This window comes from Mercurialis annua, linkage group LG7, assembly GCF_937616625.2.
Source record: "Mercurialis annua linkage group LG7, ddMerAnnu1.2, whole genome shotgun sequence".
Classification (NCBI taxonomy): domain Eukaryota; kingdom Viridiplantae; phylum Streptophyta; class Magnoliopsida; order Malpighiales; family Euphorbiaceae; genus Mercurialis; species Mercurialis annua.
In genome coordinates, this window is record NC_065576.1 from 11318658 (window position 1) to 11442171 (window position 123514).

The 123514-nt window shown below is 33.3% G+C and overlaps 10 protein-coding genes across 14 annotated transcripts; 5 read left to right on the forward strand and 5 right to left on the reverse strand.

Moving 5' to 3' along the window:
- Positions 1 to 9951: 9951 nt before the first annotated feature.
- Positions 9952 to 21488, reverse strand: LOC126657797 (probable WRKY transcription factor 51). 5 transcript variants are annotated; one of them, XM_056103681.1, is made up of 11 exons: positions 21213 to 21488; positions 20961 to 21113; positions 12923 to 14696; positions 12093 to 12150; positions 11728 to 11789; positions 11619 to 11651; positions 11433 to 11508; positions 11258 to 11342; positions 10701 to 10869; positions 10283 to 10470; positions 9952 to 10195 (listed from the first exon to the last, which is right to left on the reverse strand). In XM_056103681.1, the coding sequence occupies exons 1-3, from the start codon at positions 21452 to 21454 to the stop codon at positions 14516 to 14518; spliced, it is 576 nt and encodes a 191-aa protein (XP_055959656.1). In that variant the 5' UTR covers positions 21455 to 21488; the 3' UTR covers positions 9952 to 10195; positions 10283 to 10470; positions 10701 to 10869; positions 11258 to 11342; positions 11433 to 11508; positions 11619 to 11651; positions 11728 to 11789; positions 12093 to 12150; positions 12923 to 14515. The 5 variants fall into 5 exon arrangements, with proteins under 5 accessions (XP_055959656.1, XP_055959657.1, XP_055959655.1 ...); XM_056103682.1 differs by lacking the exon at positions 11728 to 11789; XM_056103680.1 differs by lacking the exons at positions 11619 to 11651; positions 11728 to 11789.
- Positions 21489 to 29284: 7796 nt separating this feature from the next.
- LOC126656799 (uncharacterized) lies at positions 29285 to 30834 on the reverse strand. Its single transcript, XM_050351417.1, has 4 exons — positions 30642 to 30834; positions 30406 to 30494; positions 30032 to 30334; positions 29285 to 29929 (listed from the first exon to the last, which is right to left on the reverse strand). The coding sequence occupies exons 1-4, from the start codon at positions 30832 to 30834 to the stop codon at positions 29285 to 29287; spliced, it is 1230 nt and encodes a 409-aa protein (XP_050207374.1).
- A 6926-nt stretch (positions 30835 to 37760) lies between these two features.
- LOC126654745 (ras-related protein Rab7-like) lies at positions 37761 to 40893 on the forward strand. Its single transcript, XM_050348709.2, has 7 exons — positions 37761 to 37938; positions 38035 to 38061; positions 39013 to 39112; positions 39229 to 39375; positions 39600 to 39680; positions 39790 to 39935; positions 40659 to 40893. The coding sequence occupies exons 1-7, from the start codon at positions 37871 to 37873 to the stop codon at positions 40720 to 40722; spliced, it is 633 nt and encodes a 210-aa protein (XP_050204666.1). The 5' UTR covers positions 37761 to 37870; the 3' UTR covers positions 40723 to 40893.
- Positions 40894 to 55630: 14737 nt separating this feature from the next.
- On the forward strand, positions 55631 to 58861 carry LOC126656335 (iron-sulfur assembly protein IscA, chloroplastic). The gene is made up of 3 exons (XM_050350879.2): positions 55631 to 55873; positions 55959 to 56186; positions 58607 to 58861. The coding sequence occupies exons 1-3, from the start codon at positions 55702 to 55704 to the stop codon at positions 58747 to 58749; spliced, it is 543 nt and encodes a 180-aa protein (XP_050206836.1). The 5' UTR covers positions 55631 to 55701; the 3' UTR covers positions 58750 to 58861.
- A 1384-nt stretch (positions 58862 to 60245) lies between these two features.
- Positions 60246 to 65648, forward strand: LOC126656333 (probable ATP synthase 24 kDa subunit, mitochondrial). The gene is made up of 7 exons (XM_050350878.2): positions 60246 to 60381; positions 60693 to 60774; positions 62162 to 62306; positions 62771 to 62881; positions 64634 to 64780; positions 65101 to 65223; positions 65332 to 65648. The coding sequence occupies exons 1-7, from the start codon at positions 60343 to 60345 to the stop codon at positions 65393 to 65395; spliced, it is 711 nt and encodes a 236-aa protein (XP_050206835.1). The 5' UTR covers positions 60246 to 60342; the 3' UTR covers positions 65396 to 65648.
- A 21463-nt stretch (positions 65649 to 87111) lies between these two features.
- LOC126656332 (senescence-specific cysteine protease SAG39-like) lies at positions 87112 to 88596 on the forward strand. Its single transcript, XM_050350877.2, has 2 exons — positions 87112 to 87582; positions 87854 to 88596. The coding sequence occupies exons 1-2, from the start codon at positions 87162 to 87164 to the stop codon at positions 88444 to 88446; spliced, it is 1014 nt and encodes a 337-aa protein (XP_050206834.1). The 5' UTR covers positions 87112 to 87161; the 3' UTR covers positions 88447 to 88596.
- Positions 88597 to 91531: 2935 nt separating this feature from the next.
- Positions 91532 to 96207, forward strand: LOC126656800 (uncharacterized). Its single transcript, XM_050351419.1, has 2 exons — positions 91532 to 91623; positions 94794 to 96207. The coding sequence occupies exons 1-2, from the start codon at positions 91532 to 91534 to the stop codon at positions 96205 to 96207; spliced, it is 1506 nt and encodes a 501-aa protein (XP_050207376.1).
- A 10219-nt stretch (positions 96208 to 106426) lies between these two features.
- On the reverse strand, positions 106427 to 117761 carry LOC126656331 (RNA cytidine acetyltransferase 1). Its single transcript, XM_050350876.2, has 26 exons — positions 117464 to 117761; positions 117282 to 117373; positions 117018 to 117189; positions 116801 to 116923; positions 116062 to 116235; positions 115684 to 115794; positions 115433 to 115566; positions 115216 to 115309; positions 114637 to 114735; positions 114393 to 114529; positions 112622 to 112719; positions 111306 to 111429; positions 111137 to 111224; positions 110951 to 111050; positions 110822 to 110874; positions 110504 to 110680; positions 110380 to 110417; positions 109385 to 109478; positions 108856 to 109035; positions 108621 to 108729; positions 108453 to 108522; positions 108227 to 108380; positions 107760 to 107888; positions 107518 to 107643; positions 106880 to 106945; positions 106427 to 106790 (listed from the first exon to the last, which is right to left on the reverse strand). The coding sequence occupies exons 1-26, from the start codon at positions 117566 to 117568 to the stop codon at positions 106539 to 106541; spliced, it is 3099 nt and encodes a 1032-aa protein (XP_050206833.1). The 5' UTR covers positions 117569 to 117761; the 3' UTR covers positions 106427 to 106538.
- Positions 117762 to 118679: 918 nt separating this feature from the next.
- Positions 118680 to 120130, reverse strand: LOC126656801 (uncharacterized). The gene is made up of 4 exons (XM_050351420.2): positions 119915 to 120130; positions 119463 to 119834; positions 119100 to 119374; positions 118680 to 119009 (listed from the first exon to the last, which is right to left on the reverse strand). Exons 1-4 carry the CDS (start codon positions 120015 to 120017, stop codon positions 118680 to 118682), a joined length of 1080 nt encoding a protein of 359 aa, XP_050207377.1. The 5' UTR covers positions 120018 to 120130.
- An 88-nt stretch (positions 120131 to 120218) lies between these two features.
- LOC126655069 (protein FAR1-RELATED SEQUENCE 5-like) lies at positions 120219 to 122190 on the reverse strand. The gene is made up of 3 exons (XM_050349074.2): positions 122019 to 122190; positions 120807 to 121657; positions 120219 to 120723 (listed from the first exon to the last, which is right to left on the reverse strand). The coding sequence occupies exons 1-3, from the start codon at positions 122091 to 122093 to the stop codon at positions 120219 to 120221; spliced, it is 1431 nt and encodes a 476-aa protein (XP_050205031.1). The 5' UTR covers positions 122094 to 122190.
- Positions 122191 to 123514: the final 1324 nt, after the last annotated feature.

Genomic DNA, 123514 nt, shown 5'->3' on the forward strand with positions numbered 1-123514 from the left:
AATTTTTATTAACTTCACTCTCCAATTGAGGTGCCACATCAGTATAGGGGGGTTTCTAATACGGTTTTGACAAATTTGAAATAAAAGTGATATCGTTTTTCTAATTTAAACTTTTTTGATACTCTATTACAAGTTGAGGGGTTTAAATGATCCTTTATTCTATAAATTACGGTCAATTACTCCCTTTTTTGCAAATGAATTTGCAAATTGGGAGAGAAAATTTTGAATTGATGAGGAAAATTGTAAAAATGAACTTAAATGATCATAACTACCATCTTTAGGATTAATTTGTCCACAAAGTTACAAATCACTATTTAAGTCACAATTTTAGCTTTTATGAACAATTTTGTTTTTTTATTTTACAAAATTGAAGAAGGGACGATGACAAAAGTACCTAAAATTTTAAAAATATTTACAAAAATACTTGTAAACTTTTTTATTTACAAAAATATCGATTGATTTAAAATTAATTACAAAACTACCAAAAAATGAATTATTTACAGAAGTACGATGTGTATAATATCAGTATAATTATAGTATAATTTCAGTATATTAAAACTATAAATCAGAAATTTAAAAATAGTACTCCCTCCGTCCCAATAGAGTTGTCCACTTTGTCTTTATCACACAGTTTAAGAAAAGTAATTATTGCTTATGGATTTTATAAAATTTTTCTTATTTTTTTTGTTATACCCCTAATTAATATAGGGTCCACTTGCAATTTACTTTCAAAAGACTCATTAGTGAATTTTAAATAGGGGTAATATAAGATTTTGAGTGTAAAAGTTAGTTAATTTTTGAAAGTGGACAAGAGTTTTGGGACAAAAAAATTTCTCAAAGTGGACAACTCTATTGGGACGGAGGGAGTATTTGGTTTATTATTTGTATAATCTCAGTATATTTTCGATATATCGATAATAATTTTTTATATACATTTTCTAGTTGATAACATGTATATTTTTTTTATATGTACTTTTCACTATAGTTGGTAATGAACTAGAGAATTTGTATATTGTTGGTATAATTTTAGTATATTGCTAGTTTAATTTTTAGTATACGATGTGGTGTGATGTTGGTGTAATTTTTATCTAATAATAAAATTTTATTATATTTTGATGTGTATACTCTTGGTATATTGTTGGTATAATTTTGATATATTATTAATTTTATTTTTAGTATACGATTTGATATAATTTTGATAAATTTTTATTTAATATTAATAAAATCTCAGTATGCATAATGTTGGTATATTGTTAATATAATGTTAGTTTATTAGTATACTGACATTATACTAACAGTATACACCGCATGTTTGTAATTATTATTTTTTTTGGCACTTTTGTAATTATTTTTAAATCAACTAGGATTTTTGTAAATGAAAAAAGTCAATATGTAGTTTTGTAATTATTTTCATTTTTTTTTGGTAAATGGTGTAATTTCCTCATTAAAGGATGGACTCGCATCGTCTCATAGACAATATAGAAAAAATACAAATCTTAAAAAATCTGATTTATTTAGATAACATGAGATCATTTATAAAAAAAAATTGTCTTTATTAATTGTAGTTATTGTTTTTATTTAATCATTAAAAAATATATCTTTTCAACTTTTTTATTCAAATTTTTAAAATTGTCAATTTTAGCCAATTTTCAGCTTCAATTTTAGCTAATTGTTTAAATTTTAGTGAAAAAAATTTTAATCATATCTAAATTTTTTAATAGTAAGAAGACAGATTAAAACAGTATAAAGAAATATAAAAGACATATTTGAGCTTTTATCCATCCCAATTTAAAAAAAATGACTACAAATTGAGATTGAAAATTGAGATATTGGCTAAAATTGACGATTTTAAAAGTTTGAGCAATAAAATTTTTAAAAGGTAGGATATTTTTAGATGAGTAGGCCTAATATTTTTATCTTTAAGTATCTTTTACTTTATTGTTTATGCATACAACTATAATTAATATTTATATATAAAAAAAAAATAAACATTTAAGTAGTACATAATCATCTAAAATTTATGGTAAAAAAATAAAAATAGTTGAAAAGTTGAGCAAGCGGTTTGTAAATCCGATGTGCTTGGTTTTGCTCTACCTTATGACAACTTGGTAACCTGGACTGGAATGGAATTGCCACCTAGGGACACCCTTTATACCGACTAATGTACCTCACTCACTTACCAATACATAAGACAACGTGCATTGAAACAAAAGGTTCGAGTTTGTGGACACAAATAACTCTTGTGATTTTCCAGTTTATTAATCTATTTATCAGTACACCCTAAATATAAATATCATATCATACAACCAACATCAAATATAATCTCTAATCACAATAAAATCGATAAAATTGGAAAGAAAGAAATACTAAAAATAAATTGAAAATAAGTGGAAAGCTGGCATCCATGCATCCATGCAATAGAAATTGCATATGACTCCCAACGACCGATCATGGCAAGAAATGAACATATTTTCTTAAACAAGAATATAATCCTAGAGTTTTTAGCAAATAGCACATTTCATTGACTATACTCTAATGGTAAAACTCATATGAGGACCTTGTACTTTACCACTTTTATTTAGAAAGCCCCTATCCAAAAAAGTTATATTTATAATCTCTATGCTAGTCAAATTTTGTTCATGCCCATTTGTACGATTCGAAGAAAACAAAGTTTATAGCTAAAAGGACTAAAAAAACACGAAAAAGGGTATGAAAAGCAAAATTTGGCATGTATACGGATTAAAAAGACAATTTTTAAGAGTAGGATTCTTAAACAAAAGTGATAAAGTGTAGGGGTCTCGGGATGAGTTTAGCCTTATTCTAATTATATATGTAAAAAATCTACAATCGGATGCATATATGTGATTGTTTAATTAAATTACCATCTTGAATGCTAATATAACCACTATTATACTTTCATGAAAATCTTATGATCTCTAGATGTTTGATTGATTTGAAATTAATGAGGTGATTTTTAGCCTTTATTAGACCTGCAATTTTAGACACGACACGATTAAATGATACGACACGACACGAAGTTAAACAGGTTTGGGTTTGATGTAAATGGGTTTGGGTCATAAACGGGTCAACCCGTTTATGACACGATTAATTTCGGGTCTAAATGGGTTATACATGCCTAACCTGTTTAAATCCGTTTAAACACGGTTAACTATTTTTAATTAAATATTATTTATTTTTATAATTTAAATGTTATTAAATTTTTAATTTTAATTAAATTTTTTATATTATATATAATTAAAATAGTATTTGACTCAAAATATAGTAATAATTCTTTTAGTGTTATATTAAATAAATTAAAAAAGTAGTTAAATAATTAAACGGGTTAAAAACATGTCACTTTAAACGGGTTGATCCATTAACACGTTTAAATAAACGTGTTTATATGTGTCGTGTCGTGTAACCCGTATAATATCCGTGTCGTGTTTGGGTTTTGTATATCAAACCCGATTAATAATCGTGTCGTGTTCGTGTTTAGCCTAATCGTGTTCGTGTCTAAACGGATTTGACCCGTTTCTGACCCGCAGACACGAATTTCCAGGTCTAGCCTCTATATACGATCAATAACTAAAAACAGGAGAGTGATGTATGGAAGCTCCGAGATCTAAAAACAGAGAACACGGTAAGAAAGAACGTTGGAAGGGGTTTTCTAGGCGTTCACTCCGACGCTCAAATAAGTATTTAGTGGAGAAAAAAAAAAGAGTAAAGTAAGAAGAGAAAGATGCGAGATCAAAAAAGAGTCTCTTAGGATTTTAGGATAAAGCTATTTATATAATGTACTTTTTCTTCTTCACTCGTACTTAATGTGGTGAGGTATCCCTCTATATTATAGACTGGGTTAGCCTTTTTAGTTTTTTTGTTATGCGGAACAGGGATGGCGCTGTGTACGTGTGTTCTCTTGTCAGAGAATATTTAGTGGTCCCCTCGGCTAACGTGGTCTTCCTTTCTTTCTTTGCAAGTAATGTCCTTTATACCTCAAGTCCGGCAATTTTCTTAGTGATACGAATTTAGGATTAGTCATAAGGCAATCCCGAAAAAATACTCTTTTAGTCCTGGATTGGTATTCTCTTGGGTCTATGGGCCTACTCCATTCCATTTTTTTATAATTAATCATATTTATTTTCCTAAAGGTTGCTTCGCCCCAACTATATTATCACTAGTCCCCTTTCTTACAGATATTCATGTCCGGAGCAGAAGTTTGTTTTTTTATTCTTTCTGTTTATTCCGGTGTTAAGTGTATGCTTCCTTATTCTGAAAAAAACGTTATGCTGCATTTTTGGGATAATGAGAAGAGGTGCCCTATTTTTGAATTTCTAGGTGTCTCGTATTTTATATTTGGCGGTTATTGCTTTTTGGCCAAATGACAGTTTAGTTTAGTTCTTTAAACCTTTTTATAGTCCATCGTGACTCTTTATTTTCCTTTTATAAATTTCTTTGTTTCTATTCTTCTCTTATGTTGTTGCGCTTGAAGTTTTTGTAAATTTTTAAATATTATTTCTTTCTTCTGTTGGTTCTCTGTAATTCTATCTTTGTTAGAGCAAGTTTTTTTTCCTATTTTTAAATAAGCATATGCTTTAATTCGTTCTTCTGATTTATGATTTTGTTTCTTATGTGCATGTTCCTTTAAGTTCATTTCATATATATGCGAGAGGATTTTTCTCTCTACTTGTGCTTTTCTCTATATCTATCTTGAATTTTTTGTGTGTTTTCTTTTGTTATTGTATCCTCATTGATTTTCCATGCCTTTTGCTTCTAGAAATATTCCTCCTAAACTCAAATTAATTGGATCTGAGGTTGAAAAGAGTGGTAATGACCAACACTATTACCTCTAAAGAAGAAAGAAATAATTCCTATGTTCCTTCGTCTTCTTCCTCTTTAATCCTTATTGGAAAAATCACTCATGTAAATTCTGATAAACTTAAGACGATTAGGGGCAGTTTCCAGATTCCTAAAGAGTTTAAACTTAAGGTATTTTCACGACCCGAAGGATCGAGACCGGTGTTAGGAAATTGAAATAATAGCTCTGAAACCTGTAGCAAGCCTAAAATCACTATAAATTTTTTTCTTTCAAAATTGCTACAACATATATAATTTGTTTTCAGAAAAATATATTAATCCTTTCTTTTATTTCTTGCAAACATTTCTAAAAACTAGTTCTGCAAAACTGGAAATTAGGGCGTTCATCACTTCTCTCATAAATATAAATCACTCTTTTTCGAACGCAATGTCATAACTATATGTTCCAGATCCAAATAAGTAATAACTAAAAAACATTAATAATATAACCACAGAGCTTTCAAAAACCATGTCAACAAAACAGTAATTCATATCAGTGTATAAATATAGCGAACTATTGATATCTGGAATATTAAATTCCCAGAATATCCAACTACTACAGCTCTAGAGTTAAATCACCATTTTTTTTACTTTTTAAAAATTGACTTCCGGAATAAAGGTTGGAAGCCTGGTCATATCCTGAACTGCCCTTTACCGGAAAGGGGGAAATATCAACGGGTCAGTTTAAACTGAGTGAGTTCACATCATTACTAATAAAAATTAATAAAAATATAAATTTCTGATAAATCATTTGCAAACATATAGCCAGATAAGGGATCCAAATGAAACCCTATACATCAATTCACATATAATAGAACATTGTCATAATCCACAATATGTAAGTGAGCCACAATTTAAACCAACAAGTTTGGACCGTACACGTTAGACCGTCGTCACAGACTTTCACTTATTTGACAACATTTAGGCCGTGCACATGGACCATCGCCTCAGATTTGTATCGGGTTCTGGGCCATGAACTATGTTATTGTCGCCTTAGACATATAACATGATCGATCTTTATCCTTATCACAATCTCATGCTTACTCTATAAAATTTCTACCAGTGATCACACAGTCCTATAGTCGCTCAATAAAAAAGCATGTTTCCTCGGATCTATATCGGTTTTCATAATACTATATGAAATATGATATAATAATCATTAAGAAATACTACTATATAAAATGCAATTTAATAATCATTGAGGAAACAAAACATTTTTTTAGTATTAATATTAAAAAGTAGAATGCAACTCACAATGATTGTTATTTTTTAAAATAAAATAATGCCCGTCGACTCAGTTAATTTCTTTGGTCCTCCGACCCGGTAGCTCGATGATTTGTCGGATCTAGTGAGGATTCAAATATTAATCTCGAATTAAATAAATTCCTAATTTTAGAACTGACCCTAGACGTAAATAAAATATTGAGAAAATTACAAGAAAAGGCTAAAAAGTGGTTCAATTTTCACACGCTACTTTTTTATTTGAACAATTCACATCAATAATATTATCATTACAATTTTATCTGTTTTTCCTTATAGTTACTTTCTAAATACTCGCACCTTTCTTCTTCATCATCCTCTAATCCTTCATTATCACTGAAGCACAATAATTAATCCCGTCTTTCAAGACCCACCCATCAACCTCTCCTTCTTCGTCGTGAAGAATCGTCGACTCCACAGCGGCCGTGGTTACCTCAGTTCGGTGGTAGGACTCGTCGAGCGTGGAAAAAGAAGTGTGAACGGTGAGTTGATTTACATTCATCTGCTGATGAAATAGAAAGGAATGAGCTTTGACGACGTCAACCAGCGAGCCACGACTTAATATCAGCACCCCAATCTGTCGGAACCAAATTAAAATCCAAAGATCTGGATTTCCCTTTTAGTTGAAACTGTGTAGATTATGACCGGTGGCCGTGTCTGAGTTTGCACCTCATTTTGATTTTGAAATTGTTGTTGTTGTGAATGTGGTGCCACCGATAGTTTTCTGATATGGGGTGAGTCTTTACAGACTTTGAGAGCCGGTGGTTTTGGACCTTGAAGACTCATATGGGTAGCTGTTAAGATTGAAAACCCATGAATTTGGGTCTGAATACGAACTAATTGCAGAACAGATAGTTTTGGCTGCTTTTGCTGATTTAGAAGATTCAAATGGTGGTATGGGTGGGTTTATGGTAGTGGGTTTTCTATAGGAACCGAATCTAAACATGTGTTGCCATGAAAGTGTAGAGCTTTGTTGATTCTTGGTTTGAATTTGGGTCTGAATACAAACTAACTGAAGAATAGATGCAAGAGAAAGAAAAGAGAAATTGCAAAACAACCCACTTGTTTTGAAAGAAATGAATTAATTACATCTCAACTTTTTATGTTTTTCTCTTTTAATATCCCAATTTATTTTTTATTCAATTGAGTGTTTAAGTTAGTAAATTCTTAATGTTTTGTATCTTATTTTATAGGTAATTCCAATTTAGTTAATTTATACTTGGAGATTTGGAATATTTTACTTTGGATTTAAAATATAATTCAGATATCGTAATAATATAATGGATACATCTCTGATACATTTACAATACATCTCGATATATATTTGATACAATTGTTCGGAACTTTTTCTTGTTTTTTTAGTTTTAATACATATATTTTTTATACATATTGATACATCTCTGATACGTTTCCAATACATATTTAATATATTTTTAATACATCTCTGATACATTTTTGATATATTTTCCGATATATTAGATAATTATAGATTTATTATTTAAAATACAAATAGTTAAACGACGCGTTTTAGTTTTAATACATGATTGATACATTTGATATTTTTTGATATATATTTGATACATCTTCGATATATATTTGATATATATTCAATCTTCCAAACTTTTTTTTTGCACATCTCTTTTTTTAAGTAATATTACATATATTTTTATCATGTTTGATACATATTTGATACATGATTTATACATGATAAATATATATTTTTAGTTTTATTCCATATATTTTTTATACATATTTTTGATACATCTTTGATATATAATTTATATTATACTACATAATTTATACACGATATATTCATTTTTTTAAATGTACTCAATAGATAAATCGTTGATACATAATTTATACATCGTAGATACATTTGTTAAATGTATTTAAATAGATAAATCGTTGATTCATAATTTATACATATATGATAGATAATCGTTGATACATAATTTATATATGATAGGTAGTCGTTCATATATAATTTATACATGATACATAATTTATACATGATAAATAATTGTTAATATATATTTTATACATAATATGTTCCCGTTTTTAAAATATACTCAATAGATACATCTCTGGTACATATTTTATACATGATGAATAAATTATTTATGCATCAGACCCATATTCGGTATGCATATAATATATTCGTAATTCATAAAATTGAATATTTTAAAATTATATCATTTGTGTATTTTTATAATTTTTAAATTTACTATTTGTATTTTAAAAATTAAAATTAAAATTAATATTATTAAAATTTATCTGTAATAGATACGTTTTTAATATAATTAAAATAAATAGATATATAAATGAATAAGTTTTATTTTAAAAAAATAAAAAAATGAAAACTGACCCGCTCGTGACGCGCGGGTTAGTACTATATGTGCACCAGCTCTGGATGCTGGCAGCGTGTTGATGTTACCATTTACGTGGTGTTGAAATCTTCTCTTGAAAAAATGTACCGCATGAAAGATTCTTTTAAAAGAAAGCACACTATGAAAATAACACCCTATTTATGTATATTTTTGTTATTATCTCTAAAATATTTATTAAATTAATTTAATCTCGATAACTAAACCATATCCATTTTCCATAACTTGTTTTGAACAATTTACAATTTTTGAACTATTTAAATTGTCATTTTAAGAATTTCTCGTTAATTCGTCCTCTTTTTGATTTATAATTCTGAGTATTATAAATTTCTTGTATAATTCTTAATTATATCCCATATTGCACTATTTATTCTTGTTTAATTTCATTTGACCCTTTTTAAATTCTATTTCGTCAAAAATCGCCATTTTTCATTTTTCTGTAAAAATTCTTCGTCGAACATTTTTCGTCAAAAATTTTCGCAGGGTCCCATCGGGATATGTCGGGCCTTAGTGCCTACGGGGCATGGCATGTTTCCATGTCCTTGGCTCATGTAGCCTCGGACAAAACAGGGCACGTCCTGCCCTGTTGTGCCGAGAGCTCTTAGCAGTAGAGCTGCCGCGAGCTACCGGCAGCCAAATGTCAGTGATAAAAGGGCCAAATGTCAGTGACGAAAAATGAAAATAAGCCCCTTTATTCGGACATGAACATCTAAATGTTATGTGGGACAATGATAGTACTACACCTCATGAATAACTGGAAAACTATTAAAGAAGCGCCAAATATAAGCAAACCTAGCTGACTCACACAGTTGGACAACTAAGGCCTCAGAAAGACTGAGATGTAACTAATTGGAGATAACATTATATCAGTTCCCAACTTAAGAAAGAATTAGAAGCCTACACATATGAAGACCCGATCGAGCTATAGGAGCATCTCACATCAAGGTAAGTCGAAACACGATATAAGACTAGGTCGAACTAAAACGGTATAAAACCACACTACCACATAAGTCACTTTCAGCAACACCAGACAAGTGTTGCTGTATGTACAAAAATTGTTGCCTTAGGTCTATTGCAACGCTTTTCAATCAGCTACATTTGCGGCCGCTACAATAGGTTTTGATAGCTATTGCAACAGTTTTTTTATACTATTGTAATAGAAATAAAATCGCTGCAATTTTTAACAAAAGCAACAGACTCAAACATCTACTGTAACAGTTTTGTAATGCATTTTAGGCAACATTTATTTTCTTAAGGCAACGATTTGTATAGTACTTTAGGCAACACTTATTTTCATAAGGCAACAATTTGTATAGTACTTTAGGCAACACTTATTTTTATAAGGCAGCGATTTATATAGTACTTTAGGCAACACTTATTTTTATAAGGCAACAATTTGTATAGTACTTTAAGCAACACTTATTTTTATAAGGCAACAATTCCACCCACTACATTACAAAACGGAAAATATTTTATCCATTACATCACGAAAATATTCCATCCATTACATCACAAAATATTCCATACATTATATCGCAACAAATTCCATCTATTCCATCCATTACATCACAAAGAAAATATTCACCAAAATTAAAAAACGGAAAATATTCCATAAAAAATAACGATATTCAAAATCACAAAACATTGAATGTCTTTTCTGCTACAGAATCATTTTCCACAAATATCTTCATGAAATCCTACAAAATCACATAAAAGATAATATTCAGAATATACAAACAGAATATATATAATGAGAGAAATGTGCAAAAGAACAAGTACTTAACTGCAAGAGCTGTCACTCAAAATTGAGCACATTTCTAGCAGTCCGTTTGAATTACTTTCACCCCTAGTGTTTTCCTCTTTACTAGCGGTATCTTCAGCTCCGTCATCTTTTCCTAGCATTACATTTTGTTATCATTTCTTAACCAGTCTTCCCAGGTTTTAGAGCCACCAGCTTGGTTAAAAAGTTCACCTGCACTAATAAGATACATAATCATGGCACTGAAAACAAATCACTACTAACAATTATTAACATTGCAGAAAACTGTAAGGAATGCTATTTAGAAAATTGAATTCATATGTTCAATGAATAGATGGAATGACTACTGACTAAAAAGTAACAAGTTTAAAGCTACTGCTGAACTAAGTATCCGACAAAAAGAGTCAGATCATGTGACAATGCAGTATCTATGTTATATGTACCTCCAGTAGATCATCTGCTTAGTTGGCTATCTCATTTAGATTTTCTTCTAGAATGTGAATTGGTTCTATTTTTACTAGCAAAGGCGCTACCGCCGACAGCAACTCTCCGTAGCAGTTCATGCCTGCTTTATTTCTCAGGAATTCTGCAAAGCAAGCCAACCACTTGAACCTGAAAATGAGATGCATTCCGTACTTTAATGGATCATGTTTCCCTTTGCTATAAGCAAGTATAAGTCAAATATCTAGCAATTAAGCAAGTATGAGTCAAATAAGAATAACAGAACTAAGGTCTCTGGTTTTGAATTAATAGGAGATGGAAAGAGGCCTACTAATTTAGATATAAAAGTCTCATAATTCTTTGAGATAAATCCCTAATACAGTTAATGGCTCAAAAGAGTTATCATTATGATATTAATCTGGTAATTCATTATCAAGGAATATTAAAATAAGTATTTTCCTTGTTCTTTTATTCTCAGCTGTAAATGTCTCTGCGCCAGAGAATTACATACTTAATTGGATTGGTATTCTTCATTCCTTAATGAAATTAAGTTTCTTACTTAAACTAATCCTGCCTCAATCTGTTCATGAAGTTTTCTCTGCACTTCCTTTTTCATTTCAAGAGCCTGAGCAATCTGAAAGCTTCTGTTCAACACCACAACACATTCAATTTTTATCAGTCTAAGAGCTTTTCTTTTATAATAACAATTAAAACGCATTATTTTTAAGCATTACTCGTCGATTGGATTTCGGATTCCCTCAGCAATGCGTGCTTTAGATTCGCCTTGAGTACTTTGTATCTCTTTGTAATCTGCATCAAAAAATTTACATTGCCTAAATTGGTAAAAGCAAGGAGGATTGAGCCAATCATTTAAACCTGTAAATGACTCTTTAAATGGTACAAAGTTAGTCCAATAATACCCATCATCCTCAACACAATCTTTGGCGTTGCCTCTGTCAATGTCCAAAAGAATTAGAAGCTTGCCATTTTTTTATAGTTTAATGATAAGATCATATATAGATACTCAACTCAGGAGTCCATTTAAGCCTAAGTTTTGCATCAGTAGACTAAACCACCTTCATGTTTCGATTCTGCAAATCCATTATTGAGGAATTGAAGAATGAGTGTGATAATCCACCATAACATTTGAATGACAAAACAAAGGCCTATAAGCTATAACTATTCTAGGTGTTTTATCCAAATCTGATATCCTACTGTTTTAATCTGCTAAATAACTTCAAACTCTAGATGCAACAACATCATCGTAATTCATTCAAATCAAAGGAAGCTTCATCGGGCTCAAGGGCGTAATGCGTAAATCAATGTTAGAAGTTAAACTGCTATGTTTATAAATTATAATATAACCTACCAATGAACTAAAGAAGAAATGGTACCTGAACGGCTTGCACACTTTGAGCATATGAGAAGTCTATGCTCTCTCGATTAATAAACCTAGCATAGATTTCAAAGAATTATCTCAGTTTTTCATTTTACAAAAAAAATTAATCATTAAAATTGAAGGATCACAAGCAAATGGTTTGCATTTGAGGAACTATTTTTGAAAGGGAAAAAAACATTGCTTAAAAAAAACAATAATAATATAGATGAGGATAAGGACAGAAACACCATGCCCAAACAGACATGGCAGAAAACAACCACGCTTTCCAAATTCCAGAGTTTAAGATTTTACCAAAACCAAGTGTTACCACATACATTGAATAAACTTCAAACAACCAAAGGCACATTGTGAACAAAAATGTTGAACTGAACATTTTATGTCAATTCATAAACATTTCATGCCAATACATATAGCCAAAAGGGGTATACATGCTACCATAAGTGAGACAAAAGTTCATCATCCATATTTCACTAGATTAATTTCTTTTTAAGCTATATCACTGAAATTTGTGGTTTAGTTTTATCACAAAAGTATTGAGTGACCATTAGAAGACTTTAAGCAACTCAACTTCTACATAAGAATATTATCATTTGGGACTGGCAATAGTGCAGACATCGGGCTTAGTGGATTAAACTAGGTCATTCAATATAAAAATCAAAATCAAAATGAAAACCTAAAACAAAATCCAAATCAAGCTCAATCTATTAAAACCTAAAATGAAAACTAATTGAAATGAAAAAGCTCCAAAGTGAAATTTGAAAGCAAGCGATTTTTGACAAAAAAAAACTAAAATCAAGATTAATTTCATAATTATGCGTTAATTACCTGGTTCAACTGTCAAACAAGATGAACCGCGAGCAGTATCAGATAATATGGAAGACGGAGGAAGGTGATGATGTTGACGAGGATGCTAAATCAACAGTTATAACACAATGAAACGTAATTACTTAGAGAAGAGAGATTTGGCAAAAAAAAAAAACTTAGAGAAGAAAGAAAAAAAATCAAGAGTTTTCAAAGTCGTATTTACGTGCCCAATGTTTTTATTTTTACCATCTAAAGATTACCAAATGCCCCTAGAAAACCGTTAACTTTTTTTTGAAATAGAACACAATTAACTTTAAAATAGAGAAATCAGGGAGTAATTATAAACCATTCTCTTATAAATTGTTGCTAAAAAAATTTGTGGTGTAGTGAATCAGTTTGCATATCATGCTCAATAAATGGAGAAAAAAGAGGGATTGGGATTCCCTCAAGTTCATTTAAACTTGAGGGGGTCATGTTCACGATCTACACCATTTATTGTAAAATGAACGGTGTAGATTAATTTAATTAAAATTGTGTTTTTTTGATCTACACCGTTCATTTTATAATGAATGGTGTAGATCGTAAACATGACTCCCTCAAGTTCAAAACAAACTTGAGGGAATTCCAATCCAAAAAAGAGATAAAACAAATCTTGAGTAGATTTTATAAAATTTATTTCTTTTTACAAATATTGAAATACTATGAAAGAAAGTGAACAAAAAAATTAAAAATATAATTAGGTATGATGTAAAAAAAGGCAGCAGTTTAAAAGTGTTGCTAGATTCCGTGAAACTGTTGCATTTTCTATAGCTAATGCAACAGTTTTCCATATATGTTGTCTTATGTTATAAATCTCTTAATTTTATTAATTTCTTTGCAACGGTTTTTAACCGTAACCTTTCTGTTGCCTTATATATATTATTGCAACAGTTTTAAAAGTGTTGCTATGTTAGTGTTGCTGAAAGTGACTTATGTGGTAGTGCCATGAGCCAGGAATAGCTGGGGCCAAGCCTAAACAATAAGGCCATGGCCACAAAAATTCTCTAAAACAGCAAGTGTTCTCCGCGTCACACAGATCTTACACATTCTTCTTAACACATAACAAATTAATATAAATCGGCATGATCAGCATAAAGATTAATGAGATGAATCCTGCAAGTCAACCCCCTATATACACTCTTGAATGGTAATACCCTATATACTGTTTTTTTTACAATTTTATCTATTTTTCTTTTTTTTCCTTTCCATTCTTGAACGTCGGCGCAAGTGTTCGAAATTTCTTGCCGATGTTCTTGTAATGTTTATTCCTCTATTTATGGACATAGATCGGTTCATATATTACCAGTATTACTCGGCAATTTATCACTACAGACATATATGTCGTAACCTAGTAAATATAAAATCTTTAAATGATACATAATTATAGTACCTGTTGTTATTTATCATCACTAGAACTAGTATAGACCTCCCTCAAAAAAAAAACTAGTATAGGCCATTAGAGAAAGGATATTTTGGTAAAGATATTACCAAAAAAAAACTAGTAATAATGCATGCAAACTATATAACAACATGACCAGATAAAAATAAAGAAAAAACAGCTAATAATTTAAAGGGCTATGAAGAGGAAGAAGGAGAAGAAGTTTGCAAATTCCAGCCATTCTTGTAGTATACCAGAGAGGGACTTTGATGGTTGTGAATACCTTCATATGTTGTTATTACATATTTTGAATCTTCTCTGTCTCTCTCCACTCTCTTCTTCACATTGCAATCTCCACTTGAACATTTATAGTAATTCCTACACCATTCATATATAGAAGTAAATAAATAAATTATGGTGAGTATATTACTATTACAAATTTGAAAAATTATTACATACAATTGTTGCGTCATATGTCATTTGTAAAAAAAATTAATGGTGCGTTAGCTATGTGAAAAAATTAATAACTAATAAAATAAATAATAATTAAAAAAATTATATCACAAATGCTCATTGATTTATTGCAAAAGATGACGTATGACAAAATCATGCAAATTTGAATTTTATATTCTTTGTATTGTTTTTTTTTTAAGTTGGAATCTCTCATTCTACGTATAATTTATTAGCTTACAATTGCACTATGAATCACTGTTTTAAAAATCGGACCGGACCGGCCGGTCGAACCGATCGAATCGGGATCCGGCCGATGGTCCCGTCCAAAATAGCAGAAAATCGGATCTTTTACTTATTTATTTAATGGGTTGAATATAAGTCATATCAACACGACACGAACTGCATACAGATGACGATATGATAAATTTAGCATATTGATTAATAACGTGTTTGATCATGTTGACACAAAATGTTCTGACATGTTTTAATTGTATTATAAATGGACTAAACATCTAAGTATTAATTCATAGATGACATATCTTAAATCCTATTATAAACAAGGTAATCTAATTATGGACTAACATGTTTAATTTAAATTGTATAGCTTAATTATTATTTTGTTTATGTGCATGCGCTCCCTACGTTAAAATTATGATTTTGAGATTTCTAATATATGCTTCATGCATCGTTTGATCTATGATTTTTTACCGTTTCGTCCATCTAACATTTCATTTTTCAGTTTAACATTATTTATAAGTCAATGTTTAAATTTTACATTTTTAAGTTTGAAATCGTAATTTTTATAATTGTTTGACTTCTTATCCAGGTGGAATAAGCGTTTGGTAACAAACTAAAAGAATAAAAGAGTCGGGTGAACAAATCTTTTGGCTGAGATGTAATAGGATTAATTAATATTTAACCCGAAATTTATAGGGATTATTTTCCAAATACCTGTTTTAGGTAAAATATTTACATCATTTTGTCCCATATTTTCCTCTTATCCTACATTACCTAATAAGCTAACTTATTTACCAAAAATACCCACTATATAAAGAAGTCTTATCTCATTTTAGGTTATACTTTTACATAGCCACCTTTTTTTCTTTTTCTCTTCTCTCTTCTTTTCTTCTTCTTTTTCATTTGATTTTCAGTTTATCTCCTCCGATTACTTTTCCGTTCGTCTTTTCCGTTCGTTTTTCCGGTCGTGCTTCCGTTCGTCTACTTCCGATGGATTTCTCGTCGTTTTCGGTCATTTTTCCGTTCGTCTTTTCCGTTCGCGCTAGTCCGTTCGTCTTTTCCGTTCGCGCTATGGATTTCTCGACTCGTTTTTAGATTTGTGTAATTTTTTAGGTTTTTTTTAATGATTTAAATATTTTGTAAATAAATTATTGTAGATCTATAATTTTTTGTTTATAAAATTGTTCTACTGTTCATATAATTATTTATTTTATCTTCTCTTATTCATAAATTTGTTTATTGCTACTGATTTTGTAAAGAAAATATTGATTTATGGTGCATTTGTAATAATTTTATAATATCTTTACGTTTTAGTGTATTAATGGTGTATTATTGCCGTTTTTAGTATATTTATGGTGCATTTACAGTGTTTATGGTGTATTTGCAGTGTTTATGGTGTATTTGCAGTGTTTCATGGTTAAACCACAAAAAAACACTACAAAATGCTATAAATACACTACTTATACACCACTTATACACCACTTATACACTACTTATACACTATATATACACTAATTTTACACTATATAAACACCATAAAAACACTATATATACACTACTGTTACACTATAAAAATAAAATAAAAAATTCCAGGAAAAAAATCTATAAAAAATAAAAATTAACACTATATATACACTAATCTTACACTATATAAAAAACTGCCGGTCGGTTTGGTCGGTTTGGTTGACCGAACCGAAAAAAATCGAAAACCGAAATTGAAAAACCGAAAAAGGTATTTTGGTAAATAAAAAGGCAAAACAGGTAAATAAAGTTAGGGCAAAAAGTAAAAAAATAAAACTCAAAACTTGCAATGTAAAGTTGTAATTATTTTGGCGAAACATATATTTAGGGAAATTAGCACAAATTTATACCTTTCACCTATCTGATCATCTATCTTCAGTTTAACCCCTTAAATATCTCAACTTTTAATTTTTTTTATAATATATCTTTTATGATGAAAAAAATAAATCTCTACTTTATATTTAACTAATGAAATTTTCATTTTTCATTTTTTTAAAACATTTTATTATAATATTTAGAAAAAGAAGAAAAAAAATTAAAATGAAAAGTATGAAAAATAAATGGCTTAAATGCACAAAAAATCACCAACTTACGCGTGTTTTTGGTATTTGACACAAACTTTTAATTTTGGCATATAAATACACGAAATATCAATTTTTTGCATATATCACCAAATTTCCGTTTTATGTGAAAAACGGTGCCGTTTTAGGTATTAAACGTTTCCGTTTTAGGTTAAAAACGGTGTCGTTTTATGTCAAAAACGGAGCGTGTGTTATATATGCAAAAAATTGATAGTTTTTGTATTTATATGCTAAAATTAAAATTTCATGTCAAATACCAAAAATACGCGAAAGTTGGTGATTTTTGGAGCAATTAAGCCAAAATAAATTAGTTTTTAAAATGAACGAAGGATCACTTTACCCCCCTAAACTTGGCTCAAAGTATCAAAAACGTCCAAATTAGCAAAACATGATCACTTTTACCCTAAATTTATCAAATTTGGTACAAAACTCCCCTCCCCACTCCCATTTAAGAGAGTGAGATACACTCTCCGGTTTTGATAGTGGTTTCATTTTACCAAGGTGGTTTTTAATAGAAAAAGGTTCAAAATAGTCTTAATTTTTTAAAATATTTTAAATTAATATCTTATAATTAAAAAAAACAATTTAATCCCTCTAACTAAAAACTTAAAGTAGCAAATTAATCCTCCAAACTCTACCCATATAACAAACTAATCCCCTAGTTTTTAAAATTTAACAAAAAGTAAAAATTTAAACTCAAAGAACAGATGGAAGAACAGACCCGTGGGTCTGTTCATCACTTCCATTAAGAAAGTGAAGAAAATTCTTCACTTCCCAATGGAAGTGATGAACAGATCCATATGGGGTCTTGTTAAAATCCGCTCCTCGAGGAGCAGATAGATATGCTCCTTGAGGAGCAAATTTTTGAGGAATTGTTGCTCCTCTGAGAAGATGAATAGCAGCTCTTTTTTTCTGGCGAGAGGCTTCTCTTCGCCGGAATAAAAAAAATTAAAAAAAATTAAAAATGGTTTAAAAAGACCCCTAGAATAATTAGAATTTAATTGTGATTAATTAGTGTTTAATTATGATTAATCAATGTAATTTAAAGTTAATTAGAAATCTACTCCCAATTAAGCTGTCACGTCAGCATAGGGGGGTTTTGTACCGGTTTTAACAAGTTCAGGGTAAAACTGATTCGGTTTCGCTAATTTGAATGTTTTTGATACTCTGTGCCAAGTTTAGGGAGTAAAGTGATCCTTTGTCCTTTTTAAGATAAAAAGTAAAAAATAGAAGTCTATTAAATTTAAGTTAAACATTTTTTTTATACATGAAAAAAAAATCAAGTCTACAAATAAAATCAATTCTATGAATAAAATATGTAACTTTAAATAAAAATTAAAACAACCAATTAATTTTAATAAAAAATTGGATTTGATTTCAATTTTTTATAATTATAATTTTTTTTGTTTAAAATAAAAAATTTGTTTTTTTAATTTTTATCCTTTTCACTCATCTAACCTCCATCTACGATTTAACTCATTTGATCTTCCATCTTGTACTTTTGATGATGTATTGAATTAGGTGGAAGCACATTCACTATTTTCTTACCATATTACCATATTAGTGCATTTGTGCATCATTAGGCAAAATTCAAAAGCTCAAATGTTAGAGAAGTTAAACTGAAAGTTAAAGAGTTAAATGAGAAAAAAATGTAATTTTAAGGATTAAATAATATATTAAACCACTAATATACATATGCACAGGGATGAGCAAGAACCGCACCAAACTGAAAAACCGAAACAAAACTTTGTTATTTGGTTCGATTTTCGGTAAAAACGATTTGGTTCGGTTTTTATTTTAGGTAAAGTTTGGTGTTCGGTATTCGGTTTGGTTTGGGTGTTTTGAAAATCGAACCGACCGAAAAACCAAATTAACCAAACTTTAATATTATAAATATATACTTATATTTATATGTTTTTTGTCTTTATATCTTAATTATTGTTGATATATGAGTTAATAATCATTATTGAAATATTTATGGAAGTCTATTAAACTCTAATTATTTCGTATTCGAATTAACTTTAATATAATTTTTTTAAAAAAAGTCAAATTCGGTTTTACTTTTAACCGAACCGAAATTTTTAGTTTGGAACGGTTTGATTTTTTTACTTCTAAACTAAAAGTTCAATTCGGTTTGAAAATTTTCTAAATCTAAAATAAAAAAACCAAAAAGTTCCAACCGAATCAAATCGACCGATGCTGACCCTATACATATACAAATATCGGAGTGATGGTTGTAGGTCCCATAACCTTTTGATTTGTTGGATGCAAAATGTTGGCTATCTTATTTTACATCTCGCTTTTATAGTTTGATGTGAAGTGTTTCTTCTTGAGTCACTTCAACTAGTTATCTATAGTAACTGCCACTCATCTATTTCTATTTTTCAAAATGCAAGAGTAATTCATTATCATCTGCTGATCAGCTCATGTTATCCAAGTAGATTAGGTTTAAAATATCAGTTAAGCTTTCACTCATGGCTTTTTGAAAAAAAAAATACTTTGAACTCGTTATGTTGATGCTTTTGACTTCTTTAACTCTAAATTATCTCATAATATTTTACCAAAAAAATTCATTTTGCCCCGTTAATTTAGCATAAAGTATCAAATAAGGACAAACTCATGGTTTGGGACAAAACACTCACATATTGGTTAATTTAACTCACTTTATCCTTTTCGCCGAGATAGCAAAAAGTAATTGGAGCAATTGTGGCTGGAATGGCAACAAACTATTAGACTATCTTTAACTGGAAGGATAAAACAAGTCAAAATGCAAATTTTGAAAGTGTTTTTATTCAAGACATTTATTTTAAGGGCGTTTTTGTTCAAGCCGCGAAGTTGGCCTTCTTTGGTCTTTTGTCCCAACTTGAAGGAGCAAAATGTACCTTGTTGAATGTTTTGCCACCACTCCTCTATTTTCTAAATAATGCGCCAATTTTCTGACATCTCATTCGAAAAAGTGCAATTAATCAAAATGCCAAATTTGATTTGTGCTAAGTTTAGGGGAACTAAACCTTTTATTTTTATGAATAGGGGAACTAAACCTTTGTTGCCAGAAAAATACTATCAAATATAAAATCGGGATTATCTCATGTTCAAATGAACATGAAGGGTTATGTTCATTGATCTATACCATTCATTACAAAATTAATAGTGTAGATTAATTTGACTATAATTGAATATTTTTCATCTACACCATTTATTTTGTAATAAATGGTGTAGATCAAATGAACATGACCCCTCGTGTTCATTTAAATATGAGAGAATCCCTATCCATAAATAATTTATGGCATGGGAAGAACCTATAAACACATAATAAACCTTAATTTGTTGACAAAAATACTAGCAAGTATAACACCTATTTATAGTGTTAGATCCATGTATATATCAAATATATTGTACCCTACCAGACCCAGCCCCAAACCTACGTCCACATCCTCAAATTTGAAAGGATTCCATAGTTTAAAATAGATGTTAATTATATATTTTTACGACCCAAATAAAAATTTCCTTTCAAAAAAATCATTTCAAAGAGTTTTATTATTTTATTATGATTATATTTTGTATTTTTTTAGTACATTTATAAATGTTAAAGAATTTATAATTTATAACATGAAAAATTCTCATTTAATTACTGAAAAATAGTATATAATTTATATACTTTTAACCGTTTAACGCCCCATTTTATTTAAGGCCGGCCATGTACCCTACATACTTCGATTAATATAAATTTGACATGGGATGTATAAAATTAAGCAAAGGCCTTCTCAACAATATTAAAAGCAATTATATAATAAATAGATTAATTATCCATCTTTATTTTAATATAACTTTGTTTAATCAATTAATTTACCTCGGATTTGGACTGTTCTTGACAGATTTCTTGCCGTACTTCCTCCACTTGAAACCATCATCCATTATCTCTAAATCTGATTTTGTTCTAAATGCAACTCTATGAACCATTTCAAGCTTCTCATCTTTATTCATCACTCCCTTTTTCCATTTACTATATATATTTATCAAACAAAACAAAACAAAATAAAATTATTATTTGATAATCATTCGTTAGATCAAAAGATAAAAAGCATACAAATATATCACTTACTTGTTATTATTACCATTTCTAGATGTTGCACCACCATCACCACCACCGTCGCCGCCGCTAGTAAGCTGATCCGATGAAACCATAGTACTTTGAGATGAAGATCCATCATTAAGTATGAGATAGTCCCATAACTGAAAATCTGTTGGGGAAAATGGCGAATCGATTACCGGATCGAAAATCGGATAATGATGATTTTTAGGGTTAGAATTAGGGTTTATAAGACAGTCCATTGAGTCGAACATATGGTGTAGATAGTAAATGAAAAATGGTTGGTGTGGTTGCAATATATATATGAAAAAGATATTTTATTTAAGTTAAATAATCTAAAATGTTATCTTTCTTTTTTGCTGCTCCTTCATAGTCACTTCCTTGAAGGATGCATAGAAGGTGCCTAATTGATGCCACGTCAATGGTAGGGTAGGGTATGATGACGTAATGGTGGTGACGTCATTTTGGAGCAACGCATTCGCATTTAGGACCACTTCCTAGTGTGTTATGTGGAGAACAAAAGATAAAAAGAACCCCTCAACTTGACCCGACATATTAAACAGGCCAGAAATTGTAAAAAAGAGTCAAAAAAGTCCAATAGTTGTGAAGATAGATCAAAAATATCCAAAGAGCTAGAGTGGGGATACCATCGCCCTAAACTATGCAAAAACCGGATCAAATCACCCCTCCATACACCGGAAACCGCTCCATTCCAACAAATGACCGCCGTGCACTCATCGAAAACCGACGCACCCTACCGAAAACCGCTAATGATTTTAAAAAAAAAATCCGAAGAAGCAGTAGCCGTGCCAGAGGAGGAGTAGCTGCTCCTCCTTTTCCGAGGAGCAGAGCAATAGTTCCTTAGGCAAGGAGTAGATATGCTCCTCGCCGGAGGAGTAGATGCTCCTCGGAAAAGGAGGAGCAGTTGTAATTTTTTTTAATTTTTTTTTTATATATTTATGTACTAATTTGAGTTTTTAAAAATAGTAAAGACTATTTTAGATTTTTTTATCAGGAGAGTGTGTTTCACACGCGGTGTGAGAGTAGGCGAGGGTGCGTGAGGGGCGTGTTTGAACCGATTTGCCATAGGTGTGGGTTGTTTTGATCCGATTTCATGCTCTTAGATGTATTTGATCTTTCATGCCAAGTTCGGGTTTTTTTATCCTTTGTCTGTTATGTAGAGGATAAAATTAATAAGAAAAAAGGTATATAAAGACCCCAATATTGTCATCGAAGCACAAAAACAACTAAGAATTAAACATCTTATTAAACGGGGCTATATCATATCGTTAAAATTATGATCATTTTTGTGTTTAAAAAATTGGCTTAATCACACCTCATCTTTAACCCTTTTTGCAAATATACCCTGACGTAGAAAGTTTTTCGATTTTACCCTAATTTGCCCTTTTATGTTTCAATTGTACCCTAAAACATTAAATTGACCTCTTTTTACTTATAAAAAAATTTAAAATAATCTTTTTTTTTATATTTATTAATAATATTAGGATCTAATTAAAATATAAGCTAAAAATAAAGAATTATTTTAAATATTTTTTCAAGTGAAAAGAGGTCAATTTTATGTTTTAGGGTACAATTGAAATATAAAAGGGCAAATTAGGGTAAAATTGGAAAAATTTCTACATCGGGATATATTTGTAAAAGGAGTTAAAGGTAGGTGGTTTTAAGTGATTAGACCTAAAAAAGTTTAGGATTATTTTTGCGTCGATATGCAATACTCCCCACAGTCATGATATAAATTTCTGATGTATGATATATGTTCTGTCGAAGTCTCGACATTATGCGAGTTGTAAGTGTTATATATAAGGACATATGAAATGGATATAATAAGAGAACATAACATTAAATAATTGAGAAATGATATAACAACATTGCCTAAATGTATTAGAGTATAACTCAAAAATGAATCTCTAAAGTGTCAAGGTCGTGAGTTCAATTCCTCCCACAAGCGCTCCCCCCTCCCCAATTATCAAAAAAAAAATTGTGAAAAATATTTTTTCGTTTTTTATTTTTTTTCCTTCTCATTTTCTCAATTTTTTTTAATTTTTCCAAATATTAGAAAACCAATTTTTTTTTGGCTTCTTTTTATTGTTTTTTTGTTTTCTATTTAACATACTGCCTTTTTAGTAAGATTTTCGTATTTTTATTTTCATTTCATGTTGTATTTACTTTGAACAAAATAACAAGGAGAAAACGCTTGATAATTAACCAAATCAGATTATAACCACTTACCTTATTTTTATATTTGGATCCTATAGGTATAAATTTTGGTGTGATTATGTGGTAAGTTGATAGATTGTGTATAGAGCGGTAAAATAAGTATCAGTAAAAGCTTCAGGTGCACATGTAAATTTTGATTTGATAGTGACATTATGGTGAAATATGAAGGATTAATCCATCTAGAAGTCGTTGTACTTTACTTTTTTTTTTTCCATAGGTCTTTACTTTATTTTTGTATTATTTAGTTCTTTTACTTACCTATTTTCGATTTTAAGGTCCTTTTTTAGTTTTTCTAGTCCCTGTACTAACAATTTTTTTTCCTCCAGTCCCTCTACTTATAATTTTTTTCCTCCAGTCTCTCTACTTACAATCTTTTTTTCTTCCACTCACACAAAAGGACTGAAAAAAAACTCAAAAAGGATATGAAAATAAAAAATAAATAAGTAGAAAGGCCAGATAATATAAAAATGAAGTATAAGGACCTACAGAAAAAAAATGTAAAGTACAGGGACCTATAGATGGATTTGGCCAAATATGAATGAAAAGAATATGTGTGATGGTTTGGAAGACAAAACATGAGATGCAGATTTTAAGGTGAAATTGTTGGAAACACATATAACGTCGAATTAGTCGAAAAATTGACGAAAACTCGAAATACGAGTTCGGCGTAAAACAATATGAAACATAAAACATAAAAGTGTATATAAAATTAAGAATAGGGGCTGGTTACATAAATGAAATAGTTAATTTAACGATAGAATTAGAGTTATATCGTCGAAATGTAAATCATGGAATTCAAATGACTTCGAGTTCGACGGAGAGATTTAAACGAAATTGAAAAATTATAACGCTATGAATGAATAATTGTAAACCTGTATATTGATTATGGACAGGGGGCAGGTTATACTTTAAATAAAGTATATAAGAAAGTGAATGGGTTAAAATATTTTTTAACATTGATGAAAACGGAATTTCAATCCGTTACGCAGAAATGGTCTAACAAACCGAAAAATATATCGATTAAAATAATCTGAAGATATTATGTTTTTAAAAAGTGGTTGAAATATGTAGAAGTGATAAACGAATGTGTGTATGAATAAAACTAAATGAGTAAAAATGATGATCGGCAAAAGTTGACCGAAGTTGCCAAAATTGAGATTTCGTGACGAAAAGTGAAAAACGTTTAAATGATTTATTGAATAGGAAAGTATGAAACGAAATGATATTTATGAATAAAAATTAAGAGTATCGGCAAAACAAATCCTAACGTTTCACTTTTTTGCGATTTAAGTCTAACTGAAAGATCCTTTGGGGTATGGCAAACCGGTTTTTAGTTGTGAATCGGAAATTTAAATTCTTTAAAGCGGAAAAGAGAATTCAAAAGACACAAGATATTTAGAGTGGTTCGGATCACAAATCTATCCTACTCCACTACTCAATCTAAGATTGAGATTTTAGAATCCACTGAATGGGATTGTGCTTTATAGATAAGCACCAACTTTACAAAGAGATTTCTTAGAGATAATCTCAAACTCACAATTGATTTTTCAAGGATAATCAAGAACCTACAAGGGTTGAGTTTTCTCAAATCTAAACTCTAACTTACACTTGATTTTTCAAGGATAATCAAGAACCCACAATGAAAACAATAAAATGCTCTAACTAACTAGAACAACAAACAATCAATATGAAGAATTTATGCACAATAAATTTGAGAGAGTTTTTGGTAGTTAAGAGCCTTTTGGATTTGCAATAATTGTTCTAACTAATCTCAAGGAGTTAGAACAAGTATATAGAGGCTTCTTGATGATGTGTCAAACTTCCATTGGTCCAAGCCATTTTCTTCCCGTTATTTTCTCTTGAAAATCTTCAATAATGAAGTGCCAGATCATTCTAAACAATCGTTCAAAAGAGTGTACGATCGTTTACTTACAACGGTCAAAAAAAATTGAAAAATATCACTAGTGAACGATCGTTTAAACATTATAAACGATCGTTCCTTTTGTTTTAAACGATCGTTTATACGATCGTTCCCTAGTCTATCTTGAAAACGAAGAACCAAAGCTGAGTGAAATATTTTGAACGATAGTTTAAAAATAAACGACCGTTTAAAAATAAACGACCGTTTAAAAATGAACGACCGTTTAAAATATAAACTTCACAAAACGCTTAGAAAATGCTGCACAATGCTTGAAACAAGTTAGACTTAAATAAATGCCAATAGGTTGAATATATTAAAATAAGTTTGAACAACATGGTCTAACATTAACATTTAAAATGTTATGGAACAAATCCTTACCTTTCTAATTTTTGCATTTTGTACCCCAAATTGTTTTTCAGCCATTTTTTTGTATATATGGAAGCCATATAATAAGCAAATTAAATCTCAACGATTAAAAAAATTGCAAATAAAATCCCAATCTTTCACATTTTGGCACTTTGTAGCCTAAAAAATGATAAAATAGCTGAAATTTGAGACGAGGCTACAAATTAAAAATTGGAAAGGTTATGATTTGGTTCGTAACGTTTTAAACGTTAGGCTTAAATTGCTAAAAAGTTGAAACGTTAAGATTTACTTTCCCTATAACCCTAAAAATTATATAAAATGACAAGTAAAATCAATACATAACAAATTTTGCGTTACAAAAATATTTACGTTAGATATTGCGTAAATAAAAAAAGTAAAGAAAATATGAAATGTAATGAAAATCGAGAAAACAAAGAACATGGAAATAAGTTAAATAAGAAGAGGGGGATGCGTGATAAGTGATTGCAAGAATGAATTGAGAAATAAAAGTATGTAATTAACTTGGATTTTGATATAGGTTGTCGATTTCGACTATATCTTTATAAAATACTAGTGTAAAACCCTCGCTTCGCTTCGAAATGGGTTAAGTTAAAAATATAATATAAACTTTTTTTATATTTGTCCCGACGAATTTTGATTCTGATACTATTGAATGGTAATATCGTTATTCACATTATTAAAATAGTTTTTTCAATGTAATTCTAAATTTTCAATTATATTAAGATAAATTGAAAAAACAGTGAATTTAACTTCTTTTTAAATTACTGAGAAGTTTGTATTTTTATATTGTTATCAATTTTTAAAATATTTTTTACATATATCGAGACAGATGAGAAATTTTTGACAAATTGTTAGATTCAAATACAAATGATTTTTTTAATATGCCGAGACAGGAATGTGCATCGGTCGATGCGGTGGACCGAACCAAAAAAAACTAAAAACTGAAAATATGCCAAAACCTAAACCGAATTGGATCTAAAATAGGCAAGAAACCGAAATTTGACTGAACCAACAAAATTGGTTCGGTTCGGTTTAGAACCGATTTTTAATATATTGTTTTATTTTTTTTTAATTATGAAAAATGAAAAATTTATTGACTAATAATAATTTTATATATGTTATTAGTATATTTTATCTATAAAAAATTTATTGACTTATATATTAGGTATAATTTAATGATAAAGGCTAAAAAAAATTAAAAAAATTATTTTTTTCAAAAAAATATAATTAATTAGATATTTGGTTTTTCGGTCCGTTCGGTTTGCTAAAAGCTAAAACCAAATTTTAAACCGACTATCAAATTTTTATGTTAATAAAAATCAACCATTTTAACCAAAAAACTGAACCAATGTTAAAATTTCAGTTTTGTTCGGCTCAACCCGGTTTTTGCACATTTTTTTTTGGTAAATCACCAAAAAGGGGAGCAATATATTGCTATGGGCCAAATAAAACAATTCAGCAAAAACTGATACAACTTACTCTAGGCTCAAACCAGAAACGGCAAAACAAACAACATTCTCAAGCAGAGGACAACCCAACTGCAACTAATCAACAAAGAAATTAAAACTTAGCTTTAACAACAAACATAATGCCGTTAACTATCTCTTCAATCTCCTGCACTCTTTGATTGAATATGAGCTCGTTCCTTGCTCTCCAAATGAAATAAACTGAAGCTGCAAATAACAACTTCCTGCACTTAGCCATTCTGGATCTCCCATCTGCTCTCCTGATGAAAAAGTTTACTTCCCTTTTCCAAGGCAAAGCATTCCTCCTCAGGCCCATGAACTTCAAGACTTCTTTCCAAATTTTCACAGTATATATGCATTCAAAAAACAAATGCTCAATTTTCTCGGAATGATTACCACAAAAGCAGCACTTATCACTATCAATTACCTTCCAAGCTTGTAACTTATCTCTAGTCATCAATCTGTTCTTCATAGCAAGCCAGAGGATGAAAGCATGTCTTGGAGTGTTTCCTGAGAACCAGATTAGCTTTGCCCATCTCACTTTGCTTTGAACTGGACTAAGGCTCCTCCAAAGACTGTTAATAGAGAACTCACTATTCTTACTAGCTTTCCATCTAATCTTGTCCCCAAATCCTGAGCTCAGGCAGTAGTTATCCTGAATATAATCCCAGGCATTTGCAGTATTATCATCAATGGGATCTGGGAAGGACCATTTGTTGTTTTTCCATAAGGTACAGAGTTTGGCAGCTTTATGAACTTCATCATCTTTAATTACTAAGTTGGGGAATCTGTCAACTATAGCAATCCCATTTGGCCAGGGATCATTCCAGAAATAAAAGTCTTTACCATCTCCCAGATTATACTCAAAAAAAGAAGCAATTAGAGGCCTAATCTTGAGCAAGCTCCTCCAACTCTAGGAGCTGTCTAAGGGTTTAGAAATACCCCAAAAGCTTGAAAGCTTCAACTTGTTCTCAATAACCCAATTTGCCATAATGAAGGTTTCAGAGTAACCAAGTTCCAAATGTGCTTAGTTACAGCAGCAACATTCCACAGGAAAACAGCTTTAACCCCTAAACCACCACAACATTTACTGGAGCAGACTTTCTTCCAGTTAACCAGACTACCCTTCTTCTCAGAATCACTTCCATGCGAAAGAAACTTCCTACAGCAATCCTCAACACCCTTGATCACAGACTTTGGCAAAATGAAGGTAGTACATTAAAAAACATGCATGCCGAGCAAGACAGAATTGATTAACTGCAGTCTACCTCCATAAGAAAGACACTTTGCTGCCCGAGAGTTAATTCGAGCTGTAATTTTGGAGATTAAAGAGATGTAGATATCTTTATTCAGCTTTGTTGAGACTAAAGGCAGCCCCAAGTATTTCACAGGAAGAACACCTATGTTAAAATTCAAACACTCCCTAATCTCATTCTTTACAGGGCCATCAGGACAGTCAAAATAGATAAAGCTTTTTTGAAGATTTGGGGTGAGACCAGAAACTTTAGCAAACTCATTAAGAGTATTCTTTAGCATCATAACACATTTCACATCCCCATTGCAGAAAAGAAACAAGTCATCAATAAAAGCTAGATGACACAACTTGATTTTTTTACAACTCTTATGGTATTTAAACTCAGTCCAATCTCTAGTATTATGCATCAACATCCTAGACAGAAAATCCATACAAAGCACGAAGATCAGGGGGGAGATAGGACCCCCCTGTCTAATACCTCTACCACCAGGAAAAAACCCACTAATTCACCATTTATGTTAACAGAAAACATAGCATACTTTATACAGGACATCACCAACATAATGAACTTCCTAGGGAATCTAAGCCCTATTAACACCTCCTCAATGAAATCCCAAGCTACTGAGTCATAAGCTTTTTGCAAATCAACTTTAAGAGCACAAGAATTACCCTTCTCCCTATGGTAATTTCTCACCAATTCATGAGCTAACAGAATATTATCAGCTATTCTCCTTCCAGGAATGAAAGTTGATTGGCTATTACTAACTAACTTGTTCAGTAAACTACTCAGTCTTCTAGCCATAACTTTTGAAATGATTTAATACATTACATTACAGCAAGAGATAGGTCTATAATCATTAATAGTCTTAGGGTCATTAATTTTAGGAATTAGAGAAATGACAGTAGCATTAGCTTGTTTGAGCATAATACCTGATCTGAAGAAGTCTTTTACAGCATCAATTATATCCTCCCCAATAATGCTCCAACTCTTTTTGAAAAAATTGCTATTATACCCATCAGGTCCTGGGGCTTTATCACCATTAATATCAAATAAAGAAGACTTTATCTCATCATCTAAAACAACAGCATCTAAGTAATCTCTATCTCCATCATCCAGCATATGACCATAATCAAAGATTGCAGGATTTGTATTTGTTCTGTTCTGCTCAGCAGACCCAATAAACTTCATGTAGTGTCTCAGAATCTCATCTTTGATCTTATCATTATCCTCAATAACAACTCCTTCAGCAGATCTAATAGCCACAATTCTCTTCCTTGCTTCTCTCTGCTTTATGCATATATGGAAGAACTTTGTATTCTGGTCCCCTAAACAAATCCACTGCATTCTAGACTTTTGCTTTGCAATACTTTCTTCCCAGCTCAAAAGCTTGAATAAGTGCATACTCACAGCCCTCTCTTCATCATGTAGCACTTTATTAAAAGGATCATTTTGAAGATCTGCCTGCAACTTTGTAATTAGCTCTCTAGTCTGAATCACTTTAGCACTAATCTCACTAAAATTTTCTTTATTTTAGTATACTTGGTACATGGTGAAACCTATTACCCTTTTCTCCCAAACATCTTTAACAATATTCATAAAGTTTTGGTGCTCACACCAAACATTGAAGAACTTGAAACTAATTTTCCTCTCACTAGGTCTTGATCTCATACTTACTACCAGAGGGCTATGATCTGAAATAGTAGGAGATCTAGCATCATAAAATGACTCAGGCCATTTCTCTAGCCAACAATTATTCACAAAACACCAGTCTATTTTCCTCCAAATACGATCATCACCATACTGGTTATTTGTCCAGGTAAAATTACTTCCAATCTTCTTAAGCTCAAAGAGATTCGAATCACTCACCTAGTTTTTGAAATCACCAGCAGCCTGAGTATCCACATCATTCCCACCCATTCTGTTAGAGTTACTCATACAGAGTTAAAATCACCAAAAATGATCCATTTCTCCCTCATACTTTGGCTAATCTCCAATAACTTATCCCAAAGATCAATTCTATCAACAGCTACATAAGAACCATAAACAACATTGCGAAAATACTGAACTTATCTCTCCACTATTTTGCAATGAATAAACTGGTTATGCATAGCAGTAAGAACAACTTCAATCTCATTCTTATCATATATAAGCCAAATCCTCCCCATAGTTGAACAATTGTAATTATTAACAACCTCCCAACCAGGCAACTTAGCTTTTAAGGACTTCCACACACTATCAAATTTATTAACATTCACTCTAGTTTCAATTATACCCATCATCTTCAATTTATTCCTGCAAATCAAAGAAACCATCTCTGATTGCTTATTTGGGGAGCTCAAACCCCTAATGTTCCAAGTGCATATCATCTATCAATATCCAGCATTCTGGAGTTCAGCCTTGCCTTACTCCCTCCTTTGCCAGAAATAGTACTCCATTTCATATTTTTCCCACCATCTGCACCTACTATGTCATTTCTATCCATTAAAGCACTGAAGTTATTTGAAACCTCAGGGCTCTTAGGATTTTCAGTTATCTTCTGAACAACAGTATTCTTCCCCACTGATTTAGTCACTACAGAACTGCCTTCAAGCACTTTAATACTATCATTCACTTGTTCATGAATTGTTTCTTCCACATTATCCACCATTACATTTTCTATAACCTCCTCCATTTTATTATGCTTCTTTTCAACATTTAAAGGCCCTAAAGCTTTCCTGACATCCTGATTTATTATGCATGTATTCTTTGAGTGACCCATTATACAACATTTTTCACATATGAGGGGTTTCCATTCATAATGAATCTTCTGTCTGAACACCATTCCATTTTCATCTAGCATTTCAACAACATCTGGAAATGGACCAGTTGCATCCATCTCAACCAAGATTCTAGCAAACCCTAGCTTAGTTTTGCTAACAGTGCATAGGTCACTATACAGTGGTGTCTCACAAAAACTTCCTATCTTACTTAGAATTTCTGAATTCCAGCACTCCCATGGTAGACCTGGTAGTTGAATCCATATTGGGACAGATCTCAATTCACTAGGATCCATAGACATTCTAGGCTGCCATTTCTTCAATAACAGAGGTTTCTGATCAAATGTGTATGGACCAGATCCAAGCACATTACTACAATCTTCCTCAGAACTAAACTCAAAAAGGAACATAGAAGCATTAATGCGAATCACATTAAATAGACCAAACTTATTCCATCTGTTTCTAAAAAAAGAGTTAATCCTCTCAAATTTAGGGTACATACCATATACGCATCCCACCACAGCAAATTTCCATCTCTCTTCTCCATTAGCCACATCTTTAGAGTTGAAACTAACAACACGACTTCCATCTCTCACTACTGGAGGAATAAACTTCAGTTCATTAGATTCACATCTGGATCTGTTATCAAAAAGAGAACTCCGTTTCTTTGGTTGAGCATCCTTCGTCTCTTTCACTTCATCTAGCACCACTACATTTGTTATTTCATCGCACAACTGATTCTCAGTAGTATCAATCACAGATACGTCTTGCTCCATCACCTCTACTGGTTCTGGAACAACCTCATTTGTCACCTGAACAGTAGTCTCAACATTCTTTTCCACTATCGTCGGAGTAACAGACGATTTCGACACTCTTTTCCTCGCCATAACGGCCACAACGTACGTTAGCAGGCTAACAAGCGCTGAGAGAGAAAGAGGAGAGAGAAATACAAATAATTTTTTCCTAGAGACATATAAGTGAAAAATTGATAAATTATTATATTTAAATACAAATAATTTTTTTTATAAATATGATTTACTATATATAGAAAAAATTATAAACTATTAAATATAACTTAAATATACAGTAAAATAAATATATATGCTTAAAATTTATTAATAATTAAAAAATAGAAATATATATAGTATATCTTAATGAATTTCTTTGTTTAAATTGTCTAATTTTTTCACTTTAAAGAATGATTTTAATTTTTAATTCGAAATTTATAATATACTATTGTTATCATTAATTTTACTGTTAAAATTTACATTTTTTATAATTATATGGTTAACTTCTGATTGACGTCAATTAATTAGGATTTTAAAAGATTTTATTTTTGCTGTATTTTACATATATAGGTAAAACAACCAGTATTTTAAAAAGAGTTTATCAAAAGAATCAAGAAGAGTGGGTCCCCCATGTATCTGCCACCGAGTTGGTTATTTTGTAATTAAATTAGAAAAATTGGCCATTTATATTCAGCAACAATTGGTATTTATGTAATAACATAAGAAAGTATATAGACATGAAAGGAATAGACTAAAATAGACCTTTAAGCAATTTTTTTCTATAATGATTATTATGAAATTATCTCAAAACCTTTGGATTTTTAATAAAATGAACCCAAAACACTGTTTAATGTACAGTGTTTTGGGTTCACTTTTGTACTATTATATAGAGAACAAAGGATCAATTTACCCCCTCAACTTGGCACAAAATATCAAATGTGTCATTTTCGCCGCTTTTGGTACAAATCAACCCAAAACTTGCATTTTTAGCTCAAATCAGCCCCTCGTTCATCTTGCCCACTCTCAACTTGCGTTTGAAACACACTCTCCTGGTTAAAAGATTAAGTAGTCCTTACTATTTTTAAAAAAAATACAAATCAATACCTAAACTTTTAAGATAAATTACAAATTAATACCTGAACTTAAAAAAAATACTTAAATTTTTTCTAAAAAAAAAATTTAAAAAAAACAATTGGAGGAAGAGCAGCTGAGCTACTCCTCCTCCGGCTCGCCATGGAGTAGACCCATCTAGGTCTGCTTCTCCATCGTGGAGGAGCAAACCCAGATGGGTCTGCTCAGGCGAAGAGCAGACCCATCGGGTCTGCTCCTCCATCGTGGAAGAGCGGACCCGATGGGTCTGCTCCTCCACCGTGGAAAAGTATACCTAAATGCGTCTGCTCCAGCGAAGAGCAGGCCCATCTGGTCTGCTCTTCCACGTTGGAAAGCAGACCCAGATGGGTCTGCCCTCTACCGTGGAGCTGGCCCATCTGGGTCTGCTCCTCCACGGTGGAGGAGCAGACCCAGATGGGTCAGCTTTGAGCTTCGACGAAAAAAAGAAATTTTACGGAAAAAAGAAACCTTTGATTTGCTAGATAAATCGAAGATAAATTAAATCTAATTATTAGAACTTATTTTCCTCGTGGGATCAATAATCCGGATTTTATAATTCTTTTACTACTTGTGAATTCGTGTACTTGCGGTTTTCATCGAAATCGTCGATTGTCAAAAACTTTGTGATTTATGATCTCGATCTAACGAATTAATCGGTCCACAAAAAAAGTCAATTTACATGTTTTGATTAACTAGTCCGTAAATAAAGTTCAATTTACGCTCCTGATGGACATTCAAGGAAGGACCCAAATTAACGGTAAATAATAGTTTAGGTACTAGAAAGAGCAAAACTAAAGACCAGGCACTAGTTAATCAAAACACGTATAGTGAAAAAGACCTAATTATGGGTTTATCTAAGTATCATTCTAAATCGATTTTAATCTGTTGATATCTGAAATTTATTTAGATTTTAATCATAAATTTAATCACTTTATTTTATAAAGTTCGTGATTAAATTTTAAAAATGTATAAAGTTTGTGATTGAATTGTAAAAATGTATACAGTTCGTGAATTTATTCTTAAGTAACCTAAAAAATATTGTATTTTGATGTGTCACTAACGTGGCCACTAATAACAACCTCTGACTTTTACGTCGGCAATTTTTACTGAATTTTCAGTTGGTGTATGAACTTGCCAAAAAAATGATAGTTCATGTACAAATATGACAGCTTTTATAAATCATGAGTAAATTACAAAAATGCGTATAGTCAATAGATTTACATAACATTAACTCTAAAAAGAGTAAGATATTTTGTTTTAGTAAACATGATAACATCACAAAACTGATATGTGCAAACGATAATTTTTAAAATATCAAACTTGTCTCATTTGAATTCATTTTTGAGGTATTTCTCTTAAAATAATCCCTTAATATATAAGCCAAATAACCAAAAAAAGCCAAATCTTTCAAACAAATTCACAAACCTTTTAATTTTATTAAATTTGTCGTGAAATACAGGTTTTTATTTCAATAATATCCAACTACGTGATTTTGCTGATGTGGCATCTACGTGGCGCTGATGTGGCATCCCAGACATCACCGTCACATAAGCAAAATCGCGTAGTTGAAAATAATTGCAATGAAATCCTGTGTTTCAAGATAAATTGGATAAAATTTAAAGGTTTGGACTTTTAAAAAACTTTCATGAAAGGTTTGACCTTTTTGGTCATTTAGCCTAGGTCTCTTTAGATAAGTATCTATAGAAAGCTAAAATATTCTAAAAAATACAACGTCAAAGTTTACTTTTGAAAAATACAATTTATACTTTTTTCTTTGCAAAACTAACTTTTGTTATTCTCAATTTTTTTTAATATAAAAAATATGATTTGGTTAACTAGTGTTATCCAACATGTGACTAATGCTATACTAAAAAATAATTTATATTTTATATGCACAATTTTAGTTTACTAAAAAATTAATTAATTATAAATTTTCAACAGTTTACCCACGGTTCACTAACGTTATTCTAAAAACAAAATTATAAAAAATATAAAAAGGCCAATAGAGTTTTTTACACAAAAAAATACAACTTATAACCATACATTCAAAATAAAAATTATGACCCATCAAGCAACGGTTAACCCAACGTCTACTAAAAGTGTACTAAAAATAAGGTTATTGGTGTACCATTAATACACCATTAGTTATCTAGCAACAAAATAAAATTTAACAACAGTTAACTAACGATTTTATTAATAATATATTCTATTTATTACAAGTTATCCAACGGACTACCCAATGTTAACCATTGGTTATCCAACACCCAAAAACATTACAATTCTCACAAGCATTTCTTCAAACATCTAGAGTGCAGGCTGTTCAACACCAAGAAATCGAACCACCACTACATCACCACCGTCGTTCAAAAAAAAAACAAAAAATGGATTAACCAACACCCAAAATATTAATTCGATTTTAGATCTGAAAAAAACTTGACTGAAACAATGTGTACAAGGGCTTGTGTGCGACGGCGGCGGGCTTAGGACGACGGCAGCTAGCATAAATGGCATCGACAGAAGTGGGATCTGACGAACGGCGGCGGCAGTGAGATCTGACGAACGGCGGCGGCAGTGAGATCTGACGAACGGCGGCGGCATTGAAATCTAAAGAACGGCGACAGACGGTCATCTCTTCACGAACAGCGGTAGCTTCAAGTCCACCGGCGAACAGCGACAACTTCAACAGTTGCTTTCTCTGATTTCTCTCTTCTTCATTCTTTACTGCCATAGTTTTAAGTTTGATTTGAAGAAATTAGGTTATGAATGGATTAGAGAAACATTTGATATTTGTGTAAAATTAAAAGTATAAAAATAAAAAAAAAAGAATAAATTATATTTTTCAAAAGTAAAAGTTAGGAATGTAATTATGGGATTAAAAGTTTATAAGTCGTAGTATTTTGCCTAATTAACTCTTTAGCCTAATATATATATAAAGATGAAACTTATATTTATTTATTCCTAAAAAATGATGAATAAGATAATATATAACCAAAAAGTAACAATTTCTTTTATATTATTTACTCTTAATCTTAACATCTAAATTTGAATCATAAATCGACATAAGAAGAGAAATATGCTCAATCTTTTTTACTAATCTTTTAAGTAGGATGTCAACTTAAAATTTAATAATAATATAGATGATTTTAATATAAAATGAGTTACCTTAAATTTAATTAATACAAAATCATTAAATAAAGTACTAATCCAAAAGCGAGTTTGATGAGGAACATAACATAGAAATCCCAATCCAACCTGTGAAAGTAAAGGCAGTCATGGTAAGCACGATGGCACCACCAACAAAAGAAAGAGTATTATAGTAACTAACTAGTCAACGAGAACATTAATTACATTAGCTTAATTTTTATTATTTTTTTTGCCACAAGTGGCAAAAACCTTAACTCAAAATTTTCGCATAAAAATTGACACGCTCAAGACGGCATACTAAAAACTACGACTAAAAACAAGAATAAAAAAACATCAAAAGTCTCAAAAATAAAATACAAGCGGAATTTCTAAAGAAATCCAATCCCGAATATGCAAACTCCATATTACAAGATTTAAAGAGAAACACCGAGTGAGAAAAACAATAAAAGATAACCGTGTCGATGTTATTCTCCATATTTTGAAAAGTCCTCTTGTTTCGACACTTTCAGATCTCCCAAACCGTAATAAACCACAACAGTCTCCATAATCTCGAATAAGGACCCAAAGGCATAATTTTACGCCATTGCCACAAGAACTCCACAAAAGAATTCAAAAGACACCAAAAAACACCCTCCTTGCAAAATATTATATCAATTTTTTCTAGCGAAATTACAATTAATTAAAATATGGTCTTGAGTTTCCACCACACCACAAAAAGAACAAAGAGAATTGTCTATAGAAATAATATTACGATTTGCTAAAAAATTAAGAGAAGGGAGTCGGTTACGAGCAAAGAAAAAACTTTACTCTATGTGGAACTTGAGATTTCCGCACAATTAAATAAGGATTATTTACCCCATTAATTGCATAAGCTTATTATAAAGGCAATATAAATTTATAAATCTATAATTTTGTAAGTAATGAGGATTATATCTAAAAATAGATTAAACATATCAACTCATAAATAATATACTATAATATAATGCAGTATGTTAAATTATTTTTATAATAAATTAGTTAATATTTCAATAAAAAAACTATAACTGTAAAATTATTTTAATAATAATATACATCTTTTCATAAAATTAAATAAACAGTTTTTAAAAATTAATTATTATTTTTATATAGATTAATTTATTGCTAAAATAAGTATTTTTTCCATTTGATTTTTCATTTTTTTAACTGTTTGAAGATAATTGTTAGAATTTAAAAAATTTATAAAGTTGACTGACAAGACTATTTAAGTTATTTTTATGAATATTTCTAATTAATATGGTTATAATTGTAGATAATAAAATCATATAACTAAAATAAATTTATTTATTTTTCAAAATCACTATTTTATTTTATTTTATTATTATAAAAAATGACTAGTAATTTTTTTTTAAAAAAATAAGAGCTTCGGTGGCGCCTAACTTTTTAATTGAGGTTGGCAAAAGGTTCACATGGGATTCACTTGAATCATTCATAAATCATAATGCAGCAAGAGAAAAAAGTAAAACCATTTTCTTTAAATTACTCTTCCAAATTTTCCAAAGTTTGCTGATTTTTTTTTTTTTGATAATTAAGTTTGCTAACTTTGTTTGAGAGATCTGAATTAATCGATGGTGATGGTGGACATATCCAATAAGAGAAGAGCTTTGCTCAAAGTTATTGTTCTTGGTGATTCTGGGTATGTATTTAATTAGTTTCCCTTTAGTTTCTTATTTTAAGTTGCATCTTTGTTTCATTAATTTCTTTTTCTCCTTCTTTTTATTTATGGATTCAGAGTTGGAAAGACTTCGTTGATGAACCAGTATCCTATATATTTTATGAATTCTGTTTCTTTACATTATAGTATCATTTACAACTTACAACTATAATTAGCTCAATCGTAAAGAATCGTTTTAGAGAGTTGTCGATGATACATTCTCACCGTAACGTTGTTTTTGTTTCATTTTGGTTTACGTAATTTGACTTGTTTCATTTTGCTGACTAAATTTTAATTTTATTTCAATTAGAAGGAATTTTTCGATCACCAATCATACAGACATCGAATTGATTTTTCACCGATTATGTTTTTAATTATAAGATACATTTTGGTATAATTACATAAACAATAATTACGTATAATTTGGCTAAAATCACTTAAATAAAAATTTAATATTAAAAATAAAATAAAGAAAGTACAATAACCAAAAGAAATGCAAGCAAAGTACAGTGATGTCTAGAATCTATTATACAAAGAGTTGTAGAGTCTCAAATTATTTTTTTTTAAATAAAATTACATGGCTCAAGTAACTTGATCTTTTTCAATTGATTGGTTATTTGACAAAATAAATAGGAATAAAGGATCAATTGGGCGTGCGAATTTGTGTCTTGGGGTCAAGTAAGTACACTTTAATTTTTTGAGTCAATTAGATCCTCAAACTTGTGCTTTTGGGTCAAATAGATCACTTTAGTCAATTAAGTTCCCCAAATTTATGTTTAGGAGTTACTTGACCTAAATTAAAAGAATTTGGGATCTAATTGACTGATAAAATTAAAAATGACTTACTTGAACCGAAAACACAAATTCGAAGATCTAATTGATCTAAAAAGTTTAAAATGTACTTATTTTACTCTGAGATACAAATTTGAGGGCCGCATTGACCATTTATTCAAATAATTAGATTTTTCCTTGTCTCGTCTCAGCTAGTTAAAAAAATTAAAGTTATTTCAGAATTCATATGTTTATGTGATGTTGGTTCATTAACTGGTAATTAAGATATGTGTATAAGAAGTTTAATCAGCAGTATAAAGCAACAATTGGTGCTGATTTTGTCACCAAGGAACTGCTGCTTGATGATAAGCTGGTCACCTTGCAAGTAAGTAATTCATGTTTTACAATCTAATTAATATAAGAAGTAATTACCTCATAATATATATACAATAAATTCAATTGTGTATAATTATAAATAGATGAGTAAATATGAATTGGCAGATATGGGATACAGCAGGGCAGGAGAGGTTTCAGAGTTTAGGATCAGCATTTTACAGGGGAGCTGATTGCTGTGTTATGGTGTATGATGTCAATGTGCATAGATCCTACGAAACACTCAACAATTGGTATCAAGAATTTCTCAAACAGGTAACTTTCTCGTTATACTACTAGAAAACAGCAAATTGCCGACAGAAAAATATTGATTTACCGACATATTTCAACTTTTTACCGACGGAAAATTAGTTTAGCAACGGATTTTACTCTTTTAGCGACGGACATATACGTTGTTAATAGACTGTTTTCTAGTATCCCTCAGGAGTCGAAGCTCTCAAAATTTGAACATATATTAATATTATTATAAATGATTGCAGGCAAATCCAGTTAATCCTCAAGCATTCCCATTCATATTGTTTGGAAACAAGATAGATGTGGATGGTGGAAGCAGCCGAGTGGTATATAAAACTATAACAATTAATTATATGTTGAATTCAAACAATATATGATTTATTTAAATTAACAATAAGCAAATAAATAAATATAACTTTATATTTTACATTGCAGGTTTCAGAGAAAAAAGCAAGAGATTGGTGTTCTTCGAAAGGAGATATACCATATTTTGAGACCTCAGCGAAAGAGAATTATGGCATCGATGAAGCATTCCAATGCGTTGCTGAAAGTGCACTAGCTTCTGAATATGAACATAACATGTAAGAATATCACTTATTCGAGTTAAAAGAAATACGGTTTATAAAATATAGGATTCGAGTTAAAAGAAATACGGTTTATAAAATATAGGACTTTTACAGAACGGTTACCATTGCTTATTTTGTTATATTTTAGTAATTGAATTTTTATTTTATGTCGACAGGAAGATACTGTTTGTCTGATAATTATAATGTGGCAACAAAAATTATATAGTTAACCAATTTTTATGTTGCCATGTAAGCAATTATTGGCCTGAATTGCTATAGTAACCCGTTGATATAAAAATAAAAATACAGTTATTAAAATGTAACAAATCGAACGATAGTAGTCGTTTTATGAAAATAGTATGACCATAGAAAACTTGAACCCTCACTTATTGTGAATTAGAACCTTTCTTATGTTCATTTTTTAAGTCAAAAATCATTAATAAGAAAAATGAATCTATCTATCTATAAATATATACCATATACTTTAAATCTAATGAGTTTGGTCAAGTTTTTTTTAAAAGGTTGCTCAATATACCAACATATAATTTGGAGCGTGGCCAATCAGACCACATTCACTCGAAACGAGTCATGTGTATTATTTGGCTATGTTTGAAAGAATATTAAACTGGAAAAATTTAAAAATCATAATTTGTATAAAAAACGAGCTATATTTATTGGTTAAAAATTTATTTTTCTTTTTGAATGTTATTTCCTTATCCCTTTTTTCTATTCTTACAGTTATTTTCAAGGGATTTCAGAAACTGTTTCGGAAGTTGAGCAAAGAAGCGGTTGTGCATGCTGATATGTTGCTGAGAAATGTATTAAATGTATCAAGATTCAATCTTTTTTCGCTCAATGTTTCATTCTTTGGTTGTTTTTATATTAAGTTTGTGTTTATATATACTCCCTCCGTCCCGTTTAAGAAGGGACAAATGACTTTTTCATATATATTAAGAAAGCATTAATTACTATAGTGTTTTCTTATTTTACCCCTATTTATGATAGTGTTGTATTTTGTGTATAAGCTTATAGTCATTAATTATGGAAAGAGACATAATTAATTCTAGAGACATATCTTCTGCAGTTCAAAGGCAGAACTTCTCTTCTTCAAGAATTGTCCCTATCATTCTGCCGCTTATTTGGAAGTGGAAAATTCCACCAAGGATTCAATTCTTTTCGTGGCTTCTCATTCAAGACCGTATTTTTTCCAATACTTTTTTGGTGGCGAGAGGTATTATCCAGCCGGACCTCATTGGTTGCTTGGTTTGTAATTTGGAGGAATCGAACATTCACATTATTTGCCATTGCCGATTTGCTTGGAAATTTTGGTGTTATGTTTTGGCGAAGTGTGACATTTTATGGGTTTGTCCTCCATCGATTACTGGTTTTTTCAGCTTATGGTGTTCGTATACTCATGCTTCGTTCAAAGATATTTGGCGTTTAATTTGGTTCTTTGGCGTTTGGGAATTGTGGAAAGCTCGTAATAATAGGGTCTTCAATGATATGGAGAGTTCGTATGAATCTTTAGCTTTTCTGTGTATTAGCAAGGCGGTTCAATTTTATTGTTCTTTTCATCCTCATTTTCCATATAACGGAAATGATATCTTTAGATGTTTGGATTCTTTTGTAATCTCTTCTTGATTGTTCCCTTTTAGGGCCTTTTTGTCTTCCACTTCTTGTGGTAGTGCTAATAAATTATCATTTATCTAAAAAAAAAGGGGGTAAAAAAGGAAAATTCATATAAATTGGCACAAAAAACACGATATGGCCTTATTAAGTGGGACAAATAAAAATGGAATATGTCCCTTGTTAAATGGGACGGAGGGAGTAATTAGCTTTAATCATTAGATTCATAAGCTGTTTAACTGATACCTATTTAAATCGACAGAATCTAATTTATGTAAGAGTAAACCTTCAAAAAAACCCACAGGGTAGTTATTTTTCATTTTTTTTATTTCTCTAAAAACTTTTCGTTTATATATAATTTTAATTCAACGGAGAGTTTTTCGGCGAAATTATGCATACATGTTAAATTTTTAGCAAAATAAAAAGTAAAATTTAGCTGCTACATATGTATGTTTTTTAAATAGTAATAACTAAATCAAAAAAAAGTTAAAATTTAATAATTAAATTAAAACAAATCAAGTTTACAAAATCTATCTTAAGGTCCTATGCTTTCATTTTTATTTTACTTTTGTCCCTGTATGTTTTTATTTTTTTTCTTGGTTTTTATATTTTCGAAAACAGTTTTATAAAGTCTTTCTATTAATATAAATATTGTGCATTATCCGTTGATACAAAACCAAGTAAAACTATTTTTGAAAGTACATACACCAAGTAAAAAAATTAGAAGAAATTCATAAAAATATTTTAGAAAGTAAAGGGAACAAATAAAAAAATAAAAGCACTTACAAATAAAATAAAGAAAAAAAATACATAGACATTAGGATAAGTTTTGTCATCAAAATTTGGTCATTAAATAAATTTTTAAGAGATGTGATCACAGTGGCTTAACTAATTAAATATAAAAGGGGTAAAATATACTATTTTCATAAATAATATGTAAAATTTAAAATTAACTAAAATTAAAAGGTACAATATATAATATTTTTTAGATAACTAATACAAATAAAAATCAACTTTATATAAAAAATTATATTTTTTGAAACAACAAGAGGGATAAATGCCCTCTTATCATACATGTGGCTCCGCTACTGTGTGATCATAAACTGTTTTAGGTTAATTTTTAGCTTAATAAATATAGTATTCCACTTTTACAATATTTTTTATATACGGGTTAAACTTTTAAAAATCGCCAATTTTATTAAATTTTTCAATTTTCAGTTGCATCTATAACCATTTGTTTAAATCAAAGTGCAAAAAAATTTAAATATGTTCTTTATAATTATAATTTTTATTGTAAAAAGAAAATTGTAACAATATGAGGCAAAATGAAAGACATGTTTGAATTTGTTTTTACTCTAATTGAATAAATGGCTACAATTAAAAGTGAAAATTGAGAAATGAGCCAAAATTGACAATTTAAAAAATTTAGACCATAAATAAAAAAATTTGAAAAGATATAATATTTTTAGACGATAAAGCGTTAATTTGAATAGTCATGTACCCTACCAATGAGTTGAAAATCAAATAGTATAAACGCTAAGCAGCACTCTGCTAGGTTATAAGATCAATTTTTTACGCAAGTACCTCACCTTCCCCATTTGGTTGGAAAAAAATAGTCATGTACCTTCAAAAATCATTTTCTTTACTCACAGAATGCATAACTTTTCAAGTTATAAAAATATAATAACATATTCTTTTTATCCCATTCAAGAAAGGATAGCTCATTTCCAGATCCTCAAACAATGCCACTTTTAATTATCTGGTCCTTAAACTAAATTTTGTCCGTTTCTATTATTTCAATTTAGCGAAAACATTTTTAAGTCTTTAAATGACAAAAAACGACGATGCTTTTCATTATAATTTTTACCCTTAACGACGTCGTTTTTTCATTCATAGACTTGAAAATGCATTTTCACAAAGTTGAAGGGTCAGAAATAGATCAAATTTAATTTGAGGATTAGATACTCAAAAGTGTTATTGTTTAGAGACCTGAAAATATATTTTTCTTTTAAAAAAAGGACAAATGCATCTTGCACATAGATTAAAACAATAACTATATATATATATATTACCAAAATTAAAATAACCCAAGAGTCCAAAATGAAAAAAAGAGCATATAGCCCAAAATCTTCAATTTTCTAGAAACTCGAGATCTCCAGAAGTTCAAAATCTCTAGAATCTCAGGATTTTCAAGTTGCTAGGAGTCCAGGATCTCCAAATTATTAGAAGTTCAGGATCTCCGAGTTACTAGGAGTTAGGATCTCCAGAAGTTTAAGATCTCCAACCTGCTAGAATTTGGAGTTCATGATCTCTAAAAGTCCATGATCCCCAGAAGCTCAGGATCTTCAAAAGCTCAAGATCTCAAAAGCTCAGTCTAGAACACAAAAATTTATAACCATGATCTTCAGTTTTAGCATGTGTTGGCACTTTATCAAAGTGACAGTTTTTATGAAGTTAGAGAACATTAGAAGTTGGAGAATGTGGATAGTTGGAAAGAAGTGAGCATCTAATAGTTTTTATAAAAGCAGAAAAAGTGGAAAGTGGAAACGTGGGCAAGCAGTTGAGAATTTGACAGTTCTGAAGTGACGCTATAAATAGTAGAAGAAGATAATGATTTGAATTCTCAATCGAAATCAACAAAAACTCAAAAACTATCAGGAGAATATCAATGTCAAACATTAATTTTTATGAAATTACTTATACGCAGTTCATATTTTTCTTGTTTTCAATCTCATGTTTCCAACATTATTTTCAGTCGTAATTTCGTTTACAGTGTTGATTTTTAATTACATAAGCTTTCTTTTGTTTTCAAACGTTCTTTAGGAGATTTTTTTACGAACCGCTTTGATTTTTTTACGTCCTTTGAAAATCGTTTACATTCGCTTGATTATTTTTTAAATTTTAATTTGAGAACAAACCGTTATCTTAAAAAAGAATTACAGGAAACAATTTGGCATTTCCCAGTGGACTATCAGAAAGATGGCTCCAAGAACTCGCAGTATTTAAAAAAAAGATATAGCCGAGCCTGAGGAGGAGGACAGTGCGCCTGCTACTGTAGGGCCAGAAGAACTTATTCACTAAGCGGTTGAACAATTTGAAAAATTACATGCGCCTCTTGACCATAAAAATTTAGGCCTCACAAAATGTTGTTTCTGTAGTAGGACTTGTTACCGCAGAAAAGGAGAATGTTGAAATATAAAAAATAAAAAAAAAGGCGGAAACCACGGCCTTAAAAAACAAATTAGGCCGAAATCACGGCCTTAAAAAAACAAATTGGGCCGAAACCACGGCTAAAGAGTAAGCTGAAAGAATTTGGAAAATATAGATTTGTAAAAATAAGAGAAAATTTCAGCTTCTCTAGAGTTGGCCAATCTATGGCTCGTTTCAATTTTTCTTTTTTTTCATTTTACTTGTATTATGTGTTTAAATATTTCTATCGTACTATTGAATTCTATAAATTTAAGAAAGATAGACATGTCAACCACCTTTTTTTACTATTGCTGGAGAATCTATAATTATTGTAATCGTGGGGACATAAGAACTGCAATACAGTGGAGAGCGCCTAGAACTGTTGAGCATTTGGAACTTGCGGAGTATGGACCTACTAGAGATGTTGGAACATTTGGAGTTGCTAGAGCGATTGGAATTGCTAAAGCGTCTGAAGCATCTGAAACTGCTAGTTGAAGCGGATGCAACTGTAAACAACATGAAGTATTTGTGAGGTTGGTTTAATTTTGATTAAGAAAATTTATATATAAATGGTTTTACTTTTAAAGCAATTCATATATAAGGGGCATTGTTTATACCAAAATTAAAATAGCCCAAGAGTCCAAAATAAAAAGAAGCCTATAGTCTAGAATCTTCAATTCTCCAAAAACTTAGGATCTCCAGTAGTTCAGGATCTCTAGAAGCTCAGAATCTCCAAGTTGCTAGGAATTCAGGATCTCTAGAAGTTCAGAATCTCCAAGTTACTAGGAGTTCAGGATCTTCAAGTTGTTAGGAGTTCAGCATTCTAGAAGTTCATGATCTCCAAAAACTCAAGATCTCCAAAATCTCGAGATCTCCAAAAACTCAACCGAGAACACATAAGCTTGCTTTTGTTTTCAAATGTTTTTCAGGAGATTTCTTTACGAGCCATTTAGATTTTTTTATGTCCTTTGAAAATCATTTACAATCGCTTGATTATTTTTCAAATTTTAATTTGAGGTATAACATCTGGTACGTTCACACTCACTCAAAAGGCACAAACCTTTTTCTTTAAAAAAATTACAGGAAAAAAATATATATAAGTCATTAATTTTAAGAAGCGAAAATTTGACATGAACTTCTTAAGTAGAACATATAAAAATGAAAAATAAGACTTTTAAACCCTACAGAAGGAGACTATATTTTCCATTATTAGATATGAACAAAAAAAATTATTATTTAGGTGTTATCCATTTAAGTGGACTTGAAAAAAGTGGAAGGATTTTAAACTTTATTTGGTTAAGGGTAAATAGATTAGGAAAATATAACTTTCCGGAAAGTAACAATGACATTTGTCTAGTTCAAATTATGTTTTTCATTTCTCAGGAAGTTGTGTGTTTGACTTCCTTCTTGATGGAGTCTGCCTTCTGAACCGGTGAGTAAGACCTGCAAAACAAGGTAGAAGCTAACCGGACGGTGGTTGTCCGATTAACTCTCCGATGCTAAAGTCAGTTTAGAGCTTTGAGCAGCGTTTTGTGTATATGAATGTAATTGTGATTTTAGGCATACCTCGTGCTCCTTTTATAGTAGTCGAATATACCTTGTAAAGTCGTAATAGGCAGGTGAATCCTACTTTGTAGGAATTCGGCAACATCGTAGGGATTCTCCTAATTTGTCGAGATCTACCTTAATCTGATAAGAGTCCTATTTAGGAACGTCTTCCTAAATAGTCTTATCTTCCTAAGGTAGAGCTTATCCTTCCATATATAGTGTTTGTGTCCGAATAGTACAATACTTCCATTCTTGGTCGATTACCCGAATCCCGGACCTAACGCGCTTTGGGCGGATCATACGGGATTCGGTCTTTATTGGTATATCACCGAATCTTAAGGGATTCGGTATCAATTGGCGTATCACCGAATCTTAAGGGATTCGGCGTCTCCTTCATATCTTCGGATCTTCAGGGGGAGTCCGGTATCACCTGAGAGTGGATCTCCTGTGACTCGGCTCCATTATATTTACTGTAGGATTCGGTATCCATCATTAGCCCCCCCCCCCGCAAGTGACCTGAAGTAATTGGTATTCATGCCTTAGTGGATTTTAGCTCTTTTGGGGCTGAGTCCTCTTATATCAAGGGCGAGTCGTTTTGTATTCCGGGCGAGTCGTTTCATATGTTTGTGGGTGACGTTTCTTCTTTAGTAAGATTCTGCGTTGCCACGTGTCAACATTTAGTGATTTAATGATTAATGATTTTAAAAATTCTTCATATTTAATCTCTTCCCATTTCTTCTTTTCCCTCTCACTTGCTTTTCGAATTTATTCTTATTTCTGCAATTATTTTCTCTTCGTTCTTTGTCTGATCATTTGGTTCTTCGTGACTTGCTTTCTCCAGATTTTCAGGTATGTTCCTTTTCGTTATTTGGATGTTAAGATGGTTTTTCTGCTTGTATATGTTCTTCATGATCGTTGTTCTGGAAACTCCTTTTCTGTTCTTGGTGCTCTTCAATGTGTTCTTCAATATATTTCTTGTTTGATCTTCATTTTGTATTTATGTTTGTGATTTCCTGTTCTAGGATGCCTCTTAGTCGAGTGGAAGATGCATGCGCTACTATGGCTTTTACCAGATCAAAGTTTCGTAGGAGTGAAGTCTTAGATATCTATTTTAAGTATAGCTTTCCTTCCGATTATAGGGTAATATTACCTGGTGCCGATATGGCTGCCTCCGATTCTCCGGGTTCCTTTTGTAGGGCGGTTCTTTTCGAGGAGCAGTTTGCTGCTGGTCTTAGGTTTCCCTTAGATTCGTTTTTAGTAGAGGTGTGCAAGGATTTAAAGATTGCTCTGGGACAACTTTACCCCGGTACCATTAAAGTAGTGCTCGCCTTTTCGGAGACATGTAGGCTTCGGGGTTATGCCCCTTCTCTTAACGTGTTGTATTATTTCGTAGACTTTAGGAAGTGCGACGGTTGTTTCGTTTTCGCCCTTGGCAGAGGAGGGCGATCTCGTATTTATCTTCCTTGCCTAACCAGTCGCTGGTGGAGGCGTTTCTTTATTGTTTACCATAACTTTGTTTTTCTTCATTTGTCGGATGGTTTTTCTTCTCATCAAGTTCGGAGTTGTCCGTCTCCTTTAAGGTTATCTGAGTCGACACTTGCTTTCGACATATCATTCTGTGGTGCTCTTCAGTGTCCTGTCTTAGATGTCTTGGTTAATAGTCATCTTCGGCATCGATGGTTTCCTTTGGAGGATCCTCCTCGAGGCTTGGCGAATCTTTGCTACTCCTTTATTCAAGATATATTAATTTGCTTAAGTTCTTTTGATGTTTCTTTTGTAGGATGTCTTCTTCTTCTGACGATTTCCTTTCCGGATTTCAAGTAGATTTGGACGTTCCGATGGGCGGTCCTGATGCTCACATTGCCAACATTATTCCTGGCGATGTTGATGTGGATGTAATTCCTGCTGATGTTCCCATCGTCCCCGTCGAGATAGCGTTGCCTGCGGGCGATGAGGTTATTGTTGTAGATGATGATGACTTGGTTGATCCAGTAGGTGATGAGGCAGTCCCATCGCTATCTTCCCCTCTAGCATCATTTACTGTCTCGGGGGGAGTTCGGGATGTGAATTCAGGTGGGCTGATTGTTGCTGATTCGGAAGAGATTTCCTTGGGTCGAAACCTGGATTCTCCGTCTAGGAAGAGACGTCGAGTTGGCGATGGTTCTCCATCGAGGGAGAGTCTTCCTGGAAGCTCTTCTTCTGCCCCAGATTTGGTGCAATGGGTCGAAGGTCAGGATCCCGCTAGTTTGCTGAATCCTAGAGTGTTGGCGGAATACATCCGAACTTTGGCGATTCCTGATGACGTTGATAGGAGTAGAAATACTCCTATTTTCTATGTCGGTTTCGGGTCTTCTAATATGCTTTTATTGCTATAATTGAGCTATTTTGGATCTTATTGTGTGTTTTAGTATTTCAGGTTAAATACATGGAAATCAATGAGTTTTGGGTTTAATTTGAGCATTCCGAAGGTTTCCGAAGCAAAGAGACGTCGAAAGCACATTTGCAAGCCTGAAAATCTGACCCCGCTGCACTAATTTACGAATATGGACCAGTTCAAGGCTTCCAATGAAATTGTGTTCTTCATAAGAAATAAAGTAGACATCTTAAGCTTTCCAGAGGTTCAAGAACCAACTCATTTGGAGGTTTCTACATCGAGTTATGAAGTTTTGAAGTCAGTGGTTGTGCAGCAGAAATAGTGTCTCTTTCGAGACAAACTTTTGTGCATGTCTCGATCGAGAACCTCACCTTCTCGATCGAGAAGCAAGGAAAAAAATGGCAGAGAATTGTGAAATCTTGCTTCTCGATCGAGAAGATGACTTTAATGAAGCTTCTCGATCGAGAAGTGAAGAAAACTCAGAAAAATACCAAATTTTGAGTTTAGAGCTTTGCTTGGAACATTTCCTTATTAAGCCCAACAAAGTTTGTACTAGAATGTTTTATATTTCCTCTTTTGCTTTTTCCTATATAAGGCACCTTATCCCTCAACTTTAGGGTATCACTTATTATGTAACAACACTTTTAGTCATCTTTTAGGAGTAGAATAACTTAGGGTTTTGTGCCTCCATAGTTTCCACCATTGTTGGTGCTTGGAAGCTTTTATTGCTTTGTAAGAACAAGATTTACCTATTGAATACAAGCTTTTATCTTTGATTCTTCATTATCTTCTTTATGATTTATTGTTCTTCATTTAAGGTAATCATTCTCACTTTTGTTATGTTAATTAATTATTGCTTAGTTGTTACTTTAACTTTAATCATGAGTAGCTAAACTCCTAGTCTAGGGGTTGTTTATGATTGCTATATATGATTGCTAGATGATTGGTTAGGGTTGTATGGGTTAGGGTTTTGTTGTGTTTAATGATCTTAATGCTTAGATTAAGTTAGCTTCTTAATTTATGATTTGTGTTTGATTAGTGAGGGCGAGAGTTAAGCTAATCGAATAGACCTAGTTGAGCATAAGCTTAAGACCTAAATGCGCGAGAGTGATTTAGGGATTTAGCGGTTGTTTGGAGTTTGCGGATTAATCGGATTGATTGTTGTAGTCGACATCCAATTGCACGAGAGTGAGTTGGATTTCGACTCATTAATCAATTGTCGGTTCGTCAATTTCCGGCTCGAGAGAGCGGATTTAGATACCTTAGAATGGCTCGACCCGAACAAATACCCGTATACCCGACCTATTACCTAGGAGTCTCGTTGGCATGATTAGCAACCCTTAGGCGCTTTTAATTATTGTTTTTAATCCTTTAATCAATTAGTTGTTTAATTCTTAATTGCTTCTTAGTCTAATCAGTGATTGCTTAATTTTAGTTCCGTTGTTATTAATCAAAAATCCAACTTCTCTTTGCTTTCCGAATTGAAAATCAAACTCAATTTCATTCACTTTAAACCCCTTGTCTCCGTGGGATCGACATCCGACTTCCGGATTACTACGAGTTAGCATTTTTGCCAACAGACGTCACATGGTTTTGTTCTAGGCCGGGTCAGGAGCTTTCCGATCTGGCTTGTTTTCATGGTTTCTCTGTAAGTGTTTTCTTTCTTGAATATAATATTTTTTGATTCTGTTGTTTCCTTATTGATCTATTTTTGGTGTTGTAGGCTCTTCAATCTGTTTTGGTATTGAATGACCGCCGCCAGTGTGCTGAGGAGGAGGTTGAGCGTCTATCTTCCCTTTTGGCAACTTCCGAGTCTGAAAGGGCGAAGTTGAAGGCATCTTTGGAAGAGCATGATTCCCTTTTGGCGCAACTTAAGGCGCAGGATGCGATTAACGATCGCCATGTCAAAGTGATCGAGAAGAAAACCAATGACTTGACTCAAGAGATTGAGGTGCTTATTCGAATCAATACCCTTGTTGGCGGGGAGAGGGATAAGCTAAGGTCGGAGGTTGAAGGTCTTCACATCCGTTTACTTGATACGAAGGCTTTTTATTCTGCTTTGATAAGCGAGTATCGCCTTGCGATTGGGAGGAAACTTTTGGAGCAGAATCCGAATATTGATCTTTCTGGAGTTAATGAGTTGGATCCCCAGGCCATCGCTCGTGACCTTCTTGTCAAGATATCTAAGGACCGTGTCCAGTAGTTTTTCTTTTGATCATATTTCATAATGTACGAGTTTTGTTCTTTTGTAATTCGCGATTTATGAATATATTTTCTTCGTGCTTCTTCAAAAGTGCGCTTTTGCTTTATATCGGTTTTTCATTTATGTACTTGTCTTGCCTCGAGAGTTATTATAAACCCTTTTCTTGGTGTTTTTTTTATAGAGTTAATCTAAACTCTTTTATTTTTGTTTTTATTTCGAGTTAATCTAAACTCTTTATCTTTTGTGTTTTGAGTTAATCTAAACTCCTTTTTGGCGATTCGCCTTTTCTGAGTTAATTTAAGCTCGTTTTTCTTGGTTATCCGCCTTTTGTGGCGATTTGCCTTGTTCGGTGATTTCGCTTAAGTTAATTTAAACTCATTTTTCTTGGCTATCAGCCTTTTGTGGCGATTCGCCTTGTTTGGCGATTTTGCCTTGAGTTAATTTAAACTCATTTTTCTTGGCTATCAGCCTTTTCGTGTTGATTCGCCTCGTTTGGTAATTTTGCTTTTCCTGAGTTTGATCTTTAACTCATTTTTTCATCTTTCGTCTTTGATTTAATCATTCGTGGCTGTTCTTGATTTTTATTTCTTTATTGATTCGTCTGGCTAATCATATAGTAGGGAAATTGAACTTTTATTGATAAAAAGACTGCATACAAAATATTAAAGATAGATTTGACGCCATCTGGTAAGACATAAAATCGTTACCGATGATGGGTCATTTTCCTTTCCTATTCTTCCTTCTTTTCGGTCTTGTTCTCTTGAAGGTCCACTACAGATCCGTCGTAGCATTTATTGGCTGTTCCTTGGTCTCCTCTCAGCGTCACTACTCCTTTTTCAGTTGGTATTTTCATTGCCATTGCTCTTATGCTAGTCACTGCCGCCGAATCATGGAGGAAAGGTCTTCCTAGGATGGCGTTGTATGTTAATTCCATGTCTACTATGTTAAATAGTGACATGACTTTCTTGTTGATTCCTCTTTCTGGGCCGATTATTACTTCCAAGGTGACTGCTCCCAGTGGATTGATGGAGGGGCCACCGAGTCCTGATAGCGGGATTGGGACTCGACGTAGTCTTGACGCCGTTCCTCCAAGCATTTTGTACGCTGCGTTTGTCATAAGGTCTACCGCGCTTCCTTCGTCGATTAGGATTCGCTCCATGTTCCAATTTTCAATGATAGTAGTTACTACCAAAGCATCGTTGTGGGGTGCTTTGACGTATTCATAGTCTTCTACATCAAAGATTACTGGTGGCATGTGAGTTTCTCTGATGTTCATCACTTCTTTCCTCTGCTTTCTCCTGATCGTGGAGCTGCTATGTCCTCCTCCATTGATCATGTGTATGGTTCCCAGTATTTTGGATGGGCGTTCGTCTTTTTTCTCTTTTGGCTTGTCTTCTCTGCTTCTTTTTTCTCCTTTGTCATTGCTCTTCTCTTTTCGGGCTACAAATTTCCTCAGCTCGCCTGTGTCGATCATCCTTTCGATCTCGACCTTTAAGTCTCTGCAGCTATCCGTTTCATGTCCGTAATCGTCGTGAAATTTGCAGTACTTTCTGGTGTCTCTTATCTCTGCTTTCATCTTTGGTGGCCATACCACGTTTTTGACATTTTCTTTGATCCACATGAGGACATTAGTTCGGCTGGTGTTTAGCGGAGTGAAGTTATTCTCGTCATCTCTGGGATCATATCTCGGTTCATATCTTGTCTGGGGGGCGAATCGTTTGTTCTCTTCTGGCCGTCCTCTCCTATCATCAGGTTTCGACTTGGTCTTTTCTCTGGATTTCTCTTTTGACTCTTTTCCTTTTGCTTCCTTTCCATGAATCGCCCTTCGCCCTTCGTCTAGCTCGAAGTATTTCTGGGCTATGCCCATCAAGTTCGAGAAAGTCGTGAGCTTATTGACTAGTAGCTTGTCCACCAGTTTTCTGAATCGTGTCCCTTCTCGCAATGCTTCTGTCGCCATGTCGACGTTCAGGTTGTCAATCTTCATAGCTTACTTGTTGAATCGTTCAATGTAGCTTCGTAAGGTTTCTCCTTCTTCTTGGATGCAGGATCTTAGGATGCTAGTAGTAGTTTTTGCTGGGATGTTTGTGAGGTATCTATTGAGGAATTCCGTTGAGAGCGAAGCGAAGCTCTTGATTGAGTCTGGTTTTAATTTGTTATACCATCTCTGGGCCGTGCCCGTGAGTGTGGTAGGGAAGACCCTGCATAGAATGGCGTCTGATACGCTGAGTAGCCCCATAGTCGCTGTGAATCTAGATGTATGATCTCGGGGGTCTCCTTCCCCATTGAAAGTTGGCAGGATCGGCAGCTTCATGCTGTGTGGGATGGTTTCCTCCATGATCTCGGGTGAGAGGGGGGATCCTTTCAACCTGAGATCGTCTATTTCCAACTCTTCAGATTTCAGTTTTTTGAGTGCTTTGGCGATCTTTTCTTCCAAATCTTCTTCTACCACATATGTGGCCTTACTTTTTTGGGGTGTTTCTGATGATTCGCCCTCTCCTTCTTGGTGTTTTTTCTTAGTTTGTTCTTTCCCTACATCTCTTTCCTGTCGCTTGCTCTTTGGTGGGGCGTCTTCTCTTTCCTTCTCTCTTCGTTCCTCTCTCTTTGAGTTCAAACCACTTCGGGCGTCCTCCTGGTTATGCTCGTTTCGGGGTGTCTCTGGTGATTCCTCGTTGGATTTATCTCTGTTCGGACTTTCCTCATCGCTTGTTCTATTCTCTAGTTGGTTTCTTGCTCCGTTTCTTTCTCCATTCCCTCTGGTTCGGGGTTCCTTGCTTTTATTGTTTTCTGCTCTCGTCTCTCGGCGGCTTGGGTTTGCGTTTTCTGTTCTTCCTCTTCTTCTGGGAGCTGTAGGGCTGAAGTTTTCCCTCAGGATTTTCATGGTTTCTTCGTGCCTATCGTTCGTTCTTTTGGCTTCGCTAGCCAATCTGTTCAGATTTGTTTGGACCGATTCTAGTACCTTTTTCAGCATTTCGTTGTACGAATCTTGTGCTGCTACGCTCGGTGCTTGTTGTTCTTTAGTGTTCAGATTGAAAGCAATTGGGTTGCTTCCCCTCATCGGATTAGTTTGGTATTGAGGTGTTGAAAAAGAGGGCCCTCCGGTATTGCTTTTCTCCCCAGAGTTGTGAAGCCCGTCTTCCGTCACGTTGATTATCTCCGGCGTGCTTTTTGACTCCATTGGTTGTTTGTCTTTCAGGTTCACTCTTTCAGAAGTCATCTTCTTCAATGAATTTTGTTTTTGAGTTCAGAAAAGATCCTTTTATTTGAAGTTTAGTTAAGCTTTTCCCACAGACGGCGCCAATTGATGGAGTCTGCCTTCTGAACCGGTGAGTAAGACCTGCAAAACAAGGTAGAAGCTAACCGGACGGTGGTTGTCCGATTAACTCTCCGATGCTAAAGTCAGTTTAGAGCTTTGAGCAGCGTTTTGTGTATATGAATGTAATTGTGATTTTAGGCATATCTCGTGCTCCTTTTATAGTAGTCGAATATACCTTGTAGAGTCGTAATAGGCAGGTGAATCCTACTTTGTAGGGATTCGGCAACATCGTAGGGATTCTCCTGATTTGTCGAGATCTACCTTAATCTGATAAGAGTCCTATTTAAGAACGTCTTCCTAAATAGTCTTATCTTCCTAAGGTAGAGCTTATCCTTCCATATATAGTGTTTGTGTCCGAATAGGACAATACTTCCATTCTTGGTCGATTACCCGAATCCCGGACCTAACGCGCTTTGGGCGGATCATACGGGATTCGGTCTTTATTGGTATATCACCGAATCTTAAGGGATTCGGTATCAATTGGCGTATCACCGAATCTTAAGGGATTCAGCGTCTCCTTCATATCTTCGGATCTTCAGGGGGAGTCCGGTATCACCTGAGAGTGGATCTCCTGTGACTCGGCTCCATTATATTTACTGTAGGATTCGGTATCCATCACTTCTGATTAGGGAAGTGACTTCTCTAGCAAAATCTAGGTAAGTTACACTTCCTTAATATTTTTAAACATTTTTTCTAATTTATCTTTATCCAATTTTTTTGAATTTTGTATGAAATCAACTTTTATTTTATTCATAAGGTATATTTATTTTATTTTATCATTATTAGTTATAATAAAAAATTATTTTTACTAATATACCAGAAATTTTAATATTTTTATATAATCAAACTACTAAAAAATTAAAAAAAATATAATTTTAACATATAGACGAAATTTAAAATTGTGCTTGAATTAATAGATAAAAATTTATATACCACTATTTTTTATTAATCTTATATAAAAAGACAAAATAGATATATTTATTTTTTAATAATATAAAAATATAAAAAAATATTTGCATCCTTTAGCTAAAAAATTAATATAATATGTTAGAATTAATTATACACTTTCTAGAAAATAAAAAATAAAACAAACAATTTATATTTGAGCTTTCCGAGAAGTTAATTTTCAAAAGTACTTTCCGGATAGTTAATTTTCAGAAAGTATACTTCTCGGAAAATATAAAGTCTCAGGAGAACTATTTGATGAAACAAGTGAGACGTTAAACTTGATGAGAGCCATTCCCAAAAAAAAAATTAGTAAAAAATGAGGAGCCTCAAAAAATTGAAGAAATTATAGAATAACACGAAGCTACACATAATCAAGACAGGTTAATCCTTGACCGTCCATTGCAGTCAAAAAAAGGCAACCGGTACTAGTAAATGGCCACGATCTTCCAATAAACTTTTAATTAATCAAATAAAGCATTTCCATTCCACATTTCCAGTTTTATCCTTCTATTTGTTCTACAAGAAAAAAAAAAAACAAAGCAACACAAAATATCATTTTTACTTTCTTCTACACACAGCTATGGCGTTCTCTGCAACCATCACTACACCAAATCACTCGTCTTCTCTCATACGCTTCTCCAATCCAAGCACCGCATCACTCTCGCCTTTCAATTCCGTTTCCTTTAGATTCTCAACATCAAATCCTAACCGTCCGTCGCTTCTCTCCGTCCGATCATCGCTCTCTCCTCCAGGTAATTATTAAATTAATTTGTGTGTCAAAAATTATTATTTTCTTGATGTAATAATGTATTTGTATGTGTGTGATTTGTGTATCAGCTGCACCGGCGACGGCGGCAAGTGAGGAAGCGGCGCCGGCGATTTCGTTGACGGAGAGCGCGTTGAAACATTTGAATAAGATGAGGAAGGAGAGAAGCGAGGATTTGTGCTTGAGAATAGGAGTTAAACAAGGGGGTTGCTCTGGCATGTCTTATACTATGGATTTTGAGAGTAAAGAGAATGCTAGACCTGGTGATTCTATCATTGAATACAACGGTTTTGTCATCGGTACGGTTAATTTATGTAAATTGAATTATAATTTAATCCTTTTGGAGAGGGAGAGTTATAAAACTTGTTATGCTATAGAGAACCGAATTACTGAAATTAAAATAGAGCTTTTATAGGTAATTAGGCGTTGCAAGGTGTTTAAGCAATCAGCAACGAGCATATAGAGTAGGATAAGTTCATGAGTTACCGAGTTTTTTGCAAATTATGGCCGCGGATCACAAATGAGATGTTTGTATGTAACAAATATGTACTAGTTGATGGCGTTTCTTAAAGATCTAGAGGTTTAATTTTGGCTTGTCTGCTTCTAGTTGGAGAAGAATTTAGTGGCATATTTGATAGATTAAGTGACAATTTCTGCCTCTAGTGAGCAGGTTAAGTATTTGCGAGTGCCAACATACTCAGGAGTAACATGCTGTTAGGGATCAGCTGTCTGCCTGAGTACTAAGAAGCTTAGTATGCTCATGCCACTCCTAGAAAATGAGAGAAGTACCCTTTGAATAAGTTACACTAGATAAGTTTTACCTTTCCCCTCATGTACCTGCAATAACTGGGGTTAACCTGGTGCACCTGGCACTTCTGGTAACCTCCCAAATAATATTAAGTTTTATGTCATATTAAAATCTATACTGTTGTAAGTTTTTTAAATTTCTTTTATCACCTCTTATCTGAATTTTTATCCCATAAATTAAAATCTACATTCGAATATGTTTGCTAAAGCTGGCTTCCTAGTAATGTTATGACTTGATTTTAGCTTTCAAGTTCCTTTTGAAAATGTTAATAACTGCATATGATAGAAAATAACTAGTGAATCTGGTAGTCTTATAGCTGACTGGGTTTTTAATAAGTGTATAATGCAGATGTAGCATCAGATGTCTTGCCTTCCTCTATGTTATAGCTATTTTTGCCTTGTCATCTCTTAAATGACTCTGTTGTAGATAAATCCTACAATCAGAGCAACGTGTGCTTCATCGTTCGCTGATATTTAAGAAACCAATTTTTTGTCTAATACATCCATAGCTTCTATAAATGAATTTAATTTGGTTCTTCATGTGAAATATCACTATTAGTTGAGTGTTTAGTTGGGGGTTGTTTATTAGGAGCATTTAGCGCAATGAGTGCTCAAAATGTGGATTGATGTCATTAAGTAACTAAAAAATTTGAAAGTGAGGAAAAAAATGGAATACATTGGACAAATGAGAAATTCATAAATTCTTTTATCGGGTTTGTTTAAAATCTACAAACTACAGACTTGAAGATTTGCTATTGGGACAAGAAGGCTTTCCTCTTAGAAATGGGATTGATAATCTTTTCTATGGACAGTGTCACTGTCAACTCTCAATTCATCAATTATGTTTCCTTTCATACATGGTTAGAATAGAATTTTTATTTGCACAACTGGTAAAGCGACCTGAACTGATGCTTTCAGTTTTTTTGCTATGCCAGCATCAGCACTGATAGGATTCGATATTGCAATTAAGACATTTAGTTCCGTACTATAATATGGCTATGTTTTGCTTGTAATCACGTGATGTTATTCATTAGCAGCTGGATAACGTGAAACATGGATGGTTGGGGATGGCAAACAATTTAACAGTTAACTATGCTTCGTTTCATTTAAATTTAACTTGGAGTAGTGTCTAAAATAGAAGTGTTGGAGATTGTTAGATTTGCAGGAAGATCAGTTAGAATACCAGTACAAGATGTGATAATCTAAATGATATCTTTAAAGCACTTAAAACAGCCTAGAAATACTTTTTAGCAAAATGCCTTAAGCTGATAATTGAAGGCGGTGAGCAGAATTTTCAATTTTGTGTGTTTACTCTGGCTCGAACAACTTGATAAGTTCTACACGATTGTTATTCGATGCTGGTTTGAATTCCTTCAATTGTTTGGGTAGAAAATATGGCCATAATGGTTTCAGTTCCTCAAATGTTTACATCTTAGAAATTTGTGTTGCCTCTTACATATTTAGTCTTCCTATTTATTTTTTACATTTCTAATTGAATATGTGCTTTGGCTATGTTTGGTTCACTGTAATATAACGTAATAACTTAGGCTATACGTGGTTCATGGAATATTTAAGGAATGAGATATATATTATATACAGAATGACTATTACTTGGTTTGGAGGGAACAAGTATTCCTCTCAAAAAGTAAGTTGACCATCTTTTAGAGTTTTGCTGGCAGTCGCCAAAATTAGGGTCTACTTATTAGAGACAAATTGGATACCATGTGCATCATATATTCCTTGCAACTGTCACCGAACAATCTGATTAGTATGTCAATCAAAAAAGTTGGTCAAGTTTTTCTTGTCCAAAATGTAATATCAGAATGCATATGCAATTGTAAGATTATCGTAAACCTGTTCATTCTCATATCCGTTGAGTTTTTCTAATATTTGTTGTGTGGCGGTTTTGCAGTTTGCGATCCAAAGAGCCTCCTGTTCATGTTCGGGATGCAGTTGGATTATAGTGATGCTCTAATTGGTGGAGGTTTCTCTTTCAAGAACCCAAATGCAACGCAAACATGTGGTTGTGGTAAATCTTTTGCAGCAGAAATGTGAAATCATGTATGTATACAGAATTATGAAGGATAGTAGAGTATATATGCCAATAACCGAATTTGTGTATCAACATTAAGTTTGATGATAATATCACATGATGTTAGTTCAAAAATTGTTTTCTCTTGTATTTTTTAAAACATAGGTATTATAAACTCTTTACTTTTATCGGAAAGATCTGAAATCTTCATTGATGAAAACGACTACTATAGTCTCGCATCTGGTCACAAAGTTTGGGCTAGAGGATTGTTACAAAAAAACTACATCTGCAAGGCTTTCTTGGCTACCTGAGTATGCCGCTCAATTAAAGTCTCTTTATAACAAACTTAAAGTTACAAAAACTGTTATTGGAGCATAAGTTTCTACAGTCCTGAATTGCTTTGTCAACTCCTTCAAAGATAGGCTATGTCGTTTTGGCAATTTTGTCTCTCAAACCTATAAATTGACCCATAAACTTGTAAAACATTGTAATTAGTTTAATTTTTTAGACTTCTATCACAATTTCTTTGAATTTTTATAGGTTATTTGCAATAATTACGCTTTAGTTCTTCAAGTTTTTCATTGTACATCGATCTAATCCATCGAAATCTAACATGCAAATCGCTAGCTCGTCATCTAGACAAAAGTCTCTAAAAATCATCATCAGACGTTTCAGTCTCTTATCACTTTTCTACATGTCTGGAAAATAAATGTCTACAACATCACATTGTAAATATAAATTGTGAATATAAATTTTTAATAACGAGTAACAATTATTATTCTTAAGGCCTAATTACTTAAAAAACCCCTACCTTGAAACAATTTTTCGTTTATACCCTGACCTAGGAAAAAGTTCATTTATACCCTTTTTTTGATTTTTCGTTTTCAATTGTACCCCAAAATTTTATTTTGGCAATTTAATTAATTAAAGGATGAAAACATTAAAAATAATTAAATAGAAGGGTTATATCATCTTTTTTTTATTTGAAAAAATACAAATAAGTTAAAAAAATGAACGATTATTTTAAGCTTTTTCTAAATAAAAAAAGTTCAATTTAGTGCTTTAGGGTAGAGTTGAAAATGAAACATCAAAAAAAGGGTACAAATGAACTTTTTCCTAGGTCATGGTATAAACGAAAAAATATTACAAGGTGGAGTTTTTTTAAGTAATTAGGCCTATTCTTAATAGTTTATATAACCGAATGGTTATTTTAAAAAAATACAAACTCCAAATATTATTTAATTATATATATTTTCAATTTATTATAATGTCAATATTAATTTATTTAAAATAGTAAAGTTACTTTATTTAGCTATCATAGAAATTAAATGAGTTTTATGGTGACAATATAAAATTTGGGAATAAACATCAGGGGCAAACTTAGACCTTTTCCCTTTAAATTTTTATGGTGACGAATTTAGAAAATATCACATCCGTAGATTAAAAATTTAATCTTAAAGATCCAACGGAGTAAAACCAACTCAAGAGTCGCAAACGTACACCTCGAGCGCACGCAAACACTCTCTCTCACAGTGAAAAAAGAAATCAGATAGCTGAGGAACTAAGAACCAAACCCTAATTCAGAAGAAAAAAGGAAATTTTAGAGCTCCAAAACCATGGCATTCCCTTCCCGTCTGCTATCAAGATCCAAACAGGTACAAATTTTTACTGTTTTCTTCACTTACTCTGAGATCTGTACGATTTCTTCGTTGTTATTCCCGGTTTTGATCTTTTCTGTCGAAACAATTTCAGAAAAAAATGAAATCGAATCCGTTGTATTTTTGCGAATTTATTGTATTTTTTCTCTTTAATTTGATTTATTTGACCTTTTGATCAGAGATGAAGTTGAAATGAATCGGATCATGTGTGTGCATTCTGTTGATTATATGCGGATAAAATTAAAAGAAGTTGTTATTGGTGTGTTTTGATTTGTAAATGATGTGTTTGTTCTTTGTTGTTATTGCAGCTGTATGGCGGTCAAGCTATTTCTTCGGTCCGTTACTTTGCCAAAAAATCTGAAGCAGCTCCTGCGTCACTCAAGGGAGATGGTCAGTAAATAATGTATTTATTTCTGTAGTTTATTCGAAAGATATAGCATCAGCTAGCCTTGTTTCTTTTTTGTTGTATTACTGCCTTTAAACTATCCATATTATTTCCAACCTAGGTAGCACTGATAGAGGTTATCAGTTTACAAAATATTTCGGAAGTTGAAACTTTGGGAAACTGAAACTCAATGTTTTGGGGCTGTAACTTAGTTAATGAAAATTAGGAACATGTTTCTTCAAAAGAAACACATTTCATTAAGAAAAAGAAATTAAACCTAATTATACAGACCTGTGCTAATAAATTTTTTCTCAATTCTGCTCTCTTTTTTCCATTAAACCCAAATATCTTTTCATTTTATTCTAATTTAATGACATTAGCTAACACAAATTTCTAGCAAATGATCTTACTATTCAGTATTCATAAAATAGATACTTAATATGATTGTATAATAATTGATGATAACTTACTTGATTTTTTTTAATTATCTTTAGACAATGAGTACATCTTTATGCTTTTTATATTTGTAAATAAACTACTATATTTTTGTTATTTACATTTTTCCTCCATATATCTCTTAGATTTTTTAGAAATATTATTTTCTCATTTCCATTTTTGTTTTCATGCTTCATTAAACTATAATGATTTTACAAACTTTCTAAGTATTTGAAGTATATTTGCTAACATAAATCTGCTAGGTACATGAGAAATGTAGTTTATTCTTGTTGCTATAGTGTAGAATGTGAATATAACATTGTTAAAGCTTCATATCCTCTTTCTGACATGCTTAAGCTCAATTGTGCTTGTAAAGAAACATTGTTTTGAGACAACGATAGGTTGCTCTGCTAACTTTTCTGTAATTATGAAATCTATAGTTAAGACCAGTTGCTATAACTTATTAAATTTCTGTAGGTTTAAATCTTCTAGTTATTTCAGCTAAATTGGCTAATAGTTACTTGTTAGTGAAGGTTTATTAGATATATTGTTTGGATCTATTTGATATGAATGTTTTTTGTCCTTTGTAACGCTCAAATGTAAGCATAAAAAACAATTAACTTTCTTCCATTCGGCACACTTGCGTTTATTTGGATTCTGGAGAAATTGCTTTTTAAGATGGATGTGATTCATGTGAATTTTATTTGGTCATTTATGCTTTGTTAAAGGTACTTTTAAATAAGAATTTCATTATCTGTGTGTTGTAAAGATTTGTAATCTGGCCCATAAAGCACCCGTTTAGTGTTTAAAGAAGTAAATGTTATTGTCTTCATTGTATTAGTAATCTGGTAATAGCTGTAATAATCTTCGACTCTTAGATTCAATGTATTTCTAACAAACTTATGCCTTACTGGGCTGATAATTTACTGATATATTATTTCTTTTTGATGCGAAAAGAGATGTTGAAGAATGTCTTTTTGGATGTCAAGAGGAAATTGGAGACAGCCTTGGGAATACTTAGGAAAGAGAAGATTACCATTGCTCCTGAGGATCCAGCTGCTGTATCTCAGTATGCAAATGTAATGAAGACGATTAGAGAGAAGTAAACATAACTTTTTCTCCTTTTATAATACAAATAATAATAATAATGTTTTTTTTCCTCTAGAGTTACGGTATCACCTTGTTTAGCATAAATCCACATTTCTCAATAAGTCCACATTTCACTTGCCACATAAATTATAAATGAAGATTATCTTTTAAGAAAAACTGTAGTTTTAACTCAAAAATCTTTTCCTGATCGAGGAATATTTTGGTGCAGTTCTTCACCAGCAAATTTTGTACTCATTGTAGACTTTGATTGATATATAATAGCATGATGTTTGCCATGTCACTATTTTTTATCTTATCTATGATTTGTGCTATATATCACTTCTCAGAAGGATTTGCAATAATTGCATTTGTTGTTGAGTGGATTCACAATAAACTGTTATATCTGATGCTCATATTGATATCAATTATATTTGGCTAAAATAGCTGATTAATTTCTGGGCGCATGTATTTGTACAGAGCTGAGTTGTTCTCTGAGTCGCAAAGAATCAAATACACCATTGATACAAGAACAAAGGATATTCCAGATGCTCGGACATATTTGTTGACATTGAAGGAAATACGAATTAAGTATGTGCTTTTCTTTTTCATGTTGCCTATGTGCTCTTAATTACATTGATGTTGCAAACATGCAATTTGAATTTGGATGTTCCTGTATATGCTGTTTTACATTCGAAATGATTTTCAGTTTTAGTTTTTAAGGAATGAACCTAACATTTTTGCGTCACCATTTCTATCGAGTTTGTGAAGATGATACGCATAGGTCCTATTGATGGCCTGTCATTTAGATATACTAGTTTTGCATTACGTGCTACGCACGTGGCTCGTAACGTGACTCGTCAATTTATATATTAGTTAAACTCATTGTAATTATATCAATCTTTCTACCTATAATCAATATTAAATTAGTTTAAATTTTTGTTTTGAATAAATATAATACTTTTATTTATTAATTTGTAAAATTGATCGACGTCAATAATTTTTATTTGGAATTTATTATAACCAGTGGCAGAACCATAAATTTTTTCCAGCCCGAGCTAAAGAACATGTAATTAATAATAAATATTTAAATTATAAACAAAAATAATAATAATAATAAATATTTAAATGATGTATAGATTTTTTAAAAAGCAAATAGTAAATATTAGAGTAGACTCCTATATTAGTTTTGATAAAATAAAATAAATGACAATAATTAGAAATACTTATTGTAATATATCCAATTTTTTTATTTTTTCATCAATAAATTAAGTTCAAAAATCTAAGAAATTACATTATTGTAATTATTCCCTCAATATTACAAATAAAATTAATTATATGAATAAAATTTAAAAAGGAAAATACATACTCAAAATTGAAAATTGTTTGATTTTGGAGGAGAATTTGAAATTAGAGAAATTAGATTGAAAATTAGGTTTGAAATTGTGACAATTAGGTCATATGAATTAGATGAAAAGTTTAGTGAATATATGAAAAATTGATAGATTGAGTGAAAAAATTAATAAAATTAATTAAGAGTTTAATAAGAAAATTAAGAAAAGAATTGATTGGTTGATGGTGTGGTAGTGGGGCTTGATGAGTATAATTAATTCTCAACTATTTCTTTAAGTTTGGCGAAGGAGCTTAAACGGGACAAAACAATTACAATTATTTAAATTTTGTTAAGTTAATGAAGGCCAAAACGACATGCGTCAGCTACTTCTTTACTAAGAAAATAGTTAAATTTTGATATGAATTATTCTAATATTTTTCCCTAAATAGTAATATTCCACCACTACGGTTTAGGGCATGATCATGAACAAAAGTAAATTACACATAATACAGCTGTATGCCTGTATCAAGATGAATTAATGTTAGACAATAGTAAAATATAAGGAAAATTATTAGCCATGAAAAGAGCCAGCCGAAACCTAATATTGTCTTGTGCGAATAGTGAAGCATTTATGTTAGAATTTTGAAGTTATTAAACATTTATAGTTTGCGGTGGATAAAATTTATATAGTTCAATTTGATTTTAATTATGATTCTAATTAGAATATATTTTTAATAATTAATTAAATAACTAATGACTATAAAACCTTAATTTAATATAAATTAGAAAGGATTATTCCGTAAATTTGCCTGTTCCCCCCCCCCCATCCGTGCTTTTATATATAGTATAGATATAGATTGTATTGCTAGTCACTTGTTTTTGTGATTCTGAAATTGTCTTATGGTTTGATCTAAATATTTACATAGTAAAATCTAGCGAGCCATAGGCCCCAGCATCACATATAATGTTTCCCTTTCATTTATGTAATTACTGTTGTTGTCCTTTCACAGGAGAGGTCTCACTGATGAGCTTGGTGCAGAGGCTAAGATGATGGATGCTTTGGAGAAAATTGAAAGTGAACTCAAGAAGCCTCTCATGAGGAATGATAAGAAAGGAATGGCTCTCTTAATGGCAGAATTCGATAATATCAATAAGAAGTGAGTGTCATCTGAATGAATATATTTTAATTTGTTTTATGATTAATGTGGAGTGTTTTTTTCCGGCTTGCATACTGCCCACTAGTTTGCTTTACGTTTCATGTAAAACTATTACAAATGACAAAGTGATTAGAACATGTTTTCCCGGACTTCCAATTTGTATAAATAGTTCCTTTTGAAAGGACAATATCTAGTCACATTTATACAAACATTAATATGCATTTACAAGCTGCTCATGTGTGTTTGTAAATTAACATATTTTTGAGGCAGTGTGTGATAGTCCGTCTGAGTTAACTGTGCATAATATATGATTTTTTTAGGCTTGGAATTCGCAAGGAAGATCTCCCAAAGTATGAAGAAGAGTTGGAACAGAAAATTGCCAAAGCACAGCTAGAGGAGCTGAAGAAGGAAGCTCTTGAGGTCATGGATACCCAAAAGAAGAGGTATCATATTGCTGTCTTATCATCAATCTTCTAAAGTAGAATTGAACGGAACAAAGGGTGATACATTATATAAAGCTAATTCTAACATATGTTATGGTGTTTCTTCAGGGAGGAGTTTAAGGATGAGGCAATGCCGGATGCAAAGTCTTTGGACATCCGAAACTTCATATAAAGTGTGTAGTTGATGAGTTTGATTTTTGATGTTGTTCTGACATAAAGGAGCCCTCCTGCATAGGATGTTGTGGTTATTACCTCATCTGTTTTGCTATTCCGTAATAAAAAAAAGGACCGTCTGCATTGCAGTACAACCGGCGCAATTGAGTCCGTACTATGATGTTGTTTATTCAATTTAGCTGCCAGGAAGAGCTGGGAATATGCTGTTGCTGCTTTTGCTATGAAATTATATTTCAGAAAGTTCACATTAACCTTTTCTTGTGTTTTTAAAAAAAAAATATTAAGTGCACCGAAAACATTTTATGTTCATTATACTGGATTTCACTATTTATTACTGTAGGATATTATTGATTGGCTTTCCTAATGAAAGGGACTAAGCATAAATACATAAGCACTTTTCAAATAGAATTTGAATTAAATGATTAGACATCCAGGATTGGACAGTAGCTAATCATTACACATTAAGAGAAGGGGTGAGATAGGTGAGTGTTTATTGTGTGTAGCAGTTCTGCTGTATCATTTTTAAAATAAGCGACGATAGAAAAATTTTAATTATTGTTTATTTTTAAGTATTCTAGTAAGGGGAATGTTTTATTGGTTTATTGTAAGAATAATGTGGTACAATTATTGTATTGTATTATCGTTCAAAAAAGGCTGAGTTATTTTCTTATATTTATATTTTTGTTAGGCTGTGTTATTCTTTTATATTTTTGTTAGGTCTTAAATAAGAAATGATATTCTCAAAAAAATAAAATAAGAACTGATACAGTCAACCTTCTAATAATTAATATACAAGGTGGACTAAAAATTTATTAATTATTAGAATTATTAATTTATTGGATTTGTATAGAAAAAATTATAAAAAGTATAAAATATATTTTAAAAAAAATTATAAAAAGGATAAAATATATTTTAAAAAAATTTATAAAAAGTATAAAATATATTTTAAAACATCTGCATTCGTAGACCTAATATTAATATTTTATTATAAAAAAAAACTAACGAAACACACTTTACAATCACTCAATTCAAAATAAATAATTTTATATTCAGCTCAAAAAATATTAACTTAATATTGAACCAAAAAAATAATTATAAAGAAGTTTTATTCACAAAGTGAAATAATTTTTGATATTTTTTTGTACTAGAGATGCTTCACTTGCTTTTACAGGTAGCACGGAAACGGAAACGGAAAACGGAAACGATACGAAACGGACACGGAGAAACGAAATTTTTTCAAAATGAAGGACACGAAACGTGGGGGAAACGTGCAAGTAACAAACATATAGAGATATATTTATAAAAATATTTATAATAATAAACAAAATAATTCATTTTAATATACTAAATATTTAAAATTGTATAAATATATAGAAAAATATAATATAATTCAACACAAATAAGTATATTTGATGTATTGTGGGCAATGCGAATGTAAAATTTATGGAAACTAGTTTGATTTTTTTATTTGTGGGTAATAATTTTAATTTTTTACAAATTTTTAATTTTTATTATTTACGGAAACGGCCCGAAATGTTTCGTACGGGTGTCCAAGAGTTTCCGGTTTTCAAAACGTTTCCGAAACGGGAAACACAACTTTGTCGAAGTTTCCGTGCTTCTTAGTTGTTCATCTAATAACTTCTTTTATAATTTTCTCAAACGAACAAGAAAGTCATAATTCGATTGCATTTCGGCTTCCACCTTATGAATCAAGGTTAGTGTTGTCCCAAATAAATCAACAATTATTATATATTTCTTTATAAAGATCTCTCTAATAATTAATATTTCTATAGAATACATTTTAAATTTTATTAATTATTAAATAATAGAATTATTAATTATCCGACTAGGAACGAAGTTGGTTCCCTCAATTTTATATAAATTATTAACATTATAAATTTATTGAATAACTATTAGAGGGTCTACTGTATATCAGTTTAAATTTTGAGATTTAAACACTTGAAAAATACAAATATGAAGTTGCCTAATTCAAATAAAAATGCTATCACCGGTTTGTTATTTTCTAATATTGAAAATTAAGAAAGAATACAATATCCTAAACTTATCTATATCTATCTATCAATTTATATTTAGGGATTCTTACAAAAGTATCTAAAATTTAAAAAATATTTATAAAATTACCCGTAAACTTTTTTCATTTATAAAAATATCGACTGACTTAAAAATATCTATAAAAATAACAAAAAAATGAAAATTATTTACAAAAAAACGGTGCGTATAATGTTGGTATAATATCGGTATAACGTTAGTCTATTAAAACTATGAACAAGAGAATTTGAAAACAGTATTTGGTTTAATATTGGTAGAATTTTAGTATACTTTTCACTACTAGAAAACAACGTTTTAGCGACGGATTTTAGTGACGGATCTAAAATCCGTCGCTATTTTTTGGTAGCGACAGATTTAGCGACGGATCCGTCGCTAAAAACCACATTAAATTGGCGGGAGTGATCCCGCCAACTTTAGCGACGGATTTTCCGTCGCTAAAGTTGGCGGGAGTAGTCCTGCCAATTGTTTCATAAAATTTAGCGACAGATTTTAAAATCCGTCGCTAGTCATTGGCAGGAATACTCCCGCCTTTTATTTTCCGCAGTTAGCGACGGATTTTAAAATCCGTCGCTAAAGTACGCCTTTTGCAACGGAATTTAGTGACGGATTTCAAATCCGTCGCTAATTTGCACTGTAAAAAAAAATTAAAAGGTATTAAAAATATTATTTAAGATAGTATTTAATAAAAAATAGTTATTAAATTTTTTGATTAAATTTATATTATTTCAATATAATGTTTTTATTTATAAAATAATAATTAAACCTTATTTATGAAATAATAATTACAGATTATTTATTTATTTAAAGTATATAAGTATTTTAAAAAATTATTAATTATAAAAAAAATTATCTTAGAATGCGGGATTAAATTATGAAAACAAATATTTATTGTTTTTAGTTACATTTAAGTATAATATACATAAATATATAACATGAATATGAGATGGTAAAGGTGGAGTTATGCGCGGGAGAACTATAAGGTTAAAGAGTCTTGAGTGAGAGCAATGGAAGGATGGGTGACCTACTGGAAAGTTAGCGATAATTGACAGGTGGATGCGGATGGGTGATTTAACTGGGGTGGGTGATTTAACTCGTGTGGGTGAGTGACAGAGGGCGCGGATGAGTGATTGATTAAATAAAAAAATTATTTTACGATGTAATTTTTTTTTTTTTTTTAAATTAGTGACGGATTTAAATCCGTCGCTAAAACGGAGACCAAAATCCGTCGCTAATTGTTTTTCGTCGTTATCAATCGTTACGACCAAAAATATAGCGACGGACTGAATCCATCGCAAATCCATCGCTAAACGTGTTTAGCAAACGGATTTTGGTCATTTAGCGACGGAAAAATCCAGCACTAAATGACTGTTTTCTAGTAGTGTTTGTTATAGGGTTAAATGCAAATTCATACACCAACTTTGACCTAATTTGCAATTATAACATAAACTTTGAAACTTGGCAATGTCAGTAACCAACTTTACACTTTTGGCAAATCGATACACTAAACTCAAAAAACACTAACGTGGACATTGTAATAAACCGCCATTTGTCGTTTTATGATTGGTCGGTGTATCAATTTGCCAAGAAATGAAAGTTGGTTACCGCTAGTTGATAACATATACACTTTTTTTATATGCATTTTCACTATAGTTGGTAGTGAACCAGAGAATTTGTATATTCTTGGTACAATTTTAGTATATTTTTAGTTTATTTATTGATATACGGTGTGGTGTAATGTTGGTGATTTTTATTTAATATAAATAAAGTTTCAATATATTTTGATTTATATACCATTGGTATAATTTTAATATATTGTTAGTTTAATTTTTAGTATACAATGTGGTGTAATTTTGATATTACTTTTATTTACTATTAATAAAATTTCAGTATGTTTAGATGTGTATAATGTTAGTATACTTTTAGTTTATTAGTATATACTGACATTATACCAATAGTATACACCATATTTTTGTAATTATTTTTATTTTTTGATATTTTTGTAAATATTATTAAATCAACTAAGCATGTTTGTAAATGAAAAATTCAATAGATATTTTTGTAATTATTTTCATTGTTTTTGGTAAATAGTGTAATTTCCTCTTATATTTATATTAACTATTAAAGTCCAAGCCTAACTCTATTTTTTTTTTATGACGAGGACTCACTTTACTGAGCCGAAACTCAATATCATTGTCAAACTCCGGGATGTGGACCGCCCGCAAGCCCACATACCTGGTAAATCCGGCTATAATGGCCAGCAACCCAAACTCAACCACTCCATATTAAGAAAGGGCGTAGCCGGGGTTCGAACCCACGACCTTTGGCGCCCAGATGGCTGAGACTTAGACCACTAGACCGAATAGTCATGTATTTTTATCGGAAAAGAAGCCAACAACGATTCAAGAGTATGAAAAGTTAGTAATATGGATCGGCTCCAAATTCTTACGACTCTGAGTGGGATACCTGCAAAACAAATTTATGTAATTAGAAAAATATACAATTCCTCTTTCAGACCAAATGTTAATAATGATCGCTAAGACGTCCTTCAGTTCCATATCTTTGGCTGCATAATTCGAAGTAACATATTTATACAAAAATGTAATCTTTATTGCAGGATTGAACAATTGAGTTTTATCTCTTAGTTGGCAAGTTATCTGCCACTGCCATGTCACCAATCCTTATATGTTCAACATGTAGATGGTGTGAGTTGGATCAAATGGTATTTGGCGTGTGTTTGAAGCAATCAAGATGATGATCAGCTGTTAGTTAGTTATTTGTTGAGCTGTAAAAAGTAGTTATTTTAACTGCTTTAGTATAAATAAGTAGCTTCAGCTACTGAGAAATGTAATCTGAAAAATTCTAAGTTCAATACATTTCTTTTATACTTTTCTTCATGGTATCAGAGCCTCATGAATCCTTGGATTATGGAATTGGATTGTGGATTAAGGGATAGATCGGTGAGTGTACTCGACGGATTAAATTTCCGGCCTTCACGATTACTTAGATTTTTGATGGTATTATAGAATATGAAGAAATTGAGGTTTAGGGGTATGAAAAAAGTCTTACCCGCAGGTATGTCTCTCCCCTCTCTCCTCCCAAACCCCACCAAAAACCCTAACCCTAATCTCACCAAAAATCATGCAACCCATGCAACAATCCAGGCAACACAGCAACAACGAAGCTTCTCTGGTTCACAAGACGACCCTAGGGTTATTTATTTCGAGAATTACCCTAAAACATGGAGATACCATGATTTAGAGAAGGTATTTGCTAGGTATGGTGTGAAGGGCAGAGTTTCTTTAGCAACGAAACTCACGAAACGGAATGTCAGCTTCGGTTTCTTCAGACCGGATTCAGATAGATCCACAGTTTGGATTATTGAACAGCTGAACCTAATCTGTATTGGGCGATTTAAGCTTCGCGCGTTTCTCGCAAAATTCCCAACTAAACAAACGAGTCAGCCACAAGCTCGTGAACAGAAAGCCATTATTCATCATAGCAGACCTATTCTATCACCGGCACTGCGTGACAACAGATCCTACCGTGATTTTTTCACCAAGGGTGCGATCTCTGAAGCCTCTTCGAGCAAGGCAGCTGCTGTCTCATGTGATATGAAATTAAGGCTGTCAAACCAGATCATGGCTGGAGTAGCAACGGATGTAGATTGGATTCAAAGGTCTATTGTTGCTAGGGCTAACAATATCGAATCAATTCTAGAGGCAAAGATTTTTCTATCGAATCATAACATTGATTTCGAGAAATTGTCATTCATGGGAGGTAACCTTTTATTATTAACTTTTAATTCTGCTATTGTTGCTAACAATTTTATGCAGAATGTTGATTGTTCTCTTAAGGATTATTTTCAATCCTTCGTTTGGGCAAAGAATTTTGATCACGTCCTTAACCGTCTAGTGTGGATTTCTATAACTGGGTTACCTATTTGCCTTTGGTCGGCTATTCTGTTTGAGGAAATAGGTAACATGGTCGGGGAGACGGTTTTAATTGATCCAGACATTGCGAATAGAAAACGGATTGATATGGGTTGTGTCCTTATCTCGAGTTATTGCCGTCACATTAATCACTCGCTGGAGGTGATATGTGGTGATAAATCCTATCCCGTATTTATCAAGGAAATTGACAAGCCAATTGATTTTATTGCTTATGGTGAGAAAGGTGAATCATCAGTTATGGGAGTAGAACAATCTACCATTCCTAGCATTAATTTGCTTGATTCTTTCAACACGGAGGTTGCTGAAATTTTCGTTGAACGAGAGGAGTCGTTTCATGATCACATGCTTGGAGGGGCTCTCATTGATCGTCTTGTGGAGTGTAATCGTTCATTGCTCTTTGAGGAACCTTTACCTTTAATTTCCGAAAGGGATGCGGGATTTTCTTCTTTTTCTGGTTATTCGAAGAATGTTATCATTGAACCTATTGAGGAACCGAACAAATTTCAAGGACAACAGATTTTGAATAATGAAAAAACAATGCATCAGTTTTTAAACGATGAACAGCAGGTTTTGGGTGTTGAACAGCAGGTTTTTGGAGATGATCAGCGGTTGACTTCAAGCAGCGAAGACATAATACAACATATTCCGAATAATGCAGATTCAATGCAGCAGGTTTTTAACGATGAACAGCAGTTTTTGGATGTTGAACAGCAGGTTTTGGGCGATAAACAGCAGCTGACTTCAAGCAGTGAAGCAATAATACAGCAGTCAATGGATATTGAACAGCGTAATGTGGTTATTAATCACCAGCTGAGCGTGGAAATTGCACCTGGGCAACAGATATTGAGAGAAGAAATTATCCAGGAACATCAGCCTTCGAGTGGAGGAGAAACACTGCAACAGAATCGATTGAGCGTGGATATGCAGCAGGTAGATGTACCTGTTCAGCATTTCTTGGGGGAGAAACTTTATCCAGTACAGGTACATCCAGTTCAGGTCTTGGGCTTAGAATTAAATGATTTGGAGGATGAGACAAATAATCTCAACAAAGAGGATCGACGAGATGCTTCATTTGTGGTCGATACTCAGCAGGTTGTTGAATCATTGGGTTCGAAACAAAGAGTTGGGAAGGAACTTGGCGGAAAGATTACAGATTCTAGTAAACGCCAGAGAAAGAAAATTGACAGATTGGGAGATATCATATCAGGCTCTACCAAAGAGTTGATAAGTGGAGATGATTTATCGGATGCTGATATTGTGAATATGAATCGAATTAATGGTGTCAATAGAGATTTATCAGAGGTATCAACACAAGAAGATGAGGTAAGCAAGAAATGGCAAATCGGGCATGATCTGGGTATTCTACAGCGTGAAACCAGATCAGCAACTATGCGCAAACTAGCGCAAAAAATGGGTTCTACTACTGGAATTCAACAAAATTAAGGTTCTTTTTCCTTTCGAGGTTTTTTTTCCTGTCCATGTCTTTGCCCCTATCTTTTGTCTCTTGGAATTGTCGAGGAGGGTTATTCAATAGTAGAAAACAGAATTTTATCCGTCGGATGGTCACTACACATGATTTATTGTTTATTGGACTTGTGGAGTCCAAGAAAGAAATTGTTGATAATTTTCTCATCCGCAATTTATGGCCCCATTTGGATTATGGTTTTGATTGGATTCCTTCTGTGGGTGCCTCAGGTGGTTTAGTTCTTATCTGGAACTCTGTCCTGATTAGTAATTCCGCGATTACTAAGGGTTCTAGATGGATTGCTATTGACTTTGTCTTTGATTTTAATCGCTACCGTCATATCCTTGTTTATGCAAGCAATGTTTCTTCTGAGAGATTGTTGTTATGGCAAGAGCTTTCTCACCTCATGGGTTTCGTAGGAACCATTCTTATCAGTGGGGATTTTAATGACACCCTTTTTCCTGAGGACAGGTGGAATAGTACTGGATTTACTCCTTCGATGTTGGCTTTTCGTGATTTTGTTAACAGTTCAGAGCTTCTGGATCTTCCACTTCAGGGAAGGCTTTTTACTTGGCAGAATTCTCTTTCAAAATCACGTATCGACAGATGTTTAGTTTCTGCTACCGCCGGCACCATTTGGCCCCATATGACGCTATCAGCTTTGCCTAGAGGTCAGTCAGATCACGTTCCTATTCACTTTCGCAGTGCTAATGCTTTTGACTGGGGGCCTAAGCCTTTTCGCTCAATTGATTCTTGGTGGGAACATGAGGAATTCGGAAATTTTGTATCTGAGAGTTGGGATTCAGTTTGTCAAAATTCTCAAAATCTCATTCAGAGGTTAAGAGAACTGCGACAAAAAATTAAAAAATAGAATCAGAGGTTTTTGGCGACCAGAACAAACGCATTAAGGAGCTTTCCCATGAAATTCTTGTTAAGGAGATTGTTGCAGAATCCGGGTTGCTAACTGAGGCCGAAAAGGAGGAGATGTCCATGCTCAAATCAGATCTTTGGAATGCAGAGAGAAGAGTTCATTCTTTATGGGTTCAGAAATCCAGATTGAAATGGAATGTGGAGGGGGACAGAAACACAAAGTTTTTTCATAGTATGGCTTCTACGCATTATAGAAACAACCACATTTCTTCTATTCAGGTGGATGATGTTATTTATGTTGAGCCTGAGGATATCAGATTCCATATCAGGGAATTCTTTACTACTCTTTACAGCAAGAGGGACAGAGTAGATTATGATTTATCAGGGTTGTCTTTCTCTAAAGTCACGGATCCGCATGCTGCTTTTCTGACTAGACCGTTTATGGAGAACGAGATCTTTGCCGCTCTTTGCTCTTGTGGTGAAAAAAAGGCTCCAGGACCTGATGGCTTCAACTTCTTTTTTTACCGGAGAGCTTGGCCTTTTATGAAGGATGCAATTGTTGGTTTCTTTTCGGATTTTTTTCGATTCAATATATTACCAAAAGGCATTAACTCCTCCTTCATGGTTTTAATTCCCAAAGTGGCAGGGTCCTCTAATATCAAGGACTACAGACCTATCAGTTTAGTCCATGGCCTCTTCAAGCTTCTTTCGAAGGTTCTTTCTCGAAGATTAGCACCGCTTCTTGCTAATTTAATTTCTGACAGCCAGCACGCTTTTTTAAAAGGGAGAAGCATTCTAGAGTGTTCCATGATAGCTAATGAACTTGTTCATTCTGCTTCGTACAAGAAAGAGAAACTGCTTGTTCTAAAGCTTGATTTCCACAAAGCTTTTGACAGTATCGATTGGGATTATTTGATTTCTGTGTTGCGGTGTATGAATTTTCCTGACAAATGGATAGAGTGGATGGTTAGTTGTTTTTCCTCGGCCAATACTTCAGTTTTAGTCAATGGCAGTCCGATTGATCCTTTTCCTCTTAAAAGAGGAGTTCGTCAGGGAGACCCGATCTCCCCTTATCTTTTTGTTCTTGCAGTTGAAGGATTAAAACAGATTCTTGCCCGTTCTTGTGGATTGGGACTCACTCAGGGTTATTGTTATTCGGCGGATCATGACCCTATCTCTCTTCTCCAGTTTGCGGATGATACAATTCTTTTCATTCCTTTTGATATTGAAAAACTTAGGAATTTGACTCGTATCCTTCGTTGTTTTGAATTGATCTCTGGTTTGACGATAAATTTTCACAAAAGCTCCATTTCAGGAGTTAACGTGAATGATATTGATTTGTCATTGGCAGCTCACACGGTTGGCTGTAAGGTTGGTTCTTTCCCTTTAAAGTACCTTGGTCTTCCTCTTACAAATAGAAAGCTTTCTATCAATTCTTGGGACAGTGTGGTTGAGCGATTTAAGTCAAGATTGGCTTTCTGGAAGGGTTCTCTGCTTTCTCCTGCAGGAAGGTTAGTACTTATTAAGTCAGTATTATTCAGCGTTCCAGTCTATTACATGTCCGTTTTTAGTATGCCCATTCATATTCAGAAGCAGTTAGAGTCTTATATGATGCGTTTTCTCTGGAAGGGAGATGGGTTTGCTAGATCTCTTTGTAAGGTTGCTTGGAAGGTTATTTGTCAGGACTTTGCTAATGGGGGGTTGGGTATTTCTAATCTTCACCTTAGAAATCAAAGCCTTCTTTTAAAATGGATTTGGAATTTGAGAATTAATAATGGTACCTCTTTATGGTTTAAGGTGGTGTCTAATTGTTCGTCGGTTGTTGATTGGAATTTTTTAGTTCATGGGGATGTGAAAAAATTGTCATTTATTTGGAAGGGCATAAAGAAGATTTGCTGCAATGATACCAAGGTTTGGGGTATTTTCATCAATAATTTAAAATATTCCATTGGTGATGGAGCCAGTGTTTCATTGTGGAATGACAATTGGCTCGGGTATGGTTCGTCGTTACAGTTGTTTCCGCGGCTTTATAAGCTCTCAAACCAAAAAAATGCTACTATCCGTGATGTTTGGGATACGGGTTGGCGTTGGAGACGTCGTTTAAGAGGAGCTGAAAACCTTATTTTGGTTGAGCTTCAATCTCGTTTTAATGCTGTCAATGCCACCTTGGGAATGAAAGATAGGGTTTATTGGAACTCTAATTCCAAATTATATAGCTCAGCTTCTTTTATTCAGCTATTTCATCAATCTTATGGGCCTGGTTCAGTTGTTGTGTCTTCTACTGCTAGGAGACCTGCTGCTTCTTTTGTAAATCATCAACCTGTGGGTAATGCTTCTCATCGTCATTCTTCGGCTGCAATTGATGAACAACGTCGGGGTTCAGACCTGCAAAACCTCCAACCTGCTGCTGCTTCCTCTGAGCGTCATCCTTCCACTTCTAGACCTGCTGCTGTTCCATTAGCTCATCCCCATTCTGATATTCAGCTTCACCAACCTGCTACTGCTTCCTGCATTTTTTCTGGTCCTTATGCTGCGTCCACTGCTGATTATGGAGTCCGCCAACCTGCTGCTTTTGATAATGGTGAACGACGTCATGCTTTATTAAATCATCCCTCAGCTGGTAATTTCCCTCCTAATTCATTTCATGATACACGACATGGCTCAGTAGATACTCTTAATGGTAGGGATATGAATGGGACTTATACTTTGTTTGATTCAGCGTGGAAATCTTGTGCTCCTCCTAAAGTCAAATTCTTTATTTGGCTTGCGTTGCATGGTAGGATTCCTTCCCTAGATTTTTTAGCATTACGTTCTATAGTCTCGGTTGATAATTCCTTATGTTCGCTTTGTGGTGTGGTTGAGACTCAAGATCATATTCTCATTCATTGTCTTTTTGCTCGGAATATTTGGTGCGGCATACTCCAAAAACTCGATGTTCTTTGGTCTTTCCCAAACTCTTTTGGTGATTTTGTGATACAATGGTTGAATATTATTCCAAAAGGGCCGTATTGGAAGCTTTGGCAAGTTTTTTCGTTCTTGGTTTTATGGGAGATATGGAAATGCAGGAACATCAGAGTCTTTCAGCATAAAGACTCAAGCAAAGAGACGTTGTTTTTTAACTGTTTTGCAAAGGCAGCATTCTTTTTTAAATGTTGTAATAGGGATTTTAGTTACTCGGGATTGGATTTTTTTAGAAATCCTTTTTGTATCCTGTTTTCGGACAGATGACTTTGTTCTCCTTGTCCTTTCTCTGAGTTGTAGCCTCTAGTGTGCCACCTTGAGTGTGCCACTTCTTGTGCGAAAGCTTATGAGTTAAGGTCTTTTGCCACTCCTTGTGGCTTTTAATATACATACTATTCATCAAAAAAAATTGAGGTTTAGGGTTCCATTGATTTCAGTATTGATTATATATATGTATTATTCGATTTATTTATGAACTTGATAATTAGATATAACTTATAGAACTCACTCAGTTCCGACTGACCCCGTTGATGTTTCCATTTTCTGGTTTTATCGAGTAAACTTAGTGGACTTTTATTTTCACTTCGGACGTTCGGTTTTCAAAGAAATTTGACGTTTTCATTCTAACCCACAGTAGTTAGTAGATGTCTTGTTGTATTTACTTTATTTATGTTTTCTGTAATATGATGTTGGATGGTTTAATGTGAGGCGATTGCCATGTATTTACATATATATCAATGTTATTTTTTCTCGAGCGTTTTATGTATGCTATGCAATGAGAGTTGAAGTCTCGGTTTTCTCCCGAACAAATGTATGGTTTTTTCCGCTTAACACCACTTCCGTTCCCTAGGGCCGGTTGTGATGCCGTAAAATCGGGTCGTGACAGAATAAGACTTCTCCTAAATTGAGTTTTTACTACTAGTATTAAAATTTATTGGGTTATCGACATACAACGTTTTTTTTTAAATCGAAGAAATTCCATCAGAAAACAGATATCCGTTGATGAAATTTTTACGGCTAAAATCCATCGAGAGTCTGCCGGCTGGTAAAAAATCTCCTAAAAAAGGGGCGAATAGACCTACTCTAAAAAGGGGCGAACAAGCCTTCTCCGAAATTGACTTTTTTATTACTAGTACTGACATTTATTGGATTATCGACAAACTTTAGTTTCGGAATCAAATTAGTTATGTCGGAAAACAGATATCCATCGATGAATTTTTTATGGCTAAAATCCATCGAGAATGTGCCGGTTGAGAATTTTTTTTGATGCAAAGTAGAAATTTTTCGCGAATTTACAAAGTTGTTAATGGGTTTGAATTCTTCAGAAAAGTTATAGAATTATTTTTGTTGTTGTTTAATTTACGAGGGACATGTGATAATCTGATTTATGAACACTTAGTTACCGCTACTAGAAAATATTATTTTAGCGACGAATGTTAGCGACGGACTACATTTCCATCGCAGATTCTTGTTTTAGCAACGGATTAGTCCATTGCTAAAGTCTCTACGGATTAGCGACGCGCGGGACTAAGGCGCCAACATGGCGCCATTTTTTCCAAGAGGATTTTAGCGGTGAATTAAGTAGCGACGGATTTAAGAATTAGTGACATATCCTTAAATCTGTTGCTAACTAGTGAGGGACCATATACCTTCACTCAAATAGCGACAGATCTATATATCTGTCGCTACATAGCGACCATAGAAAATGGCATGTTAATTAGTTTTTAGCGACAAGTTTCCCGTTGGCAATTCATCACTAAAAACTTAACCTAAATCTATCGATTCTCTTCTTTTTTCCCCATCTTTTTTTCTTTATCTTTTTGCCTATGTTCTCAAATGAACTTGTCCTAGTACAAAGCAGTGGATGGCAAACAGGGGCAAAACTAGTTTATGTAAAAAAAAAGTTGAAGGGTATTTTTATATATAAAAAAAATATACGGGGGCGGACGCCCTTTCAGGCTTATGTCTGGTTCTACCCCTGCCCCTGATGGCAAAAGAGTCTTAATTAAAAACAATCTAACAACTAAGAAACAATACAAAAGCAATAAAGAATTCAGGATATCTTCCTATCAAAAAAAAAAAGAATTCAAGACATTTTTTAATTTTTATTTTATATTTCAAAAATTTAAAAAGTCATAACTACTCTTATAATTCCTCTGAACAAGGAGCAAAGAAACCCTGGTTGGCAGAGTAAGCTTTCATGTGCTCTGTTTTTCATGTATAATTCCTTCTCCAGCGCTCATTTTGCTCTTGTAGTGTTTTTTTTGATGAATAATATGTATATTAAAGCCACCAAAAGAGGCAAAAAAAAACTCAACGTAAAGCTTTCGCACAAGAAGTGGCACACTCAAGGCGGCACACTAGAGGCTACGACTTCAAGAAAAGGCAAAACATCACGTACCTGAGAACAAAATACAAGTGGGATTCCTAAATAAATCTAAACCCGTATAAGCAAAATCCTTATTACAGATTTTAAAAAGAAAAACCGCATGAGAAAAACTCTTGAAAATAACTGACTCAGCATCCTTCTCCACATTCTGAAATACTTTACCATTCCTGCACTTCCATATTTCCCAAATCATGATAAACCAAAGAAGTCTCCACAATTTCGAATACGGACCAGACGGAATAATATGGAACCATTGAATCATAAAATCCCTGAAAGAAGAAGGACAACACCACGAAATCTCTAACCTTTGAATGACGACCATCCAAATTTGTCTAGCAAAGACGCAGTGAATAAAAATATGATCCTGTGTTTCCAACTCCCCACACAATGAACACAAAGAGTTATCTATAGAGATAATCGCTTGATATGCAAGAAACGACAACGAAGGTACTCTATTATGAATAAAAATCTATGTAAAAAACTTAACTCGAGGAGGAGCTAGAGAATTCCATACCTCAAGAAAAATAGAATTCCTTCTCGCAAGCACAGCAACACGGTCCTCACCAAACAAAACCGAAGACCTATGTAATGTATGTAAAACTTGCCTATGAATAATACCCTGCCCAGCTCTATCATCAACTGCTACCCAATCTCTTGCACCTTCACTTAAAATAGGGACCACATCCAACTCAGCCGGAAGAAGCCCATCCAACTCAACATTTATATTATCCACTACCGCATATAACCCAACCAAAACATTTGGTAAAGCAGAAAAATTATTCCTATGAACAGTGCCATGCACGCCATAGGACCCACCTGATAGAAATTCACCCTCATTTCTCCCCACTGTGACCGAAGCATTGACAGCCTCCTCAGTCCGCGTATTTTCTTCACCCTCATTCTCCAAATTATCTGCTGCACATTGAACCATAGACTCCGCCTGTAATAATTTACAAAAAGAAGCGGAGGAATAAACCCCGGATTTATCTTTCCAAACAACAACATCCGGTCTATTCAGATGAGGATTTATGCTTCTAAACGCTGCCTGTAAATTCGATAGCAATAACAATTCATCACCTCTCAATCTCCTACGCCATTTCCATCCTTCCGACCAAACCATATCAATTGAAACTCGTTTTTGATTGGAGAGATGAAAAAGTCTAGGAAATAAATTCATAGCCATACCCACTCCCATCCAATTATCAAACCACAGAGAGATGGAATTGCCCATGCCTATCTTAAAATTCAAATTTTCCACAAAAGTATTCCAGACCTTTTTATCATGACAGCACGATCTTTTAATACCCTTCCAAATAAACGACATCTTCCCCACCTCACCATTTAACAAAAAATCCCAATCAACCACTTTTGAACAATTAGAAACAACTTTAAACCACAAGGAATGATACGAAGTTGTTCTAAGCTTCCAAATCCACTTAAGAAGCAATCCTTGGTTTCTAACCTGCAAATTAGAAATACCCAGCCCATCATTTCTGAAATCCTGACAAATCACCCTCCAAGAAACTTAACTAAGGACACAGGAACTGACATCTCCTTTCCAAAGAAAACGCTTCATGTATGACTCAAGCAGGGACTGAAATGATCTCGGCATACTGAAAATAGACATGAAATAGACCGGAACGCTAAACAGGACAGATTTAATAAGAATTAACCTTCCTGCAGGAGAAAGAAGCGATCCTTTCCATAAAGCCAATTTGGATTTGAAGCGCTCTACCACAAAATCCCAAGAACCAACTGAGAGCCTTCTATTAGACAAAGGAAGACCCAAGTATTTAATCGGAAAAGATTCAACTCGACAGCCTACAACCTCCGCTACTGACAAAATATCAATCTCACTGACATTAATTCCCATAATGGAGCTTTTATGGAAGTTAATCTTAAGCCCAGAGATGAGTTCAAAGCATCTCAGAATACGAGTCAAATTCTGGAGCTGCACTACATCATATGGAAGATATAGAATTGTGTCATCCGCAAACTGAAGCAACGAGACAGGATCATGATTCTCAGAGAATGAGAACCCACGAGTAAAACCCAACTCCATAGAACGGTCCATAAGACTCTTAAGACCTTCAACAGCAATAACAAAAAGGTAAGGAGAAATCGGATCACCTTGACGAACTCCTCTTTGAAGGTTGATAGGATCTACTGGACTACCATTAACAAGAATAGCCGTTGTAGCAGTAGAAAAACAACAAGACATCCAGTCCAGCCATTTTTTAGGAAACTTCATACATTCCATAACCGCAAACAAATAATCCCATTCGATACTGTCGAAAGCCTTTTGAAAGTCAAGTTTCAGAACAATGAGTTTCTCTTTTTTCTTTGACGCTAAGTGGACAAACTCATTAGCTATCATAGAGCATTCCTGTATACTTCTACCTTTCAAGAAAGCATGCTGATTCTCTGAGATTAAGTTGGTAAGAAGCGGTGCTACTCTTCTCGAAAGCGTTTTCGACAGTAATTTAAAGAACCCATTCACCAGACTGATCGGCCGATAATCAGTAATATGAGAAGAACCCGCAATCTTTGGTACCAAAACCATGAAAGAAGAATTAATACCCTTGGGAAGGATATTGAAATTGAAGAAATCAGCAAAAAACTTCACAAATGCGTCTTTCATAAATGGCCACGCTCTCTTATAGAAGTAGAAATTAAAGCCGTCAGGACCTGGAGCTTTCTTCTCCCCCATAGAACAAACGGCATCCCAAATTTCTTTCTCCAAGAAAGGCCGAATCAGCAACTCAGCATCCCCATCTGACAACCGGCTGAAACTCAATCCTGAAATATCAAACCGGCAACTATCTGCTCTGCTGTATAACTTTCTATAGAACTCCCTGATCTGAAATCTGATGTCTTTAGGTTCAGAGAAGGTCGAATCATCCACTTGAATCGATGAAATGTGATTATTTCTATAGTGGATGGAAGCCATACTATGGAAAAAATTTGTGTTCTTATCACCTGCAACACTCCATTTAACTCTAGATTTCTGAACCCAAAGAGACTCTAATCTCTTCTCTGCTGTCCACAGTTCTTCTCTGAGCTTAGACAATTCCTAAACCTCAGCTTCAGTTGACAATCCGGAATCTCCTGCTATCTCCTTGGATAAAATATCATCTGTAAGCAATTTGATTTTTTTGGCTTGGTCACCAAATACATCATAATTCCATCCCTTAATGCAACTCCTAAATTCCTTTAATCTCTGCACAATATTAGAAGAACGCGAACAAATCACACCCCATTTATCTTTTGCAAATTCCTCAAAATCCTCATGATTCCACCATGCATCAATGGATCTGAACGGTTTAGGACCCCAGTCTATCTTTTCTGCTGAACGGAAGCACATCGGCACATGGTCAGATTGACCTCTAGGCATTGCCAATAAAGACATACGAGGTCAAAGAGAACTAGAAGAAGCAGAGATCAAGCATCTATCTATCCGGGATCTAGAATGAGAGTTTTGCCAAGTGAAACTCCTCCTTGTAACGGAAGGTCAAGCAGCTCCGCGTTGTTGACAAAGTCACGCAAAGCAATCATTGACGGCGTAAAATCCGAACCATGCATTCTGTCATTTGGAGAAAGTGTTTCATTGAAATCCCCACTTATGAAGATGATCCCTGAAAAACACAAATACACACCAAGCTCCCTCCAAAAAACCATTCTTTCCGAGACCAAGTTACTGGCATAAATCAAAATATGCCTATAAGGGATAGATTCAAACATAAAATCCAGAACAGTACATCTATTACCTTTGGATATTAAAACATTCCGCAGCAGAATAGAATTCCAAATAAGTAAAATACCACCCGAAGCACCAACAGAAGGAATAAAATCAAACTTGTAATCTAAGTTCGGCCAAAGCTTTCTAACAAGAAAGTCATCAATAATCTCTTTTTTCGACTCCAATAACCCAATGAACGAGAGATTATTGTTAGCTACCATGTTTTTAATAAATTCTGCTTTCTACTAAAAGAAATCCCACCTCGGCAATTCCAAGAAACAAAGGATAATGGGAAAGACATAGTAACTGAAAAAAACCTTGAAATGGAAAAAAAGTTACTGTCTATCGGCTGTCAGAGCCAGATTATGTGCCAATTTAGACACCGTTGCTGATTTAGATTTCCTATCAAAAATCCCCAAATCATGTCCCATATTCCATGTCAACGTAGCTTCGTCTTCCGGAGTGGCCAAAGGATCCGGAACCATGGCCATTTTATTCAAACGACTCATGTTAGCAACGTCTGTGTCTGAGAGTTCCCTTTCTACTTCCATTTGAGATTCTGAGCCATTCACAACAGCACCCAAAATATTAATTAACTTTAAAGGTCTGCATGCCGATTTGGTTTTAGTTGCCAAAGTTGTTAAATTCCCCTCATTCTGCTCATTGTGAAGCTTACTCACACTGTTAATAAAAGACTCCTCACTACCCTCCACAATATTTTGGATTTGTTCTCCATTAACACACCTGTCTATAATATTCACGTCCCCCAAGTATGGCTGCTTCAGAGAATTAGCTGTTGTTTGCTCGTCAATTAGCTGCTCCAACTGCTCCTCTATGTTTCCTGCATTTTCACATATATTCCCTGCATTTTCACAGAAAATTTCTTCTCTTTGAATGATTTTGGTGAACTCCTCTTCATGAATTGCCATGCTGCTATCTTTAGGAACATAAGAATATGTCCTCATAGGTCCTCCCAACAATTGTTCATCATAATAACCGCTACTACCATTTTCCACAATTGTATCTGCTACAACAGTATCGAAGGATTGTAGTAAGTTAACCCCCTTTAGAGAAGATTCAGTAGAGTAGATTTCCTTTCTAGAATTTTTACCACCATCAGAGTCCCATGAGCTTGAAGAGATTTCAGATTCTTCAAAACAAACCGGTTGACACGATTCAGTTGCGTGAACTGCAAACTTCTCCTCACCAATTTTCAAAACAATTGACTGATTAATAAAACTGCATGTAGTTGAGATTAGGACCAGTCCTGAGTCTAACATTTCCCTCTTTTCTACCAGTTGATGAACTGAAATCGTCTCACCCAAGGCATCTCCTATCTGTTTGAACGTTTTCGAACACCAATGCACACAAGGAATTCCGGTCACTGAGACCCAAACCAGGCGTAAGAAACAATGCTGATAGTCTTCCGCCCAGATAAAAGATTGGAAAAAATCCATGAGTGTTTGACCAACGTTGACAATAAATTCCTCCGCATTAAAAATTGAATCAAAAGTGAGCAATATGAGATTGCCTCCCATTAGCGAAACATTCTGAACCTTAATCTGCTTCTCAAGAAGAAAATTCTTTGTGTGAAGAATTTTTTGAATGTTATTGACCCTACCAACAATTGATCTTACCATCCAACCTGCATTGCCTGTCTCCACTGTAACCTCTTGAACAGTCACCGCTGCCAATTGAACATTCCCCAAACCTGTCATCTCTCTGTGATCATCAATCTGCTGTGAACCTGCACACATGACATCTTTGTATGATCTACCATCTCTGAAAGAGGGAGAGCTGATAGTCCTAGGTTGCACTTTCTTTATCTCAGCCTTTATGCTAGGGTTCTGTTTAGCTTCCGGAAACCTGGAAACATATGCCCTAAGTTTGAATTTACCAATTGCGATCATATTCAATTGACTGAGAATCCACGACATGGGTTTCTCTGATTCAGGCCTAAGAAACCCGAAGCTACAATTTCTCTTGGAAAGTTTAGTTGCTAAGGAGACTCTACCGACGACGCCGTATCTCGCAAAAACTTTCTCTAGGTCTCTAAATCTCCATGTTTTAGGAAAGTTCTCAAAGTAAATCAACCTTCTCTTCTCCTCCTGGTGGATAATTGAGTCATGTGAAATCCCTGTGTTAACATCATTAACAACGTTGTTGGCCTGGTTTTGTAATTTTCGAGCTGGAATTGTAACCTCCAATGGAATAGGATTGCTGCGTGATGCCTGTATATCTGAGTAGTTGTTCTTGGTGATCGGTGTCTGGCGGTAGCTGATGCTGATCGGCAGTCCATGAACGCGACGTTCAGGACTAGGGTTCCATCTCTCCGAATATCTTGGAGCCATCGCAAATTCCGCTGCTCCCAAGAATAGTTGAATCCTCTTGTAGTGTTTCATTTGTCTTAATGGAGAATATGAGAATTTGCTCTGCTCATAAAAGTTGAAGTTAAGACAAATTGCTCTTGTTACACCTGATGCAGTTCTTTTTTTTTCCTTAAAATTATTACTATAAATTATGAAGTAATTATTTTTTAATAAGAAAAAAAATAATGTAGAAGTAAAACTGTGTTTTATTTTAATTATAAAAACTGGATTTTAGAGGTTTCTTCTTCTTTTACAATTGTTGCATGCTGCTGCTATTGACAAAAGTTTAGCTCAGATGTATTTTTTTATTGAGGTTGAGTACACGTACTTGGGGCGTATACTGAACCAAACAAACTGAAAAATCAAACCGAGCTTAAAATAATAAATATGGTTTTTATAATATAAATTTTTTTAAAAAATTGTTCAGTTTAATTTTATTAAAAACCCAAAAAACAAACTATAAAAATATATTATAATTATTTTTATATAAAGAATAAGAACTTTTACTGATAGGTGGATTAGCTCAGCCGCAAATAGCCATGTATTTTCTTCGAAAAAGAGGCCGACAAGGATTCAGGAGTATGAAAAGCTAGCAATATGGACCGACAGCGATTCAAATTTCAACGATAACGAGGCCGACAAGGATTCTGGAGTATGAAAAGCTAGCAATATGGACCGGCAGTGATTCAAATTTCAACGATAACGCGCCTACCAATAATTTTGTGGCGAGTGTTAATATGAAAGACGACGCTACGAGATCCTCCTCGGCTCCAGATTCTTGCGACTCCGAGTAGAAGCTTCATTCATAAATATAATGTTAAGTGTTATATGACATGAATAAATGAATAATAATTTTATACATTACAGAAAATTTATTCTATTTCAGCATCTTTTTTCTATATGGTTAGAAAGGTAAGGATACAATTTATAATTACTTGTACTAAAATTTACGATTGCCATGGACTTTTCCTTTGGAATTAGAGCAATTCTGTCAGAAAATAGATATCTGTCAATGAACTCCTTATGGCTAAAAACCATCGAGTATATGTCGGCTCAAAAACAATTTCTGATGCAAAGTAGAGTCTCTCACGAATTTATCGACAAAAAAAGTTGTCAATAAATAGAAATCCTAGAAAAGTTATATACATCAGAACTATTTATTTTTCGTGCTTAATTTACGAGGGACAAGTGACTGCCGATTCCAATACATTTAGTGACGGATTTCCGTCAGTCGAGAAATTCCATTTGCAGCCCGATGTTTTCTTTCAATGATCAAATCTTTCTACAAATACTGTCCTTTTCAAATAATAAATAAAAAAGAGTAATATTTAAGAAATTAGATTTTAAAATTTACTTTTTAATTCCCGTTGCTTTTTATGTTTAACTATGGAATTTCCAACAAGAACATCAACTTACAAAATAATTTACTTAAGATTTAATTTTTCCAAATAATTATTGCATATGTACAACAAATTAGTAAGAAGTTTAAAATTTATTATCTTTTTATAATTCTACAGTAATTCTAAAAAAAATATTTATACATTCCACACCTTATTATAAGATGACACAACAATTAATTAATTAATTTTAAAAAAAAAAATATTAAAAACACACTAGACTGTCTTTGTAAAGAGAATTTCTCCACTTTATTACAATGAGTGACCCTATATACTTGGATAAATGTCCTGAATTCTTTCTACATCCAATACTCCAAGATCTAATAAGATTTCAGTTATTCGAATACTTAAAACCTCATAATATTCATTTTTTAACACATGTCACACTTTGAAACTTTCACATCACTCCTATTATTGGAACTACCCACATAACAATGTTCTAACACTTTGAATATTTCAGTTCTACATCTCTTCTAAACCCTATTTAAGACATAGTTGCTCATCATTAACTCATCAAACACAATCACACTAAACTCAAAAACACTGCATCTAAAATGGCTTTGCTGCGATTTTTATCGATTGCTCTCTTCTTAATTTTCGCTAATGAGTGTACCTCCCGTGAGCTTCAAGAATTAACAATGGCGGAAAGATACGATCAATGGCTTGCAGAGCACGGAAAGTCTTATAAAAGTGACGAAGAGAAATTAAAAAGGTTTGCGATATTCAAGCACAATGTTGAGTTCATTGAGAAATTTAATGCTGGTGGTGAGGAATCATATAAGCTTGGAATTAACCAGTTTGCTGATTTAACTAATGAAGAATTTAGAGTTTCGTGGACTGCCTATAAAAGACCTGTTGCTAGTTCATTAATGGCGGCAACACCATTTAAATATGAAAATGTTAGTTATCCACCTTCTGTCGTGGACTGGACAGAAAAACATGTTGTTACTAATGTCAAAGATCAGGGAACTTGCGGTAAGTAAGATGCATGATGTTGAAATCCAACAATTATGTTATTTAATTTCATGTTAGTTTACTATTTCAATTTAATTTAAATAATTATAAAATTATCTGACCATATGGTAAAATAAAATATGTTCACGGTATATTTAAAAAGTACACTATACTTTGATATCTAAATTTATTTTGTTCTAAATATAAGATAAAGTTTGTGCCACTAAAATTTTAATCATACATTTATGAGTGTGTCCAAGAAATTAACCTGTTTACTAATTTGTATGAACAGGAAGTTGCTGGGCTTTCTCAGCTGTGGGAGCAACCGAAGGACTATGGAAAATAACAAAAAAAGATTTAATATCTCTATCAGTACAAGAGCTTGTAGATTGCGACACGGAAGGCGAAGACAAAGGCTGTAAAGGTGGTTCAATGGAGGACGCTTTCAAGTTCATTATAAATAATCGTGGAATCACCAGTGACCTTAAATATCCGTACAAAGGAGCCGAACAAAAATGCGACCCTAAAAAGGTGAATTCACGAATAGCAACAATCACCGGATACCAAAAAGTTCCGATGAATAGCGAAAAAGATTTGATGAAGGCGGTGGCAAATCAGCCCGTTGCGGTGGCGATTGATGCAGGTTCACCAACCTTTCAATTCTACTCCTCTGGTGTCTATAGAGGAACCTGTGGAACCAACGTAAACCACGGGGTTTTAGTCGTCGGATATGGCCGGACTAATACGGCGACAAAGTATTGGCTAGTAAAGAATTCGTGGGGAAAGAAATGGGGAGAGAAAGGGTTTGTGAGAATGGAGAAAAACGTTCAGTCTAAGGAAGGTCTTTGTGGTATAGCCACGGATTGCTCGTATCCACTAGCTTAGTTTTTTTATTTATTATCAACGTTTTAGCAATAATTTGTTTTTCTATAGAATTACGGCCAACTTTAGCATTTTGTTTTTGATCGAGTGATAATTGCAAATGTTATGAATTTAATGTCCCTTTCAATAGAAATATGCACTGTTAGCTTATAATACCATTTTAACCAATTAAATATTTCATAACATACTTAATATTTTTCCTATTTTACTTTTAAAATATTTTCAAAAATATTTAATTCCTATTTTTTAATTTTTTTAATTAAATTTCTATTTTATTTCTTAGTTTATTCTGTGAGTAGTTTATCTCAGTTTTATATTCAATATAAGATATCATTCTATCTTTTTTTATTAGGAAAACTTTCATCACTGAAATATATAAAAATATAAAGAATAATCTCTTCAATATATATAAATGAGCCACTATAAAATTAAATATTGATTATTGTAAAAACAATTATATGTAAAAAGTTCTAATGAATCATCCTGTAATTATTGTGAACATATTAAAATTAAAATTTTAACAAATAAACAAATAAGATTAAATAACTTTTAGGATTAATCTCAATAAAATACTAAAAGTTTGTGGGTTTTATCAGCTATAGCAAATCTTTAAAAATCGGCTAATTTAGCTTATGTTGAGATATTTGAGACCTTTATTAACTATTCGTGAACTAAACTTAAAATTTTGAGATGAATTTTATTCTAAAGTGGAGTAAATTTTTCGGTATGATTCACAAATGGCTAGAAAATGTTTGAGTTATCCCAAAATAGATTACTAGCACATTTTTAAAGATTTGACTGTAACTAACAAAACCCGTAAATATTTTGTATTTTATTGGGATTAACCCTAATTTTTAATACCTACTTCCTCATTTCTTTCACTCATTTAAGAATTGTCTTTGAATCTTTGGTCAATGAAGCCTAGCCCAAGTTGCCAAGTCCTCCAAGTACGATTCTAAGATTTTGGTTTCGAATTTCATTAGGGCCAAATGGTTCAAGGCTAAATTAACATTTAACGATTAACAACTAATTACTAGTTATTAACAACTGATGTAACTAAATTTATCTATATAAAAAGGTCTTTGAATTTTTCATTATATAATTGTGAGCGGTGAGTCTGATATATATGGTCGTGCATTCCTCATAATCACTTGCATAAATTTTTTGGCTTAATACATCATTTGACCCCCAAACTATACTATTTTATCTCTGCGACTTCTAAACTAATTTCGTGTTCTTTTGGACCTCTTAACTCTATTTTTTGTTCTATTTAACCCCTCATTCGGAATGTACACACCACGCGGGATGACGTGGATAAAATTGCTGACATGGCTTTGCTGACATGGGGTTAAATAGAATAAAAAAAATAGTTAAGAGGTCCAATAGAACACTAAAATAGTTTAGAGGTCATAGGGAATAAAAGGATAAGGTTTAGGGGTCAAAAAATATATTAAGCCTAAATATTTTTTTTAATTTAAAATAAAAAGTGATGTACTTTACATATTATTTGAAAAAAATCATTTAAGGCTTTAAAAATCATGAAATTTAACGTGTTTTCCAATTTTAATACAAATTTTAAAAATTCAGAATTGATTTGAAAAGTTTGAAATTGCAAAAAATTAAAAGCTGGTGTATTAAAATTTTTAAAATTGGAAATTCGTGAAACACAGTATAGTAAATTTATATATTTTATAATATCGTTAAAAATAGACAAACTTCAATTATCATTATTGAAATGTAAACAAACATTTACATGTACAAGAAGTTATATTATGTAATTATTTAACTAAAATTCAATATTTTTTTATTTTTCTAAAAGATTAAATGGATAAAAATTAAATAATTGTATTTTCGAGAAGGTTAAATGGATAAAAATTAAAAGTTTGAAGGTGGAATAGGAAAATAAAATAAGTTTAGGGGTCAAATAGAACAAAATAGTGTAGTTCGGTGGTTCAATAGAACAATTTATGTATTTTAATTATCCTTCACGCGTTTCAAAACTTTTGAAAATACGTGCTTTTGCCACGTTGGAGGAAAAGGGTCAGATCGGGAAAAAAGTTGCAGTTGACGGGTTAAATAAAACAAAAAATAAAGTTAAGAGGTCCAATAGAATATCAAATTAGTTTAAGAGTCTCAGAGAATAAAAGTGTATTGTTTAGGGGTCAAATGATGTATTAAGCCTAAAAAAAACCCCGACCTTTTAGCTCCTTTTCAATTCTACCCTGACGTTGAAAACAAATCAATTTTACCCTATTTCGTAATTTCTCGTTTCAATTATACCCTAATTTTAAATTTTTCACAATTTTTTTATTTAAATGAAGAAATCATTTAATTAACTAAGTTTAAAGATAAAATTAAATTTATTTCCATCTAAAAAAATACAAATAATTCTTTTATTTTTAAAAACTAACTAAAAAAAATTCTTAATTAATTTAACCAAATCTAAATAAATTTTCAACATATACAATTAATATATGCTAGACATGGAGAACGTTTTTTTAATATTTTCCAAAAAAAAACGTCAATTTAATATTTCAGGACACAATTGAAACACAAAAATGCAAAATAGGGTAAAATTGACCAGTTTTCAATGTCACGGTAGAATTGAAAAGGGGCTAAAAGGTCGGGATTTTTTGAGGCATTAGGCCTTTTTTTAATGATGTTTTGTTGGAAAATATTATAAAAGTGTAAAACTTGTTACTTTCGTGTTCTTTGTCGTGACTAGATAAAAAAAACAGTTTTTATTAAAAGGCGAGTGAAAAATGATGTTGAGAAGATCACTCTTTGTCGGACCAAGTCCCATTTGAACCCTAATTTTGAGTTTGACAATCAATTTAAAGAGCCTAATCATGTTTATTAGTGTGTAGGAACATATAGAAACCATCTCAGGTTGAATCAGAGCATTCTAGCGAGAAAGAAAAATCTAATTTTTTTTATAGGATACAGTAACATATCGCGCCCGACGTGTGATACATCAATCTCGGGCATGATAAAGACCATCACGGGCGCGATACTCAGGCAGAACCAAACCCCTTAGGGTTTTGACTTTCATCACAGGCGCTACACATGTATCACGGGCGCGATGAATATGACCGTTGGAGGTCTAACGACTCTTTCTGAGCACCCCTACCAAAGGTTGACACTTGGCTTGCAGCCATTGGTAGATTCCCTGAAGTTCAAGTATCACGGGCGCGACAGGGGCTTTTTCAGAACAATTTTTTCTTTCATATAGAATCTTTAAGGGAAGGTTGTTGGGGTTATAAATACCCTTTGTCTACCACATTTATTTGGCTAGACACTTTATCAACAAATAAAAGATTACAAGCATTCATTCTCTCATCTAAACATTTGTTGTGCGTCAATTTGTATTGATTGCTTTTCTTTTATTTGTTGATTATCACTTCTTGATTAATCATTTAGTGTTTGTAGGTTTGTGATTAGCCTTAAAAAATCACTTTGTGAGTTTGTGTTAGGCTCTAGAAAAACACTTATTGTAATAGTTAGGTGTTAAGCTTAAAATACCCATTAGTGGATTTATTATAAATCTCAATCTTTAATTGAGTAGTGTAGTAGAATCGGTTTGTGATTCGAACCACTCTAAATTGTTTGTATTCTTTCTTCTACCTCTCAAATTCTAAACCAAACACTAATCGCCTTTAAAATTTTAAAATACCTTAGTCACCCCCCCCCCCCCTCTAATGTAGCATTTGGGATTTCAATTGGTATCAGATCAAGGTTAGTCATCTTATTGCTTAATTACGAGTTCTTCGATCCAAAAGACTACCGAAAACTTCACTCATACTCTTCGAACTTTCTTTGATGGAACGGATCATCCTAATTGAAAATTTCATATGGAAAACTATCTTGATATGGATGGTGCAAACTTATGGCATATGGTTCTTGTTGGTTATTGTCACGACCCAAATTATTGAGCCGCAACCGGCGCTAGGGAACGGGAGTGGTAGCTCCGGAACCCGTAGCAAGCCTCAAATCACTATTAATTTTTCGCAAATAATAAACAAATAACATAACGCAACAAAAGCAAGTATACATAACATATATACACAAACATTTACACTAACTGTTCTGCTAACCTCGCGGGATCTAGTTACCGTACCCTGTACGAATTGGCCTCGCGGTACTATATACAAAAGTTAGTGTAACAAAACATATCACAGGCATCTGAGGCCGTGAACAAAACATAAAACACATAGCCTATCATAAGTATAAACAAGACAGCAAGTAATATGTACACTCAAAATGTAATGTTGTCTAGGCTATGACTCTGTTAACTCTGGACCACTACTGCAGCACTCACAGAAGTCAGAAAGCTATACATACACGGCTGACTTCTGGACTTCAAAACTGGCTTCTAACTAGGCCCATGCGCTAAATACCTGAAAGACATCAAAGGTGAGGGGTCAGTATTTGAGAAAATACTGAGTGAGTTTGCATTTACTAACGGTATTATTATTAAAAACATAACATCGCATTTCAAGGAAACAATAATATAAAAATACATATAAACATGTATTTGATCCGTACGAAACTAATATCCTAGCATGCGACATAACTTTCGAATAATCAAATCATACTAATTATATATCGTCCAAGCCAATCATTACATCCCAAGTTGTGAGTCCAACTCACTGGTGGGTCCAACCCACTAGATACGGGGACTCCAGGTTACACCGTAACCAAGTGCTCACTCGTATCAAATCATTATCCAACTTCGAAATTCTTATTCATATCATGTCATACATATCAATTTATTTCTCAAATGCAAACACACTAGACTGACTCGACACTGGTGATCACACAGCCTATTGACACCCAATAGGTAGCTAGTTTCTTCGGATCACATACTAGTTCTCGTATATATATACTTGATAGAAATACCTAACATTTAATCAGATAATATAACATGCGATGCAATAAACAGTATAAATATCTGTATAAAATAACTTTAATATATAATACACAAAAGTAAAGTGCAACTCACTGTGACCGCTATCCAAGTAATGATGTGGTCGATCTGATAGTACGCCCTCGCTAGTCCGCGTCTACTGACCCCACTACTTGCTGACACGTCTGATGCATAATAATTAACGTTTAATAGTTAGGTATCAATCTCGTGTTGTTACACGTACATTACTTTTAAGTTCTAGGGTTTTGCTTCATTCTTATACTTATTCACGTATTTGATGACTTTTAGTCGTATAAACGACTTAATGAATACCGCTTCTCATTCTCGAGAATCGTATAATATACTTAGCGTTTTCCATTATTGTTGACTATCGAAAACGTCGAGCTTAGCTCGAGATTTTTGATTCTTAAAATCCGAAATCCGTCTTTTAGAGTCAAACTACTCAAAACGTCAACTATCTAAGTTAAGGTATGCTCCGAAGGCACGTTGGAGGGAATCAGGGTGCACGGGCGTGCCCGTTGGTGGGTGCACGATCGTGCAACTCAGGTGCACATTCGTGCACCTCTAGTGCACGTTCATGCACCACGTGAACAGCCCCACGGAAGTCGATTTCCGAGGTTTCGCCACCATCCCGACGTGCTACACACACCTATACTCAAAACCCGTAACTCCGTTTTCACCAAAACGTCCTTTTAACCTCGAAAACGTCAAATTCAATTCACACACATTATTAACCCAAAACAGTCACCTATTTCATCATTTTCACACTAATAATCAACCTTTTACCTCAGTTTGATGCTCGAAGATGATAGAGCTCCCAATTCCAAAGAGATCGCCGCTTGAATCGCTTGAATCGGACGTCGAACGGAGAAACGGCGGCGAAACGATCGTGATCGAAGGTTTTAGCTTCTGGAGCTTTCTTTCTTCCTCTGATTCTTACTTCATTCAAATGGTAACCTTATATATATATGGTTAAAAGCTCACTTAGTCCTTATTCTTTTTGTTTGTTACCATTTATCTTTTAAACTTTTCTTTCATACGATTTAGTCCATAACTAAATCGATAAATTCTTTTATTATAACTTATACGTATAATTTATACCCGACAAATAATATGAAACTCGATATTAACATTTTTCCATCAAAACCTACAAATTTCCATTTTCGACACAAAATGGCTAAATTACCACTTTGGTCCCTATACTTTATTTTGGACTTTTCCTAACACTTTTCCTTTTTAATTCCAATTCTAACTTTAGAATTGAAATATAACCGTAATTTCCTCATAATAAATTTCCCGAAATCGACCTACTTGAAATTTATTTACTTTAATTTCTCTGATGTCTTTCTGATATCGCCACTCTGGCAGGTCCGAACTGGACACGTGACCCAAATAAATAATTAAATCTTTTGGGGTATTACAGTTATGTGGCTCCTACTCAAGAGTTGAATGGTGGTGTCATACCTCGGCCAAGAAAAGAGTGGACGAAGGATCATGTTCTAGCTAATGCTCTCAACCGGAAGGGTATTTGTATGATCTTTTCTTCTTTGTGTAGGGAAGAGAAAGGAAGAGTTCAACATTGCACAACGGCTCATGATATGTGGAAGATTCTTGAGAACTCCCATGAAGGAACGGTTCAAGTCAAGAACAAGAAGGTTGAACTTCTTATTGGAGAATATGAAGGGTTCAAGAACAAGCCAAACGAGACCGTCATCGAAACTACCAATAGACTCTTTGGCATTACCACTAATCTCAAAAAGCTTGGTAAGCACTATACTCTTGGTGAAATCAATGGCAAAATTCTTCGTTCATTGCCTCTCCTTGATTGGCAACCGAAGATAACCGCGATTGAGGAATCCCATGACATAAGGAATTTGAGAACCGATGAGCTTATTGGAAACTTGCTTCTTCATGAGATGACCTACATGAAAGAAATTAAAAAATTGAAGAAGTCTCAAGAAGAGAAAACTAAGGGAATTGCTTTGAAGGCTAAAGAAATTGAAAGTAAGGTTGAAGAGGAGCTTAATGCAAGTGATGAAGAAGATGATGAAGATATGGTGCTATTGTATAAGAAAGTAAGGGAATGGAGGACAAGGAAGAAGTCTCAAGCTCAAAAATATGAGCAAAAGGGTGAGTCCTCAAACTACAAGAGATCATCCAACTCCAAGAAAGAGACTCCTACTCCTAGAAGAGATGTCACTTGTTATGGTTGTGGCAAACCGGGTCATACTAGACCGGAATGTCGACAAGGGCAAAAGAAATCCTTTCAAAAGGATAAGAAGGGATTCATCACCACTTGGGATGATGAAAGTGATTATCAATCCGATGAAGAATGCCAAGAAGAGGCAAGAGAAAATCTTTACTTCATGGCTTTAGTTGATGAGTCTCCATCCGAGGTAAGTACTCCACCCTTTATCTCTTGGGATGGCATAGGTATAGAATCTTATAATAGTACTAGTGATATTGTTGTTATGAAAAATGTTGCTAGTGCTACTAATGTTGTCAATATTGAAGATGTTTTGATTGATGATTCTTTGGTTTATGAGATTGATGATGAATGCCATGACATGATAAATGAGTTAACCAACAAATGTAGTGACTATCATGCCAAAATAAAACTTTTCAAAAAGGAAGCCTTTAAGGCTAACAATGAGATGCTCAATTTGAAGAAAGAAATTCAAGACTTAAAGCCCTCTTTAGAATCTATCCTTAAGCAAGATGTCAATATCTTGCTTAAGGAAAATGAAACACTAAAGAGTGAAATTCTTTCTCTAAATAGCTCTATCTCAAGATTTCACAAAGGGAAGAAATCTTTGGACAATCTTCTTGATTCTTAAAGAAACCCAACCATAAAATTTGGGCTTGGCTATAATCACAATCCCTCTTCCTCACGTGTGACTACTTTTGTGAAAGCTTCTTCACCTTAAACTTCTTCTATAGAAGTTCCTCCTTCTTTGGTCAAACCAAAAGAGGTGAAGAAGAGGTATGCTTAAGGTCCCAAGGCTAAGGCATTTATGGCTCCTAAGCCTAAGAGCAAAGTGGGTACAAGACCCCCTAGACATACCTGTGCTTCTCAATATAGTCACAAATGGGAGAAGAGAAGTATGAAAAAGAATCATGTTCATTCATATCCTTATGCTCATTCTCAAAATAATGCTCATGCATACACTTATGATCACTCTTCTGCACATTGCTATGCTCACACATGTGAGGCTCCTAGAGCCAAGACTTTTCCATCTTATGCTCATCTATCCCTTAGACTTCAATGTGCTTATTGCATAAGATATGGTCATAAGAATGTTGATTGCTATGTTAGAAAGGTCCAATTGAGGTTAACTCCTTTGGACTATTCTAGTACTAACTTCCAAGGACCCAATGTGATTTCGGTACCTAAAGTTTGAGTTTGTTTGTTCTAGGTGCCAAAGGAAATCGTGGTGAATAAAACCGAATGGTATGTCGATAGCGGTTCTACTAGGCACATGACCAGCCACATCTCCAACTCTGGAACATAAAAAGTTGGGAAATGTCACATTCGGTGATGATGCCAAAGATCAAGTTGTGGGGATAGGCAAGATAGGTAACTCTTCTTCTCCTTCTATAGAAAATGTATGGCTTGTTAATGGTTTAAAACATAACCTTTTAAGTGTAAATCAATTTTGTGATAAGGGCTATAATGTCAACTTTGATTCCAAGGCTTGCTATGTTATCCAACCAATGGATAACACGATTATCTTCAAAGGAAATCGAAGGCAAAACACTTACATAATTGACTTGGATACGCTTGAAAACAGAGATGGCAAGTGTTTACTATCACTTAGCGATGAATCTTGGTTGTGGTACCGTAGACTTGGTAAAGCTAGCTTAGACCTCTTAAATGAGATTAGCAAGGATGAACTTGTCAAAGGTTTTACCAAGATAAATTTTTCAAAAGACAAAGTGTGTGGACCTTGTCAAATGGGAAAACAACACAAGTCTTCTTTTGAAGCTAAAAATGTTGTTTCTACCACTAGATCATTACAATTGCTTGACATGGACTTGTGTGGACCTATGAGAGTTGTTAGTTTGCGTGGCAAGCATTATGCATTTGTGATAGTTGATGACTACTCTAGATTCACTTGGGATATATTCTTGGCTCATAAGAATGAAGCTTTTAACGGTTTTAAAAGTCTTGCAAAGCGTGTTCAAAAATAAGATTTGCCTATTTCAAGTATTCAAAGTGATCATGGAACCGAATTTCAAAATGAATTTTTTAAATCTTTCTGTGAAAAAAAATGGTATTTTTCATAATTTTTCTTCTCCGAGAACGCCTCAACAAAATGGGATTATTGAAAGGAAAAACCGCACTTTGGTTGAAATAGCTCGATCTATGCTGAATGAGTATATGATTTACCCCATTACTTGTGGCCAAAGCTATTAACACCGCTTGCTATATTTCAAACCGTATTTTTAAAAGACCAATTTTAAACAAAACTTCTTATGAGCTTTGGGTAGGAAGAAAACCCAAGATATCATACTTTAGAGTATTTGGATGCAAGTGCTTCATATTAAACACCAAAGATGACCTTGGAAAATTTGACTCCAAAACGGATGAAGGTGTATTTTTGGGCTATGCCTCTAATAACAAGTCTTTTAGAGTCTTTAACAAGCGTGCCTTAATTGTTGGGGAGTTTATGCATGTGGTATTTGATGAATCCTCCAAGAATTTTCTGGAAAATGACTCGTTTGTTCATGATTTTTAGGTTCTTTTGAGGATCTCTCTTTGGTTGAAAATCAAGAAGCTCCTACAAGTCTAGTGGAGATACCTCAAACACCTCAAGAGGAGACCAAAGTGGAATCTGAATCCCGTCCTCCGGCTCAACCCATCCATGATCTACCTAAGGATTGGCCTTTTAACAAAAGTCATCCTCAAGAGTTGATTATTGGTGAGACTTTAAGGGGAGTAAGTACTCGCTCTCAATTTTGTACTTTTGCAAATGTTACATTCCTATCTCAATTCGAGCCCATTGAAGTTAGTGAAGCTCTAGTTGATGAATATTTGGTGATTGCTATGCAAGATGAACTCAATGAATTCACAAGGAATAAAATTTGGGAGTTAGTCCCTCCTCCTAATGGTCATACCATTATTGGAACAAAATGGGTATATCGGAATAAGTTGGATGAAAACAGAGCAATAACTCGGAACAAAACCCGATTGGTTGCTCAAGGCTATAACCAAGAGGAAGGCATTAATTATCAGGAGACATTTTCTCCAGTTACAAGATTAGAAGCAATTCGTATGTTGTTAGCATATGCATCGTGCATGAATTTCAAACTTTTCAAATGGATGTCAAAAAAGTTCTTTTTTAAATGGTTTTATTAGGAGGAATTTTATGTTAAACAACCTCTCGGCTTTGAAAATTTTCGGCATCCACAATATGTTTTCAAACTCTACAAGGCTTTGTATGGTTTAAAGCAAGCTCCTAGAGCTTGGTATGATAGGTTGAGTAATTTTTTACTTTCAAATGGTTTTTCCAAAGGCAAGGTTGATACAACGCTTTTTACAAAAACTGATAAGCATGATATCCTTTTTGTTCAAATTTATGTTGATGATATCATATTTGGTGGTACTAATGAGTCTCTTTGTGGAGATTTTTCTACGTGTATGACTATGGAATTTGAGATGAGGGGGAGCTCAAGTTCTTCCTTGTACTTCAAATCAAACAAAATGCGGACGGCATCTTCATTAATCAATCCAAGTACACCAAGAAAATGCTCAAGAAATTTGGTATCGAGACCTCATCAAGTAGCAAGACACCTATGAGTACCACAACAAAATTGGACAAAGATGAATCGGGTAAATGCATTGATATTACAATGTATAGAGGTATGATCGGTTCACTCCTATATCTTACCGCTATTAGATCCGATATTATGTTTAGTGTATGCTTATGTGCTCGTTTTCAAGCTTGTCCTAAGGAATCACACTTGCATGCCGTTAAGCGTATTTCCAAGTATTTGCATGGCACTTTAAACCAATGAATTTGATACCCTAGAAATGTGGACCCTAGGTTGCTTGACTACTCCGATGCCGACTATGCGGGTTGTCTTTTAGACTGAAAAGTACCTCCGGGACTTGTCAATTTTTGGGTCATAGTTTGATCTCATGGAGTAGCAAGAAACAAGTATTCGTGGCTTTGTCAACCGCGGAAGCCGAGTATGTAGCGGCCGTTTGTTGTTGTGCTCAAATTCTTAGGATTAAGCAACAACTTTTGGATTATAGTGTTACACTTAGTCACATTCCCATCAAATGTGACAACACTGGTGCAATTAACCTATCCAAGAACCCTATTCAACACTCTAGGAAAATGCATTATTTTCCTATAACTTCGAGGCTACAGAGGTTGTACGCTTAAAAAGTTACAACTAAACACTTTAGTGGGTTACATAAGATTTTGCAACTGAAATCCAAAATATCAGACTGGGCTTATGTACTGATAGGTTGTAGCTATTTGGTAGCTTTGGGCAGTAATTGTGACACCGTATAATTTGCCTCCTGGGATGTGCATGAAAGATGAATTCATGTTTTTGATAATACTTGGCCCCAGACCATAAAATCCGAAAGTCCAAATGGATATTTTCCTCCAACCGGTGATAGCAGAGCTCAACCAATTATGGGAATTTGGGGTTGGACCTATGACATACATAAGCCGCATAATTTTCAAATAAGAACAACACTTACGTGTCCAATTAAAGATTTCCCCGCTTATTCAATGTTGTCTGGTTGGAGCACATAGGGAAAACTGGCATGTCAACATTGTATGGAACATAATGATTAATTGAAAGACGAGTTTGATTCGCCATAATCTTAATGTCATGCATATTGAGAAAAACGTGTTTGATAATATTTTCATTACCGTGCTTAACGTTCCCTGGAAAACAAAAAACAATGCAAAATCTCGGGAAGAGTTAAATCAGTTTTGTGATCGTCCGAGTTTGGCATTTGATTCGGTAACCCGTAAATATCTAAAGGCGTCATATGCTTTGAACAAAGATTCAAAACAAATTCTATTTGAATGGGTTAAACAAATAAAGTTTCCATATGACTATGTCTCAAACTTGCGAAGGTGTTTCGATTTCGACGGACTAAAGATGATCATCATGAAGGGTCATGACTATCATGTTTTCATGCAGTGCCTTTTGCCTATTGCTCCTTGGGAGCTTCTTTCGAGAGATGTTTGAGAGCCTATAACAGAGTTGAGTATCTTCTTCAAAAAGTTAACTTCTACATCTTTAAAGGAGAAAGATCAAATGTGCATGGAGCTTGAAATTCAAAAGATAATGTGTAAGTTGGAAAGTATTTTCCACAAAAAAAAAATTGATTCAGTAGAAGATCTCCCTATACACCTTCCTTATGAAGTTATGATGGCAGGCCCTGTGCAATATCATTGGATGTATCCATTTGAAAGATAATGTATTCAATTTCTCTTTTACCAGTTAATAACAAATATTTTTATCAAAATTATTTTTTGATTTCCCATAATTTGAGAAAACTCAAAAGGAAATAAGGGTAAGGTGGAAGGAATCATTAGTAGTGGATATCTGCTTGGTTAAGTAGCCAAATTTGCGTCTTTTTATTTTAAGGATGATGATCCTATGTTTCCTAGAGTTTTGCAAAGAAATGAAGTTTGTGATGATGGTGTCGATGATGATGTCAACAGACTGTCAATTTTCAAACTGATGGGTGCTTTTAAGACAAGGTACATGAATGATATTGAATACGTCGCTGCCCGAAGTTACGTTCTTTTGAATTTTTCTGAAATCAAATCTAACAAAGAGAAAGATTTATTAAATGGGTTAACTCCATATAAAATCACGACCTTTACACGAAATTTCATTTTAATCACGACCTTTAAAAGTTGTTATATAAAAACATGATTTTCCATTTTTTTTTTCAAATTTATCATTTTAGTGTATTTGTTTTTTACTAAATTCTTCATTAAATCATTAATTAAAGACCCAAATTACAAATCGGTAACCAAATATTATTATCTTTTGACTATAGTATGTAGGATTAGTAATTTTTCGTTAGAAAACATACACCGAATTTTACTTTGGTGATAGATTTAAAACAAAATGAAAGGTCGTGCATTTAAATGCCAACTTTTAAAGATTGTAATTAAAATGAAATTTCGTATAAAGGTCGTGATTTCTTGTGGAGTTAACCCTTATTAAATCGCTTAATATTATTTTTCAACTTTCTAATTCAGTACGTCAACTTATAAATTCTTTTGTATTCTTTTAAAAGTATTTACGTGGACGAGTTGTATGGAATCAACTCTGAAACCACGTTGCTTGAAATTGAAGCAACGTTAGATACTGAATTTGTCTCATGGTTTCAACAATATGTAAATATCATTAATTTTTGTTAATTATCATTGACCTTTAGATATAAAAGTGATAATATTTATACATTCTTATGGGGTACAGGCGTAGAGTCCAACAATTATCAATCCCTATATTTCAAAACTCGCATAGGGACCGCTAAGACAAGTCACAACTTTCTAAGGATATTGTGTAAACATGATTAAATTTCAGATTCAAGTCAACGGGAAGGATCAAGTTATTTTGAATAGTGAAATATGCGTAAAAGGATTAGTCTATGCTCTAGGCAAAACTGATTTTTATGTAAATTTATTAACATTATTGAGTTAGAGTACCCAGCTCTGCCAATAAAAAAGACTCTTATTTAAATGTGATTAGTTCGATCCAACAATTCATGTTGGTATGTCAGTGCATGATCGATATAACAAGGTGAGTGTTAATCATAGAAGGAGGTATATCAAATACGAGTCTTTTATTTTTACAGAACAATTTGATCAAGTTCATTAATGCACCATATAATTACTAATAAACATTAAGCAAAATTGAAAACCAATATAAAACATTCGATATGCTTTATCAAATTAGGAACCCATTGAAACCATAAACCTCAATCCATATAAATATCTACTATAATCCTTAATTAATAACCATTATCCTTCGAGACATTGATAGTCATGTCAAGTGATGTACCTATTTGTCGATAATATAGCCAACGGATACACTTTATTCTCATTATAGATAGCTACGCCAACCGATACACTTTTTTATCGATAGAAATACCAACCTACGTCATGCATCGAAACCGATGCTTTTCATATCATTCCAATCCATTTCTTATGACACATGGTACGCACACAGTTCTATTACCGCTCAATAGATAGCTCATTATGGCTGACATGTGGTATATTTGAAATTGTTTTCAAAAATTGATATGATAGACACAACAAATATTAACTCAACTAAATTGAGTGATCTTAAGAGTATTGATTAGAATTGACCCCCCTCGTAAAGTACAGTATTTTTAAGAATATTAAGTCTTTTAAAAATTGATTTAAAACTTATTTTTTATAATTATTACAAAATATGATTTTAAATACGTTTAAAAGCTGTTCTGGAAAATGGTTCAAACTATGTTTTTAGAACTCTTTAAAACCATTTTGGAAGAAAAAACACTAAAGTAAGATTCAGAGTACGAAACAAAATCGCACGAGTAGAATTTTCAAATTTATATGATGGAAATTAGATTCTACAAATACTTTTATAATAAGCCCCTATAATTTATAATCTGATCCATGGTGACTTACCTTAAGACATTGCCAAAAAAAAAAACAAATTACTCTGAAACTCCCCAATTATACCATAATTAATAATTTAATACCTCTTTCAAAATCCTATTTAATGGTCCCTCACTTTCAGTTTTTGTTAATTATTAGGTTCCTCCATTAATTTTGGCACTTATTTTCAAACGATTTGGTATCCCACTTTCAATTTCGTTAACGATTTGGTCCCTCACTTTTAATTTTGTTAACGATTTGATATTTCACCTTTAAACGATTTGATACCTCATTTTCCAATTCCGTTAACGATTTGGTACCACAAATTAACAAAAGGGTCCAATAGCTAACGCAATTGAAAGTAGGATTTTTTACACAAATCCCTCAAAAGTGCTATAGTGTTTCACTTTTTCCTCACCATTTTGATTTTGGCAAAAATCTCCCAAAAAAAAAAAAGTTTTCAAGAATCCCTCATAACCCAAAATTAAAAAAAAAAGACAATATTGTCCTCACTATTTGGTAACATCTCATTGGTCTATATTTTAGTCAATAAAATGTTGACACGTGGCAAATATGGGTTTGGTTAGACCAACCAACCAACCACAACCGACAACCGGTCAAATTCCGGCCCGACCGACCGGTCAACGGCGGTCAACGCCCGGTCAACGGCGGTCAACGCCCGGTCAACGGCGGTCAACGCCCGGTCAGCTCGGTCAGCGGCGGTCAACTCTCAGTCAGCGGCGGTCAACTGTAGTGGTGAGATTTTAAAAGAATTAATAAAATATAATTTTGCTCTTAGTGGGATTCGAACCCATGACCTCTCACTCTTTGTTCATGTGCCTAACCACCAAAGCAAGACATGCTTGTTGTCTTTATTTACTCTTTAATATTAATACATGTACTCTTTAATAATGTATAAAAAAGCATATAAACTAAATATAACCTACTAAAATGGTTGATTATAAATGATATATATTACAAAACACTAATAAGATATTACTCTTGTCAAAATTTAAATTAAATTACTCTAATTAAATTAATAGTAGTGTAAATTAAATATTAACTTAAAGTAAACTAAGTTAAATAGATTTTATATATTAATGTATTACAAACACAATTAACTTAATATCAACTCGACAAAAAACTCAAAATAGATTATATAAGTTAATTGAGTTGATATTAAGTTAATTTTTAAAATTATAATAATTTATTAAAAAATTTATCTTGCATTGACATGTAATTTACAATGAGTTGACATTGAGTTTACATTAGGTTGACATTGAGTCAGCGTTGAGTTACTAAGTTTATATTGAGTTGATATTAATTTACATTTCAAAATTAAAATAATTTTCTAAAAGATTACTTCAGATTGACAATAGGTTTACATTGAGTTAATATTATAATTATATTGAGTTGACATTAGGATTATATTGAATTGACGTTAGGTTTATATTGAGTCGTCATTAAGTAGACATTGAGTCGACCTTCAGTTGATATTAAGTTAATTTTTAAAAATATAATATTTTACTAAAAAAAATTACTTTGGATTGACATGTAGTTTATATAAAATTTACATTGAGTGAACATTGGGTTTACATTGAGTTGACATTTAGTGAACATTAGGTTCACATTGAGTTGACATTGATTCAACGTTGAGTTATTAAGTTTATATTGAGTTGACATTGAGTGAACATTAGGTTCACATTGAGTTGACATTGAGTTGATATTGATTCAACGTTGAGTTATTAAGTTTACATTAAGTTGATATTATAATTATATTGAATTGACATTAGGATTATATTGAATTGACGTTAGGTTTACATTGAGTCGTCATTAAGTAGACATTGAGTCGACCTTCAGTTGATATTAAGTTAATTTTTAAAATTATAATATTTTACTAAAAAAATTACTTTGAATTGACACGTAGTTTATATCAAGTTTACATTGAGTTGACACTGAGTAGACATTAGGTTCACATTCAGTCAACATTGATTTATTAAGTTTACATTGAGTTAATATTAGTTTACATTTTAAAATTAAAACAATTTACTAAAAAATTACTTCATATTGATATTAAATTTACATTGAGTTGACATTAGGTTTATATGGAGTTGATATTAGGTTAATATTGAGTTGACATTAGGTTTACATTGAGTTGACATTAGATTTACATTGAGATGACATTAGGTTTACATTGCGTTGACATTGAGTCGACGTTGAGTTAATGTTAAATTTACATTGCGCTGATATTAAGTTGACATTAAATTTATATTGAGTTCAAATTAAGTTTATATTGAGTTCACATTAAGTTGATATTGAGTTGATATTCAGTTCATTTATTTTAAATTTACTTTTTGTTCATTTTAATAAAACCTTAGATAGTTTAATTCAAATTACTATTAATTTATCTCACTTCATAAATTATTTTTAGTAGTATAAATAATGAAGTTGACATTGAGTTGATATTGAGTTTACGCACACCACGACGGGTACCACTACCACGTATCCGACCATGACCACTTCGGTCCGACCACCGAACCACCATATTTATTAATTTTAACAAACAAAATATATTTTTCAATTTTAACAAGTGAAAAATCTTACTAGTTTTACTCATGTATGAATAAAAAGTGAAATATAAATATTTTTATTTTTTTATTATGTAATTTTTTAATAAATAAATTAAATTAGACTAATTTAATAATATATTTATAGTAAATATAATTTAATTAGATATTTATATTTTATTTAATTTGTATTGTAGAACTAATTTCATTTTAATAAATTAATTTAAATTTATAATCAGTTATATATATATCATATAGAGCAAACATTGATAACAATAAGGCCTTGTCTTGATGGCAAAGCACAAAGTCTTTCATTCAAGAGGGCAAGGGTTCAAATCCCCTTATCCACAAAATGGTGTTTTATTTAATTTTTAATTATCTAACCAACATTGGTTCAACCATTAAAAATGGTTAGACCACAAACCATATGAAAAGAAAAAAAAAGTATAAAAAATTTGGTAATCCATATGAAAAGAGTTGTATTTTTAGTCCCCAAATTAATATATGATGTCTTTCAAACTCCAAGAAATACTAAATTTTCTTTGACAAAAAAAAAATGAAAGTCATTGAGATTGAAAACAATAATTCCATAGCGGTTAAGTATTTTTTAAAAAATATACTTAAACTATTTCATTTTGTTAGAATTGTATTAAGAATTAATTCAGCTGGCCAAACATATTCATTTTTTATACAAGTAAAAAAATTACTATATGTTCCTAAAATTAAAAATTACGAAACTGAATTGGAAAAAAATTCTGTTTGGTTTGGCTAAAATTTTGAAGAAAAAAGTTAAGTGGTTGCATTTTGTCCGTTAAATGATAATTTTATAACAAGAAAATAAGTAGAATGACCTGTAATGAAAATTGTGAAGTTCCATTGATGCCTAAATTTCATATGATGAACAGTTGGAGTACAGCAAAATTATCAAAAATTGCGGCCATCTAAGTCCCCTCCGGAGAGGGAAAACTAAGATTTGCTTTTCTTTTTAAACTTGGAGCCATGATCACCTTTTCTCTTTTTCCCACTGCTGTGTTTTTCCGGCTTCGCATATTTTTCGGCTTTCGTTTTACTGGATTTCACGCTAACGACCCCACCTGCGGCTATCTTTTTACCACCATCCTTTAGTGCATTCTCAAAATCATTTTCTTTGTCCATTATAGCGTACTGTTGGAGAAGTTCAGGATCCAGCATCTCCTCCGTCTTGGCTTTCATGCCATCCTACACTCAGGTCCACCATTCTTACAACCACATCCCATAAAAAGAATAGAATTGTATTCAAGGAAAACTAAAAAATAATGATAGAATACCTCAACTTCCTTCGCTGCTTCATTCAGATCATCCTCCACAGATATGTGGTGAGGTTTCAGCTCGATCTGGAAACAAAATTTAGCCACAATGACTCGTGATTTAAGTCATTGAAGAGGAGCAATACAATGATTCTTTTTCACAAAAAGTAGAAGGGATCAGCATGAAAAAATTATTTTAGTAGATAAAGACAGGTAGGGGTGTGAGTTCAATTCACACCGAACCAAACCGGGATTGTCTTTTTTCCAAAACCAAAACGAATTAAATTTATAAAAATTAAAAATCTTTCAAACAAAATTTGTTTTCAGTCGAGTTTGAATTATTTTCCCATCCAGTTGGAACTACAAATGAACTTTTTTTAACCTCAAACAAAAACTGAACAGGAAAAAATATTTTTTTTATAATGTCAAATGTCAATGTCAAGTCGGTAATTCAGTTTAATTTGGTATTCACAGTCGTCTTTGTGATGGGTGCAGCATTGTGACTAAATAGTGCTACTAATAAGCCTTGGTTGGTAACCAGTGAACCTTATATCACCATACACCGGCACATTGTTTGCAGACAGGATAGGTACCACATATGAACTATGCATTTCTAATATATTTTTCAGTGTAGTGAAATTTATGTTATCTGAACTGACCTCTTTCAATTGAAGTAGGGTTGACTGAATCTCACTAGAGGCAACACTCTGAATATATTTATAGAGCTTCTTTATAACCTTGATAAAAAGTGACATAATCTGAGTTCTTTCCAACTTCATCTGTGCCTGTGAGAACAGTTAAGCTAGATACTCAATCCCTGATGCTTGTCCATATATGAAACTTTGTAGTTCGTGATGCGTGCATTATGAAAATTATCTACCAAGGTAGTAAAGAACCAAACCTCAAGGTAAGAGAAGTTTTGATGCTGCAAGCCGATGCAGAACAAAACAGAAGCTTGAATATGTGTCAGGGTAACAGGAATCTTCTCTCGAAAATATAGACGAGCAAGGGCTGGAACATTGTGTAGCATCTGGAAGAAAAGCAATTTAAAATTCAGGTTCATCATGTGATAAGAAATTCCCAAACTATCTCGAAATTCACATGATGGTTATATTGTAATTTATAGATAAAAGGTCAATGGAGGTCATAATGTTTTCAAAATTCAGTCACTGCTGTGCTTCATCCAGGATGAAAATAGAATGGGCAAAAAACATGTATTAAACAACGCATTTCATCATTTTTAAACTAAACCATCATCAACCATACTTTACTCCCAAACAATAGAAGTCAAAAACCTTATCCTCCCTTAGTTACCCACATGATATGTTTAAAACCTCACTCATTTTTATCTATAAATTAGGATCTTACCAAATGAAAACCAGTTAGATTTTCAGAATAAGCTCTCAGCCGTTCCATATCATATGCTGTGAATTCAAAAGCAAGTGACCTCCTCAATTCTTCCTGCGTGGATAATGTAGTCTCAATCTCTGTATCCGCAAAGTTGATCTTTGGAGCCAGGACACTAAGAGGTTATGAAGTTAGCAACCATAAATGAAGTAATAACTTGCTAGTAGGTAAAGTTAAAAATTCCAACCTCATAGCAAGCTTATATTCCATTGACCTAAGTTCAAATGCCAGTAACCCAGAAAATATTCTCCTAAAATCTGACAAAATTTAAAAATTAGGCTACATCGATTAGAAGAAGAAAAAGAGGCCGGGGAAGCATGAGAAACCACTGATCAATCTGCGAACTAGGACCGACCTTGGTAAAATGGACTAAAGAAGCCCCATTCGTCTGATCCACTCACTTCAATATCATCATTACTCAATGGTTTGAGGACCATACATGTATGCTCACCAGTTACAGCACTCTGCATCAAGAAGAGATTCAGAAAAGCTTAAATTTATGAACCAACTCATTAATATGTAATAGTGTTTTGTAAACCACAGGGAGAAAAAAAATTAAACAAGATGATGAAAGGAAGGGTGCATCTTACAGCAATTTGACCAATGTAAAATGGAGCAAATTTATGCTTCGTCCAAAAACGAAAAAGGTCCAAAGTGAGCCCAAAAGAAACACCAAGATAGTGGAGCCTCTCAGGTTGCCGTTCACGAAGATGCACTAGCAAAGGAGGAAGGTCGGCCCTTGGTTTTATACATTCCTCTTGCAGTGAAACCTGTCAAGTCAAGATAGTATAACAAAAGCATGACTCCATGCAAACATAGAATTAATGGGAAGTGCAAGATCTGATGTGTGAAATAAAGATTACCAACTCATATTATGTACAGCCAGTTAATATTTGCAGAGTTAGTCGCAGTCTGGAAATAAAGTTAATTGTTTACATACAACTGTGAAAACTACTGCACATTAAGGTTTTGATGCAATTTCGCATATTTAGTCTACAAGGAGTGGAATAACAAACAAAAATTATGCTACAATATGAAACACGGATCAAACAAAAATATAATGTTATGAAATCGCAATTTGTCAAACAGTCATGCACACAATCTTAGTTCTGTGACAACCTTCTCTGCAGCTTCTGTAACTCTAACTGGTTCATTCTCCATATTGTTCTGAAATTCTGCTTCAGAAATAGGTGTCAACTGTCCTTCATAGTACCTAAAGACAGTTAGGTATAAGCACCTCTTTAATTTGAAACAGAAATATGATATGCACAAATATGGAATGTCTTATCATAGAGTCAATTACATCCTCAAATTGATAAAAGTGTTTATTTCATAAGCCTACGGCAATTCTGCTATTTTGATTTCCACACAACTAAGAGAGAAAAAATGAATACATTTCTCTTAGTGAATACGTTTCTCAATTTCCATTTTCATCGTCAGTGAACATAAACATCTTAGTTATATGCCAACTACATGCACTATATAATCCTTACTATTTTAGAGAGGAACTTCTCAACAATCTAACAATGGTATAATAAATCTTAAGAGAAGTATCTTAAGTTTCAGATGATAACGACCGCTCCGCCATATAGCTAATGGTCCAGGTTAACTAATCCTTCCTACATTTGCCCATGCAAAGGGTTTGGTTAAGATATGCCAGATTCCACCCAATATACAAATGACGAACTTGCACTGTTGTTTCAAGTCAAAGAATGTCAAGTACAATGATAGTCCATGTTTTAACAGCTTGAGCTTTTAGAGCAACTTCTTACTTAAGATTAACTAAATACATTCTTTATGACCGGTCCGCCATATAGCTAATGGTCCAGTAACTAATTCTCCCTACATTTGACGAACTTGCACTGTTGTTTCAAGTCAAAGAATGTCAAGTACAACGATAGCCCATGTTTTAACAGCTTGAGCTTTTAGAGCAACTTCTTACTTAAGATTAACTAAATATATTCTTTGTTGTATTCATGTCACAATTCCTAAAACACCTTTTAGGTTGCAGAAATCAAGTTCGCATAGACCCCTAATCATCTTAACAAGGTCCATGGTAACATCAATTTCAGCAACAAGGGTAGAAGGAAGTTAAAGTTGCAATTTTAAACTACCTTGTTAATAGTTCCACAGCAGCAGAACCGTATCCAAGCTGCATGAACCAAGTAGAAAGCAATTACGATACATGATAAGATTCAACAAAAAATATAAAAGAAATGGTATAGGATACAAAATTACCTTCATAGCATTTGGATGGGTGGCAATGCGTACAATCCGAGCACCTGAGAGACTGGGGAAAACTGCATCACGGAATTGCTCGGAGAATTTCCATGGAATTTGATCTCCAGATGGTTGATGGCCATCCCCTAAGCTTGTGATGGCAGATTTACGAGAAATCTGGCCTTCAAGGGCAACCTATAAATGGTAATTCACAGTGTGACTCACCAGCAGCATCATAAATATAGTGCTTTTGTGTGATCCGAAAGAAAGTTTGAGAAATTCAAATGATGAGCCCGTCAATTAATCTGGAGTTTATGGACACAACTAGTAACATACCTGGATGACACATAAGATGTCAGGCAGTTGATTTTTTGACTCATCAACAGGGCCTGCATATACAAGAGTAGATGACAATTATTCACACACAATAAATCAAATGCAATCAGCTCAAAGAGAGTTACATACCAAGTAACACAAACAAATGATGTGCAGGAGCATCGGCCATTAGTTGTAAATCATTAGGAGAGTTTTTGTAGTGAGATGATACATATAATGCCATCATTCGCTAGAAAATTATGACAAAATAATCAATAAACCATTACCTATAAAAACATATAATCCTATGAAATTCTATTTCACAAAGTAGATTACCTGTAAAAACAGCTCACTATCTTTGTGGTAGGAGAAAAGTGTGTCCCGGTTAACATAATAGAGATCACAATCATTGGGTGGAGGTAATCTAGTGGCAGAAAGAGAGTACATAAGTAATTACAATAGAAATTGTTCTAGAAAAGGTCTTTGTGGAGATGATAAACCCAACCTGCCGATATTAGGTATTGAATTTGCAACATCCAAGCAAAGTAAAGCATTAAGCCAGGATTCAATTGGATCACCAAAAGCATATCTGATAGACTCGGAGAGTTCTATCTTTTTGAAAAGACGACCTACAGACAAAAAAAACGAACAACTTCAATATTTTTCCAAAACATATTCATGTAAAGATTAATTTCAGCTAAGTGTGAAAATCCAAACAATTATGAGGACTGTGCAACCCATGGATTCTAAAAGCAAGAAGAACGAGAACAATCATAAAACTGTTAACTTTGATTAGGTCCCCTGCAGCCTGAGCATGTATTTCATAAGACAGAAAAGTTATTTTATTCATTATGAAAAAAAAATTGTAAGCATCAAATTCTTCAGGAGATGGAAAAGCAAACAAAAGAGAGCCAGGAATATTAGCCTCATTATGTAAAACCATCATATTACTCGTGCAACGTAACTCGTATTAAATTTAAGTAAAACAGAAAAAATTGAAATAGGTTATATGAAAATGTCATAGCTAACTGACATTTTCTTGCTTCTTTTTTTGGTGTCCGGCGTGTTTCAGTTCGTAAAACAAATTTTCTTTTTTTTTTTTTGATATTTCGTAAAACAAATTCTTGGTTATTGTTTAGTCATATATGTGCCTTTGCTAGATTATTGTTGTGACAAATTAACGAGAACAAGCTGGACCATTCACTGAGAACTAGTTCAATGCTGGTTGACATGTCCAAAAGGAAACTCTAAACATTCTTATGTCTTTGCCTATTTGTTGTTTTACAGGCAAGTAAGAGGGTAATCTTGTAATTTTAGTAATATATGGGTACTAGTCTTTATAAATGAGGTGCTTAAAAGGTATCTTGTTGTTCAAAATGCTTCTGGCTTTAGCATATAGAATAGAATAATGTTGGTAAGAATAATATTTCTCGCGTTCTAGAAATGAGCATTACATTCTGGAGATGAGTAGTATCCACTCAATTAACCTTGAGCATTACTTTTTTATAACATAACCTTAAGCATAGTTGTAAAAGGCAAAAAGCACTCTGCAGCGAGGCGTGAGGCGAGCGTCACCCTTGTATGGGTGAGGCACGGAGCCGGCCTTTAACAGCTATAAACTTTAGCATTTTATAAAAGGATTTAGCATTTTTCCAAATGTACATGCATGTACCATTGAAAACACCAAGGCTGATCTTATAACAACCAATACACTCGTTGCAACAGCCACGAATTAAGACGACATGATAGTTTATTAGTTATTATCATTTATTGTTTATTTGATTCATATAGCAAGCATAGTAATATAAAGCTCATGCATACCAGAATGAGAGCCCTCAACGTTCTTTGCAGCAATCTGGCTTTGTTCTTGTAGTTGCTGCACAAGCTTTAGTGACAAAGACCGACCAGTACCTTCATAGCTTGAAGAAGAAAATACAATAGTACTTATATGTATAGGACATTATTTAAATTTAAACAAACTTCCTCAATTCACGAGCTAAGTATCACAGAAACGGAAATCGGACAAAACAGATACAAGGTTACGACATTTTTCTAAAATAATGGATATGAAACGTGTACATAATGTAAATACAGGGATAAGTTTATAAAAAATAAAAGTTATAAAAAAATTATTCACATTTATGACAATCAATGAAATAAATCATTTAAACATACTAAAAATTTAAGTTTATCAGAAATAATCAATTATCCACAAATTTATAATTATAATTAAATTAATATTTTATAATTATACAAAAATCATAGAAATATAATATAATCCAACAAAAATAAGAAAAGATTTATTGTAGATAATGTGGGTGATAAAATTTGTGGGTAATCGATTAGATTATTTTTTTTATTGGGGTAATTTCTAGGGTTTTTTTAACAACTGTCTAATTTTTGTTATTTAAAGAACCAGCCCGAAATGTTTTGCATGATTCTGAAACAGGAAATGCAACTTTGTCTAATTTTGAGTGCTTCCTAGTTCATGATTGAATTAAGCATGCTTTGTAGGAGGATAATGGAAAATCCAAGTTGGAGATAGCATAGTTGTTACGAGAGACACCATGCCTAGTGCCTTACCCGCCAAAGCCAGGCAACTTCCCAAAGATGTGTGCCTTTGTGCACCTCACCCACGAGGAGAGGCCACGCTTTTAATAGCAGGAGCATATTAATTAAGATTTTTTTTATTAAAAAAGCATAAGAGCAGCCTTTCATTGCAGGAGCATATTATTTTAGATTTTTTTTTTAGTTAAACAAATTGATGAATCCAAACTCTTCATTATAAAGTTATCATGCCCCCTTACTTGATCCTACCCAAAAACAATTAAAAACAAAACTTAAACTAGGAGGACAGATAAAAGAAGATAAAGGACCACATAAATAAAAGAAGTAACACCGCTCCCTTCTCCTTATAAGTTATAACTGATGTTAAAAAAAATCGAAGTTTGTTTTTCTCTTTCTTTTTCTTCTAATTTTCCGTCCTCTTTTCCTTTCCTAATTTCTACTCTTCTTCTAATCTGCCCCCACTCTCTTTTTCTATTTTGATTTTTTTTTTGTTGAATTTGTGATTAATTTCACTGAATTTGTTTTTAATAGTAGTAACTGTTGTTAATTGCATTAGACTTGTTAGCAATATTTTGTTGGGTTTATTGTTAATTATTATTGTAGCTTAGAGCCTTAACAATAGTTACTTCATGTTGATGATTGAATTGATTAACTATAATTTATTTTTCAGATAAATGGAAGATAGTAGTATCCTCCTACGAATAGAAAAATTAGAATGGAAAGATCCATGATGGAAGTTGTCGCATGACTGATGCACCAAAGATAAATGATCTAGTTTGTGCATATTTTTTAGTTTAAAGAAGAAAAAAAAGAACCTTCACGTAATGAAGCTTATGAAAATCATAAAATAAATAATAAAACATTGATGCATGTCATATTATTTACTTCATGATTTGCATAAGCTTCATTTTGTGAAATTTATTTTTTCTTTCAGCACCTTTCGTAAGCGCCAAAATTCGGGCACTAGGCCTTTGTGCCTCTATAGAGATGTGATCTCTTATTAGAAGATGCTTAAAAATCATACCCATTCACAGTAGATGAAAGGAAGACCAGGTATGGTCCCAACAGGGACTTCACAACCGGCAATGGAATGGCAGCAGCTTCATCAATAACTAATAGTTCCACTTGCGAGAGTTTCTCATGTTCATGTGGCTGTATGTACTGCAGGGAAAATAAGAAAGCTCATGTATCTATCATGCTCATGACCCCAAATACATATAAGAACAAAAACACATCAATTTTGCAAAAACATTCATACACGTCTTAACCTGAATTGTTTGCCTGTGCTGTTTGTAGATATTGATTCGAATAGTGGCTTTCTTGAATTCAGGATTTGTACTTTTCACGACATCATAATCAATATGCTCCTGCAATGAAAGGCTCCACTGATAAGCTTATCTAAAGAATGGATTATCACCACATGTAACCAGCCAAGTCCATACAACTGGAACAAAAAGGAATAAAGAGTGTGCATATGAACACATAGAAGAAAAAGGAAAAACCAAACACCCAAAACAGACATGTACACCATCGTTTTGTATCTACCATGAAATCTAGAATTTCATGGTACAAGAGGAACTCATAAAGCCAAATGCACCAAATAAATCGTTAATGTCAACGCCAAAGCACGTGTACTGAACCTAAGATAAGCAAATTTGAAGCAAGAAACCATCATAATGCAAGATTATTCTTAACAGATTATTGGTAACATGTCCAATTCACATGCTTTCTGCAATTAATATATGCTAGACGATCAGGATAACAATTGTTCTGTCCACATACTATTAAAATAGCATGTTTAACAGCATGTAAGTGGATGCCGCTAAGAAAAACAATAAAAGAGATACCTTGTACTCGAGAGAATCAAAACCCTTGCAGATGAAGTCAAATAAAGTTTTTAAGTTTTCAGGGCTAGGTGCAGTTATGAAAATATTTGAATACCTGTAAAGGAGAATATTTGTCATTAAAATTTTAAAGGATAATACAGGACCACAAGCATACCTACCCATAAACTCACAAGAATAAACACAGTATTTAAACGTAAAATTTCTAATTGCACATTACCCTGCTGCAATAGCTCCAGCAACTGCTAAACCAAGCGCAGCAGATTTTCCCCGTCCACGAGCAGCAAGCAAAGCAACTGTACTACGTAGTGTCTTATCCAATATTGCATCAAGAAAAGTAATGACAGCTTTTCCCTGTTCAGATAAAGGAGTTTTCTGAGCTACTACATCCATTTTGAATTTTGTTATCCCTAAAATTAAATAGAGCTAGGAGAAGGGAAAAAGACTAGATACTTGCAATGCACTCTATACCTGATCCAATGTACAGCATTTTTTGATTAAAGGACCTACAGGAAAATCATCATGTAGTTGTTCTTTCAAATTCTTCAGGTCACGTTGTGCTTCAGATAGACCCTCTGAATCCTTTAACACCAATAGAAACAAAACAATAACTCATGTACAATTTGAGAATTTTAAGCTACAATTAGAGATATTAGCAAGTCATAACAGAATTAATCCCTCACTTTAAAGGTTGAATTGCATAAAAGCCTTTTTTAACTATTTCCCTATGATACTGCAATACCATGAAAATTACACTTTCCAAAAAAAAGTGAAAAAACTTATGAAAGCATCTGGATCATAAATGTTATGTCCACAATAATAGAACATGTTAAAAGAAACATTGCTTACCTCTTTACTCGGAATTGGTAGAATTGATCTTATATGAGACGAAATAGGCAAAATATTCAGTTCATCGTCCATAACAACACATGATTTGCATGAAGCAAGTGATAATAAAAAACGCTCATTAAAGCGCCCAGAAGGCTGAGAATGTGATTCAGTACGAAATCTCTCATGTACATCCTGAAATAGGCAAACCACCAATAATAAGCTTTTGTTTTTATGGTTCAAGCACATATACAAATTTTAATAAGAGGAAGTATCAAAATCTCATCACAAATGAATTAAGATTATAATGATCACAACAAGCATAATTTTCATAATGTTCGTAAAGATGCATAATCTAACTTCCATTCAAAAGTAACTTGGGTGTCAAATCAAATGGCACTGGTACGAGCATCCAGAAAAGATGATCTTTATAAATGTTAAACATTAACTTTTGTTTAAATGGTAGTTTTATCTAACAATACAACTGCTTAAGCAACCAAAACAGTATTACAATTTATATATTCTATCAAAAGCTTATAGTTCATTTAGAGTGCTCTTCAGCAGTAACTATTCCCTTTTTATGGTTTAGACATCCATAGGGTATCATCTAAATAGAAAAAAACATACACGCAAAATAGACCTAAGAAAATAATTAGAAAACATACAAGCACTAGAACATTTAAGACATCACATTTATGTTGCCTCATATTAACAAAACCCAAAACTTAAAAGGCTAAATAGCATGAAACAAGGGGCATACCATGACCATGGTGTATAGACTGGTCAACGAAGAAAGAGAACGCAGTAGCAACACGATCAATCCACCACCTTCTACCGTCTCTATAGTTCTGGCCAAGAGATTTGGAGTTAAAGCCTCAAAATCCTAACATAAAATAAACAAAAGAACACCCATTAAAATAATTACAGCAAACTCTATAATGAAATCAAAATAAGTTAAAAGCGAATAAAGGGTTAACCTGCAATATACACATTCCAAACGTATTCCCGAGTATTCTTTCGGAATCCTTGTATAGACAATAAGTTAACCCTCCAGTTTCAACAAAAAGCGAAAACGGGTCAACTTTTTCGGGATCCAATAAACCTCTTTGCATTAGCTTTTTGACCTGTTTTGCTCTCTTTTTCTTATGACTGCATAGTTAATAAAGCCATAATCACCTCAAAACTATCATTCCTTCAGAATGTAAAAATGCATAAATTCACTAATTTCAATCTAAATTCACCTGCTAAGTTCAAGCTTATCCTTGTAGCACCATAAAACAGTTGGCCTTGATTTCACAACTGATTTACTCAACATGTAGTGAAGATTCACAATCTGCAACCAAAACGCAAAAACACCAGTAAATAAAAAAATAAAATGCCCAATTCAAAAAACAATAAACAGCAGTTGGTGAAGAGAATTCGCCTGGTCTCGGGACTTGTCACCGATGATAACAAACATAGAACGGTGTCTTAATTTGACACCATTTTCAATTAGGGTTCTGATACGCTCGTCTACCTTCTTCCTCATTTTTCAATTAAACCAAGGAAATGATTGAAACTCTTTTAGGGTTTAATAAATATAGGATAAATATTAGCAATGTTGGCTGTCGCAAGAAATTTGCTTATATTTTGTTTTGATTTCTTCACTGTTGGTGATTTTAGGGTTTATGGGAGGTTTTATCAGTAGGGGTTTAAATTTTTGAACCGGCTTCGAATCGAACTCGAGTGCAAGCAGTAAAAGAACTGGATTGCTAAACACCGCTCCTTTTTACTTAGTACCGCACAGCCACATTACATATTTGCCCTTTTCACTTTTTCAATAGAAAACCAATTCATAAAAAAAAACCTAAATCCTCTCAACTCATTCAACTTTTCACAAATTCATATTTTACGAAAATGTCGGATTCGGAACGAGATAGAAATCGACAACCTCCGGTAAGTTTTTTTTTTATTAATTTCGGTTTTTTTTTTTAAAAAAACAATTAAAAAAAAAGAGAAGTTGGGATTTTACGTCCCCTCCGGAGGAGGAGACGCCGGAAAACGGCGTCCCCTCTTCCGGAGGGGACGTGAAATCCCACGTTCCCTCCGGAAGAGGGAACGTGGATTTCCCACGTTCCCTCTTCCGGAGGGAACGTGCGGCGTCCCCTCTTCCATATATTTAACATAAATGTTTTAGTGAATATTACATATATTTAACATATTGAATTTACTTGTCTATTTATGGTATTACAGTGGATGACACTGGTGACCACCTCGTACGAGCATTTCATCCAAAAAGTCAGCACGATTACCGCCCAACATAGACAGCACTGCGAATTTGACGGCATTCCGGAGTTGGAGACTGAGACGGAGGAGGCCAGCACGGAGTTGGAGAGAGTCATTGCCGCTTGGCGCAGTGCCGACTGAGTGCTGTTAGTATATGTTGTATGTTTATATTATTAGTACTTTTTTCTGATTATGGACTTGTTTTCTTTAGATGTTAGTTTCTAGAGAATTTTTTTATATTATGTACGTGTTTGTTTTTATGCAATTTCATGAACATTTTTAAATATTACGTACTGTGGAGTTCAAAAATATTACACGTATAATAATAAAACACACAATCAGCATAATTACAGAATAAACATTTTACAATCAACTCAATCTGCCATACCTATCAAACTATCCCATTGCTCTCTCCTATTAGCATATAAAGTATGCCAAGACTGAACAGTATGGTCCCTGTGCTGGAGCCACAGGGTGGGAATTGGTGGGACAGGAAAATTATCCTGCAAATTCAACCTAACAAAATGAGCGCGTCCACTAATATACAATATCACTATCTCCTTCGATGGTCGTGAGTGAACCTCAGAGGAATGCAAAGGCAGAACAGTAAACGAAGAGAACCGCGTCTTTTGTAGCGTCCCGCCTTGTATGTAAATAACAGCTGCATTGAAGATAGTGGCAATAGGGAACAAGTCATCCAATACCTGCATCCATTTAATAAGTCAGAATATAAATATCATTTTTTAAAAAAATATAATAACTTTGTGATAAATTTATATAATTCAATTAAATACCTGCATCCAGTAGCTAGGGCCACACTCTCCGCCTTCCCAGCTAATACGTGTAATGGCCGCTTGCAACCCATCAATGAAAATACCCTCGTATCGATAAGGGTGGGCGGAGATTTCGTTTGCAATGTTCATTCTAGTCATTCCCCACATCTTCTCGTCACCATATATGTGGTCTGCCACCACGCGAAATCCACAGTTGCCGTCTCCACGCACGTCCACAAGCTCGTCAACGAATGGTAAAAGGAATCCTGGAATAACCTCCGCATTTTGCAAACCAGCTGCGGGAAATTAAAAAAATATTATTATAAATAACAAGGATACTACTACAGTAGACGTACATAACGAATATTAGTGGATGATAATTACCTGACGCGGATGTACGATTTTTCTGAGCTTTGGAAGATTTAGGACGACCAGGTACACGGTCCTTGTACTCATGACGACTCGGATCCCGCTTCGTTGATTTGCTCCCCTTTGGTCGACCTCTGACATTTGTTTTAACTTCTGGTTCCATGTAGCCTAAGTCTTCGGGGTGAAGTCGCTCTCGAACAATACGAGAAATATCACGCAACACTGAAGGATCCTTAGTCATGACCTCGTCGGCGACCTCGTGAAAATACTGATGTTCCTCAGTCTGAAAACCAGCAAAATCGGGTTGCGCAGATGTGTCCAACCCATCGCCGAGAATAACAAGTTTCGTCCAAAACGGGTGTATACTGTCAAGGCTGATCGGGTTACCTACAAATAACACATATTAGCTTTCAATAACAATATTAATATTTTTAATATTAGTATTCAATGAAAGTGGTGCGTGATACCTGAATCGACCACCGCTCGCAGCTCACATGCACAGGGGATCTGATGTGTTGATCTAACCACACAACCACAGCGATCGTAGACATCGGTACTCAATTCTCGCATACGCCTTAGTTCTTTCGATATTAAATCCAGACAGTAATGCGACACTCTGCATGAGAGCTTGTCAAATGGAAAACCGCGTCGATGTACGCCAATAGTCCGTCTGGAGTCCTCAAGTGTTTTGTTGCAGTAATTTTAAAACATTTATGTTAATAATAATGACAACATAGTTTGTATAAGTACGAATATTACTCGAGAAGAATGTTACCGGATATCTATCAGCTGCGACTGTATAACTTTGTCGACCTTCGTCCAGACTGTGTCCAGAGCACCGGTGCTAGAGTTGAGCCACTGCTTAAGCTGAGCATGTGCGCTCTCGACTCTACATGTGGTGGTGTTTCCAAAATGTAGGACTAAGTCCGTCCAGCAAGATACGAACTTCTCTCTGTGTCCCAGCCAAGTCCCCTCAATGTACTGTATCAACCCTGGAAAACCTTTAAACCGATCTCTGAAGTGCTCCACAGCTATGTTATATTGATCAAAACTTGGCGCTCTGATAATTTTCTTCCATGTACTATTCTTGAAAATTTCAGCAAACTCTTGGTTTTTCCCACTAATTCTGTACACTCTATCTTCTACGTCCTTATTTATGTGCCACGTACATAGTAGATGAGAAGAACGTGGGAAAACCTCTGACACTGGTCTCATAAGCCCCAATTCTCGATCAGTAAGAATAGCGCTCGGATGAATATGTTCCCCAATCAAGCACCTGCATTATTGCCCGATGATTTAATAAGTAATTTGAATTTGAATATCATTAAAATATCAAATAACATAATTATAATTAAATACCTCAGTCTCTCCAATACCCATCTGTAGCTCCCTTCAGTCTCATCCTTCATAATTGCATATGCAATTATGAAGTTCTTGTTGCAAGGAGTCATTCCAATAATCTCAAAAAAAGGCAGCTTGTACTTGTTCGTCTTGTACGTGGAGTCCATGCCGATGATCCAGTAGTACGTACGAAGTAGTCTCACTGAATCAGGATGAGCCATGAAAATATGGGTCAACACACCTGTATCCTCCTCAGCAAGAGTCCAGTGTACATAATCATTTTGCTGAGCCATGTGATAAAATTGCCCAACCACATCTCTACCCTCAAAGCTAGACTTTCTCAAAGTCTCTCTATAGTTGTACACTTGCTTTATTGTAGGGTTGTCAGATGGTACTTTTTCTTTTAAAGCTGCCATGATAGAACACGGCTTCGCTTGTGCCGCACTCATATCTCGCACAATTTCTTTCGCCTCGCCACTCAGCCCACTCATCTGACGGTATCCTTCAGGATACACAGCTAGAGCATGGTTGTGTGTACTCGAAATACCAGGATCTGTAAGTATAAACCATGCAGTCTTTCCTAATTTGACAATAATTTTAAATTTGCACTTACACGCTTTTGTCTTCGTATTTTTCCGTACGAAGGAATCAGAATCTGTGAATGAACCTCTGTAACGCTCACCCCGAGCACATCGTAGAAGCTTCTTTTTCCCCTCGTTCTTATGTGACGAAATGACTAATTCAAATCCAATCTTTATAGCAGTACTCTTAGCCCAAGTAATTGCTTCAACATCACTATCAAACCCATGATCTAGCTTAAACCAATCGCTGTAATCAATTCCATCACCGCCATAATCTTCTAAATCAACCTGCAAAACATAAATACTTACGTTTAACAAATCGAAATAATATGTAATAAAAAGTCGTAATAATATGGAATAAAAAATTACTGTAATTATTAAAAAAAATCATTTCAACGTTTTTTTTAGCAGTAGTTAATTTCCGGCCGCGACGTTTCGGTCGCGGCCGGAAAAGGGGACGCTGGCGTCCTCTCCAGAGGAGAGGACGCCGGCGTTGGGCGTCCCCTCTAGAGGAGAGGACGTTGCATTTCACGTCCTCTCCTCTGGAGAGGACGGCAAACTCTGGCGTCCCCTCCTCTGGAGAGGACGTGAAATTCAATCGTCCCCCTTCACAAATTTTAAATAAAAATTTAAAAAAACTAATTTTTACCTCGGAAAAGCCGGGAAAACTTGTTTCCGACTGTCGGTACTCGTTTCCCGACGAATTATACTCGTTATCCGTCATTTTACTCGACTTTTTACGTAGTTGTTCGAGTGTGTTCGAATGAGTTGAGAGAACTTTTTTTTTTTGAAATTTTGCTAAAGGGTAAAAATGTCTTTCGCCTGTGCGGTGCTAAGTAAAAAGGGGCGGCGAATAGCAATACCCTAAAAGAACGGTAATGAAGTGTGAAAAGTTAATGTTTAGGCTATTAAAATTTTACTATGTTACAAATTAAAGGTAATATTGATTAATGTTTATAAATTAAAGGCTTAAATGCACCAAAAATCACCAACTTTCGCGTGTTTTTGGTATTGAACATAAACTTTTAATTTTGGCAAAAAAATACATGAACTTTCAAAATTTTACAATTAAGACCACCTGCGTGTTTCCTTTGAAAAATAGTGCAATTTTACATCCAAAACGGCGCCGTTTTAATCTAAAACGGTGTCGTTTTACATCCAAAATAGTGTCGATGTCTTTAATTGTAAAATTTTGAAAGTTCATGTACTTTTTTGCCAAAATGAAAATATTATGTTAAATACTAAAAACACGCGAAAGTTGGTGATTGTTGGTGCATTTAATCCTAAATTAAACTAATTAGTAACTAAAGTAATAGGAAATATAATTAGAATCAATGTGATATGATTTTTGTATATGGATATATATGTAATTTATGTATTGTGTATTAATATAAATAATAATCTAGGGTTCACATGTTTGAGTAAGACTCTCCATTTCTATATGGTATCAGAGCTGCCTGAATATTTTTTTCTTATTTCAGCCAACCATGTCTTCTTCTTCCATATCAAATCCATCAATCATTGCTGCATTTGCTACTTCTTCTCCCATATCAAATCCATCAACCATGTCTTTTTCTTCTTCTTATACGCCTTCTACCTTTCACTCTGTTTTCAATGTCAGTAATATCAAAAATCATGTATCTATCGTTCTAGACTTTACCAATTTTCTTCTTTGGCAAACCTTATTCGAAATATTTTACGATGTCACCAGATCTATAATCATATTGAAATTGATTCCATCATTCCCTCACCTACCATACCTTCCAATGATTCTGATCCTCAAGAAATCATCACCAACCCTGCATATACTATTTGGCAACAAATAGACTACGTTATTATTTCATGGATTCATACTACAGTTTCCATTGATATACTCAAACACATTCTTAAACCTGGAAAATTGCCTACTGCCCGAGAAACTTGGAATGAAATTCAAACTCTTTTCAAAGATCATGTTAATGCAAAATACCTCCAACTCAAACTCGCCTTCAACCAAGCCTCAAAGGGATCTCGCTCTATGTCAGAATATTAGCACTTTATTAAATCTACTGTCGATTATCTTCACTCCATTGGTCGTCCGATTGATGATAATGATGTTATTCTCCAAGTTCTATCGGGGTTACCTCCTTCATATTCTGATGTTGT

Excerpts from the sequence above, each read along its gene's own strand:
- LOC126656800 (XM_050351419.1), top strand. The coding sequence starts at position 91,532 with ATGACCGTTGGAGGTCTAACGACTCTTTCTGAGCACCCCTACCAAAGG. Across the intron at positions 91,624-94,793 it reads GTAGATTCCCTGAAGTTCAA|TTATGTGGCTCCTACTCAAG; the intron begins GTATCACGGGCG and ends GGGGTATTACAG.
- LOC126657797 (XM_056103684.1), bottom strand. The coding sequence starts at position 21,454 with ATGTTCGACTCAATGGACTGTCTTATAAACCCTAATTCTAACCCTAAA. Across the intron at positions 21,114-21,212 it reads AGAAATGGTAATAATAACAA|TAAATGGAAAAAGGGAGTGA; the intron begins GTAAGTGATATA and ends AAATATATATAG. Across the intron at positions 14,697-20,960 it reads AAGAACAGTCCAAATCCGAG|GAATTACTATAAATGTTCAA; the intron begins GTAAATTAATTG and ends TGAATGGTGTAG.
- LOC126656332 (XM_050350877.2), top strand. The coding sequence starts at position 87,162 with ATGGCTTTGCTGCGATTTTTATCGATTGCTCTCTTCTTAATTTTCGCT. Across the intron at positions 87,583-87,853 it reads CAAAGATCAGGGAACTTGCG|GAAGTTGCTGGGCTTTCTCA; the intron begins GTAAGTAAGATG and ends TTGTATGAACAG.
- LOC126656335 (XM_050350879.2), top strand. The coding sequence starts at position 55,702 with ATGGCGTTCTCTGCAACCATCACTACACCAAATCACTCGTCTTCTCTC. Across the intron at positions 55,874-55,958 it reads ATCATCGCTCTCTCCTCCAG|CTGCACCGGCGACGGCGGCA; the intron begins GTAATTATTAAA and ends TTTGTGTATCAG. Across the intron at positions 56,187-58,606 it reads ATACAACGGTTTTGTCATCG|TTTGCGATCCAAAGAGCCTC; the intron begins GTACGGTTAATT and ends GCGGTTTTGCAG.
- LOC126656333 (XM_050350878.2), top strand. The coding sequence starts at position 60,343 with ATGGCATTCCCTTCCCGTCTGCTATCAAGATCCAAACAG. Across the intron at positions 62,307-62,770 it reads ATGAAGACGATTAGAGAGAA|AGCTGAGTTGTTCTCTGAGT; the intron begins GTAAACATAACT and ends GTATTTGTACAG. Across the intron at positions 64,781-65,100 it reads TTCGATAATATCAATAAGAA|GCTTGGAATTCGCAAGGAAG; the intron begins GTGAGTGTCATC and ends TGATTTTTTTAG.
- LOC126655069 (XM_050349074.2), bottom strand. The coding sequence starts at position 122,093 with ATGACGGATAACGAGTATAATTCGTCGGGAAACGAGTACCGACAGTCG. Across the intron at positions 121,658-122,018 it reads GTTTTCCCGGCTTTTCCGAG|GTTGATTTAGAAGATTATGG; the intron begins GTAAAAATTAGT and ends TATGTTTTGCAG. Across the intron at positions 120,724-120,806 it reads TGGGTATTGGAGAGACTGAG|GTGCTTGATTGGGGAACATA; the intron begins GTATTTAATTAT and ends GCAATAATGCAG.
- LOC126656331 (XM_050350876.2), bottom strand. The coding sequence starts at position 117,568 with ATGAGGAAGAAGGTAGACGAGCGTATCAGAACCCTAATTGAAAATGGT. Across the intron at positions 116,236-116,800 it reads GTCTATACACCATGGTCATG|GATGTACATGAGAGATTTCG; the intron begins GTATGCCCCTTG and ends TGCCTATTTCAG. Across the intron at positions 106,791-106,879 it reads AAGCAGCGAAGGAAGTTGAG|GATGGCATGAAAGCCAAGAC; the intron begins GTATTCTATCAT and ends ACCTGAGTGTAG.
- LOC126656799 (XM_050351417.1), bottom strand. The coding sequence starts at position 30,834 with ATGATATGCACTTGGAACATTAGGGGTTTGAGCTCCCCAAATAAGCAA. Across the intron at positions 30,495-30,641 it reads GGTTGTTAATAATTACAATT|CTGTTGATAGAATTGATCTT; the intron begins GTTCAACTATGG and ends GTTCTTATGTAG. Across the intron at positions 29,930-30,031 it reads AAGATGTTTGGGAGAAAAGG|GCAGATCTTCAAAATGATCC; the intron begins GTAATAGGTTTC and ends ACAAAGTTGCAG.
- LOC126654745 (XM_050348709.2), top strand. The coding sequence starts at position 37,871 with ATGGTGATGGTGGACATATCCAATAAGAGAAGAGCTTTGCTCAAAGTT. Across the intron at positions 39,113-39,228 it reads ATAAGCTGGTCACCTTGCAA|ATATGGGATACAGCAGGGCA; the intron begins GTAAGTAATTCA and ends ATGAATTGGCAG. Across the intron at positions 39,681-39,789 it reads ATGGTGGAAGCAGCCGAGTG|GTTTCAGAGAAAAAAGCAAG; the intron begins GTATATAAAACT and ends TTTACATTGCAG.
- LOC126656801 (XM_050351420.2), bottom strand. The coding sequence starts at position 120,017 with ATGCGAGAATTGAGTACCGATGTCTACGATCGCTGTGGTTGTGTGGTT. Across the intron at positions 119,835-119,914 it reads GCGAGCGGTGGTCGATTCAG|GTAACCCGATCAGCCTTGAC; the intron begins GTATCACGCACC and ends TGTTATTTGTAG. Across the intron at positions 119,010-119,099 it reads GCCCTAGCTACTGGATGCAG|GTATTGGATGACTTGTTCCC; the intron begins GTATTTAATTGA and ends AAATGGATGCAG.